Raw genomic sequence first — 122,173 nt, 5'->3', positions numbered from 1 at the left:
GTTAACATCACTTTCTTTGAAACAGAAATTGAATGACAGATGTGGAAACAAATATTACGATAATAATTGTTATTTAATTCCATTTTGGTTATTTCAGCAGATGCAAAATAAGCTTTTTGATTATATGTTTTTATTTTTTCACTATTGCTCTCCAATTCATTTTCGGATATCAAGAAATCAGAAGCTGAATATTACATGAAGAGCCAATTCTTTGGCAGGTGAGCGAATCGGATAACTGACACTTTTTGGCAGCTAAAAATATTAAAGATATGTGCGAAATTCGCTTTGCTGCCACAAAATGCGTGCAAAACTTGTTTTGGCAGCTAAGTCAAAACTTGTATACCAATCAACCAAAAAAGTCTACATACACCCTATAAATCTCGAGTTTTATGGGTAAGGAAACATTTTTATGAAAATCCAAGTACATAGTTCCAGTGTTTGAATTTGCTACTAGTTATTCGCAGCACAGCACAAGGTCTATGCTGGTGCTGTGAAAGTGACACAGCATAGCACATAGCCACAGCATCAAAAATAAAAACGAGTGCTATTGCTATGCTGTGCTGTTTTCAAAAACAAACTCGAAAACTGTTGCTGTGCTATGCTGCGAACATAAACGTAGCATAGCACAAGGTCTATGCTGTGCTTCTCACAGCACATAGCATAGCATAGTCATCAAAATCAAAAACGAATGCTATTGCTATGCTGTGCTGTTTTCAAAAACGAAAACTGTTGCTGTACTATGCTACGAACATAAAAGTAGCATAGCACATAGCATAGTCATGAAATCGAAAAACGATTGCTGTGCTCTGCTACATAGCATAGCATAATTAATGTTAACCCAGCAAACTCACTCACCCCCATTATTATAAATAAGCCTTCTTTGGTTATAGTTTGGATTTTTCGATCAGATTTTTTAGCGTTCCGGTTAAAATAGTATTAAAAGAGATCCTTCAATTTCAAGGAGAACTTTATTGGCATTAACTTATAATAGTAAAAGAAAAAAAGAAAAATAGTAAAAGAAAACTTATAATAATGGGCCTATGAGTTGTTCTGTGTTGTTTATTGCTTACAAGATACATACATGGTACTTTTTTATCGATTGGATAATAAATGTGGTCTATAGAGTGATTTTGTGCAAATTCGCCTTTGGCCCTATAAAATGGGGACCAATTTTAATTTTAATTTGTATTGGCGAATTTTTACAAAACCACTACAGATCACATTTATTGTCCAAATTTAATTGAAATCGGACATATATAGCGTGTTTCGTGCACCAAACTCCTTAAATCGGGCGAAAATATATATATGAGCTATATCCAAATCTGAACCGATTTCTATATAATTTGGCACACTTATTTCTAGACTAAATACCGTCGCACATTCCAAATTTAATTGAAATTTATATATAGCGTGTTTCGTGCACCAAATGCCTTAAATAAATTGCCAAAATAAATTGCGTTCCTTTGGCCAAAAAAACTATCTTCCCCAATTTTCATGCGAATCGGACAATAAATGCGACCTGTACTTTGTTTACAAAAATGCGTAAATCGACTCAGAAAGTGATTCAATGTATATCCCTAAAAGGAACTATGGGTGTATCTCGGTTCCTTTTGCATGTTACAAACTAATGCACAAAGACATAATACCCCTTACCACATGGTGGTGTAGGGTATAAAAAGGTACAAGTGGCAATAACATGCATTTAGAAACTCGAAATTCGCTTTATAAAGGAAAAGTGTCAACATTTCAAAAATAGTAGACTGTTGCAGGTTCTGGAACAGAGCAATAGTTGCAATCAAAATAATAATAGTGTATTAAAAATATCGAAATGTGCAATTAGTCATGGTTTCACAGCTCAATAGCAAATTCTGTTATATATTTTAAATACATACTTCTTTGCCATAAAAATGTTTTCTGGGTTATGTTTGATGCTATGCTGTTGATTTTGTTCATAGAACAGTACAGCAATAGTTTTCGTTTTTGTTTTCTTGACTGCGGCTGTTAACTATGCTGTTAAAATGTCTGCAGCATAGCAGAGCAATAGCATTCGTTTTTGATGACTATGCTATACTATGTGCTTCGCAGATTTCAGAAGCACAGCATAGACCATGTGCTGGTCTATGCAGGTTCTGGAACAGAGCAATAGTTGCAATCAAAATAATAATAGTGTATTAAAAATATCGAAATGTGCAATTAGTCATGGTTTCACAGCTCAATAGCAAATTCTGTTATATATTTTAAATACATACTTCTTTGCATAAAAATTTTTTCTGGGTTATGTTTGATGCTATGCTGTTGATTTTGTTCATAGCACAGTACAGCAATAGTTTTCGTTTTTGTTTTCTTGACTGCGGCTGTTAACTATGCTGTTAAAATGTCTGCAGCACAGCAGAGCAATAGCATTCGTTTTTGATTTTGATGACTATGCTATACTATGTGCTTCGCAGATTTCAGAAGCACAGCATAGACCATGTGCTGTGCTACTTTGATGTTCGCAGCTGTGAAGATATCAGAAGCACAGCATAGACCATGTGGTGTGCTACTTTTATGTTCGCAGCATAGCACAGCAACATTTTTCGATTTTGTTTTTGAAAACTGCATAGCAATTGCATATTTTTAGTGATTTTAGTGCTGTGCTGGTAGCAAATTCAAACACTGCATAGTTCTATTTCATATTCCTAATGAACAAATTTAAGTACAACAAAAATATATTCCATAATACAAATAACAGTAAATCCTGTAAAAATTAAAAAATTAAAAGTGAAAAAGTGTACATAAATATAGAAAGTGTACATGAAATATAGAGATTACCGTAAAATTTATGGAATAAGCAATTCAACTTTTACATTTTATTGCTTTATCGAATGTCTTTGTCCATGATATCTTTTAGACAAAATAGGGAAATATTTGTGGATTAATTGCCGTTATTAAAGGTCAGACTTCGCGTATAACTTGTTAATGCGGACCCTTGCAGATTTTTTCGAGTTTTTGAGTTTGTTACTTTATAAAACCCCAGAAAATACAGTGGGACTGATAATTTTGAGATCCTAAAGCGCTTTGAAGTCGTCCTTGTAAACATTATATGCCCCTGAACTTTGCAAAATATACGCATTCCTGACTTTTCTCATAAAGTTTATAGGTTTCACAGCATTTCTGAATGAGTTAAGGTCCAAAACTATATCACAAGGCAATTCCAAGGCTTCTGCATGTATTTTGCCCCTTGGAATGCTGTGAAAACTATAAACTTTATGAAAAAAACATGTATTCGTATATTTAGCGAAGCCCAGGAGCATATATTACCCACAAAAAAACTTCAAAGCACTCTAGGATGTCAAAATTATTGGTCCCACTGTATTTTATGGGGTTTTATAAACTATCAGACTAAAAAACTCAAAGAAATCTGCAAGGGTCCGCTTTAACGAGGTATACGTAAAGTCTGGCCTTACATAAAGGCAATTAATCCACAAATATGTTCCTATTTTGTCAAAAAGATATCATGGACAACCAAAGACGTTCGATAAAGCAATAAAATGTAAAATTAGAATTGCTTATTCCATAAATTTTACGGTAATCTCAATATTTCATTGGGGTGTGTGTACACTTTTTTCCCTATTAATTTTTTAATTTTTATAGAATTAATCGTATTTTGAAATATATTTTTGTTGTATTAATTTTGTTTATAAGACATATTAAATAGAACTATGTACTTGGATTTTCATAAAAATGTTTCCTTACTCTTAAAACTCGCGATTTATAGGGTGTATGTAGACTTTTTTTGGTTGACTTTAGGTCCACGCCTTCATATAGCCCCCACAGAAATGTACCTCCCGATATTTTGAAGGTTGTGACCTCAATATTCCTCGGAAATAGCTGAAGTTTGGTATTTAGTCTTCAGTTTGGGTATAAAACTTTCCATATTAAATTTCTCGGTATAGGTCCACGCCTTCATATATGTAGCCCCCATAGAACGGCACAGTTTTCGGTATTGTGAAGGTTGTGGCCTCCATATTCCACCGAAATGGCTGAAATTTGGTATTTAGTCTTCATTGGGAGTATTCAACTTTCCAATCTAAATTTGTCGGTATTGTCCACCCCTGCATAATGCCCCCATAGAACTAACTGTACCTCACGATTTTCGTATTTTTAAAGGTTGTGGCTTCAATATTCCATCAAAATGGCAAAAATTTGGTTTAAGTGTTCGTTGGTAGTATAAAACTTCCCCCGAAATGTTTCCGTACAGGTCCACGCCTTCATATAGCGCCCATAGAACGGTACCTCCCGAATATCCGTATTTTGAAAGTTAGTAACATTGTTTTACCGAAATTGCTTGAATTTGGTATTTAGTCTTCTTCATAAACGATAGGAAGCTTATTCTTCAACTCGGCCGGGCCGAACTTAACGCCGTTCTTACTTGTTTTGTATGTTGAAAGTTTTATCCACATTATTCAACCGGAATAACTGAAATTTCGTATTTAGTCTTCGCAGGGGTACAAAACATCATAAAACTATTGCCTTGCAGTGTAAGTCCAAGTTTTTGTATAGCACCATATAAGGGCACCACCCGATTTAAGATTTTTTGAAGATGTTAGTCCTACAGAATTGGTGGTGGATTAGAATTTTGTGTTCCCAGAAGATAGAAAACTTTCTCCCAAAAAGTCCAATTCGGAATATTTTGTAGACATTATCCATGTTTTGGAGAGAACAACGATGACACCACAAATTGAAAATACTGAAAACTGGGATGAACCGTTATAAGGGGTTATATGAAGGCGTGGACCTATACCGAAAATCGGGAGGTACCGTTATATGGGGTCTAAAGTAAGGCATGGACCTGTACCGACATATTTCTGGGAATATTTTATACCACCAACGAAGACCAAATAGAAAATGTCAGCCATTTCGGAGGAATATTGAGGCCACAACCTTCAAAATACCGAAAATCGGAAGGTGCCGTCCTATGGGGTTTATATGAAGGCGTGAACCTATACCGACAAATTTCATATGGAAAGTTTTGTACCGCAAATGAAGACTAAATACCCAATTTCAGCCATTTCGGTGAAATATTGAGGCCACAACCTTCAAAATACCGCAAATCGGGAGGCAACGTTTTATTGAAGCTATATGAAGTAGAGCTGGCAAACTATCGATAGTCCGACTATCGTTTTAATTGCTGTCGCAAAACAAAGTTTACGTCGGCCACCAAAACAAGTTATTTGGGTTATCTGTCGCGACTTATTTAAAACATTATTGCTTCTGAGTCCGATATAAACAATGCTTAGCAACAGTGATCAAAACGATAGTCCGACTATCGATAGTTTGGCAGGTCTAATAAGAAGTCGTGGGAGTATACCGACAAAATTCATTTGGAGAATTGTATACCCCAAAAAAAGACTACATACCAAATTCCAGCCATTCCGGAGGAATATTGAGGCCACAGTCTCCTAAATACCGCAAATCAGGAGGTACCGTACTATGGGGGCTATATGAAGGTGTAGACATATACCGAAAATTTTGATACGGAAATTTGTACCCCAAATGAAGACTAAATACAAAATTTCAGCCAATTCGGAGGAATATTGAGGCAACAACCTTCACAAATCGGGTGGTACCTTTCTATGGGAGCTATATCAAAAGTCGGCTCATTTGCAATACCAAACATCATAGGACTAGTAGAAGCTTCTATACCAAATTACAAAGGTATATCTTCTGTAAATACTATGTCCAAAGAAATACTCATAACTTCTTTAATGTTGGTCCAAATAGAAAAAATCTTTTTTTTTTTATTTATTTTTTTTTTTTTTTTGTTTTCTGCTTACTTACTTAGCTGGCCCATTACAGAACATTTGTTTTATAGGCCGAACTAAGAAAAGATCTCCAATTCTCTCTATTTGTTGCTTCACTTTCTGGAATACCGCGCCTTTTCATCTCATCATCCACTTGTTTGCGCCATCTATTCCTTGGCCTGCCAATTCTGCGTGCACCGCCAAGCGGTCCGTGTTTATACACCTTTTTAGCGGGGTCATCATCGCTCATTCTTATGATATGGCCTAGCCAACGCAATCGCTGCATCTCGATACGTTTAACAATATTGATGTCGTTGTACAGCAGATACAGCTCGTGGTTCATGCGACGTCGATATTCACCGTCAACGCAGATTGGTCCGTAGATCTTTCGAAGAATTTTTCTCTCAAACACACCAAGCACTGCCATGTCTGCTTGCGCAAGTACCCAGGCTTCGGAGCCATACATCAGATCGGGTAGTATCAGTGTTTTGTAGAGCGTTATTTTTGTTTGACGAGATGTGGCTTTGTTTTTAAACTGTTACTTAAACCAAAGTAGCATCTGTTGGCCAATATAATTATTCTTTTTATTTCACAACTGATGTCGTTTGTTGTGTTTACGGAGGTGCCATATAGTTAGAGCATACAGTCTTATCTCCCTTCTTGTGGACGGGGCACAGGATACTCAGGTTCCAATCGTCGGGTACTCGTTCTTCCTGCCAGATGGTGCTAACTAGCTGATGAATACACCTTATCAGCGTGTCGCCTCCGGTTTTGAACAGCTCGGCTGGTAAGCCATCGGCTCCTGCTGCCTTATTATTCTTCAGCCGTTTTATTGCTGTCATTACCTCATCTTGGCTGGGCGGTATACATGCAATACCATCTTCTGGGATTGGGACTGTGGTATCTTCGTCGTCTTCGCTGTTTTGGGTACCAACAGTTTTGAAAAATGTTCTTTCCATATCCTGAGTACACTATCTGTATCAGTTACCAAATTACCTTGCTGGTCTCTACAGGAGGATGTGCCTGTACCAAAGCCATCAGTTTGATGCTTGACTCTTTGGTAGAATTTTCGGACTTCATTCTGGCTCCTGTACATCTCGATTTTTTCACCCTCCCGCTTTTCCATCTCTCTCTTTTTCCTGCGGAAAAGACGTTTCTCCTCTCCCCTTTTCAACCCTGTATCTCTTTTGTGCGCTATGCGTTGCTACGGATTGTAAAGTAGCCCTATATGCCGCATTTTTCTCTTCGGTGGCAGCACGACACTCCTGATCATACCATGGATTCCTTGGTGGAGTCCTCTGGTATCCAAGTATGGATTTTGCTGCTGTGTGCATGGAGTGGGCAATGCTTTGCCGTTGCGCTGATATGTTATCGGGATGAGGAGTGCTTTGATTAAGCAATTGGGCTTGTTGAGTGGAATATGCTGTGGCTATCTGTTGTGATTGCAGCTTACCGATGTCTAACTTTTGTGTTGTGTCTTTTCGTACTTTGTTTGCTACGTTTAAGCTATCTAATAAAAAATAGAAAGAAATTTTGCACAGTGGGCTTGGATGGAATTTTCGCGATTTAAAATCAATTTTTATCAATGATTGTACACTTCGATTTTCTTGAATTTTTGTTTGTATTAAACTACGATTAATTACAAAAATGTTAAGACCTATTTGGTAGTGGGATTCGAATGACTACTATTTTTTCTTAAATGTTTAAAATTTGTCAATACATTTTTTTCTATACCCTGCGTTTACACATGACAGGACAATTGAGTTCATGTATTGATTGTCAAAAACCCAAAACTTGCTTGTGTGACGTAGGCGTCCCGACAACTGCAAGAACAGCAAGAACTTATGAACGAAAATCATCGATTTATTTTTGTGTTTTCCGTTCACATTTTTTGGTTTGTACATATTCTTTTCTTTTCAGCACATTTGAACTATCATCTCACTTCTTTTTCACAATTTTTTTTTTTTTTTTTATTTGCAATCTATTTACAAGAAACATTCAGCAAATTTAATAATTACTACAATATAACAGAATTGTTAAACCCCAGTGGATTTAACAATAAATACATATTACAATTTTAATTTCAGATTACATATTTTATGAAACTCATTAAATAAATGGGAGGTCTAAAACATGTCTTCGTTTTAGTCTTCTAATTTCATCTGTGTCATCTAATAGATTAATTGCTAACACATTCGAATGGTTACTTAATCTATTAAGATACGTAGTACTAATTTTTTTAATTTCATCTGTAATTTTATTTATGTTTAAATCTCTATGAATCGCGTTATTATTAAGAAACCAAGAAGCACCCGTAATCAATCTAAGCGTCTTTGATTGATATCGTTGAAGTATCTCAATATTAGAATTGCTGGCTGTTCCCCATAGTTGTACTCCATATGTCCAAATAGGCTTTAGAATGGTCTTATACAGTAGTAATTTGTTATTCAGGCTCAGTTTTGATTTTGGACCAAGAAGCCAGAACATTCTTTTAGTCTTCAGATCTAGTTGCTGTCTCTTATATGTTATATGATTTTTCCAGTTAAGTTTTCTATCAAGGTGCAGACCGAGATATTTAACACAATCCGCAGAAGAAATTGTAAGTCCATTCAATTTTGGAGAAGGACAGTTTCCTTTCCTTAAGGAAAATGTAACATGCACAGATTTTTCAGTATTGACTCCAATATTCCAGTTATTAAACCATTTCTCGATATCATACAGATGTGTTTGGAGTAAGTCAGTACCTGAAGAAGGATCATCTTTAATAGCAAGAACGGCAGTATCATCTGCATAAGTAGCAATCATAGTCTCATTTCTTACGGGCATATCTGCTGTATAAAGCGTATATAAAACAGGACCTAAAACACTACCTTGTGGTACACCAGCTTTAATGACGCCAAAATTAGATTCTTTATCATTGATGTGTACATAAAATGTTCTTCCATTCAGATATGAATTTAAAACTAAATAAAAAGGAGCAGGTAATAACATTTTTAGTTTATATAACAAGCCTTGATGCCAAACCCTATCAAACGCCTGTTTGATATCCATAAAGGCTGCAGAACAGAACTGCTTACATTCCAAACAATCTCTTATAACCTTCACCAGTCTATGACACTGCTCAGGTGTTCCGTGAATTTCTCTGAATCCAAACTGATGATCTGGCATAATATTTATATTATTTAAAATCGGAAAAAGTCGCTTTCGAAACAATTTTTCGAACAGTTTAGAAAATATGGACAATAAACTTATAGTCCTATACGATGATAACAGGTTTTCAGGTTTGCCAGGTTTTGGTATCATAATTATTTTAGCACATTTCCATTGCACTGGAAAATGGGACAGCCTCATAATAGAATTATAAATTGTCGTTAGGAACACCAAACCCTTCTTTGGAAGCAATCTTATGACTTTGTGATCAACTAAGTCTGACCCTGGTGTTTTTTTCTTTAGATTTTTAATTTCCTTACAAACTTCACTAAACGTAAAATGTTTAATAGGGCGACTCATTTGGCATGGAACATCCAAAAAATCGGAAATTAATTTATTTTGTTGGGGACTACATAAATCAAAAGGTGTAAAGGAATTCTCCTTTTAAACGCCTCAGCTTTGTCCTTGTTTGATCTACACCAATTTCCATTTGAATGTTTTATAGGCACATTTCTCTTTTGAGGTCTCTTAAGATATTTTGTTGCTCTCCATAAACTGTGCTCGTTACTTTCATCTGGGCTTAAATTACTTAAGAAGCTTCCAATTGATTGGTTTTTGTAGTCACTTAGAAGGGTTTTAAGCCGATTTGAAGCTCTGTTTAAATTTGTTTTGTCCATTGGGTGTCTCGAATTTTGCCAAATTCTGCGCAATCGTCTCTTTTCTCTTATCATTGATCGTATTTCAGCCGTAACATAAAAGTTTGTGGAATTTAGATCAATTTTATCGGGAGTGTATAGATTTGTAGCATTGTGTATGACTTGTGTTAAATGTTCTATAGCATTTTCCAATTCCTTTCCGGATTTAATCGGGATATTTAAATTTAGGTGTTGTTCAATGTGATGTTGTACCATAGGTATGTTGGTTTTTGATGTAATTAATGTTTTATGTTTATGAACATTTCTTGTACTAAAGTTAAGAATAATTGGACTGTGATCTGAGTCTAAGTCATAACATGCGTTTATACTTAGCATTGACTGGCATATTCCGGAGTAGATGAAAAAATCTATTAGATCGGGAATTTTATTTGGGTCTGCAGGCCAATATGTAGGACTACCAGTTGACAAAACTTCGTAATGGTTTAAAGCGATGCATTTATACAGTTCTCTTCCTTTGGGGTTTGATAGCCGAGATCCCCACCAAGTACGTTTGGCATTGAAATCGCCACCGACGATGAATTTGTTTCCAAGATTTTTGAAGAAATTTTCATATTGTATACATTTTAAATTAAACCGAGGAGGAAGATAAACGGAGTAAATAGATACTTTTGAATTTTCGCATATTATATTAACACCAGCTGCCTGCATAAAAGATTCTAAGATTGGCTCCGCTTCTTCGTATATAATTTTAGATTTAATAATTATAGCTGCACCTCCATGGGCTCGGTTATCTGGATGATTCGCTGTTATAATGTCATAATCTTTAATTCTGAAGTATGATTTGCTTGTAAAATGAGTTTCAGAAATAAGTAGAATATCTATAAAATTTTTATGAAGAAATAATTCTATTTCATTTCTATGATTAGAAATGCCATTGGCATTCCACTCAGCAATGATCAAATCTACTTGCATAATTTTGACATTAGCAATGTCATCATATTCATTAAAGAATTTGTCATTTCTATTTGTTTCGTTAGCAAAGATTCTATCTTGCTTAACAAATTTATTTCTCCCGTGCTTTGACCTTTTACGGCTTGGGCATATGACACAAAGTTATCTGAAGTCTGGTTGAGCATGGTGTTATCTTCATAAGCAGTTTCGTTACGTTTAGAATACACGGGAGCAGACTTCTTTTGAACCAGTTTTTGGTAAATCGGGCATCCTTTGTAACTAGCTGTATGGGTGTTCAAGCAGTGCAAACATTTAGGTGCGGTATTTTCTGGTTTATTACATTCTAATGTGGGATGACCTAAACCACATTTAACGCACCTAAAAGGTTTACGGCAGTATGATTTTGTGTGTCCAAATTCTTGACATCTAAAGCATTGCACTAAGTCGTCAAATTTTCTTGGGGGTTCAATAGTAACAATGTTATTGAATATGCCAGTAATATTATAAATCTCTTTATTGTTACTTTTGGGGTCCAAATCAACGAAGAACATGGGTAAAGGCTCCTTGGTTTTTCTGCTAATTATGTTACGTACGCTCCTTACATCGTGACCTTTACTCATTAAAAAGGCTTTTATATCCGATACATCATCGGTGGTGTAATGTAAATTTTTAAATACTACCCTGTAAGCTCTTTCCGTTTTCAGTTGATAAGTATGATAGCATATATTGTTACTATCAAAGTGCTTAATTACTTTTCGGTACGAATCGACGTTTTTTATCATTAGACGAACTTCACCTTTTAGAAGAGATTTAAAATTAAAATCTTCAACTGGAATAATTTTATTTATGCTATCCAACATTTTAGTAATATTCTTGACGTCCGGAATAAAAATTGGTGGCGGTTTTGGTACAGCATGATTTGGTTCTGGTTGATTCGGTTCAGCTTGATCTGCTTCATCGATGTTGTTTTCATTTTCCATATTTGATAATACGCTAAATCTGTTGGATGTGGACGGCTGGTTGTCATCAACCACTTGCTTCCTTTTAGGCGAATTACCTAAAGGTGGGGACACAGGTATTTTTCTTTTAGTTGACACTTCCTGACACTTTTCTTCTTGATCATCAATGCAATCAGTTGCATTACTTTTTGTTGTGACACTCATTGCGGCTATTTTTTTAATTATTGTTATCTTTTGAGTTGTGGTTAATTCAGGTTTTGCAAGCAATGCAATTAATGCACGCATGCAAAAAATTGGAACACTGCAAGACAGTGCACTGTATTTTTGTTTGTTAAAATTATAGAACAAAAAAATAAATAAACCGTTACAATTTTATATGAAATTGTTGTTAACGAAATATTGCCGTTTTAAGCAGTAACACGTCTGGCTAGTAGCAAACGATGGTCAGCTGGAAGACAGCCGACAAATGTAAGTATGTAGTATGTGTTAGTAAATCAGAGTTGTACTTGAAGACAAACTGTCTTGTGTAAACGCCTAGTTATACCAGTGTGAAAAATTTGTTATTTCACAAAAAAAAAATAAAATAAAATAAAAAATTTCACCAAAAATATAAAAAAACGTTCTTACTTGTCTTTTTTAAATCTGTGGTGCGATTCTGTAACTCATTTTTTGAGTTACCGACAATAGTCGGTAAAATTCAAATTAGAGCTGGCAAAAAATCGATGGCACTATCGATAATATCGATTATTATTTAAAAATTCAATATCGCTAGATAGTTTTGCCTATCGATATTATCGGAATAAAAACCCCTTACCTGAAATCCATTGAAATAAATAGAAATTTCGCTGTTTTTCGGTTATGTGTGTGTAAGAAAGTAATGCTTGGTTTACATTTACGAAATCCATCGATTTCAACTGTCAAATCCATAGGTTAAACGTCAAATGAAATCCAGATGAGATTTCATTTGACGTTTGATCTATGGAATTGACAGTTGAAATCGAGTGGATTTCGTAAATGTAAACTTAGCATAAGTCCTTAGTCACACGTACAGATTTTTCGGTAAAATAAAATTTATTTTTCACATTTTTTATAAATTAAAAGTAGTTGTTTATTCTCCTTTACATTTATGTGAAATACTTTTGCATAATTTCAAGAAAATCATTGACATTTCCGCCATTTTCATCTCCAAATTAATGGCGATGACAACTTAACGATAATATCGATAGCAATCGATATTTTAAAACATTATATCGAAAATATCTAATGTTGGGATATCGATGGTTTGCCAGCTCTAATTCAAATGCTTATAATTTCGGTAATTACCGATGTTTTTCGGTAATATAACGACGAATAAAAAGTAGTCGTAAAGTTCTACCGATAGCAAGAGTGTTGTCAACTTTTGTTTGAACTTTTCATTCATAATTTTGCGTTTTAATTTTACCGATTTTTGTCGGTAACTCAAAAAATTAGTTAGAGAATCGCACTACAGGAGATACTATTACAGATACCGATATACATATATTGTGAAGTTTTAAGAAGAATGTATGCATATGGTAAATTCGGTTGGAAAATCAGTTCTAGACAGATAAATGATAACTAAAACTGCGTTTGCATTAGAGCTTTTTGCCGGGTTAACCTTCTTTGTAAGGAATTATTTGACGTCTTGCGCTATGGAATTGGAATTTGAAACCCAGTGGGTTTATTAAATTCGGTTAAGTGGAAACGAGGTATAATGTTTACACGAAGAATCAAAAAGACGTTGATGGACCGTGGATCCGGGTCAGCTAGTAATAATTATAAACATTTGTTGAAGTAAATAAAATAAAGAAACGTTTATTTATTCCTTTTTTTAATAAAAAAATACATTTGTTGCTTTGTTTAAAATATTTACCCCAATTAACGACACATGTCGAGGCACTAGTGTATATTAAACCGATTCACATTGTACATATTATGCACAATGTTTCTAAACTTATTTCTTTAATTTTTCATTCGAGTTTCAGTCTTTTTTCCTTTTTAAATTCCACTCTAAACGATGACTACATACGATAAGAAATAACTTATGTACTTTGATTTGTTTTTGTTTCCTTAGGGTGCCTTCTTTTAATTCTCTTGGCAAATTCTTCCGGATGATTGTTCCGCAAATGATGGTATATTCCGGTACGATAGTTAAACATTTTTGGGCACAATGGACATTTTTTGTAACCATAATCAACTTTCTTCTTATCTAAATGAGAGCGCGAAACATGTTTGGTCAATGCAATTTCTTTTTTAAAGGATCTTTGACAAAACTGACAGCGATGGCGTTTTGCTTTTGCATGGATATTACAATGTTCTCTCAGAGTTGCCTGATCGCCACAACAAAGACCACATATGGAACATTTAAAGCTATCGTCTTTATTCTCACCCACGTTTAATTCCGCCCCTGGATGCTCCTTTGTTATGTGGGCAACTAAAGTAAATCTGGTGGAAAAACATTTGTCACACAAACGGCATTGAAGTGCCTTTGGGTTCAAATGCAGAATTGCATGCTCCTCGGCACGGTAGCGATATTTTAATTTGCGTCCACAACACAGTATATAAAATTCTTCATTGGGATGTTCGGCACGAAAATGTGTCTTTAGTAAATTAAATGTGGAAAAAGATAATGGACAAAATTCACATTTTAAAAGAGGCCTCCATTTAGCTATGACGGCGTCGACTTCTGCTCGATATTTTGGATCCTTTCTACTGGCTGGTACGCTTATATTATTATTATCCGTATCATTTGAATGGGGTGAACATCTTTCTTCAAGTACTTCATCACCGGAACAATTTAAGTAATCAAAATCGTCATTTAATTCATTAATAACAAAAAATTGACCGCTTTCCTGCTCCAAAAATTCATCACCAAAGTCCATTGCATTGTTGGTGTTTTGCAATGAAATATTCCCAGCATTCTCAGAACTTGGTACGAGTCCAGCTGGCCCAGTTGTCAAATTAGAATTTCCTCCATCATCGTCTGTTATTGTTACAAACTCTGGGTCAGTATTGGGCTCCTTCTTAGTTATTTCAATTTGTCCTAGGAAATCGTTATTTTGATTTGATGTTGCCACAGGTTGTGTTTGACCATCACTAGTTACATCAATTTCAGTTGTTCTTACACGATTCGCATGTAGCAATTCTATGGTTTGTTGAAAATTATTAAAGCCGGATATGTTATGCCAACATTGCATACACAAAACAGCCATTGATGATTCGTTTTCACATCCAATTTCCAAAATCTAAAAAAAATTAAAAACTTCAAATTGTGGAATCAGTGGGACTTAGGATGAGCCAAATCGGCAGAATTACCGCTGGATTGAAATATTTTATTGTAAGTGAATATATTTCATTTGTATTGCCATTTGCATTGCATAAGCGCAATCTGTCACTGCTATATATTCGGCATAAACGGCATACATTGGAGCCGGTCATTGTTGACAATCTAAAATAAATGTAAACAGAATGTTTAGCAATTGGTAATTGCATGGTGTAAGAAAAAAAATTCGCCTTGGGTAATTGTTTATCAATGAAGAAATTCAGATATTGATATGAAATGTTGGAAAAATTTATTGTATGTATATTAGGGTTAGTCATTTTTTTTTTAGATTCAAAATCTGTGGAAATAGCATATAGGGCAGGCAAAAACAAGTTTTTAGCTAAAGTAATTGCATTTTGTGCGGAAGGTTTTTTTACAATTTCGAAAAAGTAAAAACGCAATTCTTATTATTTTTGCCTGCCCTACATGCCATTTCCACAGATTTTTGATATTCGAAAAAAAAAATGAAAAAATGACTAACCCTAATGTATATATTATGTACGTAGGACTACTTTTGGTATTGAAAACGGGCTATGTAGGTCCACGGTTTGGTATAGCCCCCATACAAAGTGACGCGTGACGTAATTTGGTATTTTGTGTATCCAGAGGCTTAAAACCATTTCTACCAAAATGTTTTATAATGGTCCACGTTTTGGTATAGCCCCCATATAACGCCCCATATAAAGTATGCGTCATTTTAAGATATTTTGCATATATTAGTCCCATTTGACCACAGAATCGATTGTAATTTGGTACTTTGTGTCTCCCGAGGCTAAAAACACTTCTACCAAAAAATGTTTATAGGTGAATATTGCGAAAAGACTTGTTTCTGTGTACCGACGCATTTAAGGTTAAAAATATTAAAAAAAAATTAATTCTTAGTACCAAATGTAATTTATTTAATTCATGGCATTAATTTCTTCAAACCAATTGTGACACCTTAAATTACTCTTATGATAACTCCCACTTGTACTGATAATTTTAACTCCAATAATGATTTAGATATGTCATAAGTAAAGTACGCGTGAATACATAGCGTGTTTGGTGCATCAAATACATAAAAATCGGTCGAAAATATATATGGGAGCTATATCTAAATCAGTACCGATTTCAATAAAATTTGGCAAATCTATTTCTAGGCCAAATTCCGTCACACATTCCAAATTACATTGAAATAGAAAATACATAGCGTGTCTTGTGCATCAAATACATGAAATCGGTCGAAAATATATATGGGAGCTATATCTAAATCTGAACCAATTTCGATACAACTTGGCAAATCTATTTCTAGGCCAAATTCCGTCACACATTCTACATTTCATTGAAATAGGAAATACATAGCGTGTCTGGTGCATCAAATAAATGAAATCGGTCGAAAATATATATGGGAGCTATATCTAAATCTGAACCGATTTCGACATAATTTGGCATATTTTTTCTATGCCAATATCCATAACGCATTCAAAATTTCATCAAATACATAAAATCGGCCGAAAATATATATGGGCGCTATATCCTAATCGGAACCGATTTCAATATAATTTGGCACATCTATCTATATGCCAATACCTGTCACACATTCAATGTTGCCGAATTTGACGATTTCTTGGCCCAAAATTGAAAAATGACGATTTGACGATTTTCTGGTCCAAAATGACGATTTTTCACGTAAACCAGAATTGCATGCAATAAAAGGCGATAACTATATTTTGGCTAAAATTTCACGATAGACTTTAAGGAAAACAATGTTCCAAGCTCGACTTTATGAGCTTTTTTAATGCATTATAGCAATTTCCAGACAGATTGGCTATATTTAGGCACATATCTGGAATACAGGTATTTTCATAGTTTTTGCCTCATCTTCGTTTTACATCAACTGAAATTACGTGTACCGACAAACATAAACGGTCACACTGTCAAGCAAGCGAAATTTTAACTATAAGCTGTCATTCAGAACTGACAACGAGTACCCTCGGGTCGCATAACGTCAAATGACTCCTATTCAATTTTTAAGGTGGCATCTTTATCCATCCTGTTACCATGGCCCAGTCATCCTAATAATTGCACCTCGATATGTTTTACTATATCGCTGTTGGTAGGCTGGTGGAGCTCGTGGTTTATAGACCGGGTCTTTATTATACTTCTTTTTAATATCCGAAAAAAACGAAACAGATTTCCAAACACAAAATATATTTTTCTTTTGTTTTATATCAATTTACATTGTATGTATTTTTTATTAAAATATATTAATTAATTCGATGAAAAAGATCGGATCTTTCACGACTTCAATTGCACTCATGAAAATTCGATGAAAAGGATCGGATCTTTCACGACTCCTTTCCCACTAATGCAAAAGAACCAGTGAAATCATGATTTCACATGGAATCACTTCATTGACAAAACTATCAGCGAAAAAATCGCATAAAACGGTAACCAAACCTAGTTTTAGACCATGTTGACGATTTTTTGACGATTTTCCAATTTTTGTTGACGATTTGACAATTTTTTTTACGATTTCCGATCAAAAACTGTCGGCAACGCTGCACACATTCCAAATTTTTATTGAAATCGGACATATACAGCGTTTTTGGTGCATCAAATACATGAAATCGACCGAAAATATGTATGAGAGAATCTGAACAGATTTCGATATAATTTGGCACATCCATTTCTAAGCCAAATATCGTTGAAATAGGACATACGTGTATAGTGTGTTTGGTGCAGCAAATACATGAAATCGGCCTAAAATATATATGGGAGCTATATCCAAATCTGAACCAATTTCTATATATATTTTAGCCCATGTATTTGTGGACTAATATATATATTATATTCCAAATTTCATTGAAATTGGACATAAATAGCGTGTTTGGTGCATCCAATAGATGAAATTGGCCGAAAATATATATGAGAGCTATATCTAAATCTGAACCGATTTCGATATAATTTGGCACATCCATTTCTAAGCCAAATTTCGTCACACATTCCAAATTTCGTTGAAATAGGACATATGTGTATAGTGTGTTTGGTGCATCAAATACATGAAATCGGCCGAAAATATTTATATGGGAGCTATATCAAAATCTCTACCCCTGACCTAACCCCGCTTATTTTGTAAGAGATGACGTGTACTTAATTCCCGCTTATTTTGACAAAATTTGGTGACCATATCTGTTAACGGTCTAGATATATATACGCATATAAAATCTAAATTTTCTGGAGGTACCACCGATTGTGACGCTGTATCTCCAGATCATCGCGGAATTTCAAAAATTGTTATAGCCTATGTTACTTTCAGGCGATGTTGTAATATACTCTCAAAATTTCTGGAAAATCCGTTCAGCGGTTTTTTAGTTATTATTAGACAACGGAATTTTATGCAACCCCAATTTTTACTCCGATTCATGTCAAATGTTGGGACTGGGCATATTTGTGGCTTCTGATTAAATTGCAATCGAAACATATGACATATGCAAATTATGCAACAGATATTTCAATAATAGGTACAAAAATGTCTATGTGTACAATTTTTCTGTTTAAAATGCTCTTCAGATAAGTCAATAAAATAGAGAAATGTATAACCACAGCCACTACCTTCAAAATACAGAAAATCGGGAGGTATCGTTTTACGGGAGCTATATGAAGACGTGGACCTATATGTTCAGGGGGTCCAGGACAGTGACGAAGTGCGGATAAATGGATTGTATGGTTTTTGGGATATGAGAGCAATATCTTCCACCTTTAGTGACACGATATTAAAGACCCTAGTCTAGAGGATTGGGGCTAATACCAAAGGTTTACGTAACGTAACATATTTATGAATAACATGTTGCTATATTTGACTCCTATGTGTATCGGATCACTCATTGAAGTCTCTAGACTACAAATCTATAGAGTACTTGCCGACAAAATTCGACAAAAAAATTAAATAGAGGCCTATTTTATGCCAAAATTACACGAAAGCGGTACTACGGGTCCAGTGGGGGGAAATATCACCGGATTACACTAAAACAGTCGTTTATTTATTGTTTGGAGGCTCGAATGTAATAAAATGATATTCAAAATCCGAAATATCCCTTAATTTTGTTAAAGAAAAAAATTCTTGCATTTGGCAAAAGTGTACATTCTATTTTGACGCGTCAAATTTTGGGTTATTTTGGTAATCCTCATTTATTTCCTAATGAAACGTTGGAAGGGCCTAATATTTTCTGGATTTTAATTCACCACTAAATACTTAAAAAGTTACATTTATATGTTATACATATAATATCTCCAATTCGGTGTAATAATGCAATCAAAAAAATGTTGGAAGGTGGAAACTTTATTTTGACGCTCACTGTATTTATATCGATTTGATTTTTTCAAAATAATGAATAAAACCTCCTGTAAAACGTATCTATAAAATTTTTATTTTGTTTCAAGAATGTTTTGCATAAATTTGATTTATGATTTTCAGTGTTATTCGCGAGTTTACGTTCTACTCGACAGCTACAAAGCTAGTGAGTGATTTTGACATTCTGTTTCTAAAAAAGACAGTCCTTTCAAAATGCATATACCCAAATTTACATGGAAAAGTGTACGTTTACGTGTTATTTCGTGTGGCTTGTCGGTCGCATAGATTTTCGTTTTGAAGGTGTTTACATGAACAGAAAATGATTTTTTCCACTTCGGAAACGTAAGAAACCTTTCTGTCGACATACATAAACAGGGGGTTAGCATCAAATTTCAGCCATTTCGGTGCGATATTGAAGCCACCGAAAATCGGGAAGCACCGTTCAATTTCAAAAATCCTAGGAACTATATCTTAAATGTTGTGAGATCCGTCTTGACTTCGACAGACAGACTGGCCTTTACATCTAATATGTTTTATAAAACATGCGTCATATGAATTGTCAATTCCATAGACCATATCTGTCAAATAAACGACGTAAATTCCCAAATTTAATTTTTTGTTGGTTAAAAATGTGTAAAATCGTCATTTATTTTTAGAGAGATATTTATTATTTTATAGAGAGTATTTAAGAATAATTTACATGAAACAAAAAGGTACATATTTTAACTAGTTTGAGGGTGGATGCCATCCAGAGTCGAGGCAAAATTCATATTTGAACACCTTAAGGCACTACATTTTTGCTTTTTTTCAAGGATTTTTCTGTGTAAAGTGTCACTTTATTGTACTTGAATGCGCAAGGATATTCAGGCCTTTGATGTTCAGAAACATAAAATGTAGCAAAGTTAACGGTTAGATTTTTTTTAAATTGAATTAATTAAAAGGTGTTGTAAATTTCTGTTCAAAACTAAGCAATATTGTTTTAAAAATTTACGGTAATTGGCAATTTTTTACGTATGTTGCTAAAAATAGCGAATCTAGGATTAGGATAGTTCTACGACAAAATTTACCACGTTTAGTAAAAATAAATGTTATATATATCGTCTGCTCCGTCGGAAAAGGTCGTAAGTCCTCTTTTTTTGGAAATCGCGTCAAGTCAAAACACGTCGTATGATACAAAGAAAATGGTAGTATTTCGCGTTTTTCTATATGTTTTGCCCTTGTCGGAAAAGGTCGTAAGTCCATAAAACGTACAAATTTGAGTACGAAAAGGTCGTAAGTCTACAGGAAAATGTATACTTTTAAAGAATGCTACAGCTAATGCAGTTCAGATATAATGTTTGACGGCATCCACGGTTGGGGTACAATGCAAAGAACTAGCCTAGACCTTTGGATGATAATCGGATGAAATTTGGCGGAGCCAGTGAACCAAACTTTTGAACAAAAATGTGAGAATTTCTATATCTCAACGAAATTTTACATTAGAAATCTATTTTATTCTATAAGTGAACTGATTATTAAAGTTTGTCTTCTGGTCTTTTCAATAATACTGATTGGGATGCTGTATGTGCTCAAATACTTCACATATAGAAAAATTTTTAAAATACCACTGGTTTTTTTCTGTCGTATATCTTAGTTAATTTTATCATTAAAGGAATAAAGATATATAATTTAAAATAATCATGTTCTATATTAAATACTAACAGACCCCGGTCCGTGTTGCTGACCCGTCGTAATGAGTTTTGATGACAACTTTTTATGGAATTTGTGCGTGACAATTCAAAAATAGGTACATCAATTCTTCGGTGCATTATCAAACCTAGGAGAATTTTATATTTATCGACAGATTTGGTCTGTAACCTTTCTCTTCCCTGGCGGACTTTTTCCCTCACTGACGATATTATCTTGTCATCATTGCTTCCAAAATGTATGCTGAAGCCGATATAATCATAATCATGCTTATACATATATACATAAAAATGTCTAAAGTATACATAACAACGGCAAACCTTGAGCTGAGAGAAATCGGTTCAGTAGTATTGGAGATATAACATATGCACGCGTGGTTATTTCTTTAGGCCCCAAAGAAGTACCTAGATTGTATGTATATTAATTCGTACAATTTAAACCAATACATCCGCAATCATTGAAAATATATCGTTTTTTAAATGTCGCAAGGGGAGGTACGCCGCCGCCTCTGGAATTCAATAAAATAAGCATCCTATTTTACCGGGGGCCATCCCTATACATTAGGGATATAACTTTTTGCACTTTTTTGGAAATATCAAAAATACCACCACATAGCCGTGTAATGCATGAAAAACTACTATGAAATAAGGTGTAATTTTTTCTCTATCGCGAAAAAAGTTTCCGCACCAAATGCGTTGAAGTTCAGTAATGCATTTTTTAATTTTATCTGTCATAACAAAATGTTTGCTTTTCATTAAAATTTTTATTTTTTTGTATTCTAATTTAAAATCATTATCAAAGCGTTCTGGACCAATTTGTTCTCAAATCGCGCCATTTCGCAGCACATTAGGAACTTTTGACACTATTGCAATTTTTGGTTTTTCTTTATAAACTTTCTTTATAAACTTTATGTTTATATTTATTGTACCTATCGGACAAGAGAATATGGGGTCATTTGCAACGAATTCGCGAAAGTTTAAACAGAAAAAATATCAAAAGGGCTTTAGTAATCGCAGTCGGTGCGGAAACTTTTTTCATCGAATCAATCTTAGAAACGCGTTTTCGTTATCAGGACAAAATTCCCCACACGGTACTGGTGTGGTATTTTTTTGGTTATAGCCCTACTATACATATCCTGGCAATTTCAGGAAAATCGGTTCAGAAGTTTTTGTAGTAAAGATTAAAATTGAAAACAGTGGGAGTATAAGTGGGCGTGGTCAAATTTTCTTTACACAAAAAACCTAAGTAGGGTTATGACGAACATTTCACAGAAAGAATTACCCAAATCGGTCCAGCCGTTCTAAACTGATGTCATTGCCAACGAACGGCATTTGATTTTTATTAATTTATATTTCACCTAAAGGTTTTGGTCGATTAAACCCGCTAATAATTATCTGATCACCATGTTAAATTGCAAGCTTATTCTCTGTCTTAAACTCAAATCGTTCTTAAAATTTCACTCTGATCGGAATATTATTGCGATCTACAAGACAGCTGCAAAGTAGGGTAAAAATTGTGGGTTTGGTCCATTTCACACCTTTCGATCACAACCAACATCTAATGGGGTCACTTCTGGTCGGAACCCAACCTCTCCACAAAATTTCGTGACGATCGGTCCAAAATTGAGGTCTGGAGTTTTATTACAATTGTTAATGGATGGACGGACACATAGCTAGATCGCTTTATCTCGTCAAGATATGAAAAAATGGCGACGAATACTTCGCGATGTTACACGAATATTGGACAAAACAAACCTTTCCACATTGTTTTGTAAAATATAAATATTTTATTATAAAAACGTCCGTAAATTGTAGGAAAAGGTCGTAAGTCTCTACAAAAATACAAACCTGTACAAGGAAAAGGTCGTAAGTCCAAAGACATCCAATTATCTCCAAAATGCGACGGAATTTTATCAAACAAAGTACAGGTATTGAAGCGGAATAAATAAACGAAGAATACTGCCTTTACCACCATAATAAAATCTTTAATGCAGAAAGCGCTGGAATGTTTTTTCTTCCTCCTGAAAAATTTATTGAGAGGGACTTACGACCTTTTCCGACGGAGCAGACGATATAATAATTGTTCCACAAACATCCCATAAGGGACAAGGGAGATCTTTCTCATATCAATGAGTGCACCCCGATTCATATTAGCTCAATGACATGGGACCTACAGTTTATCGCGGAGTCCGAACGGCGTGTCTAAGACACCACTTTTGTACAGAAGTTTTACGTGGCTGAAATACTCAGGAAATGTTGCCAACATTACTGACGGTTATTTTGCCACCACTTACGGAAGGACTTTTCTAATTCATTTTCAAACGATATTTATGGATAATCGCAACGGGAAAATTGGGTAATCGTTTCCAAAAACTCCACACAGTAGTTATAGAAAATTAAAAAAATAAATATAAATGTTTCACATGCATGAACAAATGCCGAATAATCCCAGACAGAGCGAAAAGGTTTTGTTTAAATTGTATATCGACATTTAACTGGGAGCATTTATTTTTAATAAGAACCACGTATTTTGCCATAAAACAGCTATAATTAGCTATTTTTATCAATATTCATCAAAAATTTGTCGTTACTGTTTATTTGTTAAACAAGATTGCTTAGTTTTGTAAAAAATGTACTACGTTTTTTATTCAATTCAATTTTTAAAAAATTTCTCACATTAACTTTACTAAATTTTATGTTTCATAACATCAGCGGCCTCCGCAAGGATATTTCTTAAGTCTTTGTATTATCGTTATATTATTTATTATTCATGATGTGGAAAAGCATAAACTGATGAGTTTGTTTAATTCTAGAGGACAAATGATTTAATTGGAATGGAAAATTGGTCTATATTTATCATATATAGTTCATAAATTAGCCAATTTTTACGTAAATGGTGGTGTTCATATAATTTGAAATACTCATATTGACATTTTTCAGAGTAGTAGCGCTTGAAAAATATATTCTACTCTGTATGCAGATTATAATCTGATAATATTGCCCTTCATCCAATACATAAAATTATCATCATCGATATTAGAACAAATTGATATCCCTAATATGTAATATGTACATATATTCTACCAAAAATCTCCTCTTAATTCAAGACCAATCATCGAATAATAATAATATATATACTATAATTTTTACCAGCCCGAACTTCCCAATGACCTTTTGTACTTCATGGAATACCACTAATCAGCATTTTTATCATCCACTATTGTATCCATTTTATTACCACAATGCACAGTGCCCAATTTTCCGAAAAACCTGGCCAAAAAACGAAAATGTTTTTATCAATTTACGCTAAATTGATTCAAATATTGTTTATAGGATCACACTGCGCGTAGTTATGAAAAATATATATGTTCGCTTCTTCTTTAGTAAGTGGGTATATAAATGTATAAAAGCAGGTCAAAGTGACCCTATTTGCATTTTCTTTTGTTGTCTCTATATTTAAGTTGTTTATGAAACTATGATAATATCCAAAATAAACAACGGATTTTATTTATTTATTTTTTTTTTTTTTTTTTTTGTAATTTTAATGAAATGTATGTAAAACGTATTTAAGATGATCAGTGTCGCCAATCAAGTTTGCGTACTTTAATAATCGATGTCCGTACTTTTTGATTTTATTCAAGGTAAATTTTAACAATAAAGGATGAAAATAGTTGTGAGTAAGATCGAGTTCAGCTGTGTATCTTATAATTTCATAAAAAGGGAAGAGTTTTTTTACCAATCTCCATCGAAACATCCTGCACATATTTGCACTTTTCGTTTTTATGTGACATTTTGTTTTGCAAATATATATGTACATATATTCGTTTATTCAGAATGTCAGAATATAGTATAGGGTAACTTCCTGGCGTTTAGGTAAACTTTAGACTCTAAAGTTTAGAGTTTTGATGTATTTTAGGACCAAAAGTACAAATTTCAAGAATATGTTGGTCTGATTCGACCACAGTTTATAGGAGATTTTAATGATTTGTTGAAAAAGGGACTAAAAAGACCCATTTTTTTGACTCGCACGAGAGTTCATTTTTTAAGAAAAATATTCCTCGCCTTCTTTTCAGTAAAGTTGCAAGGACACCATATACTAAAGCGCACAGATTCCAAGTAATCTTACCTCAAATATTTCCAAAACACGGTGCTCTTGAAGCAACTTTAAATGGAAGGGGCTTACACCTGAGAAGTTGTTGCGGATTCTGAAACTACAATGTTCATAGATGAGAAAAATCAAAAAACAAAAAAATCGCCGGAGCGCTTTTTAAATAAATCGCGATTGAAGTCGGTATTTTTAAGGGTTTGTTAGGTTTTTACGTATTTTCTTGGAAACCGCAAGTCCTATCGAAATGGAGCCAAGGGAAATGTTGTAACTATGAAAATTTTCTAGAAGTTTGACATTTATAGTATTTTCGTAGATTTTACCGTTTTTGAGATATAGAAGTTCAAATTGTGACATGCACTGACTGAATCGTCTCCTTATAAAACAGTGTCATGACGGCAATTTCCCAACTTGTCGCAAAAATCGGACAAGGTACGAAAACCAATCTTGTAGAGATTTTTCACAGCTACAACATTTTCTTTGGGTGACGTAGGGGATGGAAGATACCAAGGAACGGTCCTGACCGGTTTTAACATGGCAAAGCCCAGGATTTATCTTGGTCCCTCTTTCATCCCAAGTGGACACTGACCTCCCCGTGGTGTCACCTGGGGAACTGCCTTTAACACCCGTTAAAGGTAGTGAGCTAACATGTGCCGCGCGTTCACCCATAAGAACGTTAAAAACTTGGGTTTGGGCGTCGGGTTAGTAACCCTCCCCTAGAAAAAACAGCCTACTATGAAAAAACGAAAGAAAAGAAAAACAAACCCCTCTAAAGTTGACGAACCCCGCAAACGTTTTAAGGACCATGATCTGCGAATCTGCACCTGGAATGTTCGCACTCTTTATAGAGAAGGTGCAGTCTTCGCATTGGCAGACGTACTTGAAAAGTACAAGACCGATATTACTGCCATACAGGAAATACGATGGATTGGGAAAGGCGTCACAACAACACCTAAAGGTGACGCACTGTATTATAGCTGCCATGACGTAAAGCATGAGTTTGGTTGTGGATTCGTAGTTAGTCGGAGACTAAAACATCTTGTATCCAGCTTCACTCCAGTGAATGAAAGACTTGCTGCAATTCGAATAAAAGCTAAATTCTTCAACATCAGCTTTATTTGCGCTCATGCTCCCACTGAAGAAAAGGATGAACAGACCAAAGATATATTTTACGAGCGCTTAGAAGAAACATATGACCGTTGCCCTGCCCATGACATTAAAATCATTCTAGGCGATTTTAATGCCAAAATTGGAAAGGAGAATATCTTTGGCCCAACAGTCGGGAAATTCAGTCTCCACAGTGAAACATCTGACAATGGTATGAGACTGATAGACTTTGCAGCTGCAAAAAACATGGTAGTTAGCAGTACCAGATTTAATCATCTCGATATTCATAAGGGCACCTGGCTGTCTCCAGATCAGAAAACAAGAAACCAAATTGATCATGTTGTGATAGATGGAAGACATTCATCGAGCGTGTTGGATGTACGATCGTTCCGAGGCGCAAACATTGATTCGGACCACTACCTTGTTGCAGCAAAGGTACGCACCCGCTTAAACGTAGCAAACAAAGTACGAACAGACACAACACGAAAGTTAGACATCGGTAAGCTGCAATCACAACAGATAGCCACAGCATATTCCACTCAACTAGCCCAATTGCTTAATCAAAGCCCTCCTCATCCCGATAACATATCAGCGCAATGGCAAAGCATTGCCCACTCCATGCAAACAGCCGCAAAATCCATACTTGGATACCAGAGACCTCCACCAAGGAATCCATGGTATGATGAGGAGTGTCGTGCTGACACCGAAGAGAAAAATGCGGCATATAAGGCTACTTTACAATCCGTAGCAACGCGTAGCGCACGAGAGAGATACAGGGAGAAAAGGAGAGAGGAGAAACGTCTTTTCCGCAGGAAAAAGAGAGAGATGGAAAAGCGGGAGTGTGAAAAAATAGAGATGTACAGGAGCCAGAATGAAGTCCGAAAATTCTACCAAAGAGTCAAGCATCAAACTGATGGCTTTGGTACAGGCACATCCTCCTGTAGAGACCAGCAAGGTAATTTGGTAACTGATACAGATAGTGTACTCAGGATATGGAAAGAACATTTTTCAAATCTGTTGGTATCCAATAGCAGCGAAGACGACGAAGATACCACAGTCCCAATCCCAGAAGATGGTATTGAATGTATACCGCCCAGCCAAGATGAGGTAGAGACAGCAATAAATCGGCTGAAGAATAATAAGGCAGCAGGGGCCGATGGCTTACCAGCCGAGCTGTTCAAAACCGGAGGCGACACGCTGATAAGGTGTATTCATCAGCTAGTTAGCACCATCTGGCAGGAAGAACGAGTACCCGACGATTGGAACCTGAGTATCCTGTGCCCCGTCCACAAGAAGGGAGATAAGACTGTATGCTCTAACTATAGGGGCATAAGTCTACTCCCTATTGCCTACAAGATCGTGTCAGGGATATTGTGCGAACGACTAAAGCCAATGGTCAACGAGATTATTGGACCATACCAATGCGGCTTTAGACCTGGCAAGTCCACCATTGACCAGATATTTACCCTGCGGCAAATCCTGGAGAAGACCCAAGAGATGCAGATCGACACCTACCACCTTTTTGTCGATTATAAAGCAGCCTTCGACAGTCCGCTGCGCTCAAAGGTAGTCCAAGCCATGTCTGAATTTGGTATTCCCGCAAAGCTCATCCGGCTTTGTAAAATGACTTTAACTGACACGAGGTCCTCAGTTAAAATAGGAAAGAACCTCTCCGAAGAATTTGGTACCAAAAGAGGTTTCAGACAAGGAGACAGCCTTTCGTGTGACCTCTTCAACATCCTGCTAGAAAAGGTTATACGAGAGGCAAACGTCAAAAGAAGTGGCACAATATACACCAATAGTCACATGTTACTTGCTTATGCTGATGATATAGACATCATGGGTCGATCAGTAAAAGAAGTAACTGATACCTTTATAAAGGTCGAAGGAGAATCTGCTAAAGTGGGTCTGGCGGTAAACGGTGAGAAGACCAAGTTGATGGTGTCGACGCGCAATGCGTCCATTGAGCTCGGACCGACTGTGGAAGTTGGTTCCTATAATATTGAGGTAGTAAAAGACTTCGTCTACCTCGGCACCTCCGTCAACACAACAAACGACATCAGTTGTGAAATAAAAAGAAGAATTGTATTGGCCAACAGATGCTACTTTGGATTAAGTAAGCAGTTTAAAAACAAAGCCACATCTCGTCAAACAAAAATAACGCTCTACAAAACACTGATACTACCCGTGCTGATGTATGGCTCCGAAGCCTGGGTACTTGCGCAAGCAGACATGGCAGTGCTTGGTGTGTTTGAGAGAAAAATTCTTCGAAAGATCTACGGACCAATCTGCGTTGACGGTGAATATCGACGTCGCATGAACCACGAGCTGTATCTGCTATACAACGACATCAATATTGTTAAACGTATCGAGAAGCAGCGATTGCGTTGGCTAGGCCATATCAAAAGAATGAGCGATGATGAACCCGCTAAAAAGGCGTATGAATACATGCCACATGGCGGTGCACGCAGAATTGGCAGGCCAAGGAATAGATGGCGCAAACAAGTGGATGATGAGATGAAAAGGCGCGGTATTCCAGAGTGCAAAGCAACAAATAGAGAGGAATGGAGATCTCTTCTTAGTTCGGCCTATAGAACAAATGTTCTGTAATGGGCCAGCTAAGTAAGTAAGTACAACATTTTCTTTAGTCCTATTTCGGTAGGACTAGCGGGTTTCAAGCAAAATCCTGAAGACCTGAGAAACATATCTAAATGATTTATCTGAACTTCTATATCTCAAAAACGGTAAAACCTACGAAAATATCATGCAGGTCAATCTTATACAGAATATTCATTGCTACAACATTTTCTTTAGTCCCATTTCCATAGGGCCTTCGGCTTCCAAGCAAAATCGTAAAAACCTAAAAAACCTTGAAAAATGCCGACTTGAATCGAGATTTATTTTAAAAAGCGCTATTTCTTGTTTTTGGATTTTTCTCACCTATGAACATTGATGTTTCAAAATTCGTAAAAACTTCCCAGGTGTAAGCGGTTTTCACTTAAAGTTAATTAAGGCGCAACATGTATTACATTGTTTTATAAGGTAGCGATACAGTCAATGCATTGCCCCAATTTGAACTTCTATGTCTCAATAACGGTAAAACCTACGAAATTATTTTCGATAGGACTTGCGGTTTCCAAGCAAAATCGTGAAAACCTAAAAAACCCCTAAAACTGTCAACTTGAATCGCAATTTATTTAAAAAACGCTCCGACGATTTTTTTTTTTTTTTTTGATTTTTCTCATCTATGAACATTTTAGATTCAGAATCCGCAAAATATTCCCAGGTGTAAGCTCCTTCCATTCAAAGTTGCTTCAAGAGCAACGTGAAAACTGCTGAAATGGTAGAAGCTAGCATCCCTATTTTAGTTTCTTGGTTTTTTGGCAACATTGATACCGATATTTCCTTAGTATGTAATGCAAATAGAGTTTTCATTTCTTTGGTGACTAATAGTGAAATTTAGTGGAAAACATTTTTCTTTTTGACGCCGTTCTTCGTATTCATATTCATTATTATTTTTTTTTTATTACAGACATGTAAATATAATTTTTTCTTAATTCGTAGTGGTAAAAAATTTAATATTTTTACAAAAATTTTGTATTTTCTTAAATTGTGAAAATATTTTTGAAAAAATCGTGTGAATTTTTTCGAAAATATTTTTGCCTGCTGCGTTTTTCATTTTTCAGAAGGTATTTGCATACTTTTAAACAACTTTTTATTTTCATAAAAGGTGAAAATATTTTTGTAACAAATCGTGCGATTTTTTTTTCAAAAATATTTTCGCCTGCGGCACTTTCTGTTTTCCAGAAAGTATGTGAATATTTTTACAAAAACTTTTTTTTTTGAAATAGTGAAAATATTTTTGTAAAATATCGCGCAATTTTCTTAAAAACATTTTCGCCTGCGGCGTTTTTGGTTTTTTAGAAAGTATTTGCATGTTTTCACAAACAATTTTTAATTTCTTAAATAGTGAAAATATCTTTATAAAAAATTGAGCGATTTTTTCAATAAATTTCGCCTGCGCCGCAGTTTTAATTTAAAACTGGTAATTGAATTAAATACAAATTTTATTTTTTTTTTAAATATTTGTAAATATATTTTTGTAAAAATCGCACGATTTTCTTTTTAATATTTTCTTCGGCGCTTTTCCACTTCCGACACATCACCAATTAGCTTCATAAGCCTCCATTCATCTTAATGGCTACTAAAAAACAAAAAATATATACACATCCGGCTGGCAATGTTTTGTTGACTACTACTTAATTTTCTTAAAAATGTTGAATCAATTATAATTTCTTTTATGAAAGAAAAAATAAGTTCGAAATAAAATTTATTTTGTAATTTTCTTCTATATTCGAAATAAAAATTGTATTTAAAAAAATTAAATTTTAAAAAATTTTAAATTTAAAAGAAGTTACGTCCGCAAGGGGTGGTCGGACATAGCTCCCAAAAATTTTGGGACTTATGTCCGCAAACAACGGCGGGCATAACTCCCAAAAACGTTTTGGGAGTTATGTCACGGCACCATTATTTAACCTCTTAAAATTATATTTGTATTAGTTTTGTTTAAAGGGTCACACCTAGTCGTGCGGATCAAATAACATAATAAAAAAATATCAGACTTTTTTAACAGATATTTTTTCATCAGGAAAGGCACATTTTGATCTACCTTCGGTATTTTTTTTTTTTTTTTTTTTTTTTTTTTGAATAATATTGCATAGTTTTGCGGCAAATAGCCATCTACGAGACACTATTTTTAAAAAGGCGTTTTGCGGTGTCCGCTCTATCTCGAAAACGACTGGACGGATCATCACATATTTCTATTGGCTCATTAAGTATCTAATAATCTTGTCTTTATTAATAAAAATATTGAGCTTTTAAAATTCAAACTTTGTTAAAAAATTGGGTAGTTTTATTCCAAAAAAACGTTCAAAACTTAAAAAATCTTTTCTTTAAAGAAAACATTTTTATATACTTAACATCCCAGAAGCGGCAAGTGAGAGTTGGGGTGTTGTTGTACTCAATAAACCCACACAAATATATCGTCACCTGAAATGCCCAAAGATGTAACCCACAACACAACCCTTTGAGGGTTACGTCTTTGGGCATTTCATTGGGTACAGTCCTTCTCGACCTATAGTGAACGTCGTTTTTTTAAAAAAACAGTGTTACGTAGGTGGTCATTTGTCACACAACTGTTTTGTTTTATAAATTGGTAATTGTTTTCTTTACTTAACATTTTATTTTTATTTTATATAGTAATAGGTAATTTGAACAGAAATACTAGTTATTGTATTTGCCGATATTTTGACGATTTTCGACCAAACTTATCTGGCATCACTGTTTGGCATACCTTTCAGTAAACAGAAGAAACGTTAAAGAGCATTTTACAAACCAACAATATAGTAAAAGCAATGATGGCATCCCAAGTACATTGTCGTAGCAACAAACCCCAAAATATTCTTATTTTTCTTAAGTTAGCCATTGTTATACAAAAGCACGATTCACACTCATCTATTCTATTCGTGTTGTTTTGACAACTGGCAGAAACAATGCTTCTTTATCATGGTCTGTCTGATTGAGATGGAATTTAAAGCAAGAGAATAACACATGAAGATTACATTTTGGTTCTCTTATAAATGCAATTTCATATTGAATACGAAGAGCATGAAAAAAGACTTCGTTATCAGTGTTGCCGTTTTGGGCATTTCGGCCCAAATTTGGGCCGAATAAAAAATAATTTTTAATTTTGGGCCGATGGGCGGCCCAAATCCATTTTGGGCCGTTTTAATGCTAATAATTTTAAACAATATTTTATAAAATATCATATATTAGTCTTTGGGCTATTATTACATGCTTACTTTTACTATTGGATGGATTTGAAAACGTAAAATAAAGCAATTTGGTGGCATTGCAAATATAATTTTCACATTAAAACTTAATGCCAAGAAGGTCCTCCTAGTAGTTTAATGGTCACTTTTAATTTTTAGTTACCCGGGGTTTGAAATATATTTTTCATCATACTTAAGTATTTGGAAAAGATTCATGCATTGTGTTCATAAAAAAAGTTCATAATAATTTGGTGGCAACGGAATCATGCCAAGCTAGAGGGTATTTTCTATTTTTGGCATATATTTTACCTCTAATTAACAACCTTAAGAATGAATTTCAAGCAGATAGTTCAGGTTTATCCTATTTATATCCGAATGTCAACTCAAATTGTCTTTTTTATAAAAAAAATAAATAAAAATAAAAAATAAAAAAAGAGCATCAATATATTGACATTGACTAAAAGAAAATGAAAAGCTTGAAATAAAATTAGCTGTTTTGGAGTTTTATATTAAATTACTAGATCAAAATAATAAGAGAATGTACTATAAAAGTTACCCTTTATTACAACTCTTCTTTTGTTATAGTTTGGATTTTGCGTACAGATATATAGCATTTCGGCTAACTTAAAGTTGAAAGTAATGATTAAAATTGAAGGAGGACCTTCGATGTATTAACGTTTAGTGTGAAAATTACACTTTTAATACATCCAAATTGTTTTTTTTTGCGTTTTCAAATCCATCCAATAGTAAAAGAAAGGATGTAATAATGGCCCTTAAACTACTAAATACAATAACTCCATATAAGGTAACCTCAAACGAAGTTTTGCTCTATTATGAACCAGGTATTACATTTACCCAGACTTGTAGAATGTGACCCCGATTTAATAGTAACAGATTGGAATTTGCTAAGACTCGTTGAAACTATACTTTCTTCCATCTTAAAGAGCACATCTTATAATACCTTTGGAATTTTTGTTGTTGAAAAATAGTGCATATTCTTGAGGTAAATGGCTATCTGCGAAACCATATTTTTGTAAAAGCGTTTTGCGGTGCCAACGATAGCTCGAAAACGGATGGACCGATCATAGTATATTTTTGTAAGCGTTTTAGGAACCTAATAAAACAGATCTAAAAAAATATTTTTAAAAATATTTCGAGCTGTCAAAATTTCGGTTTTTACGAAAAAAAAATTGACTGTTTTTGTCAAAAAAATGTGCAAAATATTTTTTTTTATCTGTCTCGCTTAAAGGCAAGCGTTTTATGTATTTAATAAGCTCACATGAATAATATAATAAGGTCATATGAAGATCGGTCAATTCGTTTTAGAGCTATCGTTGGCACCGACTTCAAAAACGCCGTTTTGAGAAACACGCACTTAAAGTTTATATGCTACATTCAAATCACAATAAATTGTTGCCTCCCAATCATTATATCTCAGACAATTTTTTGCGACATACTACCTTTACGTAAAAATAGACAATATTTTTCGATTTTTCTAAAAGCAATAAAAGGTATCTATGAGAAATATATATTTTTTGTTTTAATTTTTAATGTTGGGCCGTTTTAGGTCGTTTTGGGCCGTTTATAGGAAAATTTTGGGCCGAAACAAATTTTTCGAACGGCAACACTGTTCGTTATACTCACGGAATGCCCTCTAATTGGCTGTGTGTGCAAAAGAATAAACAATAATAGTCATGCACACTTACTTTCTCGTTACAACAAATACGTACGTCAGCGTTCCGAGCACTTCACAAACCGAAAAACACAAGCGAACTCACTCACTGTTATTTACAAACTGAATTCACATAACAAAAGATAACACAACTTTATCGAGTGTGCGGGAAAATAAAATATTCTTAGAGAATGGATACAGTATTCACAACAAATATTCGAATACCACCGCTTAGAAAATAACAAAATTCATTTCTGATTGTTTAGTGAAGTAATTCATTGGACATGACACAATCTTAAGCGGTGTACACACGATCAGTTTTGCTCAATAATCGGTTGCTTGCCAGTGTAGCAAACTATTTGAGCTTAGGATTTTTTGAAAGTACAGGCCCATGGCACAATTACCAAGGTAGTGGTATCACGCCAGCTGTTCGAATATGAAATGTCAAAACCCTTTACATTTCATATTCAAAATTTTACGATACCACTACCTGGGTAATTGTGCCATGTACAGACCCAAAGACAAAAAAAACCCTAATTGGGTTTTGTTGTGTCAGGTCCACCTTGGATTTTATGGCCCCATCTAAACATGGTTAAATATTGACTTTTTAAAGTTCCAGGCCACACTAGCGTGAATTTCATTTAAAAATTTCATGAAATTAGGTGTTTTTAAATCGAATTCCCCACTACAGCAATTTTATGATTTTACTCTACTATGGACGCCGATCTAGAGACGCATAATTTCATATCAAAATTTCAATGAAATTACTGTAGTGTGGCCCGGGACAAAGTAAATCTGGGCTATATCTCTGAAACATACACTCCGTTTCATGTCAATAGCACATTTCAAATTGCTTTTTGTTACTTCAGTTTAGTCTATATCCGTGGAATAACCTCGGGAAGGTTTATATATCAACAAATTGTTTGGCTTCGATAACGTACCGTTATAATTTTTTTTTAATTTTCTTTCAAAAAGCCCAAAATTTGTACAGTGCAAAGTGTTTCATGTGAATAGCACATTCTTTAATAACTTCAGTAAAAATTCAAAGTTTTGAATGCTACTGTTACAATTCTTTAAAATTGGAATAAATAAAAGCTATTTCAAGTTTAAAACGCTAAAATTGGTTGAACCTTGACTTTAATACCGGGGAAATAAGACCTTATGAAAGTTGTGGGCTTAATTCCCAGCAAAAAAGTCCTCCCAAAACCATGGGTTTCGTAAGTGAATTTTGGCAGCCGTAACTACTCTCAAACCTCCTTTCTTCCCCATTATTTTTACAAGGGCATGTCGAACTCAGTTTGTAGATATTTTATGACCACTAGAATAACTAGTTATTCTGTGGCCACTAGAAGTTGAAAAGTAAGGTGAAAAAAATTCTATTTTTAGACAGTTGATGTAGAGAATTTGTTTTTAATTTCATCACACATCTTACCTTTATTTTACTTTATTTTATTTCGCTGTCTGCCCGAATTGAACCCACGAACGCTCTGATTTCTAGCCAAAGACACTACACACTATGCCACGCACACGAATATTAAGGGTTGCTTAAGAACTTAAATGTGCAGTGCACATGTTCACCACGAACTGTTATTTTTTAATTAAAAAAACTCGCGTGCCGACGGGGAGCGTTGAACACACAACCCTAGGATTTATAGTCGGACACACACTCACTGTGGCACCGCCGTCATTACTTAGGGAGGAGTAAAGTAAGCAGGTTTACCTTGTAAATTTTTTAAGAAGTAACCCATTACTTTTCAGATTACCTGTAATGCGAAAAGAAGCTTGTTTACATTACTTTGTAAAGGGTTACGTAATGACTACCGGATCCAAATTTTTGCTGGGTTGTCTATAATACGTTAAAAATTTGGCATAAGTTGACACAGTTTTTTTAGTCCCAATTTACATTAGGCGTGTTTACTTGCGGCAATTGTCAGTTTGATGGAGAGAGAGGTGAGGCATATGGTAACCCTTTGCCTCTCAACACCCTCTCTCACCAACAAACTGACAATTGCCGCAAGTAAACTCGCCTAATGTAAATTGGGACTTAGTTTTATAAAAAAACTAAAGAAAACTAAGGAATGAAGAGAGATGACGCAAATAAACTTGAAATTCTACTGAAAATAGGGTATTTTTGTTCGAGAAACATCAAATTTCTACGACACCCATTACGTAATACGGCCTAATGTTATCATTAAGATAATTTAATCATTAAAATATCAGGTGATTGTTATTGCTCTGGGCCTGGGCCAATATACTATATAGAAAAAAACACATTCTTGCTATACACAGAAGGAAAATAGTTTGAATTTATGGAGCAGGCATAAACTGGAAATATTCGTAAATTTAGTACAGCAATATTTCTATGGAGCAGAAACCGAAAAAAGAAAATAAATAAACCGAAAAGAAAATAAAATTTTGCTATTTTGACCTTTAAGAACCATTTCTACAGGGTTCGTATGTTCTAGAAAATTGTATATTGAGATCTAACTAGGCGTTTACACAAGACAGACTGTCTGCAAATACAACTCTGATTTACTAACACATACATACATTTGTCGTTTGTCTCCCAGCTGTCCATCATTTTTTCAGAGACAGTAAGCTTAACAAATTTTTGACGTTTTTGTAAAAAAGAAATAAAACGATAATTAAAATGTGTTGAAAATAAAAGAATATGAACAAAAACAAAATACGTGAACGGAAAACAAAAAGAAATCGACGATTTTCATTCATAATTTTACAACAGTTTTTGCAGTTGTTTGGACGCCTACGTCACACAGGCAAGTTTTGGGTTTTTGACAATCAATACATGTACTCAACTGTCCCGTCATGTGTAAACGCAGGGTAAGGTACATTTTTGTAGTTGGCTGTTTTATTCAATTTTGATCGGTTTGATATCTGTAGGCCAAAATCTGAGAAAAAAATATAACGGAAACTTGACCTTAACGATTTTGACCTTGAAGATAAGGTTAAATGGATTTTATGTCTTCACAATTATTATTCTTTAAGATGAGAGCTACAACTTTGCCTCCACGAGTAAACCAAAATTCTTAGCGGTTTAGAAGATATGAGCCTTACAAAATGGTCCTTTTTGACATCAAGGCCTCAGGTCTTTGGGGGCCCATAACCGCGAAATTCGAAGTAACAAGGAAAAACGCCGTAACACGTGTCTTCTTATTTTTCGTCTTCGATTACGCTGCGGTGTCAGAATATGGTTAATTTTCCACGACACAAAAAATTACACACAGTGTAATACTACAGAACAGCTGATGTCATACATGTGAAAAAGCAGATGGACTGATGGCGGCCTAATGAGCATTTATTTGACGTCTACGCAAAGGGATTGACATTTGAAACCCAGTGGGTTTGTTAAATCCGGTTATGTATAAACGTACTATAAGTTCTGCTAGTTTAGGCTACAATATTGCTAAAGACAGCAAGGTCAAATACCTAATCGTTTCCGAGATAAATGCAAACAACTGTAGTTTTAGCCCGGTTAAGATGAGGCCATAAAATCCTAACTGGATCTGGCAGGGTAAAACCCTACTAGGGTTTGATTGATCTGTTCCTTTACTTCTGAAAATGGTAAAACCGGCAAAAGTAGCAAAAGTTGTAAACTGCCCCCATATGAATTATATGGTGTCTGAAGTAAAGGAACGCTTTTCGAGTAAAAAGTGGTAAAACTTGAAGACTCTGCATAGGGTTACACGTTTATTAAAATTTTCTGAATGAAATTGTGTGGAAATAATTTAAGATTTGCTCTATTTTTGCAACATTGCGCCGTACTGAATGCTGATGCATCTACCTTGTCAATAGGGGTGTCTTTTTACTTACTAAATGTTGCTGAAACATTTTTTCAGCAACTTTTCCTTTATACAACTGTCAAAATCTGCAACATTAGTAATAATTATTACTAATTATCACGTAAAAAGACACAGCTAATATTACTAATTATCACCTAAAAAGACACAGCTATTATGCCTTTGTGCTGCAATATGGATAGCGATCATGGAGCTGTGGATTAGCAGCAATAATGAATATGTATGTACCTTCTACCCAGAGTGAGGCAGTAATAAGACAATAGTAGCAGATCTGTAGTGCGATTCTCTAACTCATTTTTTGAGTTACCGACAAAATGTCGGTAAAATTAAAATGCTTATAATTTCGGTAATTGACGATATTAATCGGTAAGTTAGCGACCAACAAAAAGTAGTCGTAAAGTTCTATGGATATCAACAGTGTTGTCAACCATTATTTGAACTTTTCGTTCATAATTTTGCGTTTTAATGTTACCGATTTTTGCCGGTAACTTAAAAACTGAGTTAGAGAATCGCACTACTGACACCCAATTAATAACGAGACAACACATTATGTGTGTCTTTTTATGTGATAATTTTTAATAATTATTACGAAATGTTATTAAATGTTTTTACAAAAAAGTTCAGTAAAAGAAAGCGAAGTGAGAGAACAATTTTGACAGTTGTTTGCTGAGAAATTGCTAAAAGTTGCTGAAAGAACTTTTCCCAGCAACATTTAGCAAGTTCGATCAGCTGTTTTTTAATCATCTGCTAATGGTCAGCTGCTCAATGTTTATCTTATTTTTTTGGAAAAAATACTATAAACATTACGATTCAGCTATATTTATTGATTATTTTATTAATATATTAATTATTTTTTATTTATTTTGCTTAAAATGTAAGAACTTCTTCATTGTTTTGTAGTTAGTTTTTCTTTCATGCATTGGCGCCAATGTTTTTGTTTTGGTTATCAACTTTTATCTTGCTAAAGTTTACTAAATGCTGTCTTTTTACTTTTTTCTCTATTTTCGTATCAAAGAGTAAAATCTCTCTCACTCTCTGAAAAGAAGTTACTGAATAATTATTACTGAAAAAGTAAAAAGACACAACTACTATAGCTTCGCTCCTGTACTTTTTTATTGATAAAAGTGTCAAAAGGCCAAACTGTCGAAAATATGTTCCACATACACATTTTTCGGAAATGTACGGGAATGGAATAATGGCAGAAACGTCAAAAAATCTGGAACAAATATCAAAGTCGGCGTGTCAGCCAATCAGAAGCCGGCAAATTTGTAGCATATTTTTGCTCGCCCAAATTTGTCGTGTAAAATTTTTCTAAGGAGAAAGCTTTTCAGCTCAATTTGTGTTCAAAGAGAAGTGAACATTTTGCAACTTTTTTTTTGGTGTACGGGAACGTATTTTGAGGAAAAATGTGTAAAAACTTTTTAGTACTCGACCGAAGCTTATACCCCGGTTACACTATTGTAGGTTAACCCACTGGGTTTAATAGATCCAGTGGGTTAATCTTTGCTGGTTACACTTAGCTTTTCGAGGATATAAACTGTCAGCTGATGTTTGTTTACGTATACATACAAAATAACTAATAAAGTCGTGTGTTACACTTTTACAATTTCTCGTATGAGATATCGTCACCGCCTTTGCTCATATTGGTATATTTTACACACAGGGATACATTTTTGTATCATGGTATCAATCGTACTTCTTGTTAAAAAAGTGTCTAATGAAAAAAAAAATAAATAATTTTATGATTTCCAAATAACTTTAGATTTATTAACTCCATAAAATCTCATGCGACCAATCGTAAACGTGTAAAACACGACAAACTCTGTTGCAAAAACAGTTGCAACTTTTGGTACTTTTTGAGTAGAGTTGGATTTTTTTGCACAAAAACCGAATACAACACTGTATTTTTAGTGGATTTGTGCCGGATTTAAAATAAACCCAGCCAAGAGAGGATTTAATTTTTGTATAGCAAATCTGGTCAGATTTGACCAGATTAAGCAATAAATCCTCATGAAGTGGGTTAACCCGGCAAAAAGCTGTAGTGTAACCGTGCTATTATGTTCCAATTATTACACTGCTCAACAAAATTAAACATGTTGGATGTTTCATCTATTTTTTTTTTTGTGTGTTCTAACCAAGGCATATCGACAAAGTAGTGGCATCGACATATTTGTAACAAAGACATAAAGTAATAAAGACCCTTAACAGGTTGCAGTTAATTCAAAATCGAAACCAAGGAGGAACATTTCATGTAATGGTATCAGAAACGAAATTTATATATTCAAGGATCTATTAAAGAATAATTCCATGTCAATTGGATCGGTAAATTCGGTTAAATACGTAAAAATGTATAAAAGAAAAAAATGTTATATCACCATATCGTAACATAACATTATGTTAAATTCAAAAGCCATTCACTGAAGAATGATAGCAAAAGAAATGTCTTATGTTGTTGTATTTATGTCTTTGTTTGTAATATGTTATTTAAAAATTTTCTTTATGTTGTTGGGGAAATTACAACAAAAATAACAAAGACATAAATACAACAATGGCCTAGAAATAAATTTGACAAATTATATTAAAATCGGTTCAGATTTGGATATAGCTCCCATATATATTTTCATGTATTTGATGCACCATAAACGCTACATATACCCGATTTTAATGAAAATTGGAATATGTGACGAAAATTGGCCTACAAATAAATGTGTCAACATATATTTTACCTAATTCGGGGTAGCGAAGTGCACCGAGCAAAGACATAAATACAACAAGATAAGACATTTTTTTTGCTATCGTTCTTCAGTGAATGGCTTTTGAATTTAACATACTGTTATATCACGATATGGTGATATAACATTTTTTTCCATTATAAATTTTTACGTATTTAACCGAATTTACCGAACCAATTGACATAGAATTATTCTTGAATAGATCCTTGAATTCATAAATTTCGTTTCTGATACAATTACATGAAATGTTCCTCCTTGGTTGCGATTTTGAATTAACTGCAACCTGTTAAGGGTAGTGTTTCTATACAAAGTTTCGTAAACATTTTTTTGTTGCATGCATTTTGTCTAGTCTTAGTTGTATTTATGTCTTTGCACCGAGCTAGTAAGATATAAATGTAACTTCTTTAAGTATTTAGTAGTGAATTAACGTTTCATTGGGGAATAAATGAAGATTACCAAAATAACCCAAAATTTGACGCGGCAAAATAAAAGCAACAAAGTTTGTTGAAACTTTTGTTTTTATAAAAGCATGCATTATAGAGACATTAGCTCTGTTCCTTTACGTGCATGAATCTTCAAGTTATACCATTTTTACTCGAAAAGCGTTCCTTTACTTCAGGCACCATACAATTCATATGGGATCAATTTACAACTTTTACTACTATTGCCGGTTTTACCATTTTTAAAAGTAAAGGAACAGACCAATTGTCAACAATATTTCTAAAAACTATTTTAAAAGAAAAGTGCAAAAATGTTTTTCTATGTCCTGATGTTCGCCTTTATCAGGGCAACGCTGTTAAAGAAGGCTTAATATAGGACAAGCCGGGCTAATATAGGACTTTCCATATATCATTAGATTGTTTGTACGTACTCTAGACATAACCGTTAATGATTTTTCATAGTCATTTCTTGGAAAATAACTCCAAAAACTAGAATTTTCTAGCAAAATTGCCTACGAAGGGACGCTAATTACGATTACGATGTTTCATCCTACAAAATTATTTTTTGAATTGTTAAAAAATCTCAAGTCGTTTCCATGTTATCGGCGTTTACATTTTTATTTGAGGTTGCATCATTTTCAGTGACAGTCACTGTATGTTACGTATCTCACCGTTAACTATAGAAAACATAAATTTTTTTGTGAAATAGGCTGACTTCCTTATCGCCATTTGCTTTGTGTTGTTTAAATTTCGTCAAAATATTTTATGTGCACACTCATACATTGTTCCTAGAAAATGCAGCTAAATGTATCAGAAATAAAAATGATACATGTTTGCTTTTTACCTGCGTTGAAAATGCGTATTTTTGATGTTTTGAAACACGTAGCTTTGAAGTTGTTAATTGCAACGGCGTTAAGAAACATAAACCTACGAAAATATCATAAAGGTCAATATTGTAGAGAATTTTCACAGCTACAATATTCTCCGATCCCATTTCGATAGGGCTTGCGTTTTTCAAGCAAAATCGTGAAAACCTAAAATGTGAATGTGAACTTTGACCGCGATTCATTTAAAAAGAGCTGCGACGATTTTTTTATTTTTCTCATCTATGAACATTGTAGTTTCAGAATCCGCAAAAACTTCCCAGGTGTAAGCTCCTTATATTTAAAGTTGGTTCAAGAGCACCGTGTATATTGAATATGAGATGGAAATAAATTAGCCGAATGATGTCAGTTCAGATTTGTATATAGCTCCCAAGGACATAACCTGCCGATTTAAGGTATTGGAGGCACCAAACACGCTATATTCTGTAAAATGTTGCTGAAATTAAAAAATTTAATGGGAATTATATTCCAAATTATATGAAATGGGTCCAGATGTGAATATAGCCCCACCAAGACAAACTGAACAGGTAGTGGGTATCGTAAAATTTTGAATATTTTATGTCTTGGGGAAATTGCAACAATAGGTCTGTTCGATAACCCAAAAGTTTGTACAAATTTGTACAAACCTTTACAAAATGCTGTTCGATAACAAAGGCTGAATTCTAAAACTTCAGTTGCTTTGTATTCGTGCATGAAACTAGGGGTTTTTAGATTGAGTTCCCCACTACTGGAATTTAATCAAATGACTCTAGTATGGAACTCGATCTAGAAACCTCTAGTTTCATGCACGAATACAAAGCAACTGACGTTTCGGAAGTCAGCCAAACTTGTTCAGTAAAAGATAAATGAAAAGTAGTTGCAAGAATTTGCAACTACTTTTTACTTGCGAAATTATCTGACACACCTTATATCTGCCTAATTTTGATGAAATTTGGAATGTGTAACGGAATTCGGTCTAGAAATAATCGGTCAAGGTTTCGATATATGTAGCTACCATATACAGTAGAGTTGTATAGTTCATGAACGAACTAGTTCAATTGAACGATTCATTGAAAAGAGCGTATGAACTAGATCAGTCGATATAGTTCATTATAGTTCAATAGCTCACTGAGCGCCGACCGAAAGATCCACAAAGAACGATCAACGAACGAACGATTCACAATCTAGTTCAGCATGTCATTCACATAAAGTGACGCCGTCCTCTGTGCTAAGTGACGCCTTCGCAATGTAATAAGTTTTGTTTATGTTTTGGATCAATGTGAAGTGTCATCCCCCATTGTAATAAAAATAAAATTTAAGAGCATTTTAAACACATCGTATCCCTATATATCGAATCCATTACCTATTCAATGTGCCTTGTTTTGGATAGAAAAAAGGAAAAATAAAAAGAAACATACGTACAATGATAATTTCTACAAACACACAACGTAAGATTTTTTTGCCAGCCACTTAAATGAAATTGTAATTACATTTTTTTCGGAGGTTGTTTTTTTCTAAACTTAATCTTTCTTTATGAATGGAATAAAAATATCTAAATGTAATATTTTTTTAGTTTAATTATACTATTCTAATGTTTGTTCCTATTTGATGTATGTATGTATGTATGTATGTGTTTTCATCAATAGAACGATTAAGAGCTCGTGAACGATTCTGATCCGAATGATTGAACTGGATAGTGAACTATGAACTAGATTACTGAACTAGTTCAGTTAAAAGAGCTGAGCTATTGAACTAGATCTTTCAAATGAACTAGATTGTACAACTCTAATATACAGGCAGGGACAAAAGTTTACATACGCCCCCTAAATCTCGGGTTTTAGGGTAAGTAATGATTTTTACAAAATTCCAAGTATACAGTTTTATTTCTTCTCGCTAATAAACAATATTTAATGCAACAAAAGTATATTCCATAATACAAATAACGGTAAATTTTAGAAAAACCCAAAAAATGATGGGGACAAAAGTTTACATACACTCCAAGGAAATATGTTATTTACCGTACAATTTATGGAATTAGCAATTTATAGTTTTGGCGAATGTCTCTGGGTGTTTGAGATATATTATATAATATACAAGGGACAAGGGAGACTTCTCTCATATCAATGAGTGCACCCCGATTCATATTAGCTCACTTTGTAGAGAAGTTTTACATGGCTGAAATACTCAGGAAATGTCGCCAACATTACTGAGGGGTATTTTGCCACCGCACATAGGTTTCAATCAGGAAATTTTTGGCAAAAACCTAATTTTTGAAGTTTCGAATTTTTTTTTTTTTTTTTGCACAGAATAATAAAAAACACATCAAGTCATCTGAAAATAACGTTAGTATTCGTTGATTGGCGCAGTACCAAAGTTGACACTTTTTTATGTAAAATTAAAACAGACTTTGTGCTGTAAAATATACAATTTTTGTTGTATTGTGTCGCTGCATAAATATACAGAAGTGAGACCAAAGTTATTATGAATCGGGAAGCTGTTAATGAGTATTTTCATAATATTTACAAAAAGAACGATGAAATTTGTAAAATTAGCGTAATAAAATCAATGTTTTTATATATATTGTTACGAATGTAACTGATAGGTTTAAGTTAGTTTAGTTTTATTTCCGTTAATTTAAAAATTTGAATTGTAACGTAAAGTTTTTATTATGCAGCAACAACAACTACCATGTAGAACTCTCTTCATTATTCTAGATGTTACTTTACCTTTCATTAATGTGCTTTTAGTCATGTAATTATTGTTTAGTTGTCACTTCTTTATTTCTTGCATCTGTTTGTTGTTGTAGTTACGTCATTACTGTGCTTGTCGTCCAATTGTATTTCCCCCATGTATGTATGTGAGTATGGTTGTTCGCTTTGTGCGAATGTGCGTCTGTGTGTTCGCTGCACAGATTCGAGGTGTTGCCATATGTGTTCTAGAGGACTCTAGAACAGGGAGACTTTGGGGTATAAACACAGGGGAACTGGCAATGACGAGTTGAGTTGTGTTTTAAGCGTTGAACTGAACAGATCGGTTAAAGAATAGCTGCGTGCTAACTAGAGACTTGCTGTGTGCTTAGTAATTAAAGTCGGTTCCGAATAAGTGTAATAAAGTAAATAAAGCATTGTAGAAACGTAATCTAAAACGAACCCTGTTTTATTTGGTACAAATCGTACTGGGGAATAACACAACGTCTACACGGATATTAGTTAAATCTAATTCCGTAACAATATTAAAAATTGTTTTTTTTACAAATATTTTTTAAATATACTTAAACTTTTAAAAAAATGTCCAAATATGTCCACCTCCAAGTCGAATTTGAAAGATAGCAGGGGGTCTGTACTAACAAATTCAGAAGTCAAATCGTGCTCAAATTTGCCACAGTTAAAATAAAGTGGATTTTTCTATTTTAAAATGGCAGAATTGTTTGTAAATACCTGTTGTGATTGTGCATATTATCCAATTGAAATGGAACGGTAATACCCACATCTATCAACCGATTTTCCTTAAAGTTTATATTTAAGGGTTTCAGAGTGTAGAAAACAAGTATGTATAATTTTTTTGAAAATAGGTCCATTTTTTGTCATTACCCCCCACATAAAAGTACCGTACGATTTTATGACTGATTCGGCTGAAGTTTGGTATTTTGACCTCTTGGAACATATAAATTCTTCGTACCAAAAATTAATAACATAGGTCAATGTTTTGGTTTAGACCCCACACAACGGGACCACCCTGTTCAACAAATTTTGGCAGTTTTTGGTCATTTTGGTCGATAAAACGTAAGAATTGCTGTTTGTACACATTTATTATAAATAATAATTAATTTCAATACAAAATGGACGTTGAAATAGTTTTGGCCAGAAAATTTGGATTTGGTACCATTGTGCAGCGTTGAAAATTTTGATGTTGACTGGCCGGGGAATCGTACCCACGACCTTTAGCGTGCAAGGCGGGTGTGCATGCCATTACACCAAAATTATAAATTTCGGGTTTTAATGCCGTTATATAAGGTCGGACTTCTTGTATAGCTCATTAAAACTGACCCTTGCTAAATTCTTTGCGTTTTAGGTATTGTACTTTATAAAAAGCACAAAATTAGTGTCAGATTGCAAAACTTGAGACCCTAGAAAGCTTTGGAGTTGATCTTGTGCAAAATATTCCTTCCCGAACATCGATAAATACACGTTTTTCCTCAGATTTCACAGGAAGTTAATAGATTCCGCAGAATTCTTGGAGCAAATTTCATACAGAAGGCTCTGAATTGTCTTGTAATATGGTCTGATACAATCCTTGGACATCAGTTGACTCAGAAATTTACAATTATTCGAAACTTTTTGCTCCTATAGTGACGGTAATGATCATAATACGAAAACGACGTTTTTCTCGGTACAAATTCCATGTTTTTTTTTTGTACTGCTTATACGAGTATTTTGATGCTTTGAAAGCTTTGGGAGCAGATTTGTAACAGAATATTTCACAGTTCTGATTCAATTGATGCCCAAGGATTGTATCAGACCATATTATAAGGCAATTCAAGGCGTTCTATGTACGTGTAATTTTCACCAAGAATTCCGCGGAATATATCAACTTCCTGAGAAATCTGAGAAATAACGTCCATTTATCGACGTCCAGGAAGGTATATTTTGCACAAAAACAACTTCAAAGCTTTCTAGGGTCTCAATATTTGCAATCTGACACTAATTTTGTGCTTTTTATAGAGTACAATATCTAAAAACGCAAAGAATTAAGCAAGGGTTAGCTTTAATGAAGAATACAAGAAGTCCGACCTTAAATAACGGCATTAAACCCCCGAAAATTATTTTTGTTTCTCTATAATATATCTCAAACACCCAGAGACATTCGCCAAAACTATAAAATGTATAAATTTTGCTGCTAATTCCATAAATTGTACGGTAAATAACATATTTCCTTGGGGTGTATGTAAACTTTTGTCCCCATCACTTTTTTGGTTTTTGTACAATTTACTGTTATTTGTATTATGGAATGTACTTTTGTTGTATTAAATATTGTTATTAGCGAGAAGAAAGAAAACTGTATACTTGTAATTTCATAAAAATCTTTACTTACACTAAAACCCGAGATTTAGGGGGTGTATGTAAACTTTTGTCCCTGACTGTATGTATATATTTTCGAAAATATATTTCAGATTTAATTTTTAAAATTAAATTAATTTTTTTCTACTTACACAGAATACAAACCGCCAAATAAAGAAATGCATATACATGTGTATGTATTCGAATGCGAAGATTTTTATTGTATAAAGTTTTTAACTTTATTGTATAAGTTTTAATCAAATTTTTATTATATTTTATTACTACTAAATACTCATTTATAAGTTTCAGCCAAAGACTGAACCCGTCCAACATTAATTTAAGTTTTTTCTAGAAGGCCTCCTTCTCTTTCTCTTGACGAATTCCTCCGGATGACACATTCTCACATGGTGATATACTCCGGTATGATAGTGAAAACTTCGGGGACAGTGTGGACATTTTCTTATTTTACGGCCAATATCCTTACCGGAATGAATACTGGCTATATGGTTCGCCAAAGCGATTTGTTTCCTAAAGGGTCTATAACAATGTTTGCAGCGATATATTCTTTTTGTTTTATGAATATTAGAATGTTGCAGGGATGGGCCGCTTTCATCAATAACTCCTTTGGGTGATTGTGGTGCACTAGTTTTCTCGATCAATAGATTATCAGAAGAATTTGAGTTATCATTTTCGTCACTTGATTCATCTACAGCAATAATATCACCATCGTTTCGATCCGGAAATTCACCATCGACATGCATGACATTCTCGATTTGAAATGGAATACTTTCATTATTCTCATTACATGAAACTAGCCCTAGTGATTCTGCTGAATCTTCATCTGTTGTTGCTATCGACTCACAATCAGTATTGAAACTCTCTGTTGTAGTGCTCGCTGCTGCTACACCAGGTTGTGTTTGACTTCGATTTGAAGCACTCTCAACTGTCTTGACACGATTAGCATATAACAATAGTGCAGTCTTATGAAAATTTTCAAATCCAGAGATTTTAGTCCAACATTGTGTACACAAAACTGCATTTAAATTTTTATTTTTAACATCTAAAATCTATAAATAAAAACTTACGGAATAAGTTGGTTATATCTCAACACGGACCGAATGTAAGGAAATTACCTTTGGATGAAAATATTTAATTAACATTGAGTATATTTTATTTGCAGTGCCAGTTGCATCGCATAGCCGTATACTGTCACCGCATTCTGTATGACATAAGCGGCAAACATTGGGGCACGCCATTGTATGTAAGCTAAAAAATAAAAAGAATTTATAATAATTATGTATTAACTGATCTGTTCCAGAATCTAAAAATTTTACTACGATAACAATTTTTTCCTTTATGATACCGAGACAAGTAAGAATGGTGATAAGTTCGGCCGAGCACAACTTTTATGAGTTGTGTTGAAGTAAAATATAACAATAAGTTTCTTTTAGTTTATAACAGTAATAAGATCTCTGCCACGAGCACCGGTAGTATCAGTGTTTTGTAGACGTTAATGTGCATTTAGGTATTTCAATATGGCAATATCGTAGAAGAGAGCCCATATTCATATGGGGGATACTCATGCTCTGAGACACAAGGAAAACAACAAAGACATAAATACATAAAGACTAGACATAATGCATGCAACAAAAAAATGTTCACGAAACAGTGTATAGAAACATTACCCTCAACAGAAACAATGCACGTTGCATTCAATTCAAAATCGCAACCAAGGAGGTAATTTTCATGTAATGATATCAGAAACGAAATTTATGAATTCAAGGATCTATTCAAGAATAATTCCATGTCAATTGGTTCGTTAAATTCGTTACCATATCGTAACATTACATTATGTTAAATTCAAAAGCCATTCACTGAAGAATGATAGCAAACAAAAGTCTTATCTTGTTGTATTTATGTCTTTGAAAACAAAAAATTACAGCACAAACAACAACAAAACAGCAGTCAGCTGTTTCGTCAATGCAGAAACTGTCGTCTGTCAGGCAAAAATTAAATGCAGATCTTAATGCAAATTAACGCTGCCGTCTGTCTAGGGTATAACATTATGTTCTTTTATACGCTTTGTGCGTATTGAACTGAATTTAACGATCCAATTGACATGGAATTCTTCTTCAATAGATCCTTGAATTCATACATTTCGATTCTGATAATATATGAAATTTTCCCTCTTGATTGCAATTTTAAGTTACCAGCAACCTGCATTGTTTCTGTTAAGGGCAATATTTCTATACATTGCTTCATAAACATTGTTTTGTTGCATGCATTATGTCTCGTCTTTACAGTTGTATGTCTTTGGTTCGTCAGACTTTTTTTATGAAACATTTTCAATTAAATGATCATTATTCACGGTGCTCTTGAACCAACTTTAAATGAAAGGAGCTTACACCTGGGAAGAAGCGGATTCTGAAACTACAATGTTCATAGATGAGAAAAATCAAAAAACTAAAAAAATCGCAGGAGCGCCTTTTAAATAAATCGCGATCAAGTTCAAATTTTTAGGTTTATTTTAGGTGTTCGCGATTTTGCTTGGAAACCGCAAGTCCTATCGAAATGGGACAAAAATATTTTGTAGCTGTGAACATTCTCTAAAGGATTGACTATTATGATTTGTTCCGAGGTTTCCCTTTTTGAGATATAGAATTTCAGGTCACATTTTTAAGTTTTTTGTTAGGTTTTCACGATTTGCTTGAAAACGGTAATATGCTTTTTACATTAGAACAAAAATCAGGTTTTAGGGCCGTATCGTCATTTATTTGCTAAAACAGGCAACATTTTTCGTCATTTACCATACAAAAATAAATGACGATAGCTGGGTCATTTATTCTAAAAAACGCACGAAAACTCCACACTATTATACGCAACCCTGCTTTTTCGTCATAAACTACCAAAAAATGCAACTGTTTTATGTTGTTGTTGTATGATGGAGAAAAACAAAAATACTTAAACAATAAGAAAAGTGAAAATAAATTGTTAAAATAACTTGCAAAAAGTATGTTTTTTGTTTTTGAATTAAAGCTGGGTACACAATGCCAGTTTTGAATGACAGCTTTGTTGTTGCTTGCTTTATTTGCTAAAACAGGCAACATTTTTCGTCATTTACCATACAAAAATAAATGACGATAGCTGGGTCACTATTATACGCAACCCTGCTTTTTCGTCATAAACTACCTGAATTAAAGCTAGGTACACATTGTCAGTTTTGAATGACAGCTTTCTCGTTGCTTGCTAGTGTGGCCGTTCATTTTTGTCAGTTATCAGACAACCACAAAATGTTTTGTGGTTGCTGGAAGGTTTGACAGTTATCGATAATTGCGAAATATCGACATTCAAAACTGACAATGTGTACCCAGCTTAAGTCAAATCAGTTGATAAACATTTGTGCTGTGAAAGTCCTGTTTTTTCTAATTAAAATTATCGTGTCTGTTTGTTGTGTGATTTGAGCGTGTGTATGCGTTTTTGCGTGAGTGTGTAAATAAACTTCATTTATTTCTAGGATTTCGTAAAACGAAATCATATAATGTGCTAATCTAAAAAGGCTTTAAGTCTCATCGAAATTGGACTAGAGGAAATCTTATAGCTGTAAAACTTCTCTACAAGATCGACTTTTGCAATTTTTTCTAGGTTGTACCATTTTTGGAATATACCTATATAAATTTAAGTTAGGAAATTGCATTCATGACATTTTTTTATAAGGAGACGATACAGTCAGTGAATTGTCCCAATTTCAACTTCTATATCTCAAAAATGGTAAAACCTACGAAAATATGATAAAGTAATCGTAAATAAAGAGAATTTTACTGTGAACTTTGACTGCGATTAATTTTTTTTAATTTCTCTCTTTTTGTGTAACAACTGATAGGTTCTGCCTTTTTTTACACATTTTCGTAGAGTTTTTGGTCTAATAGTACGATTATATATAACCGGATTTAATAAACCAACTGGGTTTCAAATGTCAATTCCTTTACGTATACGTCAAGTAAATCCTCACTAAGAAGGTTAACTCTGCAAAAGGCTATAATATAAACATGGCCTTATACCCCGGTTACACTTAACCGCATTAACCCAGTGGGTTTGGATTAAAATGTCAATTCCATAGCGCAAACGTCAAATAAATCCTCTCGAAGTGGGTTAACCCGGCAAAAAACTCTAGTGTAACCGTACTATTATTAGTCAGTAGAGATTTGTGGTGGTTTTTAACACAAAATGTCTGTAGCGATTTTTGCCTCGGAACAGTTGGCATCCCTGAGCAGATGTTAACCACTGCAACCACACGCAGTGACAAATCCAGAGAAGAGAATAACAATAAAGAAAAGAATAGCGCTCTGAAGATTATACTACGTAAATTATACGTTTTCAACAAAGTAAATGATTGTTTTCAAAGGTAAAAAATAATACACACATACTCACACAAACACTTTTATTTTGTACAAAATCCGCCGATATTCTGTATTTTCAACTAACAGAAATAAACACAAACAAACGTGTCCACAGTTGCCTTATAACTAACGCGAGCGAACAGTTGAACGAACAACTTTATCGTGTGCACATCGAAATAAAAACATATGCAACAACAAAACATGTTTTGATTGAGCGTCACCACCACCATCCGTTTTCGTCAGAACAAACCCAGCATACCAATTCTCTCACTGCTTAAACAAGTACAGGTTTTAGTAAAATGCCACATTTTAGTTACAATTCCATTGAACGTCTATGAAATAAAATACACACATTTATAGATTCATATTTATCCTATAGCACGTTGTGGTAAGTGGTATGTATTATGTACATACATATTTGTGTATTTTGATGTAACATGCAAAAGGAAAGGATATGGATCCATAGTTCCTTTTAGGAATATACATACATTAGGGTTATGGCTTTTACAACCTCCTATACCTGATCATACCGTGATGAGTTTCTACATAAAGTTACGTAAAATCTTAATTATAAGGCGATTCGGAAAAAACCTCACGTACAATTTTTTTTTTTCAAATTTTGAATTTATCGGAATTATGGGCAATTTTTTAAAGTCACCATGGTGGAATAGTGAGGTCATGGCAGAATTACCCAGGTAGTGGCATCGTAAAATTTTGAATTTGTTATGTCAAAACATTCTTTATGTTGTTGGGGAAATTACAACAAAAATCATTTTTTTATAAAGTGATTTGACTTTTCATATTCGATCAGCTGGTGTGATACCACTACCTGGTAGTTCTGCCATGAGTGAGGTGTAACGCCAAAGACAGCTGATCTTCATATCAGTTGTTAAAATGTGTTATTGTGAATAAAATCACATACAAAATGTAACCAAGCAATTCACAGTAATGCATTATTGTGAGCAAATTTGACGTTAGACATGATTTGATGTAACACCCCAATAGAAAATTGAATCGTTGATGACATTTTCGTCGACGAATCATTGACGAAATATTATAAATTGTCATGCACGACAAGGTGCATGACCCTGTCTTGCAATGTGTCGTGCCAACAAACCCAAAAAAATTCAAAAAAGCGTGCTATGAAATGATTGTTCACATATTGATTAGAATACAAAATTTTATTTTGTAATAAATGTAAGATAATAAAATCATCATATTCTGAAATCGCGTCAATGATAAAAGATTTTGCTTTTACCAAAGAACGGTAAGTAAGAACAATTATATTAAGGAACTTTAAAAATAATTTTAGTTATTCTTTTAATACATATGCGTATGTATGTAGGTTGATGTTATGGGGAATGCTGTAAATTCCAGCGGTTTTAACAGATGCGGCAGTGGCATATGGTGAGATTATATTAGTGGTTATTGCATTTATTCATAATGTTTTTTTACAGAATCCATAAATAAAGGAGGTCGCCCCCTCTATCGGTTGTGATGAGAAAATGAGGCGCGGATAAGTTCAAAAAAGGTTGATCAGAGAATATTCAAGAACTAATTATTAATGTAAGATAAAATTTGTAACATTATGTATTTTTATAATGTAATAAAAATAAAATTTGACACACGACAACAAAACAAATTGTCTTCAGTAAGGTCGTCAATGACAAATGGCAAGACAATGTCTCCCAGGCAGTCGTCAACGAAATAACGGGTTTTTTGTCTTACAAGTCGTCATCGACGACAGCTTCGCTTACCTTGTCGCCCATGTTGTCGTGCATGAATACTGGGACACTTGTGTGAAAAAGTCGTCAACGATTCCAAAGGGCTGTCTGCAAAGAGTCGTGAACGAATTGGAAATGTCGTGTACGATTCATCAATGTTGTCTTAAAGACACTTTCTATTGGGACCTTCTTATTCCACCACGGAAGTCACTGTTATCAGATACATACATATGTACATATATAATTGAAAAGAAACTTTAGAGCAACATGAAATAACCAATCTGAAATAACATTTGTTTCTCACTAATTTCTTTACTTCAGAGAATTCTAAAAATGTCGTAAAGGCTTTTTTCAAAGATATAAATACACATAGAAAGTCGGTGAACGCAGACTTTAATTTTCAAAAATGATACAAAAACGTTACAACCAAAAAGTCTGCGTTCACTTTAGCTTCGTTCCCGTACTTTTTAATGGTAAAACTCGTAAAAGAGAGAACTGCAAAAATTTGTTCTGACACACAAGTTTTCTGAAATAGTTCGGGAACGGAAAAATGGAAAATACGTCAAAAAAACTGGAACAAATGTAAAAGTCGGCGTATCAGCCAATCAGACGCCGGCAACCATGTTACTATTTTTTTACTCGCCCAAATTTGTCGTGTAAAAAGTTTTTAAAGAGAGCGTCATTCAGCGCCATTTTTGTTTAAAGAGAAGTGAACATTTTACAACATTTTTGTGTACGGGAACGCTTTTTCGAGTAAAATGTGTAAAAGTCGTAAAAATTGTAAAAACTTTTTAGTTCTGGAACACATCTTTTGTATCTTGTAATAGTACCGTTAAGCTGAAAACACATCCAACGTTTGGGTAGAGTTTTGTGTCGTTTGGCCGTTTTTACACGGTTCGGCATGATGCCGAAAAATTCAAATTTATTTGAAATTGTATATGCCGGCAAACATATCAACGCTGGACTTTGGTGTCGGCGTCGCCCTGTTGTTGTTGTTTTCTTCTCAACGCCCAATACAAAATTTTACCCAAACGTTGGATGTGTTTTCAGCTTTATACAGTGTTTACACTTACGGAATCCACTCGATTTCAACTGTCAATTCCATTGCTCAAACGTCAAATGAAATCCAATCGATTTCAGATCATTTTTCATTTGACGTATACACAAAGGAATTGACAGATGAAATCGAGTGGATTTCGTAAATGTAAACATAGTATAAGAGTGAATAATTTCAAGAATGGAAAACAAGGCAAAGAAATTAGCATTGATGAAAAGAAAATTATAAGTGAGTTATGGAAAATGCTGTCGAATTATCGGTGAAATGTAGGTAGAACATATTCGTCCATACAGAGAGTGATAAATAGATATAAAGAAGACGGAATTTTTACGTCAAAGCCCAGATTTGGACGTCCAAAAATATTATCCGAACGGGAGGAGCGTAACATCATAGGTAGAACATATTTGTCCATACAGAGAGTGATAAATAGATGTGTATAAAGACCCAGATTTGGACGTCCAAAAATATTATCGGAACGGGAGGAGCGTAACATCATTAATATACAGTACCGTGCAAAATAATATCAGTGCCATGGTACGAACATTGCAATAATACTGCTATAAATCCTTAAGGCCGTCATCAGACCATCTGCTTTTTCACATGTATGACATCAGCTGTTCTGTATATCAGTATACCCAAAGTGACAACGTACATGTGAAAAAGCAGATGGTCTGATGGCCGCCTAAAGCAATTTAATTATCTGCAACAGGCGAATGCTTATGAGGTGCCAGACGTCACGAGCTAAAATATTTTACATAAATATGCAACTATTAGGAAACACCATTAAAGTTTTCTGCTGGGGAAGGTTTTTTCGTATGCAAAATAATAGCAGGGCAAGTAAGCCAAGTAAAATGAACATACATATATTAAAAGCTATTCATTTATATTTTTTTAAAGTCGAAAAGTATGTATTATGGAATGAAAATAAGACTAATAATGGGGTAAGTGCTCCTAACTCCGACATGTACCAGTATTTGAATTCAAATAACTAAAATTTACTCAGTAAATTTTACTGTAACAAAATATGAAAATAATATTAAAAAAAGCTTCAACAATACTCTCAGATAACTGTGTGTAAAATTTCGTTGAGCTAAGACGATTTATTATAACGGAATTTAACTTTTTTGTTACAAGCAAGAACCTTGGAATTACCTTGTAATACATTTTTGGATCTTAACTCAATCAGAAATGTACAACATTATTCTACAAACCCGCTCCTTAAGTTTCCAAAGCATCAAAATAAAAGCACCACCAAAGAATGCATGAAATTTGTATGAAATTTACACTGTTAACTATTATGCCCTCGTATTATGATCGTTTGGGACACTTGAAGCGCTTAAATGTCGGATACTTTAACATTACTGATTCAAGGGATGCTCGAGGATTGTACTAGACCTTATTACAAGGTAATTCCAAGACTTCTGCATGTAATTTGCCCCTTGGAATGCTGTGAAAACTATAAAATTTATGAAAAACTCAGGAATTCACATATTTAGCGAATGTCAGGAGCATATATTATCCATAAGAACAACTTCAAAGCGCTCTAGGATCTCAAAATAATTAGTCCCACCGTATTTCCTGGGGTTTCATAAACTACCAGACTGAAAAACTCAAAGAAATCTGCAAGGGTCCGCCTTAACGAGCTATACGCGAAGTCTGGCCGTAAATAACGTCAATTAAAGCACAAATATGTTCCTATTTTGTCTAAAATACATTATAGACAACCAAAGACATTCGATGAAGCAATAAAATGTATAATTTGTATTGCTTATTCCATAAATTTTACGGTAATCTTAATATTTCATTGGGTGTATGTACACTTTTTCCCTATTAATTTTTTAATTTTTATAGAATTTACCGTTATTCGTATTATGGAATATATTTTTCTTGTATGTAATATTGTTTATTAGGGATATGAAATAGATCTATGTACTTGGATTTTCATAAAAATGCTTCCTTACCCTTAAAACACGAGATTTATAGGGTGTATGTAGACTTTTTTGGTTGACTGTATTATAACGGAATTTAACTTTTTGTTAGAGAGCGTATTTCACCACAACCGAAAATGCTTGTCTCTTAAGAAAAAATTAGTGGAGACGTCAACATAGTAATGTCTGTACTTACGTTAAAATTAAAAAAAATAACAATGTTGGTCTTTTGTTGGTAGAGAATAACCAACAACTTAGAAAAATAAATTATTAAAAAACAAGTAAAAAAAAATTAAGTTCGGCCGGGCCGAACTTTTCATACTCTCCACCATAAAATATTCTGAAGTAAAATGGACTAATTACTTTTCATTCCTGTCCCCAACTTTAAGTGGGTACGTTAAAATGTCAGATAATGTTTATGTACATTTATGCTTCATTCGGGAGGCCCTTTTTATGGTGCCTATATCTAACTATGTATGTTGACAATTTTTGGTGGGCTAGAAATTGGGAGGTACTGTTATATAGAAGTTATAATAAAACATGGACCTATGTTGACAGTTTTTGATGGGAGCCTTTAAGGTCAAATAACTCCTAATTCGGTTAAAAAATTTAGCTAGAATCTTCAAAATATCGATAATCGGTACATAACGTGGGAACTTCAAATGTCATTAACAGCTAGTTCGGAGGTATCTGGGCTATACGAAAATATGAACTTAAATGAACCGTTATATGGGGGCTATACCAAAACGTGGACCTATGTCCACAAGCTTTGTCATATAAGTTTATTGACATTTAAGAACTTTAAATGTCAAATTATAGCTACATCGGTCTGAAAATGTAGCTACAAACGTCAAAACACCGCAAATCGGGGGTACCGTTATATGGGGGCTATAACAAAACGTGGACCTATGTCCACAAGTTTAATTATATAAGTTTATTGACACTTAAGATCCCTAAGTGTCAAAATATAGCTAAATCGGTCTGAAAATGTAGCTAAAACTGTCAAAATACCGTAAATCGGGGGGTACCGTTATATGGGGGCTATACCGAAACGTGGACCTATGTCCACAACTTTTGTTGTATAAGTTTATTGACATTTAGGAACCCTAAATGTCAAATTATAGCTACATCGGTCTGAAAATGTAGCTAAAAACGTCAAAATACCGCAAATCGGAGGGTACCGTTATATGGGGGCTATACCAAAACGTGGACCTATGTCCACAACTTTTGTTATATAAGTTTATTGACACTTAAGAACCCTAAATGTCAAATTATAGCTATATCGGTCTGAAAATGTAGCTAAAAACATCAAAACACCGTAAATCGGGGGGCACCGTTATATGGGGGCTATACCAAAACGGGGACCTATGTCCACAACTTTTGTTATATAAGTTTATTGACACTTAAAAACCCTAAATGTCAAATTATAGCTACATCTATGTCCACAACTTTTGTTGTATAAGATTATTGACATTTAGGAACCCTAAATGTCAAATTATAGCTACATCGGTCTGAAAATGTAGCTAAAAACGTCAAAATACCGCAAATCGGAGGGTACCGTTATATGGGGGCTATACCAAAACGTGGACCTATGTCCACAACTTTTGTTATATAAGTTTATTGACACTTATGAACCCTAAATGTCAAATTATAGCTATATCGGTCTGAAAATGTAGCTAAAAACATCAAAACACCGTAAATCGGGGGGCACCGTTATATGGGGGCTATACCAAAACGGGGACCTATGTCCACAACTTTTGTTATATAAGTTTATTGACACTTAAAAACCCTAAATGTCAAATTATAGCTACATCGGTCTGAAAATATAGCTAAAAACGTCAAAATACCGTAAATTGGGGGGTACCGTTATATGGTGGCTATACCAAAACGTGGACCTATGTCCACAACTTTTGTTATATAAGTTTATTGATACTTAAGAACCCTAAATGTCAAGTTATAGCTAAATCGGTCTGAAAATGTAGCTAAAAACGTCAAAATACCGCAAATCGGGGGGTACCGTTATATGGGGGCTATACCAAAACGTGGACCTATGTCCACAAGTTTTGTTATATATGTTTACTGACACTTAAGAAAACTAAATGTCAAATTATAGCCAAATCAGTCTGAAAATGTAGCTGAAAACGTCAAAATACCGTACATCGGGGGGTACCGTTATATGGGGGCTATACCAAAACGTGGACCGATATATCCTATCTTCGAACTTGATCTTCCGACGGCTAAAAAAATGGTATTCCCCAATTTTCAGCGAAATCGGTCAACAAATGCGACCAGTATGTTGCGAACGGACGGACGGACGGACGGAAGAACGGACGGACGGAAGAACGGACGGACGGAAGAACGGACGGACGGACGTACATGCATAAATCGACTCAGAAAGTGATTCTATGTATATCCCTAGAAGGAACTATGGGTCTATCTCGCTTCCTTTTGTATGTTACATACAAATGCACTAACACATAATACCCCTTACCACATAGTGGTGTAGGGTATAATTATTTTAATTCTGTCATTTTTGCCGATGCCGACTTTAGGACAACAAAATGTGAAGTTTGCCTTCACCCTGGCAAACACGCGATTTATTCATTATTGTTAGTTCAAAATTTTATAAAAATGTTAAATAAGTACTTTAAAGTCTAATTTATAAAAATTGATTGAATAAAATAATGACTTTTTAGTGAATTTAGGCAATATTAGGCATGGTTTGAAGTGCGTACGTTTGTGGCATGCCGACAATTGGATAATAGTTGCCACCTGTAGCACCAACTAATTTATTTAAGCAATATATTTAAAAATTCCTACTTTTATGATGTCAAATTGCTTGGAATATGATCTAATACTGTAGATACTATTGACCTTTTAAATAATTTAGTTTATGTTAAAAACAAATCTAAAACAAACAATTTTAAATGAATTCCAAATGTTAACAAAATCTTTAATTTATTTATATTTTAAAAGCAATATCGGTTAATATATGCATTATGTGTGTGTTATTGCAGCACAGATGGTCCTAAATATAAACAATTTTAAATTTCCAAGGAAAAACTTACCACAAAGTGGAAGACATCGGTGCTATTTTCGCAAAAATTATTTGAAATAGTCGAAAATCGTCCAACGTATCCTCAAAGCAACTAATATCCATAGTTCGGTTACTATTTTTCGACTTTAATGTAAAACTAATCTGATAAAGTAAAGGAAATACGACCAACTCTTTTGGAAACGTGCTAAATAACCACTGTATCCAATACTAGCGAAGACGACGAAGATACCACAGATCCAATCCCAGAAGATGGTACCTGTTGAATATATACCGCCCCAGCAGTTTGTACCTCAACTGCTGTAAAAAGGTTGAAGAATAAAAAGGCCGCAGGTGCCTTTATCTTATCAGCCAAGCTGTTCAAGAATGGGCGCGACCCACAAATTTGATGTATTGTGTATAAAATATACAAAAAATGTCTTAAAAATTACCATTTTGGTAGGGGGCCAGGCCTCCCCTCTGGCAGGGTAAATATCGGTCCACATTTTGGTATAGCCCCCATATAACGGTACCGCCCGATTTCAGATATGTTGACGTTTTTAGCCACATTTTCAGACCGAATTATCTATAATTGACATTTAGGGTTCCCAGTGACCAATAAACTTTTGCACCAAAAATTATGGACATAGGTCCACGCTTTCTTATAACCCCCATATAGCGGTACCGCCCGTTTTCCGGTATTTTAAAGTGTTTAGCTACATGTTGTAGCCGAATTCGCTATAATTTGTATTTAGGGAAACTTCTCTACCAAAAATTATGATCATATGTCTAGTTTTGGTACAGCCCGATTTCAGATATTTTGACATTTTTAGCTACATTTTCAGGCCGAATTAGCTATAATTAGACATTTAGGGCTCCACCAGAAATTATGGACATAGGTCCACGTTTTCTTATAGCCCCCATATAGCGATACCGCCCGATTTCCGGTATTTGGCTTTTAGGGTTTCCAGTGGTCAAGTAACTTCTCCACCTAAAATTGTGGCATAGATACTTTCGCAACAGAAAGAAAACTAATAATTATATAAAAAGTTCGGCTGGCCGAACTTAACGTTTTTAACTTGTTCGATTATAAAGCAGCCTTCGAGAGTCCTATATGTTCAAAGGTATTCCAAGCCATGTCTGATTTTGGTATTCCCGCAAAGCTCATTCGGCTTGTAAGATGGTATTAACTGATAGCCGGTCCCAAGTTCAAATAAGAAAGAACATCACCGAAAAGTTTACTACCAAAAGAGGATTCAGACAAGAAGACGATCTGTCGTGTGATCTCTTCAGTATCCAGTTGGAAAAGGTTATACGAGATGCGAAAGATAAAAGAATCTGCTAAAGTCGGTCTGGCAGTAAACGGCGATAAAACCAAGATTATGGTACCGACGCGAAATAGGTCCAACTATGGATGTTCGCATGTACCTGCTATTTTGACGTAGTAAAAGACTTCGACTACCTCGGCACCGTCTTAAACACAACAAACAACATCTGTTGTGAAATAAGAAGAATAGTGTTGGATAACAGATGGTACTTTGGGTTAAGAATAAAGCCATATCTCGTCAAACAAAACTAGACTATAGACTAGCTTATACGATGATTAAGTGCACTATTTCGATTTATTTCACATATGTTGTATGAAAATGGCAATTTAAACCTCTGAATTTGTTAAACCAATCGGGGTATAACGATTACAAAGCATGGATATTTGCGCAACCAGATAAGATCTATGGCCCAATCCGCGTTGACAGTGAATACCCACGTCTTATGAACCATGAGCTGTATCGCCTATACAACCGAATCTGTATAGTTCAACGCATCGAGTTGCAAGGTCATGTTGTTTGATAGGCCATGTCTCTTTCTCCTGTGCTATTTTGATCACATCATAAAATAATTTCGATTGTACGGGTGCTGCTAAAACAGCGAGGGTTTTTCGTAATTTGTCACACAAAAATAAATGACGATAGCACCATCTAAACAACGCACAAATTATTTTTTATAATCCTGTTAATTGTTTTGTTAAGAGAAATGGTTACTGTATTTAAGAAACCACTTAATTTATTGTTGTACTGTTTAAAAGCGGCTTGTTATTAAATCCCTCAACAGGTACTATTGTTAGGTAAATGATAAGATTTAGTAAACTAGAATTACAAAAGATCGAGGAGATATTTCGCAGGTAGAAAAGAAGAATGACCTCTTTCAGTCCATATAAACTTTTACACCTGTCCGACTCAGTCAGTTTTCCAATTATTTTCTTAAATATTTCATTATAATTGGTTGCAGTATGACATTTCCATATCATCTAGGTAGAGGAAACTATGGGCTATTTAAATCGTGGTGAATTACCGAAAATTCCCTGTGGAAGACTAAGTACCAAATTTAAGCCATGTTATTTTAAAATACCGAAAAGCAAAACGAGAAACTATACCGAAATTTCCCATACCAAATTTCAGGTACATCGGTAGTATAATGTACTTACTTAGGCGTCCATCAGCTTTTTCACATGTATGTTGTCACTTTGGGCATACTAATATACAGAACAGCTGACGCCATACATGTGGAAAAGCAGATGGTCTGATGGCGGCCTTAGCTAGCACTCGACATATCATTTGTGACATAAGCCAAACTAAGAAAAAAATCCATTTATCCCTATTTGTTGCTTTGCATTTCTAATTTGGATTTCGCCTTCCACTTCTGATGTCGCCTTCCACTTGTTGACTCCACCGGAGCCTTAGTCGCCTAGTTCTGCCTGTACCGCCCGTAGTTATAACTCTTTTTAGCTGGTTCATCATCGCTCATTATTATGACGTGGAATAGCCAACGCAATCTGTTGGCCAATACCACTCCTCTTCTTATTTAACAAGGGATGTCGTTTGTTGTGTTTATGGCGGTACCAAGGTAGACGAAGTCTTAAACTGCCTCAAAATTGTATGAACCAACTTCGACAATTGGTCGAGTTCAAGGGACGCATAGCGCGTCGACACCATCAACTTGGTCTTCTCGCCCTTTACCGCCAGACCCACATTGGCAGACTTTCCTTCGACCTTCTTAAAGGTAGCAGTTACTTCTTTTACTGACCGGCCCGTGATGTCTATATCATCAGCATAAGCAAGTAACATGTGGCTATTGGTGTAAATTTTATCATTTCTTTTAACATCTGCATCTCGTATAACCTTTTCTAGCAGAATGTTGAATAAAACCCCGGTTACACTTAACCGGATTACCCCAGTGGGTTTGGATTTTAAATGTCAATTCCATAGTGCAAACGTCAAATAAATCCTCTTGAAGTGGGTTAACCCGGCAAGAAACTCTAGTGTAATCGTACTAGAAGTCACAGGAGAGGCTGTCAGCTTTTCTAAAACCTTTTTTGGTACTGAACTATTCGGAGAGGTTCTTTCCTATCTTATTTGATGACCGAGTATCAGTTAGAGGCATCTTACGAAGACGAATGAGCTTTGCCAAATTCAGACATAGCTTTAAATACATTTGAACTTAAGGGGTTGTCAAAGGCTGCTCTATAATCGACAAAAATATGGTAAGTGTCGATTTATGTACATCTCTTGGGTCTTTTCTACGATTTGCCACAGGGTAAATAATTGGTGGATTTGCCAGGTCTAAAGACGCATTGACATGGCCCAATTATTTCGTTAACCATAAGCTTTAGTCATTCGCACAATATCCCTGCTATCTTATAAGCAATAGGAAGCAGCCTAATACTTGGTTTACATTTACGAAATCCACTCGATTTCAACAGTCAATTCCATTGCTTAAACGTGAAATGAAATCCAATGGATTTAAGATGAGTTTTCATTTGACGTATACGCAAAGGAATTGACAGCTGAAATCGAGTGGATTTTGTTAATGTAAATCAAGCACCCCCTCATTTTTTTAATAATTTTTTTTAGAAAACAAAGTAATAAATTTATTTTTTTATTTATTTATATTATTACTAGCTGACCCGGTCCGCGTCGCTGGCCCGTTGTTTGGGTTCTCCGTGTAAACTTTAGTTATCTATGCAGCATTGATACAGCCATAATTAGGCATCCCTCTAGAAACTTCATAATATAAATCAATGTTTTGACATAAATTCCATGTAATGGTATCCCCCAAATTTAAGATATGAAATCTCTTTTATTATACCCTTCACCATAAATTGACAGTTTAAAGCACTTTGTGACCCACATATAATGATCGGTGCACGTCAATTAACATTGCTATATATTGGATTGTTGGTCTCGGTTGGGGTCGTAATTATTACTGCAGAGAATTGTCAGTATAGGTCCACATTTTGATATAGCTCCCATAGAGGCGCTACCAGCTGATTTTCGCTATTTTTGAGGATTTAACATCATTATCACACCGTGTTTATGTGAGAAACGCTACAGTGGCAACACTGTAGCTACACTGAATATACCTCACATAAACCTAGTTCCTCATCATCACTTGTTCTTACTCTCTTTCTCTCCTATTCTAATAATAGGTGTGTCTTTTTACGTCATAGATGGGCAATATTGCTCTTAAATAGAATTTGAGGGAAAATTAGAACGGGGTTTTTGTTAAAATTTCTTTGCTTTTTTAATATTTTTTAAACACAGACGGTATCTTAACAAGTCCAAAAAAACTATTATATTAAAAACAAATTTGCAAAATTACCCGTAAATGTTTATTTATGTTGTAACAACGAAAAAGAGAAACAAAACATAGCAACGCTGGCGTGCAAGAAAGCCCATCTATGTTTTACGTGATAATTTGTAATAATTATTACGAAATGTTACTAAATGCTGTCTTTTTACACAAAAGTTCAGTAAAAGAGAGCGAAATGAGAGAACAATTTTGACAGTTGTTTGCTGAGAACTTGCTAAAGGTTGCTAAAAGAATTTTTCCCAGCAACATTTATCAAGGTCGATCAGCTGATTTTTAATCATCTGCTAATGGTCAGCTGCTCAATGTTTACCTTATTTTTGTGAAAAAATGCTATAAATATTAAGATTCAGCTATATTTATTGATTATTTTATTAATATATTAATAATTTTTTATTTATTTTGCTTAAAATTGAAGAACTTTTTCATTGCTTTGGAGTTAGTTTTTCTTTTATGCATTGGCACCAATGTTTTTGTTTTGGTAATCAACTGTTACCTTGCTAAAGTTTACTAAATGCTGTCTTTTTACTTTTTTCTCTATTTTCGTATCAAAGAGTAATATCTCTCTTACTCTCTGAAAAGAAGTTACTGAATAATTATTACTGAAAAAGTAAAAAGACACAACTAATAACTAAAACCAGTTTTGGGGCCATGATACTGCGTTCATTGGCACTGGTCATCACTTGAAAAATAACATTGCTACTGAAACAACCTGGAGAGAAAGAGAATTAAAAAACTACTGTTTGATTTTGCAAATAATAATATCCCAATAATTACACATCATAGAGGAAGATTGTTGTTGTTGAAACTAGTTAAATTCGTGTAAAAGCAAGATATTTAAATGTTAATAAAATAAAAGTAGCGAATTACAAATTGAAAATAAACTGCCCATTGGGGCAAAGAACAAAAACAAATCTTTCTCGCATTGTCTGGAGGGAAGAAATAGTCGTTGCCTCAAGAGGATTGGATGGTAGAAATACTCGTTGCCTCAAGGGTAAGCATTGATGATCAAGTCTGTTGTGCCAGAGACTTGTTGTGTGCCTTCATCATCCCGCTGCAAAAGTAATGTGTTTGTTGGTCCCAGCCAGGGACGGATGTTTGTAATTAGTGGAGAACGGGAATTGGTCGCTGGCAAAAGGGTTGGCCAGGGAGTGCGTCCGTGGTGGCCATCCTTAGTAGAGTTGGTAAGTGCCCCCAACATATGGCTAAAATTTGGTTTTAATGTTATTTAAAAGGAGAGCATAAATATTCGTATCGACCGAAAGACACGCCTTTTTATTTGCGCTCGGTATGCAACAGTTATAGGTTCACGTTTTGATATAGCTCCCATAAAGCAGTACCTCCCGATTTTCGATAGTTTGGAGATATAGTCACTTTTGGGGGTCGTAAACAGTCTTGCAGAGAATTTTCAGTATACGTCCTCGTTTTGATATAGCTCCCATAGAAGGGTGGCGCCTGATTTTCGCTATTTTTGATGGATTTAACCTCTGGATAGTGACATCTCAAGTTATCGCGATTTTACTGTATTCCAAAATGTGGAGTTGATCGCGCTATCCCACTTATTGTTTAGTGTTGAGCGTTTATAGCATTTTTTATGCCATCAAAATTATGTATATTATCTGAAATAATAAATGTTTGAACATTTTGTGATGACCGCGATATTAATTACAGTAGTATTGCAAACAATCTGTAAACAAAACGTTCAAAAATATCATGGACTTTAAAAAAAAAAATTGAAGGAGAACCTCCGGTCACTACACTTAGCCATATTAAAATAGCTCACGACCGCGCTATCCCACGTGTTCATGCTAGTGTTCATATCATTTTTGTGTCACGCTTACTAAAATTATTTATATTAATTGAAATAATACATTTTTGAAAACGTTGTGATGACCGCGATCATTCAGGGAAAACAATCTGTAAACAATACGTTCAAAAATATCAAAGATTTCTGATTTTCTTAAAAACATTGTGGGGAGGACCACCGGTCACTATTCTTAGCAGTAAAAAACAGCTTACGACCATTCTAATTAACTGAAATAATACATTTTTGAAAATTTTGGGATGAACGCGATATTTCCGCAACGACCATTCAGGGTCAAGACAGTAATTACCATAGCAATGCAAACAATTTGTAAACAATATATTAAAAAGCATCGTGAATTTCGCGGTTTTCTTAAACAATTTGTGGGGAGGACCACCGGTCACTACACTTAGCGGGATAAAAAATAGATTACGACCTATTCTCAGACCTAAAAACTCCACATACAAAATTTCATAAGATTTCCCAATCGATTTTTCGGAATTTCTATATAGTGACATCTCATGTTATCGGGATTTTACTGTATTCCAAACTATGGCGTTGACCGCGTTATCCCACATATTGAAGCCAGTGTTATAGCGGTTTTGTAGTCACGCTTACTAAAATTAGGTATATTATCTGAAATAATACATTTTTGAATAATTTGGGATGACCGCGATTTTTCACTTCCGCGACGACCATTCAAAAAAATATATAGCCTATTTTCACCAACGGTGTTCCCAGTACATTATCTGAAATTTTCAAGAAAATCTATTCAGCCGTTTTTGAGTCTATTCGGAACATACAAACATACAAACAAACAAACATACTAACATACACACATTGCCTTTTATATATTAGATTGAAAAACACAAAAATAAGGAATTCAGAATTTAATAAACAAAAGTTAAAATTCAAAAAACATTTTAGGTCGCAAATATAAGCGGACAAAATTAAAGCACCCCCCAATTTGAGGTACAACAAAAACTATTGAAATCAATATCTCGATGCGTATCTTCTATTCTGGTTGACACAATTACATCTTTTAGGCATAGAGGATATTAAATTATTAATTATTGCATGCGAAATAATTGGTTTTCCGAAAATTTAGCTTAAATCCCAAAAATACTGAAAATCGGAAGTTACCGTTATGTGGGAGCTATACCCAAACGTGGACCCAGGTTCACGATTTTTGGTGGGTATGTTTAGTGACCACTAGGAACCCTAAGTACCAAATTACAGCTAATTTAGTAAGAAAATGTGGCTTAAATATCCAAAATACCGAAGATCGGAAGGTACCGCTATAAGGGGGCTATACCAAAACATTAGCCGATATTGTTAATATTCATCCAAAAATGATGCTACAGCATCCTCTGGTCAAATACGAAATCGCGTAGGTTGACAAATTAGCAAAAGAACGATTCACAGAAGAACGGTAGACGCTTTAGTTTTGTCCGCTTATATTTGCGACTTAAAATGTTTGGACCAGAGGCATCGTCAGTATTTTTAATGTCACACATGGAAATGCAAATATATGCAGCTGGAACCAAATTTTTTTTAAACTTGACACTATTTCGAACATTCTTCAAAAAATTTGGAGAGTGGCGAAGGATGGCGAAGTTAGTAAAACTCAACTTCAATTTTTAGGACTAGAAAAAAAATCTACAAAAAAGTATTATAAAAAATGTGATTTCCAGCACATTTTATGCGAATAATGTGTACAATTTTTTATGTAAAAGTAATTAGAAAACCTTGTACTAAAACTTCCATTTCGAAAAAAAATCATTTTATCCTTCCAATTTTAAGTTACTTGCCTTATAAGAAGTCACAACCTTGCTGATGTTTTTAAAGTTTTTAAGAGATCATACGTAAATGTCAACTTTTTCTGTTTTGTTTTATTAAATACCATTATAAATTACAAAAACCGTGCTGGAATATTAAAATATGATATGTTTAAAGACAATTTGCTGAATTATCTCAGAGATTTGCTGATATAGATTTTTCGATTTTTGTCGCAGGTTGGGACCAGTGTGCAGTGGGAACATTTTTTAGCTCGTGACTCTTTTTTATCGTTGAAAAGAAAAAAAAAAACACATTCAATTAAAGCTTTCACAAATAATGACCTTTGTCCTAATGAGACGATAAATAAAAAACATTTTTGTTAAATATTTATTTTATATTATTATTATTAATTCTTATATATTTACTTTTGTGAATAGTTAATTCAATGTTATTATTTTGTTTGCTGTTTTTTACTTTAAAAAATAGTCATGAATATAATTCAAGTCAGAAATAAAACTCATACATGTTTACTTTTTACTGCGTCAAAAATGCACACCATGTTTACCATTTTAGATTAAATTCCGAATGTAAACAAAATATTGGACATTAAGGGGTCGATTATGGATAGCAACTCAACTGTAGTTGCGTTGCCAGAAGAGAAAATCACGCAATCGAAATGAGTAAATAGACGGTATTTTTAACCTTCAGTTAATAATATAATTGTAAAAAAAAGTATAAATCTAATGCGGAAATAGAAAATTAGTTTACTAAATTTGCTGTGGGCAGCGCAACTGGAGTTGGGTTGCTAGCCATAATCGACCCCTAACAAAGCAACTGACCTTATGTAAATCCATCTACATACATATGCACATTAAACCTCTGTTCCTTTACGAACAAGAATCTTCAAGTTTTACAACTTTTTATTCGAAAAGCGTTCCTTAACTTCAGACACTATACAATTCATATGAGAGCAGTTTACAAGTTTTACAATTTTTCCGCTTTTACCATTTTCAAAGGTAAAGGAACAGACCATAAGTTGAAAACATATCCATCGTTTGAGTAAAAGTTTTGTGTTGGGCGTTGAGAAAAAACCACAACAACAGCAGGGCGACGCCGACACCAAAGTCCAGCGTTGATCTGTCTGCCGGCATATATTTCAAATGAATTTTTCGGCATTTTCGGCCTAACAAACGATACAAAACTTTACCCAAACGTTGGATGTGTTTTCAGCTTTAGAGTTATGATTTTTTACGATAAAAACCCCCAGGCGCAAAATCATTTAGCATTTTTGAAAAACTATTAGAGTCACTGTCATCATATAAGTGAGAACAAGCTTTAGAGCCAAACGGCCTAAACAAAATGACATAACCTATTCTATCCCACTAATTCTATCATCATATCATTACATATAAAACCGTTTCTTAATGTACATATGTATATAGGATCAAATTGTGATATTTTTTTATACGTGAATAAATAAATAAAAAATATCATTACATATACATACATATATCATTTTATTTTTCACATATAATTTTGTTTCATATATAATATCAATTAAAATTGGTTTGTGCGTGACATTTTTTAATATTTAAAGGAAATAATCATTAAAAGGCAAAAGGTCAGTCATTCATTCTCGCAACAGGAAATCATTTTTGAGAAAAATTGTCAAAAATATATAACCCTTATATTGTTATATTATATTATGTACATATGTATATATTTGGAAATAATTTGTTAATACCCTAGACAGACTGCAAAGTTAATTTGCATTAAAAATTCCTTAATTTGAATGAAACAGCTGTTTGTGTTGTTTGTTTGTACCAGCAGACCATTTCATAAAGTTTTTCACCACGATAATGCAAAAATAAATTTAATTTATTCGCGTTATTTTTGAGTCTTTTTAATATTAAAAAATGTCGCAAAACTCTAAAGGAGCATTTGAAGAAGATATTATTTTCGATAGAATTGGTATGGTGGGTTATGAAATGCTTGTGAAAATAATAATTTTGAAAATAGATTTCATAGGAGGCGCGAAAAACGATTAGCTGCTATTCTATTCGAGAAAGACCGCTACTTATTTGAAAGAAACGCGAAAATTTCCGATTTGTTTCCATTTTCATTTTCTTAAACATGGACATTTGACAAAAGACAATTGATTTTCAATGCAAATTGTGTCTCAGAGCATAAATATGCTCTCTCTCTCCCACATGCAGCATTGCCATATTGAAATACCTAAATTCAGTTTAAATTTCCTTTGATTTTGTGTATTAAGAATGTGGATAATGCACGAATTAATTTGAATTAAGGCAGTTAATGCAAATTAACGCTGCCGTCTGTCTAGGGTATAAGCTTCTTTACTATTGAATAATTTATCTTTGTATCTCCTCAATAACTACAAACACCTTTCCTATTTCTTAGCCTTAAGACGACACCATTTCTTCCTTCGAGCGAATTCTTCTGGGTGTATTGATTTAAAATGTGTATAAAGTCCGGAACGATTTTTAAATGTTTTGGGACAAAATTCACATTTTGTAATTCGTGGAGGATTACTTTTTCTTGAGTGAGAACTGGCCATGTGTTCATTCAAAGATTCTTTATTATTAAAAGCACAATTGCAGTACCGACAGCGATCGGTGTGAAAATTGCCATGTTGCACCAGTGTTGCCTCATCAACACAGCAAAACTCACATTGGGAACATTTATATTTGTACTCCTCGTTATTTGTTATTCCATTCACAAATTTTGCATCAGGATGCATTTTAATCATGTGGTCTTTTAAACTTAATTCTGATCCCATACAATTGCCACACACCAGACACCGAAACGTTGCGGCCTCCATGTGAGTAACAGCATGCGCTTCGAGGCGGAACCGATGTTTAAATTTTCGTCCACAACATTGAATATAGAATTCACTATCAGGATGTTGATCCTGACAATGCATCTTTAGTAAAGTATATGTTGGAAACGATTCTGGACAGTATTCACACTTAAGGCAAGGTTTCCATTTGGCTATGTACTCATCAATTTCTTTCGTCATTTTTCGATGCATTTTTCCTAAGCTGGAATTATGAACGGTAGCCATATGCTCCTTTAAATTAGATTTTGACATAAAATTATTGCCACACAATGGACATGAGAACGTATTGGGATTTATGTGAAATGTTGCATGTTCTACGATGCGATAGCGAGTTTTAAATTTACTTTCACAGCACCGTATATAGAATTCTTTATAAGGATGTTCGGTGCGAAAATGTTTCCTTAGTAGAGAATATTTAGGAAACAGTTTTGGACAATATTCACACTTGAGTTCCGGTTTCCATTTAGCTAGGAACTTATCATTTTCCCCTGCTGGTCTTCGTGCAGAATCTTTTCTTTGCTTGGAATGAACGTTAGTCATATGACCGTTTAAATTGCCATATGTCTTAAAGCCATAACCACATATTTTACACGAAAGTGCCTTGGGATTTAGGTGAAATGTTACATGTTCTTCTACGCGAGATCGAAATTGTAACTTACGGTTACAACACAGTATGTAGAATTCTTGTTCAGGATGGTCGGCAAGAAAATGTTCCTTTAGTAAAGTAAATGTTGGAAATGACTTTGGACAGGATTCACACTTGAGGATTGGCCTCCACTTGGCTATGTACTCATCGTTTTTCTTTGGGTCCCTTCTTTTTCTGGATGGGCCAGGTACTTCTGATACATCATTGTCATCAACCGATGCATCACATTGTTCACTTTCATCGCAGGATTCGTTTGACCATTGTGGTGATCTTCCTATTTCTAGTAATTCATCATCGGAGATGTCACTTTCATCACATAATTCATCAATAATAAACTCTTCGTATTGAAATTCTTCTTCGTCAACATGCATGGCATTGTTGATTTCATCATACTCTGCGCATGTGGAATCAAGTGGCTTTATGGCATCCAATTTTTCTTCAATTTTCATAAGCGATTGCCCAGTATTTTGATTTTCTTGTAAATCATCATTCGGTGTTATAATCTCAGGGTCACCTTTAATTCCTGAATCTGCAGTTGTTGTTACTTCCTTATCAGATATGAACTCAATATTACAATTTGTATTTTCGGCAATCTGTAGTTGTTCCCCCACAACAATTGCACTTTCTGCAGCCTTGTGAAGATTAGCATGTAACAGCAATACAGACTGTTGAAAATTATTAAATTCAGAAATATGATGCCAACATAGCGTACACAAAAAAGCAAGTTGATTTATGGTTGTTTCCTTTTCAATTTCCAAAAACTAAAAAAAATAAACAGCAAAAACTAATCAAACGAAATTTCTGTGTGTTAGGTGTATGTGAATGTACCATAGGATTGAAGAATTTTATAGTAATGTTGAATATTTCATTTGTTGCACCACTGGCATCAGTAAGTCGTAGGCTATCGTTACAGGATGTTCGACATAAGCGGCATACATTTGAGGTAGCCATTCTTCAGAATCTGAAACATAAAATAATATTTTATAAATAGTACCGTATAACTAGACCCGGTCGAACTTAACATTGTTTTAAAGGGTAATCCAACTAGAGTCCAACTATGAACTTATGTCCATAATTTTTGATGGGGATGTTTCTGTACCATTGGAAACTCCAAATGCCAAGTTACAACCAATTCTGGCTAAAAATGAAGATAAAATCCTTAAAACATTTGAAATCGAGTGGTACCACTATATAGGGGCTATACAAAACCTGGACCTATATGAACATTTTTTGGTGGAGAAGTTTCTGTACCATTGGGGACTCCAAATGCAAAGTTACAACCAATTCGGCCTAAAAATGAACATAAAATCCTTAAAACCGCTATATGGGGGCTATACCAAAACCTCTTCACAATTTTTGGTGGGGAAAATGAAGATAAAATCCTTAAAACATTTGAAATCGAGTGGTACCACTATATAGGGGCTATACAAAACCTGGACCTATATGAACATTTTTTGGTGGAGAAGTTTCTGTACCATTGGGGACTCCAAATGCAAAGTTACAGCCAATTCGGCCTAAAAATGAAGATAAAATCCTTAAAACCGCTATATGGGGGCTATACCAAAACCTCTTCACAATTTTTGGTGGGGAAATCTCTATATCATTGGAAATGCCAAATGACAGCTAATTCGGGTAAAAATGAAGATAAAATATTCAAAATACCTAAAATCGGGTGGTACCGCTATGTGGCGGCAATAGGAAAAAATGGGCCCATATTCATGTATTGTCATCAAAATCTGAAAAGTGTGCAAAGTTTCAGTTCAATTGGACACCTGCAACTGCGTTAAAAATGAGTTACTACAAGCAGAGAAAAAATATTGTTGGAACAATCATATTCTAAGAGCAAAATAGTGTATTTTAAAATTCTTAAAATATGTATTGTTGGCGCAACTATATATTTTGTGTCATCATGTTTGCTAATAAAAAAATATATGGTTGAAACAACAATATATATTTTCAGATTTTTAAAATACACTATTTTGCTCTTAGAATATGATTGTTCCAACAATATCTCTTCTCTGTGTGTAGATTTGAACTAATCGGGTGGTACCGCTATATGGGGGCTATAGGAAAAATGGACCCATATTGGATTTGGTTTCATATTCATGTATTGTCATCCAAATCTGAAAAATTTGCAAAATTTCAGTTCGATTGGTCAACTGCAACTGTGTGGAAAATAAGTTACCAGATTTGATAAGCAAGTTAAAAATGGTAAAAAGGGACCAATATTGGTTTTGATTTCATATTCATGTATTGTCATCCAAATCTTAAAAGTGTGAAAAGTTTTAGTCCGATTAGTCAACTGCAACTGTGTCATAATTGAGTTACCAGATTTGAAATGCAATTTAAATAAAACACCGTTAAAACACTATAGAAATGGACCAATATTGGTTTTGATTCCATATTCATGTATTGTCATAAAAAGTGTGCAAAGTTTCAGTTCGATTGGTCAACTGCAACTGTGTTAAAAATTTGAACTAAACGGACACGGAAGCAAGTTAAATAAAGCACTGTAAAACACTGAAAATTCTAATTGAATAGGAAATGTTTATTATCCTTTGAAAGAACATTCTCTGGCATTTAGTATTTTAAGTTTATGTCTATCAAATGTTGGCCGCGTCTACGTCTTACACGGCGTAGAGTCCAATTTTCGCTGAATCGTTCGAACATTTCGACTGGTAACAGATGAATGACATGCGTGATTTTTTGCCCCAAGGCCTGAATTGAAGCTAGATTGTCCGCATACACTTTAGACTTTACATATCACCACAGGGAACAGTCTAACGGTGTGATATAACACGATCTTGGTGGCCAATTAATCGTCCCAAAACCCGAAACTGTTAGAACTGTTCTCTTAAAAAATCCATTTATTGATCTCATCGTCTTGGTGAAACCAAAATGTAGTCAAGATCTCGAGCTTCATTTTCAAGCATCGTCGCCATTGAAGGTTACGTTCTCACCGACATCATTTTTGAACAAATATGGGCTGATTGTTCTACCAGCTGACAAACCACACGAAACCGTTGGTTTTTGGATGAAGGGACACCTCTTGAATCTCTTTAGGTTGCTCTTAACGTAAATGCGGCTACATTCCTTGTTTACATACCCATTAAGCCAGAAATGGGCCTCATCGCTGAACAAAATTTGGCTCGAAACACATTCCTCAATGAAAGTGAATTTTCGTAATAAAGTGGAACGATTTGCAAACATTGTTGAAGTCTTTCCCATTAAAAAAACAATACTAAACAAAAATAATATGATAGCATGACACGACTCGCACGTGATCAGTCAAAAAAGGATATTGAAATAGTACCTCTAGTTGGATCACCCGTTATTTTTTATGAATTATCACGTTGTATATGTTATGGCTTTTTGCCAGCAAAGATCTTCATAAAGAAAGCAATCTTCCATTTTTTTTTTCGGAAGTTTGGAGTCAATTTGTTTGTACATAAATACAAGTAAGAACGGCGTAATCTACCACGATCTGTATTGAAGTGAATAGAACACTTAGTTTAATTTCGTTTTTGAAAGCTTTCTTTTCTTGCAGGAGTAGTACATACATATATCCCAACTAATGTAGTTTTTCGAATTCATTATTTCTCCAAATATTACATACTTCCCTTTTCTACAAATTTGCTTCAGAGGTCAGAAGTAGTCAATATTATTATTATTATTTATTAATAGATTTTTCTTAACTTAACATATTTATTTACATATTAGTTTAAAACTATAATCTATATATAGGGCTAGCATAATGCTGTAAGCCATTATGAGATAATTATATTTAAAATTTAGTATGATCAGTTACAAAATGTATATGATTGTTTACATGAACATGTTTTTTTTTCTAAAAATTGAATTCATTTATTATTAGAGATCTATAGCTAATGGAATCTTCTAAATATTTATATAAGGATATGTTATTAAAACCATTTAGTATCTTACAAACATCTATTAGATTGAGGGTATTTTGGCCAAAGTATTTAAATCTGAAACATCTATATATCGGACAGACACCAATAAAATGTAAAGTGTCTTCAGGAACATTCATGTTGCATACGGAACAATTTACAGTATCGCCATTTCTAAAACATCTGGAGTTTAGATTAAGTAAGCCACATCTTGCTTTAACTATTAAACTGACCGCTCTAGCTGAGAGTTTGGTTGTATGTATTGGTTGAAGGTTATAATTCAATAGACGGTACAAATCATGATGTTGTGAGTTTAATGCATTTGTACAGAAATCTTGGTGTTCTTTTGTAACAAGTAATTCTATAATTTCTTTGGAATATAAACAAATTGGTACACTGCTATCATCGGGAGAGTATTGCAGAACGGAGCAAATATTAGCCCAGTCTCGTGCCCAACTTATTTTCTGGATTATGATTGCCTCAGCTAAAATTCGTGGAAGTCTTTGCTGGTTAAGCTTTAACACTTTATTTATGTAATCGAAATGAAGCTTTAACGTGGAGGTAAATAATGAATTCCAACCAGTTTCGATATGAAGAACATAGGTCGGAGTATTGTCTGGGAGGAACAAAATCTTCTTGATGAAGAAACGAAATAGCTTTTCAACTTCATCATATCGCTTGCAACCCCAAACTTGAGCAGCATAAAACATTATAGACTTGGAGCAAGCATCAAATATCTTTAACTTATTAACATGTGATATTTGTTTATGTGAAATATACTTCGACCATGAAGAGTTAATGGCTATCTTTGAGGATGTAAGTTTACTTTGTATGTGTTTGTTAAATGATAAGTTAAAGGATAAGTCTACTCCAAGATATTTATAGTTATTAACTATTTCAATTGGCTCGTCACCAAATTGCCAGTAAAGATTGCTAGATATTCTTCCGCCTTTACGAAAAATCATAACTTTGGATTTAGAAAGGTTGACTTTTAAACTCCACAATTCGCAATAATTTTGTAATACATCTATCATTTCCTGGAGTTCTTGAGGTGTATTTGACAGTATAACGATGTCGTCTGCATACAATAAAATTTTTATGTTTGTATTTGCCACACTTATACCGTGCGGGAGAATATTTGGTAAATCATTTAAAAAGAGCGAAAACAATAATGGACTGAGGATTAGAGTTGTATAGTTCATGAACGAACTAGTTCAATTGAACGATTCGTTTGAAAGAGCGTATGAACTAGATCAGTCGATATAGTTCATTATAGTTCAATAGTTCACTGAATTATAATCAGTCGGTGACCGTACGATCAACGAACGATTCACAATCTAGTTCAACATGTCGTTCACAAATATATAAAGTGACGGCGTCGTCTATGTTAAGGGATGCCTTTGTAATGTGACCAGTTTGTTTATGTTTTGGATCAAGGTACATGGAATAGCTGTTTCTACAAAAACGTACGAGACATAACATATTACAATATATCGAATCCAGATTCAATTTGCCTTTTTGGATAGAAAAAAGGGAAAAAATAAAAAGAAACACACACACACAAAGCTTTTTTGCAATGACAGTTTCCACACACACACCCACACAACATACGATTTTTTGCTAGCCACCTAAATGAAGGATATTTTTTCTAAAATTAATTAATCTTTCTTTAAGAATGCAATAAAATTATGCAAATGTAATATTTTTGTTATGGAGTAGTTAAATTATATTAGTCTTTTGTTTGTTTGTATTTGGTGTATGTATGCGTTTTCATCAAACGACCGATTAAGAGCCGGTGAACGATTTTGATCCGAATGATTGAACTGGACAGTGAACTATGAACTAGATTACTGACCTAGTTCAGTTTAAAGAGCTGAGCTATTGAACTAGATCTTTCAAATGAACTAGATTGTACAACTCTACTGAGGATACAGCCTTGCCTCACACCCGATTCCACTGAGAAAAAATCTGAAAAATTGTTTCCATCCCAAATCCTGCTGTTTGAGTTTGTGTATAAAGACTGTAAAATTCTGACGATTTTAGACGATAATCCTAGGCTTGACAGTTTATAAAATAAGCTGTTCCTTGGGATTAAGTCAAATGCCGAAGAGAAATCGAGAAAGAAAACGTATGTACGATTGTTTTTGAGGTTATTGAGATTTACAATGCTAGTTAGATTGAAGATATTGTCAACCGTGGAGTACCCTTTTCGGAAGCCGGCTTGGAATTCGTTTAATACATTGTTTCTGTTCACCCATTCAGACACCCTATTTAGTAGGATGCTACAGAAGATTTTGCATAGAGTATTTATGAGGGATAGTCCTCTATAGTTGGTAGCCACGTTAGGATCCTTTTTTGAATAATGGAATCAGTACTGATCTCTTGAAAGATAATGGAATATCCTCGCGAAGGAAGATTCTATTGAATACTGTTAGTAAATAGTTACGAAAGTATGTGGGAGCGTATTTGTAGTATTCATATGGGATACCGTCTTCACCAGGAGATTTGTTCAATTGTAGTTTCTTCAAAACTGCATGGAGTTCGCATATCTCAATTGGGGAATCCAGAATAGGGTCAAGCCAGTAAGGCTGGCACCAAATTATTTTCTGTGCATCGTCTGTGCTTGACAACAATGCCCCAAAATGTGATTTAAATTCATTGGCACTTAATGTACTTCCAGGAACGAAATTACGATTTTTCATAGAATTAGAGAGGTTCCACCAATCTTTGCTACAACTCACAGAATCCAACCGTTTTAAATTGTTATTGTATAATTCCAACTTTTTCTTTTTACAGATATTTTGAAATTTAGCTCTTGAGGTATAATATCTTGTTCTATTTGTAGTGCAATGACTCCTTCTATATTCTTTTAAGTTTTTACGCATTACTGTCCTTAGGCGGTAACAACTCCAGTCAAACCAGTTCTGTTTTGGCTCAAAAAACTTATTTTTTCGGGGTTTAAAATTTGCTAGTTTTATCGCATCTGTCACCAATTTAACCATGCCATCCACTGACGTGTTATTTTGAAACGATTGTATATTCAAAATGTTTTCAAGATTCAGTTTGTATTGATCGTGGTATTTTGGTCTCCAATATAACCGCTCTAAAATATTCTGGGACTTTTCATAATTTATGTAAAGAGGAATCTTGATATCAAGGCATAAGGGCATATGGTCAGAGAAAGGTTCAGAACCTATCTGGAAGTTATTAATGTAGTTAAGAAAATTTAATGAACAAACACAGTAGTCAATAACTGAGCTACCCATAACTCCACAGAAGCTATAATCCCCATTCTCATCTCCCAATGCTCTGCCGTTAACAAAGATTCCACCTATATCTTCTACAATGTTTAATTGTTTTCTACCTTGTGCATTAATAATCTTGTCTTTAGATACTCTTCGTTCTTTAATAAGAGGTAGATCGCGTAAGATGTTTTTATCTAAAATCTGCTCTTCACCAATACGTGCATTGAAATCTCCAATGATGCAGTAATTTTCTGGACTAAGACTTTGTAAAAATACTTCAAACTTCTCAACATCATTTTTCCAGCTAGTGCAATTTAGGTATACCGGGATAAAATAAAACAAATTACCATAAAAATTGGCAGTCAATAAAATAAAGCCGGGAATTTTTACAAATTTCAATTGAAATTTGTCTTTTATATCCTTTTTATAACCAAACAAACAACCACCTTTTGCACGACCAGATCTATATATTTTACTAGCTTCAACCCATTGAATGCAGTAGTTATGAAAGAAAGATGAAAATTTGTTCTGTTTATCTTGCACAACATGAGTTTCAAATAGGAAAAAGATTTCGAATTTATTCAAATAAGAGATAAAATTGCCAAAGTTTAAGGAGTTTTGCAGATTAGCAACATTGTAAGATAGTAAATGGCATAACTCATACTGCTATTGCGACTTATTACTATTAGTTGGCTCATTTACAATATTTAACCATGTTTAGAAGGACCTATCAAATTCAAACTGGATCTAACACAACAAAACGCAATCAGGGTTTTTGTAGTTTGGGTCTGTACTTTCAAAAAATCGTTAGTTCAAATTATTTGCACAAGATTACTTTAAAAATGTTGCACAGTTTAACACCACCTCAATACTTAAAATTTTCCGAATTGGGCGAAATACATAGAATTGGGCAATACCGGCTAGACCAAAGCCTGGATGTTCTGGATTTGCTTGTATGTCTTTATTTTGTAAAGAAATAAGACATTTCTTACGTTTGGCAAAAGTGTAAACTTTATTTTCTTTCGTAAAATTTTGGGTTATTTTGGAAATTTTCATTAATTTCCTAATGAAATTTTATAAGGGCCTAATATTTTCTGGACTTTAATTCACCAGCAAATACTTAAAAAATTATATTTATATCATATATGTATAATATCCCTATGTCGGTGTAATAATTCAATTTAAAAACAAGTAAGAACGGCGTTAAGTTCTGCCAGGCCGTGCTTGTTATACCCTCCACCACGAGTTGTATTGAAGTAAAATGGAACAATTAGTTTCCTTCCGTTTACGAAGAAGACTAAATACCAAATTTCAGCAAGTTCGGTAAAACAATGTGGCTAACTTTCATAATAAAGAAATTTGGGAGGTAAAGTTCTCCATGAGGGCTATATCAAAACGTTGATCTATTACTACAAATTTCTGGCGGAAAGTTTTAAGACTCAAACAAGACTAAATACCAAATTTCCGATATTTCAGTAAAATCTACTATGGGGGATGGATATAGGAACCCGCAAACCTATACTGCTAATTCACTTTACCACATTTAACCCATTTCGGTGTGATAATGGGGCTAAAACCTTCAAAATACAGAAAATCGGGTGGTACCGTTCCATAGCATAGCTAAGACGTGGACCTGCACCGACAAGTTTCTAGGGAAAAGTTTTATACCCTCAACGAATACCAAGTACCTAATTTCAGTCACTTCTGAGGAATATTGAGGCTACAACTTTCAAAACTCCGAAAATCGGGAGGTACGTTCTATGGGAGGTATATGAAGGTGTGAACCTATACCGACAAATTTCATATATAACGTTTAATACCCCAAATGAAGACCAAATACCAAATTTCAGCCATTTCGGTGGAATATTGAGGCCACTACCTTCAAAACACCGAAAATCGGGAGGAAACGTTCTATGGGAGCTATGCTAAGGCGTGGACCTGCCCCGACAAGTTTCTAGGGAAAAGTTTTATACCCTCAACGAAGACTAAGTACCTAATTTCAGCCACTCCTGAGGATTATTGAGGCTACAACTTTCAAAACTCCGAAGATCGGGAGGTACGTTCTATGGGAGGTATATGAAGGCGTGGACCTATACCGAGAAATTTCATATGAAACAGTTTAGTACCCCAAGTGAAGACCAAATACCCAATTTCAGCCATTTCGTCGGATACTTGTGGCCACAACCTTCAAAATACCGAAAATCGTGAACGATACAATGGGGGCAATATGAAGGCGTCGACCTGCACCGACAAGTTTCTGGGGAAAAGTTTTATGCCCCCAACGAAGACTAAATACCTAATTTAAGCCGTTTCTGAGGAATATTGAGACCACAATCTTCAAAACACCGAAATTGGGAGGTGTGTTCTATGGGGGCTATATGGACGAATTTCTGGGAGAAAGTTTTATACACCCAACGAAGACTAAGTACCAAATGTCAGCCATTTCGGTGTGATAATGTGGCTAAAGCCTTCAAAATACCGATAATCGGGTTGTATCGTTCTGTGGGGGCTATATCAAAACGTGGACCGATATAGCCCATTTGCAACGCCAAACACCCTAGGAGTAATAGAAACTTCTGTACCAAATTACAAAGTTCTACCTTAAAAATTGCGAGCTGTATCTTGATTTCAACAGAAGGACGGACAGACTTATATCGACTTAGAGCTATACCCTGATCAAGAATATATACAGTGACTGTCACTGAAAACGATGCAACCTGAAATAAAAAATGTAAACGTTGATTACTTGGAAAGGAGTTTAGCTTTTTTAACAATTCAAAAACAATTCTGTAGCCTGAAAAATCGTTTTTAAGATATTTTTGTTTTTATAAAAGCGAACATGGTCAAGACATTTGGTCTGTTCCAGAACTGCAAGAATCTACTAATTTTTACTATTTTTTCCGACAACATAAAGGAAAAAATTTTATCGTAGTAAAAATTAGCAGTTCTTGCAGGTTCTGGAATAGAGCAATTATTAACATTGTTTTTAAAACCCATTTTCAAAGGAAAGTGCAACATTTGTTGTTCTATGTCTTGATTTTTACTTCTATCAGGACAATGCCCTTAAAGACTAGTCTAATATGGGGCAAGTCTGACTGATATAGAAATTTCCATATAAATTGTTTGTACGTAATCTGGACATAACAGTTAATAATTTTTCATAGTAATTTTTGGAAAATAACGTCAAAAACAAGAAATTTCTAGCCAAATTGCCTACATAAGGACACTAAGTCCCAATTTACATTAGGCGAGTTTACTTGCGGCAATTGTTAGTTTGATGGAGAGAGAGGTGAGGTATATGGTAACCCTTTGCCTCTCAACACCCTCTCTCACCCACAAACTGACAATTGCCGCAAGTAAACTCGCCTAATGTAAATTGAGACTAAGTACGACTATGCCAAATTTACGCCAGGAACACGATTATTTCTGTCGGAATCAATGACAAAACTACTGGAAGCTATTGGGAACCAATTATTCCACGATTCTGATCACTAAAATGGCATAAACAGCCAACAATTTGGACATTATTAATCGCATAATTTCCAATGCTCAATTTAAAAATGCCAATTTGTTGTTTTCCTGTAAAATTTCAGTATAACGGTACAGTAAATGAAATATTTTCCTATGCTATCTTAAAGACAACTTTTCAGCCTACAAAATTATATTTTGAATTGTTAAAAAATCTCAAATCTCGAAGTTATAAACGATTACATTTTTTATTTCATGTTGCATCATTTTCATTTGTTAGAGTCTCCGCTGAATATTTCGATGTGTTAAAAACGGAATGACCAATTTAATTATACCCTCCATATTATATTGGAGGGTAAAATGAATAATTCAGACTCGTACACATTCCATTGTACCAATTTTGGACAATATTCACCAACATGAATGTGGACCAAAATTTTCCATAATAAATAATGGCATGGTAACCCTTGAATCATTTGTGAGGCAAGCAGATGCACACACCCCAATACTACTAATTTGGCTTGTTAAACAGCTCTCTTCTCTGCTAACAATTATTCTCATATGTTTCTCCCACCCTACTTTAGCGAAACAAATAGAGAAAAAGAGATTCAAGCGAAATACATAAAACACCCTTGTCTCTCTAGGTTTTTGTCGAAACAAAAATAAGTGAACATTTTTAAATTCTTAATTTTTTTTAAGTTTTTAATTGTTTAAAAAAATTATGTTTTGAGTATAATACGTATACCCAACTGTCTGCAAATTACTTGTATGTTTTGTCAGGGGGTAATTTAGGGAATCGTTTTTAAGGACAATAGCGTCACCAAAATGAACGAACCATCGAAAGAAACGTCAAACAGTAGTTTTTTTTTCTAATTTCTCTTAAATGATATTTTGTTACCCGCGAAACGATATCAGAAATTATGCGCCTCTTAACAAAAACTCTTCGTACTATTCAACAGAATATAAAATAGGAATACATATTTTTTTTAAACTTACCTCCAGAAAAAAAATAGTTTATTTCACAAATGCTTCACAGGCGCACACAAACGAGAAAAACAAAACGAACCATTCACGACTGCAGCTGTTTTCAAACTAACCACCGATGAACGAACGAAAGAAATGAAACGAAACGATTCACGTATGATACAGAAAACAAAACCACAAACATTCAGCGATTGCTGAAATGCGCTTCGTTGAGTTGTTTTGTTTGCGACCGAAGAGAAATGAAGTGTTTTCTATGAAAAACAATGAATGAAACAATCAGACACACACACATTTGATTGTTTACCGCAGCCCGGCTCAGAACAGTGACAATTTCCGGTTTTTGTTAAAACACAATTAAGTGAACATTTTTGGAATTTCCTTCTATTTTTTTAATTTTTCCTCAAGGGAATCGTTGTGGAGGACAATGAAGTTCAAAAATGAATGAAACGCCGAAAAAACGAAAGTTCTAAAAAACGTTTTTATACCCTCCACCATAATAAGAAGCGTATAATTAAATTTGTCATTACGTTTGTAACACATGGAAAAATTTGTCGGAGACCCTATAAAGTATATATGGGAAATGTTGCCAATTATTTCATATTCCATTTCCAAAAAATTGATTTTTTTCTTTTCGCGCTACATTAACGATTTTTGGTACATAGGTTAAGAAAAAAATCCCCAGTACAAATCCGCTCGCGAGCAATTTTTTGGTTGTTGCCGACAAATGTTATCGCGGTTTTACTTCTGCTTTTAAGAAAAAAATTTTATAAAAACGCTAATTATTTTATTGAGCACAATTGTCACTAAAAAGTTATCACGAAGTGACGTCATTAAGTACTACAGTGTTATTATTATAATAAATAAATAAATAGATTGCATAATATTTGTAAAATGTTACTCAGCATTCTCGGAATTTACAAAAAATTGACAAAATCTTAAATGTAATCCGAATTTTTTGAAAATATAGGTCCATTTAACCTTCAGAAGTTACGAAAAATAACAGTTTTAAATAAAGACTCCACGGGGAATCAAATGAGACCAATCTTATAATCATCGGGATAGTAGTTAGGATATTATAGCCAAAATAAGCACATATTTGTGTTACAAAAAAAATTTTGGTTTGGAATAATAGTTTTCACATGCATTCTAAAGTTGAAAATATTGGAAAAATTCTATAGGAGTACTTCTTTTATTTTTCTCGAAACATTCACATAGAAGGATTCCCATTGAGGAAAGTTATCGGGTTGATGAAATAAATCTTTAGACTTCTTAAACGGAAATAGAGTTCAAATAAACCGCTTTAACTTATGTGCTTTATTAAAATATGTTTAAATCGCGTAATTATAAAAATCGTTTTGTCCGCATGTGATTTTCATGTATAGCAAGACCATATCTTTTAATTTGTATATATTTTTCGAAATATAACATGGACGCTTAGATGTAGCATCGGCTGCATCTAAGCATTAAAAAACCTATAAAACATCTCTAATTTGCGCAAAGTATAATAAATTTTGTTCCGCATCCGGTTTCAGTGTCACCACGAAAGTCTACATCGATGTACACTGTATATTATACAGTATGGTCTCGATAATCCGGACACTCGTTAATCCGGACAACGCGGTAATCCGAACACCAGAATTTTTTACATTGTAGACTCCGTAATCCGGACATCTCGTATTTTTCGTACCTCGATAATCCGGACATCAATATTTTTTCCTACCTTGAGTATTAGATTCTTATTTATTTCATTGACGTTTTCGTTCTTAGCAATAGCACTTGGTGTATAAATAAGAAAAATTAAGTTTTTCAAAGCTTTCGGTCCACATCTCGTCTTTCTGGCTAGCCACTGTTGACTCAGTTATACAGTCAATTCAATCTGTGGAATTTTATTTCTACCCTTCAACCATCTATGATAAGCAACTGTATTGTATGTGTATTAAACGTAGTGTTGGGTATACAAGTTTCCTTAAAAATCGATGTTGGGTGTTCATTTCCTCTAAAGGAATTATTGATTAGGCCTCCGATTAGTGAGAAAGACCCTTGGAACTGTGCAATGTATTCCAATAATATTTTACCTAGAAATGTTTAAACAATTTAAAGCGTTGGAATTAATAGCATAGTCTTTAGATTTTTTAGATTCTCTACATCATTTTTGAATTACCCACAAAATACAGTAAAATTAAAAGGCAAAATTATGAATGAAAAGTTTAAATAAAATTTTACAGCACTCTTGCTTTAGGCAGAACTTAACGACCACTTTTTAGTCGCTAACTTAACGACCACTTTTATTAGTCGCTAACTTAATGAAAATTTTACTGGTTTTTTCGGTAACGCAAAAATATAATTTAATTAAAAAACGTATGACTCCTTTTATTTTTAATCTTTTGTATATAAAATCACCGGCATCTAGGGATTATTGTAGTGTATTCTTGTAATTATACAACCAATAGGTTTAAATTACATTGTCTTATTCGAAACTATAAGATTAATTAAAACCTTTTTTGGTTTCGACAACAAGGAAAAGTCAGTTTGAATTCTGAAGTCATATCTCAAGTCGTACGAGGCCCATTTCCCATGGACACTGAAAATCATTATGTGTATATGGGCTACAAAGTTTATACCCTTGAAAAAATACTATGAATAAATAAACACAAATTGTAGAGAAGTTTTAGAGTACAAAAATAGACAGGAAATGCCAACTAAATTACGCTGAAGGAGTAAAATTAAAAAGTAAATTTCAGAAAAGCTGCTTAAAATGGTCGCAACCCGGGATATTTGCTTAATATTAATTCGTTTACCTTATATGTCAGCTTACAATCTAGTAAACATCAGATTTTAATGAGTTCAACTTACAAAATTATGTATTTTTGTGACTACTCGGTAATCCGGACAATTCGATAATCCGGACATCGCCGAAACTTGTGGTGTCCGGATTATCGAGACTATACTGTATATCTACTAGCAAAATGCCCGCTACTTCGTATGCGGAAAGGGAATAATATACAGTCAACCAAAAAAGTCTACATACACCCTATAAATCTCGAGTTTTAAGGGTAAGGAAGAATTTTTATGAAAATCCAAGTACATAGTTCTATTTCATATCCCTAATAAACAATATTACATACAACAAAAATATATTCCATAATACGAATAGCGGAAAATTCTATAAAAATTAAAAAATTAATAGGGAAAAAGTATACATACACCCAATGAAATATTAAGATTACCGTAAAATTTATGGAATAAGCAATACAAATTTTACATTTTATTGCTTTATCGAATGTCTCTGGTTGTATATGATATATTTTAGACAAAATAGGAATATATTTGTGCTTTAATTGACGTTTTTTAAGGTCAGACTTCGCGTATAGCCCGTTAATGCGGACCCTGGCAGATTTTTTTGAATTTTTCAGTCTGGTAGTTTATGAAACCCCAGGTAATACAGTGGGACTAATTATTTTGAGATCCTAGAGCGCTTTGAAGTTGTTCTGATAGATAATATATGCTCCTGAGCTTCGCTAAATATGCGAATTCCTGAGCTTTTCATATTTTTTTTAGTTTTCACAACATTCCAAGGGTCAAATTACAAGCAAGAACCTTGGAATTACCTTGTAATAAATTTTTGGACCTTAACTCAATCAGAAATGTACAACATTATTCTACAAACCCACTCCTAAAGTTTCCAAAGCATCAAAATAAAAGCACCACCAAAGAATGCATGAAATTTGTATGAAATTTACACTGTTAACTAGTATGCTCTCGTATTCTGATCGTTAGGGTCACTCGAAGCGCTATAAATGTCAGATACTTTTATATTGCTAATTCAATGGATGCTCGAGGATTGTATCAGACCTTATGACAAGGTAATTTGAAGGAATCTGCATGTAATTTTCCCCTTGGAATGTTGTGAAAACTATAAAATTTATGAGAAAACTCAGGAATTCGTATAGTTAGCGAAGCTCAGGAGCATATATTATCCACAAGAAAAATTTCATAGTGCTCTTGGATCCAAAAATTATTAGTCCCACTGTATTTTCTGGCGTTTTATAAACTACCAGTCTGAAAAACTCAAAGAAATCTCCAAGGGTCCGCTTTAACGAGGTATACGCGAAGTCTGACATTAAATAACGGCAATTAATCCACAAATATGTTCCTATATTTTGTCTAAAATATGTCATAGATAACCAGAGACATTCGATAAAGCAATAAAATGTAAAATGTGTATTGCTTATTTCATAAATTTTACGGTAATCTTAATATTTTATTGGGTGTATGTACACTTTTGCCCTATTATTTTTTTAATTTTTATAGAATTTACCGTTATTCGTATTATGGAATATATTTTTGTTGTATGTAATATTGTTTATTAGGGATATGAAATAGAACTATGTACTTGGATTTTCATAAAAATGCTTCCTTACCCTTAACACTCGAGATTTATAGGGTGTATGTAGACTTTTTTGGTTGACTGTACAAATATACTCTACGTAACTAAATTTCCCGAATGTTCTTTTAACAGATTTGTTCAATATCTTTGCTTACTCTTATTCTATAATGTTATTTCAAAGGGTTCTCCTCGCTCATTAGTATATTCTTTTTCACTATCCTCTAGGAACCCTCAAATTTTTATTCCTAGGAATTTGTAAAAATGTTTATGCTAGGTCTTTTTTGGTCAGGGTAGCGCGAGATTAGAATGCACTGCCTATTGCCGGATTTTCTCTCGTAGTAATAATGCTTTTCGCTTGAAAATGTTGAGTCATTTCCTACATTCGTTCAAATAAAAGGTGTACTTCTGTAGAAGGTATTAATTAACGTTGGCTTTGTATTGTTGGACTGCAAAATAATACTTGTTGTGTATTTATTTCAGCTAAAGTCCATATTTTGTTGCTTCAATATTTGAAGAAACAAAATGTTTAACAGTGGGCAATGAAATTGATTACTACGAGCGGAGGCAGAGAAGACTATAGTTTCGGAAGCAGCCAAACTTCCTCATCAGTTCTCTTAACCGCTGACTCGGTGTCGATAAACAGGTCAATAAGAGTGACCAGAAAATTAAACATTACTGCAAACAACAATACTTATGCTTGTCTTCTTTGCGATGCAAAGACAGCATAAAAACAGTAGTGGGTATATGATTTTGATTATTCTGACTCAATTGTGCGGTCAACAGATTTAGGAGGATACAGAAAATTTCTCGTTCTGTTTAATTTTCTGGTCACTCTTATTGACCTGTTTATCGACACCGAGTCAGCGGTTAAGAGAACTGATGAGGAAGTTTGGCTGCTTCCGAAACTATAGTCTTCTCTGCCTCCGCTCGTAGTAATCAATTTCATTGCCCACTGTTAAACATTTTGTTTCTTCAAATATTGAAGCAACAAAATATGGACTTTAGCTGAAATAAATACACAACAGGTATTAATTAACTTTACTGTCACTTACTGGGTGCATTTGTAGTTGTTTAATGAAATGAATATTGGTTTATGGCTAGGGAGCCTACATCACATAGATTCTAAACTTTAACTTTTGTAAATAAATTTATTGATTTTATTATTTTACACCTTTAACCCAGGATATTTTGTATTAAGATGCATGCATAAAATTGAAATTTTTTTGGCTTTTGTATCGTATATGAAAATAAATAAATAAACAATATTTAATATGAAAATGGTGGATACTGAAAATTTTGATGTACTTACACTTATTTTAATAGATATTTAATTTAATTTAAGTACTGTTCGTATACCTTTAGTTCGAATTGCCAAAAAAGACCTTATCACACCCCCACACATCAATAGCGACCCACATTTTAAATTTCAGTCCACAATTCATTAGAACGGTGCGGGAAAAACTTTATTCAAAAAATGTTACTTAATGCGCACCCTTTGATATGCCCCTATATAACAGTCAATTTTTTACACATTTTAATTTAGGCCGTTTTGTTCTGAGGGGATAAAAACCTTCTTGTAAAACAATAGTCACAAAGATCTATGTTTTCAAATGTACTTTCTAAAATGTTCAGAATAAAAGAACAGTTTTATTCAAAAGATACGTTTGACTTTTTGATTTCAGTGCATTATTTAGAAACCGCCTTCGCGTTCAATCCATGGTATTACATGTAGAAACATTCCATACCTTTTAAAGGTGGATTTTCATAAACATTCTCAATACCAGTGCTTCAATATTTAGTACTATTCAATACTTCTAGTACACTTATATTTCTACCACCTTTAACAGTGAACCTGACAAATAAAAAATAAATCAGAATTCCACTTCTATTCCTTATTGCACTTTCATACTTTTCGCACACTAATTATATAAATCAAGCTTCACCAACACTAAATTCAGTACTATTTTGTACTTTTTGTATTTCCAATACCAACTCAATAATTCAGTCATTAGCGACCTCCATACCTAATTTTAGAATTTGTATGCATTTCAAATCTACTTATTTGAACACCAACATCAAAACGGTACCAAATTTAGTATTTATAATAGGTATAAGTTTCAAAAATTTCATCGCTATATCTAAAACTGTATCCTAACACCAATACTCATTTACAACTTTATCTGAATACTTTGAACCAAATATTCTGGCATTTAGTAAGTTCACTTATGGTACGTATTTTTACAACCACATCCATATCTGAACCCTACACACCAACACAGACTATAATACCAAATTTCAGAATTACACCTTTATTCATATAGCAAATCTGGTACCAATTATTACTTTTCCACTCTAACAGTAATCTTAATCCCTTTAGTACTTTTTGTACACAACAGTAATCATAATTCCGAATTTCACGATTAAGGCTCTATCCATTCACCAAAATCTAAATTTAGTACTTTTCGTACGCAAAAAGTACGAATTTCCAAATTTACCTCAATCCTATACTCCAACAGTAATCTTATTTGCAAATTTTAGAACTCAATCTCTATCCTTTCAATCAAATCCAAATAGTACGATATTAAGTGCCTTTTAAGTACGAACTTACAAACATACCTCCATATCTCAATCCTATACTCCAAGTTCAAGGTTACCAAAGACATAAGTACGAATTTCCTAAGCTACCTTCATATCTCAATCCTACACTTCAACAGTAATCCTAATCCCAAACTTCAGGCTTCCAGCTCTATCCGTTAACCCAACTCCAAATTGTACCAAATTTAGTACCATTTAGTACTTTTCGAAGACATAAGTTCGAGTTTACAAAACTACCCCCATATCTCAGTCTTACACTTCACCAATAATCTTAATTCCAAATTTCTGGTTTCCAGCTCTATCAGTTCACCCAAATCCAAATTGTACAACATTTAGTACCATTTAGTAGTTTTCGTACACCTAAGTACGAATTTAGAAAACCACCTCCATATCTCAGTCCTACACTTCAACAATAATCTTAATTCCAAATTTCTGGTTTCCAGCTCTATCCGTTCACCCAAATCCAAATTGTACCAAATTTAGTACCATTTCATACTTTTCGTACACATAAGTACATACTTCCAAAGCTGTCTCCATAACTCAATCATACACTTCAACAGTAATCCTAATTCCAAATTTCAGGTTTGCAGCTCTATCCGTTCACCCAAATCCAACTTGAACCAAATTTAGAACCGTTTAGTACTTTTTATACACAATTAGTACGAGTTTCCAAAACTACCTAAATCCTATACTCCAACAGCAATCATTATTCCAAATTTCAGGATACCGCCTCTGTCCATTTATCCAAATTGTACCAAATTTAGTACACTGTAGTACTTTTAGTACAGCTAAGTACAAATTTCCAAAGCAACCTCAATATCTTAATCCTACACTTCACCAGTAATCCTAATTCCAAATTTCAGGTTTGTAGCTCTATCCGCTTACTCAAATCCAAATTGTACCAGTGTTCGAAAATAAACACTATGGTATCGTACCGTACCGTTCTGTACCGTACCAAGGTGGATAGGTACACTACGATAGTGTACCGCTCCGGAACACAAACACTAAAAAATATTTTAGTGATACTGTACCGGAACACAACGATAATCGTAGTGTACCGCATGCCGGAGCACTAAACATCTTAGTGCTCCGACTGCGGAGGACTAAAAATCGTAGTGTTCCGACTGCGGAGCACTAAAAATTTTAGTGTTCCGACTGCCGGAGCACTAAAAATCGTATTGCTCCGACTGCGGAGCACTAAAAATTTTAGTTCTCCGACTGCGGAGGACTAAAAATTTTAGTGTTCCGACTGCCGGATCACTAAAAATCATAGTGCACCACGTGTTGGAACACTAAAAAATAATAATGGTATTATGTTTTCTTAGGAAAATTAAATATTTGGTTAAATTTGATCAAATAAAAATTAAGATAAACTGTTACATCCATGTATGTTTAAATTATAGCCGATAGCCTTAGATGGTAGTGCTATTTTTTATATAATTTTACTGTAATTTGTTATTATAATAAATATTTGAAATAAATAAATGAAAATGTTTAAATTAGTTAAACACATTGCGAAATATGGTCAAAATTATGAAAAAAACAATATTTAATTTTTGTGGAATGAAGCAGAAAGATCGTCGTGTCGGAGCACTAAAAATCGTACCACGTTTTGAAACTATAAGGTAATGAACCACACATTAATTTATTATGATTTCTGAGGAAATTAAATATTATATATATTTTTTAATAAATAAAAATTAAAAGAAAAACATCTGATTTGGTTTTTGGACAATGCAAAACTAAAAATCGTAGTGTTCCGACTGTCTGAACACTAAAAATCGTAGCGTACTACGAGCCGAAACGCTAATAATAATGTTAAGATAATCGTCTGTTTATTATGTGTTTATTAAATATTTTATGTTTTTAGAATAAATAAATATGTATTTACTAGTGGACCCGGCGAACTTCGTCTCGCAGTCATTAAAGGTACATTGAAGTTGATTATTTGCCTTGCAATTCATTTATTGTCATGGCTATTGCGAGACGAATTTGAAATGAAATTACTTAAATTCGAAAACATTTTATATTTGTTGTTATAATACAGCATAAAATTCTTAGTCGATATAGCCTGTTGAAATCATGAAACAGCTCGCAGAGCTTTTATTTTGGTACAGAAGTTTATATTACTCCTAGGATGTTGATATAACCCATTTTCAAGGCTATATAGATCCATGTTTTGATGTAGCCCACATAGAACGCCACCTCCCGATTTTAGGTGTTTGTTTTTAGTCACATTTTCTCGCCGAACTGGCTCAAAAATTTCGTATTAAGTCTTCTTTGAAGCAACATAATGTTTCCCCATAAAATGTTGAGTATAGATCCACGTTTTGATATATCCCCCATAGAAGATACCTCCCGATTTTCAGTATTTTGAAGATTTTAGCCACATTATCCTACCGAAATGACTGAAGTTTGGTATCTAGTATTCTATATGGGTAATAATTCATACCGAGAATTGTAGGTATAGGTAGTGTACTCTTTAATATAGGTTCCATAGAAGAGGTACACTCGATTTTGAAGCTTTTGGCAAACATTATTCATTTTAATACCCTCCACCATAAGATGTTTGCCATTGCGTTCATGCATTCATTACAACACTACTTTTTGTCTGAGAATAAATTATATACATTAGGGCTATAACCAAAAAATACCACGCCAGTACCATGTGCGGAATATTGTCCTGATAACGAAAACGCGTATTTTAGTTCGATTTGGTGAAAAAGTTTCCACACCGACTGCGATTACTAAAGCCCTTATGATATTTTTTTCTGTTTTAAAATTTAAATTTGCTTTGTTTGAATAAAAATTTATAGAAAACAAATACGATTCTCACATGCAAAGTCACTAAAATCAGTCTGTAACTTTCGCGTCTTCGTTGCAAATGACCACATATTCTCTTGTCCGATAGGTACAATAAATATAAACATAAAATTCGCGGTTTTATAAATAAAAAAAATCAATATTTTCAAAGGGGCATTAAATGCCCTAAAATATCGCGATTCGATAACAAATTGGTCCAGAATGGTTACATTATAACTCTTAATAAATTATTACGAAAAGCGTATATATCATTAAATAAAATTAAATAATGCATTACTGAACTTCAATGCATTTGGTGCAGAAACTTTTTTCGCGATAGAGAAAAAATGACACCGTATTTCATAGTAGTTTTTTATGCTCTACACGGCTATGCGGTGGTATTTTTGATATTTACAAAAATTGCTAAGAAGTTATAACCATAATATACATATGTATATTATTGATCAGCACACATTTCTAATTCGATTTAACTATGTCCGTCTGACGGTCTGATGACATGAACGTAGAACTCACAACGAATTCAATTTTATTTAGTCATTTGTAGTAATCCTAAGATAATTTTCTAATTGAATTAGCTCTAATCTCACATCTAAAATTTTCAGTGGTCAGTGGCATACATCCCCATTTCGGTATACCCCAAACATAACAGTACATCCTCATCTAATTTGCCATTTAAGGAGGCTAGTGTTTAAAAAACTTATCGGCAAAAATTTTAGACATTGGTCTATATTTTCTTCTGACAGAAAGTGCAGTAATTTGGTGTTGTGGTTTGTCAGATTGGAAGGTACAACCATGCCGGTCGATGTGAAATTTTTTAAAAGATTTTTCTCCTGTAGTGACGTTAACTTGGTATTTCGGATTCTCAATGGGTAGAAAACCTCGACACAGAAAATGATCAATATAGGTTCATATTTTTGTATATATCCCAATTGAAGGAACCTCCAGTTTTTATAACCGCGCATCGTTCAAATGGAATGAACGTAACATGGTATTTCGGATTCAGAATGCGTAGAAAATATTGGTGTATCATTCATATTAAACCTGGTTTAAAAGAAAGTTAAAAGTTAGCATATTCCACGGCTCCAGAGAATAAGCCGTAGAGTTTAGTATTTTCAAAATCGAACAGAAACTAATGGTTCCGTTTTACTAAGGTACAACTCGTGGGGGTGGGTATAAAAAATTCGGCCCAGCCGAACTTGCTTCATTTGGTACTTCCTATTAGATTTTTCAAAAATAACAATCCAGAGAATGGTAACATCAATTGAAGCTGCTAATAACCTCTTAAAATTCAGACCAAACTCACGTCTTTTAAATTATTTTTCGAAATTAATTTGCACAAAGAATGAAAACTAACATTTATTAAATTAAATAAAACAATTTTATAGAACTTTTAAAAATTGACATAAAGATCTTTTAAAAGTCAATAGCACCATTTTCGCCAAAAAACTGTAAAAAAGTGACACGATATACTCCGAACGCAAAAGCTCGAGAGAAATGTGTAGAAAAATTTACATGCTTCAAAAAATATTTTTGCAAATTTTTCGCAGATTTTCGAGATTTTTTTAGGTTTTATCCTTTTCTGCCATGAGACCATTTCGAATTGGTGCGAATTGTCAAAATCTGTTCAGCCATTCTTGAGTTATAAGCGTAGTAACTAACATCATTCTTTTTTATATATATAGATTTATTATTTAATAAATTATTTATAAAATTATTATTTAATAAATAAAAATTAGAAGAAAATTGGTAAAACATCTGATTTGATTTTTAGACAATGGAGCACCAAAAATCGTAGTGTTCGTCTGTGGAGCACTAAAAATCGTAGTGTTCCTACTGCCGGAACACTAAAAATTTTAGTGTTCCAAATGCCGGATCACTAAAAATCGTAGTGCACCACGTGTTGGAACACTAAAAAATAACAAAGGAATTATGTTTTCTTAGGAAAATGAAATATTTGGTTAAATTTGATTAATAAAAATTAAGATAAAATGTTACATCCATGTATGTTTGATTTGGTTTTTGAACAATGGAGCACTAAAAATCGTAGTGTTCGACTGCAGAACATTAAACATCGTAGTGTTCCGAATGTCGGAACACTAAAAATTGTAGCGTAACACGAGCCGAAACGCTAAAAAGTAAAGTTAGGGTAATCGTCTGTTTATTATGATTTATGAGGGAAATTAAATATTTGATGTTTTTAGGATAAATAAATACATATTAATAAATAAAAATTGGAATTGATTTTTGGACAATGGAGCACTAAATCGTAGTATTCGACTGTGGAGCACTAAAAATCGTAGTGTTCCTACTGCCGGATCACTAAAAATCGTAGTGTGCCGACTGCCGGATAACTAAAAATCGTAGTGTACCACGTGCAATACGAGAATAAGGTAATGTACCACACATGAGTTTATTATGATTCGTGAGGAAAATTTAATATTTTATGTTGTTTTTTTTTTTTAATAAATACAAATTAAGAAATAAAAATTAGTAGGAAATGTGAAAAACATCTGACTGGTTTTTGGACAATGGAGCAGTAAAAATTTTACTGTTCGACGTTTCGGTAATCATCTGTTTATTATGATTTATGAGGAAAATTAAATATTTGATGGCTTTTGGGTCAAGTAAAAATTAATAAATACAAATTAAGATGAGCATGTTATATCCATGTGCCTAAAATTAGTTACAAAATTAGTTAGTTAGTTAGTTAGTTAGTTAGTAGAAAATATGACAAGATATATGCGGTACAAATTTTTATAAAACTCTATATATTACATTTTTTTACATACAATCTAAAATATTACACGTTACTATGATTGCACATCTAGACGCTCAGTATATACGTATCAGGATAACAATACTTAGTTTCATAAAGATGTACATATTCGTATAAAAATTGTCTTCTTGATCTTCATGAATTACTTAATTTTTTAATGTGAACAAAAGAAATAAAGAACGGAAAATATTGATAACAACACAATGTTTGCGGAAATTGTACCTGTAACTTTTCCTCAGTGAATTCAGTTGAAGAAAGTATGTGGATTTTCCCAAGTAGACTTGTACGTTTGATGACACTTATTATTTTGGGGAAATTGTACCTGTTGATATTTGTACAACAAACAGTATCACTCAATGAGAATGTGCTGATTTTCTGCAAGCAGGATTGTACATTTAAAGTCAACTTTATGATTTCGGGATAAATACTACCACACACTTATTATTTTGGGGAAATTGTACCTGTTGCCATTTGTACAAGAAACAATATTCATCAATTAATGATGATGATTTTTTTTCTAATTTTCTAGTAAAGCTCTCAACGTTTGTAACTAATTTAAAACACGTGCGTTTTATTAATTAATTTTTACTCGTCCCACAACCCATAAAATATTTAATTTTCCTCAGAAATTATAATTAACAGCGTTTCGATTTTTAGAGATCCGGAAGTTGGAACACTACAATTTTTAGTGATCCGGCAGTCGGAACACTACAATTTTTAGTGATCCGCAGCCGAACACAACGATTTTTATTGTTCCATTGTTTCGATTTTTAGAGATCTGGCAGTCGGAACACTACGATTTTTAAAGATCCGGCAGTGGGAACACTACGATTTTTAGTGATCCGGCAGTCGGAACACTACGATTTTTTGTGCTCTGCAGCAGAACACTACGATTTTTATTGTTCCATTGTTTCGATTTTTAAAGATCCGGCAGTCGGAACACTTCGATTTTTAGTACTCCGCAGCCGAACACTAAAATTTTTAGTTATCCGGCAGTCGATTTTTAGAGATCCGGCAGTCGGAACACTAACATTTTTAGTGATCCGGCAGTCGGAACACTACGATTTTTAGTGATCCGGCAGTCTGAACACTACGATTTTTAGTGCTCCGCAACGGAACACTACGATTTTTATTGATCCATTTCCAAAAATCAAATCAGGAGTTTTTCACGTGTTCTATTAAATTTTATTTTTTAATTTGTATTTTAAAAAAAAATTATAAAATATTTAATTTTCCTAGCAAATCATAATAAGCTCTTGTGTGGTACATTATCATTACGTTATTTTTTAGTGTTCCGACATGTGCTACACAACGATTTTTTAGTGCTCCGACTGCGGAACACTGCGATTTTTAGTGTTCCGACTGCGGAGCACTACGATTTTTAGTGCTCCGACTGCGGAGCACTACGATTTTTAGTGTTCCGACTGCGGTACCCAACGTTTTTAGTGTACCAAAATGTGGAACACTACGTTTATCGTTGTGCTCCGGAACAGTATCACTAAAATTTTTTTTAGTGTTTGTGTTCCGGAACACTAACGCTAAAAATATTTTAGTGATACTGTTCTCGGAGCGGTACACTATGTTAGTGTACTGTTTATTTTCGCACTCAGGTTTTCGGTTCAAATTTTCGTGCAAACGAGGAAACAAAAATAAAGGAAATTTTGTTTATGTTTTTGTTAATTACGAATGGTGTCGTGGAAACGGGTTAATTCGTGTACGTCGTTCGACAGGCGAAAAACGTAATTGAAACGCTCGTGTGAACATGACATAAGGAAAAACTAACACATTGGCCTATATACGCCAAAATATAGGAAGTTAAAAAATTGTGCACATTTTATTCATTTTTAGTGGGATAGGAATTCACTCTCGGAGTCGACCCGGAGTCTGAGTCGGAGTCGTGAAAAAAACTCGCCTGGAGTCGGAGTCGAACCAAAAATACCTCGACTCCGAAACCCTGGTTGGAACAAAAAAATTTAATTTCCTTTGTCTATATTTCACTATTCTATGAAAAATGGCGATGAATAGCATTCTCTTTAGAAAATTTTTGCACGACAAATTGGCTCTGATTGGCTGATACGTTGATTTTGACATTTCGTACAGATTTTTTGCATTTCGGCCATTACTTTTTGAATAAATTTATATGCGAAACTCATTTTTGAGAGTTCGTTATTTTGTAATTACCATTAAAATTGCCGGACGGGAGTTGAATATTCATCCCCGCATACACAGTAGAGTTGTACAATCTAGTTCATTTGAAAGATCTAGTTCAATAGCTCAGCTCTTTAAACTGAACTAGTTCATTAATATAGTTCATAGTTCACTGTCCAGTTCAATCATTCGGATCAAAATCGTTCACCGGCTCTTAATCGGTCGTTTGATGAAAACGCATACATACACCAAATACAAACAAAAGACTAATATAATTTAACTACTCCATAACAAAAATATTACATTTACATAGTTTTATTACATTCTTAAAGAAAGATTAATTTTAGAAAAAAAACATGCTTCATTTAGGTGGCTGGTAAAAATCGTATGTTGTGTGTGTGTAGAAATTGTAATTGGAAACATTTTTTTTTTCTGTCCAAAAAGGCAGATTCAATAGGTAATGGATTCGACATATTGTAATATGTTATGTCTCGTATGTTTTTGTAGAAATCTTCATTTTCGGAAAGCTATTCCATGTACCTTGATCCAAAACATAAACAAACTGATCACATTACGAAGGCATCCCTTAACATAGACGACGCTGCACAATGTCGCGAGTTCATATTAACTGTGGCCAAAAATAGGAGTTGTCGTAGGTGCATACATTTTGGTACACGTACCTATTATTGACTTACAATCTTCAGGACAAAAAATTGGGTTGGTCGGTCCACGTTTTGATATAGCCCCCATAGAACCGTGCCTCCCGATTTTCGATATTTTGAATGTTTTAGACACAATGACCAACCGAAAGTATTCAAATTTTGTGGTTAGTCTTTGGCAGAGGTATCAAACATTCCAACAGAGAATTGTGGACTTAGGTCCACGTTTTGATATAGCCCCCACACAACGGTACCTCCCGATTATCGGTATTTTGAAGATTTTAGCCTCATTATTACACCGAAATTGCTGAAATTTGGTATTTAATCTTCGTAGGGGGCATTATACCTTCACCTTGAAATTTGTTTGCATAGGTCCACGCCTTCATATAGCCCCTATAGGAAGGTACCTCCCGATTTATGGTATTTTGGAGGTTTTAGCCTGATTATCACACTGAAATGGCTGAAAATTGGTATTAAGTCTCCGTTGGGGGACTTATAACCTTCCACCAGAAATATGTCGGTATAGGTCCTCGTCTTCCTATGGCCCCATAGGATCGTGCCTCCTCATTTTCGGTATTTTGAGTGTTGTGGCCTCAATATCCACCCGATATGACTGAAATTTGAGGTTTAGTCTTCATATTGTTTGTGAGCATATTGAATATATCAAACTCCTGCCTTTATATATGAGAAATTTCCTTTCAAAATTTTTTTTGACCGATTAGTGGTCAAAAGACTGTCAATTGTTTGTAACAAATCGAATTTTGATTTTTACTGTTCACAATTTTTTTAAAAATTGTTATTTTTAAAATTCTCTCGTTTTAAAGCAAGATTATAAGGTACTTAATAAGCCCACAAAAATATATGATGATCGGTTCATTCGTTTTCGCGCTATAGCCAACACTGCAAAACGATTTGTTAAAAAAGGGGCTATCCTCTCAGTGAGGTGGTCGCTGAAAAAGAGAAATGACACATTCGTCTGCAAACCTCTGCAGCTGGGACCTTTATATATTTGAAGTACTCACTTTTTACTACTCATACAGCAAAAAATATCGATATACACTTTTATACAATTTTTCCCCACTCCAGTCAATTTAAAATTTGCTTCAGAAAATTAATAAACTTAGTAATACATGTTTGGGTAAATGTAAACACCATATGATTAATATTTACATGCAAACATAAGTGTAGCCAAGTTTATTACATCCCAAGAGAACTTAGGAACCATTTTTGCAGCGACCGTTACTTTCAAATTGTAAATATTAACGCATAATATAATTTATTAAGTTTAGAAAAAAAAAACAAAAAAATACATATTAACTAAAATTGTCGGATTTAAGTCCTCATATAGCAAAAACTACTTCACGTATCAGTACCAAAATTCAGATTCTTCTTAATTAATATGTTTTCTATCACTCCCCATCAATAAATTTGTTCAACGAAGTATTTAGTTTTTATCATTTTTGGCCACGGTCGTGACACTGTGCGCCGTTATTTTATGTATTTGTGAACGACATGTTGAACTAGATTGTGAATCGTTCGTTGGTCGTACGGTTACCGACTGATTACAGTTCAGTGAACTATAATGAACTATATCGAATGATCTAGTTCATACGCTCTATTCAATGAATCGTTCAATTGAACTAGTTCGTTCATGAACTATACAACTCTAATACACAGTGGGTGTCACTAAAATTGATGCAACCTGAACTAAAAAATGTAAACGTTGATGGTAACTTCGAAACGAGTTGAGATTTTTTAACAATTCAAAAAATAATTTTGACGGCGGTAAAATTGTCTATAAGATGGCATATAAAATATTTAATGATATTTTATTTCGATTTTTCCAATTTTCCGACTTTTCCAGAGGGATTTTCCAAAATTTTCTTCCGCAAATACCTTCTCCTCGAAAATGCGAATAACTGACAAAAAATCACAGAAATCGGCCTAGCCGTTCTCATTTTATGAATTACTATACATTTTTTACACCATTTTTATATATATAGATAAGTACACCATTTATTTGTATTCTCGACTTATTTATATCTATTATAATAAATTATTTATTGTTATTCTGTGTGTCGTCATTTTTACGACGCCAGTTTAAATTTTCCCATGCTCCCATTCTGTTGGATGGCATCTTTGTCGATGCATATGTAAAGATTGAGGAAGTCTAAATGCTCTTGGGCAATATTCACATTTGCTTAATACGATATTTGGATCATGTTCGGGATGAGATCGGACTAAATGCATATTCATTTCGATTTCGTTGTCATAAGACTTCGCACAATATTGACAATCGTATGTTACTTTATTTGTGTGAATTTTAACATGTTCCACAAGAGTTGCGTCATCGCCACAACGAAGTCCACATTGAGAACATTCAAAACTGTCATCAGCAGAAAATTTTGCATCTGGGTGCAGCTTCGTCATGTGGTCGTTTAAATGATACCTCGTTGTAAAACATTTACCACACAATAGACACTTAATACCCTTGGGGTTCATGTGAAGAATTGCATGCTCTTCGAGTCGGTAACGATATCTTAATTTTCGTCCACAGCACTCTACATAGAAATCCTCGTTGGGATGTTCGGCATTAAAATGTGTCTTCACTAAGGTAAATGTGGGGAAAGATTTTCGACAAGATCTACACTTTAAAAGAGGTCTCCATTTGGCTATGATCATGTCCATTTCCTTTCGTGCTTCTGGGTTGTTTCTTCCCAATATGAAGTTTCTAAAGATATCATTAAATGACAATGTATCCTCTGAACAATTTATATTTGAATTATCGTCATTTAATTCAATAACAATTTCGGTTTGAGAGCTGGTTAAGTGTGATTCTTCATCATCACCGTCTCCGGGAACATGTTCCCCTTTATGGTGGTGTGACAGGTGATAAGCTAAACCGTGCCTTGTCGAATAACATTTGCCACACAGTTGACACTTTAGCGCCGTTGGGTTAATGTGTTGAAGCGCGTGCTCTTCGACACGATATCGATGTTTGAACTTGCGCCCACAACACGATATATAGAATTCCTCGTTCGGATGATCGGCAAGAAAATGTGTCTTTAACAAGGTGAATGTTGAAAAATATATGGGACACGCTTCACACTTTAAAAGAGGTCTCCATTTGGCTATGACCTCATCCATTTCCCGTTGCGAACATGCGCCCCTTCTATCGGTTGTTACGTCTATATTATTATCCGCATCATTTGATAGTGGTGAACTTTTTCTTTCCAGTGATTTATCATCCGTTTCGTTTAATTCGTTGACAACAAAAAATTCATCACCATCCCGGCCCATAATATCTTCATTAGTATACCCGATTTCAAATGGGATGGCGGTAGTAGATGCTCCAGGTGTTGCTGTTGTGGTTGCAATTAATTGTGTTTTATTTTGAGCAATATCATTGACGTCATTATGGTTCCGCATTATGTGAAAATTTAGAGCAAAACTTGAATTGAAACGTCTGACACAAAATTGACACTTGAACGCATCGGGATTCAAGTGGTAAACGGCATGATCATAGACATGGCAGCGATATTTTAATTTACGCCAACAACACTGTACATAGAATGGATCATTATTATGTGCGACATTGAAATGTTCCTTCAACAAGGTAAATGTGGAAAATGTTTGTGGACAGTATTCACAAGTTAGAATAGGTCTCCACTTGGCTATAGTATCGTCGATTTCCTCTTGTGATTTATTTTTTGTGCTGAATTGATTGGCTGAAGTATTATCTGCCTCATTTAATTCATTAATAACGAACGTATCACCATCCGACTGATCCATTAATTGTTCATCCACATGCATAGCATTTTCGTCATAATTTTCCTCAGGACTAACGTCACGGCCTGGTGATTCAGATGTAGTATTCGAGTTTCGTTCAAACATTTCATTTTGTCCTGAATCGTCTTCGTATATTATAACATTTTGACCTCTCAGGTCATTTGTTGACTCCATTTTCGTTACACTGTCTAGCAATTCTATGTAATTATTTGTAACACTTGAACTTGTCCCTCCTTGACAATTTGCATATAACGATACTACAGACTGTTGAAAGCCATCAAAGCTTGAGATCTGTTGCCAACATTGTGTACACAAAACTGCAATGGAATTTGTTGTTTTCATTTCAACATCCAAAATCTACAAACAAACATACATATAATGTGAAATCAATGGAACTTAATATGGACTGAATGGAAGAGGAGAATTACCATTGGAGGAAAATATTTTATTGCGGTTGAGTATATTTCGTTTGTACAGCCACTTGCATCGCACAACTGTATACTGCTGTCACTGCAGCTTGAATGGCATATACGGCATACATTAGAGCCGACCATTATTAATCTAAAAATTGCAAATAGTATTTGTAATTATTATTATTAATAAAACTGTAGCAAATGAGAATTAAGGAATGCTCTGATAGAAAAAATAAACGAATATCCCTGCAAACATTAGGCCTGTTCGATAACTTCGAAAGTAAAAAGTATTTGCAAGTTCTTGCAACTACTTGCAAGCACTTCTCATTTCTCTTTTATTGAACAAGTTTGTTATCGAACAGCATTTTGTAAAAGTTTGTACAAATTTGTACAAACTTTTGAGTTATCGTACAGACCTATTTTCTATCGCCTGTATGATGGAAAGGTCACCTAAAGGCGACTTTGGTGTCTGTTGCCACAGTCGCATTTTTATCCAAAAAGATAAAAATGACTAATGGCCGTTATTTCTACACGTACTTATCCATGAGTTCGTAGATATATCCCGTGTAAACACAATTTTATAATTTCAACCCATAGGTAACGTTACCGGGCCAAAAACGGCCGTGTTACTTACACCAAGGATTTTACCTGCTTGATCGTTGCCAATGCACAGTGGTTGCGCCCGTGGACAAAAATCGAAAAAATGATGTCGACAAACTTTATTGCGATTGAAATAAATATTCTCTAAATGTATCAAATTTTTAACATCCAGCCTTATTTTTGCAAATTTACAGCGGTTATACGCCAAGTTAAGTCCAAGAAGTTGTGATTTGTATGTAAGGCCTTAAAAACGAAAAATACATCCGCAAAGCATTCGTAGGTTATGTGTAAAATTATAAAAAATTGGAGAGGTAAATGTGCAATTTTCAAAATGAAACTTATAGGTGATGGCATTGACAATGTTTTTACGAAAAAACAAATTCATATATCGCTTTCGAACTTCATTAAAAATAAATTCTTAATAAATTACTTTTTCTGCTATTTTTAATATAATTACTATTAATTTATGTTGAGTTTTACAAATGTTGTGAGCATTTGTGAGTCTCGAAAATTTTTTTAGAAGGCAGGGGAAAGTATCTATTTTACGACTAAAAAAAGTCCAGCTGCCCCATCTGCCACCAGCTAAGTTATTCTTCTTACACCACGCCCGTAAAATCTTCAAAATTCCGAAAATCGTACGTTTATATGTGAGGTGTACCTAAACTTGAACCCACAGTTTATACAGTTGGCCATTCAGCCCAAACTAGTTAGCCCTGACTATTTAGTTTGCTGTCAAATATATAAAATACAAAGGAAATCAAATCACAATAATGAACAATCTATTATGTTTGTTGTCAAATGTTGTTAACAGAACTCTGAATGCTTGAACCCACAGTTTATACAGTTGGCCATTCAGAGTTCTGTTAACAACATTTGACAACAAACATAATAGATTGTTCATTATTGTGATTTGATTTCCTTTGTATTTTATCCATGGTTTAATAATAAAGGTTAGCTAAAGCTTCCTGTCAATTTAATTTTTTTTCTTTCGACTGTTCCTAAAACGTCAAAACAATATAGACAATCTTTGTATGTGTGTGTGATGTTTGAATAATATGCCAACAATTTTAAAAACAATCGAATTCAATGATTTGTTTTTAGAACAAAATTGTTTTTAGAACATTTGTATGGAAGAAATCCTTCAGCTTGTTATTGAAACAAACATTTTATCATATCCACAACTCGATTATGTGGAGAAACCTTGGCCCTTCATTCATTTTTCGCGTTTTTTATAAAATGCTCAAAATTGGTATTTCGTAAACAAACCCACTTGTTGCCTTTTTGTTTACTAATTTTGAAGTTTTATGAATTCAGGAAAAACAAGGGTTCTATAGATTTTTTTCATTTAAATCTACCTCTTATACCATGATTTTATCTATTTGACAGCAAACTAAATAGTCAGGGCTAACTAGTTTGGGCTGAATGGCCAACTGTATAAACCACAGTTTATACAGTTGGCCATTCAGCCCAAACTAGTTAGCCCTGACTATTTAGTTTGCTGTCAAATACATTATTGTGACATAAAATACAAAGGAAATCAAATCACAATAATGAACAATCTATTATGTTTGTTGTCAAATGTTGTTAACAGAACTCTGAATGGCCAACTGTATAAACTGTGGTATAAACTGTGCTTGAACCTATACTGAACATTTTTGGCAAGGAGGTATTTTGCTCACTCAGAACTCAAAATGCAAAATTAGAGCCAAATCGGTTGGACAATGTGGGTAAAATCGTCAAAATTTCGAAAATCGGGAGGTACGTTTATATTGGGGCATTACCTAAACGTAGACCGATATTGACCATTTTTTGCATGGAGTTATTTGTTTCACTCAGAACTCAAAATGCCAAATTACAGCCAAATTAGTTGGAAAAATTGTCAAAATACCGAAAATCTGAGGGAACGTTTATATGGGAGCTATACCTAAACTTGGACCTATATTGAATATTTTTTTGCAAGGAGTAGTTTATTCACTAAGAACTCAAAATGCAAAATAATATCCAAATCGGTTGGTTAATTTGGCCAAAATCGTTAAAATACCACAAATCGGGCGGTACATTTCTATGGGAGCTATACCCAAATATGGACCTACTTCCACTAAAAATGGTTTTCTATCTTTTTGACTTGTTATTAACCTACGTTTAAAATTTGGAGTCGTTAGCTCGATTAGAACTATTTTTAACGCTCCTTTCCATACAAGTGGGACCACTGTGCAATGTCTTAAAAATTGTGAAATGAAAATCACCAATGTTACGACATATTTTCAAAAATTACACGCCTCGGTAAATGGCACGTAGAAATTACCAAACGCGTAGGTAAAAAAACTAATGAGTAGCTACCTACCCGATTACCTAGGCGATGAAATTACGGGCATAAAGAAACTGTTCCACTTTTGCGGCCCTAACTGGCTTCTCGCTTCCGTCACAACTGGAAGATAAAAAAGTGATAAAGTTGGCATTGACGAATAAAAAGACATTTTATTTATTTTCATACGCTACACCACTATGTAGGGAGGGTATTATAAGTTGGTTTTGGCCAAAAAGTTTGTGACACATAGAAATAATGGCCGTAGATCCATACTTATATACCAAAACGAGTGAGCAAAGGCTTTAGTCGGGACGGGGCCGAATATCTGATACCCTACACCACTACCGCTGTGCATAAAGGCCTGGGTGCATAAGCTGCCTCGTCTGCTTGCCTTGCTTTCCTGCTTCATTTCTGCCATAACAAAAATAAAAGAATAAAGAAGGCCGAGCCAATTTCGAACTATGTTTCCCTTTTCTCTTTTATTCTTTTATCAGAAGCAAGCAAGGCAAGCAGGCGAGGTAGCTTATGTACTTACCCCTTCAGAGTCTTTTTCTATGCCGCTAATATTTTACCACTTTTGGTTACGCAAGTGGGATCAATTTAAAGCACTCAACCAAAACTGTAATATTCGTCACTACAATTAATATCCAGCAAATTGAAAATTGAGATGGACCAGCGACTATTGCGATATCTCAGTTATTTGACCACCTAAGCCAACCTACTTTGAATCGTTGTAAATATGAGATTTTCTACTTTAATGGTCAGCTATGGTACTCGCCATTAGAATTCAAATCCCAAAAAAATTGGGTTAACACGTTCGCGGACACCCAATTTTTTCAGAAGTTAGTTTTTTTGTATTTATTAAATAATTATTAGTCCTATTACAACTTTTTATTTATTATATTATGGATATTGATAAAATTAATAGTACTATGTACTTTAATCGCAAAAACGTACGATTGTATAGAAGTAAATGATAAAAAATTGACTTTGCAAATGAATGCTATAGCATTCACGTCCGCGAACGTGTTAAATGAGCCACTATTGCGATATCACCGTTGTTTGACTACCTACGCCAAACTGTTTTGCATCATTGTAAAGCTGATCTTTTCCTCCTTCATTTCTTTGGAATACCCTACTAGAAGCGGAGATGTTTGCATAAGAATAAAGGACTGCGTACATAAGCTGCTTTGCCTAGTTGCCTTGCTTTCCTGCTTCATTTTTTGACATAATAAAAATAAAAGAATAAAGTAGTCCGAGCAATTTCGTACTGGGTTGCCCTTTTCTTTTTTATTCTTTTATCAAAAACAAACAAGGCAACTAGGTGAGGTAGCTTATGTACCTAGGCCTTAAAACCTCAACTTAATGATTGTCTCGACGAGTTGAGTCGATCTGGCCATGTGTGTCCGTCCGTCTGTCCATCTAAATCTTGTAATCACGCTTCAGGTCGCACTTTTGATCGGATCGTCACCAAATTTTGGATGTTGATGGGGGTTCAGGAGGGGAAGAAGCCTATTGATTTTGATGGTCGGATAGTATTTAAAGGTCAGAATTGGCAAAAAACTTATAGGTCAGTCTGGTTATAATAGGTCTGTCTGGTTATAATAGGTCTGTCTGGTTACTTTCCCAGTAAGAATTGTGCAGCAAAAACTTTGTCAGAGAGTGAGGGGTTTTTATTATATTTTGCAAGAAAATTGTAAAAAGTAAACAGACACATTCCCTGCAAAAAGCAGGAAGCAATCAGCTGACTTGCCAAAACAGTACAATTTGTCCGCCAATAAAGGAAGCAAAAGTGTTGTATTTTATTACAATCAGGCTTGCTATTTCCACAATAAAACATAAATCACCGAATAATTAAAAACAGATGATTGCTTGTTTTCAGGAAGAAGAGTTGCAGGTGGTTGCTAGAAGCACTTTGTCCAGCAAGAATTTGCAAACTCTCAGTAAAAGAACTGTCAGAATGTCTCTGTCGAATGTGAGTGTGTGTCTGAGTGTGACATTGATCATTTCGCACAGCAAATGATGTGGTATCTAATGGAATTGCAATTTTAGAATTTCGAGAAAAGCTGAATTGTACCCATTTGTGCCGAACATTTTTTTTTTCGAAAAAATGGCTGAGGTATTCGACAAAATCATTTTTTCCAAAAAATGTTAACAGAATTGCAATTTTCCAATTTTCAGAAAATTTTAAGTTGTGCTGAATTGGGCTCAGTTTGTGCCGTAAAACTTTTTTTAATATCTCGTACCATTTTCGAAAAAACCGATATTTTTAAATACATGACAGAATTGCAATTTTCGAATTTCGAAAAAACAAAAGAATTGTGGTCAGTTTGTGCCTCAAAAAATTGTTTCGATATCTGATACAATTTAAAAAAAAACCGTTATTTTCGAAAATATGACAGAATTGCAATTTTCGGATACCACATCAATAAGTTTGCCAAAAATTCTTTTTGTTTTGGGTGGTGAATGGAACAACTCGGCAAAGCATAGCCGAAGCACATTTCAGTAAGTCCCGCACTAGAGTGAATTTCATTACAAAATTTCATGAAATTTGGCGTTCTTAGTTCGAATTCCTCACAACGCAAATTTCATGATTTTACTCTAGTACGAACTCGTATGGAACTCGATCGAGAAACGCATAATTTCGTACATTTTTTTCAATGAAATCACTCTATTGTGGACCGGGACTAATTGTAGGGGTTTCGTCTTTTGGCATTGAAAAGTTTGTGGTTTTGTTTTATTTGGAGAGCGAAATGATTCAGAGAAACTGAAAAGTTTGTGACTTTGTGTGATTGGTACTGGATTCGTTTTGTTTGCGTTTATTGCTATTGTGGCATTCAATATTAGCTGGGTCTTTTTACGTGATAATTAGTAATAATTATTACTAATGTTGCAGATTTTGACAGTTTTATAAAGGAAAAGTTGCTGAAAAATGTTTTAGTAAGTAAAAAGCAAAGACATAGAAGAAATAAGACGGGACAAAATGCATGAAACAAAAAAATGTTTATGAAAAAATGTATAGAAACATTACCCTTAACAGAAACAATGCAGGTTGCAGGTAATTTAAAATCGCAATATAGGAGGAAGAATTCCATGTCAATTGGGTCGTTACATTCGGTTAAATAGGTACAAATAGTACAAATAGGCGTGTCTTAATACACCACTTTGTAGAGAAGTTTTACATGGCTGAAATACTCAGGAAATGTCACCAACAATACTGAGGGGTATTTTGCCACCGTTGAAAATTTTGATGTTGACTGGCAGGGGAATCGGACCCACGACCTTCAGCGTGCAAGGCGGGTGTGCATACCATTGCACCACGGTGGCAAAAATATAAATATCAAAGATGTAAATTCATTAAGATTGTAAAACTCAATTGTTTACATTTGTCAATAGATGGAGTTAAGCTCTGTTGTTACGATATCATAACAACATTCTGTTAAGCAGTTAACCATTTCAGGCGATTTTAACCGCTAAATTCATACTCAATGGACTGGAAACTGCTATGGAATACAATCCTTAGCCCAAATATTTGCTTCCATGCAATTTGTATGATCCAAATTGCGCTCTAACGGGCTTTTTAGCATACCCCTGTTGTTGGTAAAATGTTTATATACTATCTTTCATAAACATTTGTGCATTATGCATATTTTCCTGTCTTTACAGTTCTATGTCTTTGAATTCAACAAAGGCATAGAACTGTAAAGGTTGGACATAGTGAATAATGCAGTTAAATTTTGCTATTAAACCATAGAGGGTGTTTGTGTATAACATACAACTAACAGAACACGACGGCAACAAAAACAAGTATAACATAATTTTATGTCACCATATTGGAACATAACATTATGTTAGACCTCCAGCACCATGTATAGTAGCAATGTAAATGTCCCATCTTGTTATGTTTTACAAAGACATAAATACAACTAAGACTAGACAAAATGCATGCAACAAAAAAATGTTTACGAAACTTTGTATAGAAACATTACCCTTAACAGTTTGCAGTTAATTCAAAATCGCAACCAAGGAGGAACATTTCATGTAATGGTATCAGAAACGAAATTTATGAATTCAAGGATCTATTCAAGAATAATTCTATGTCAATTGGATCGGTAAATTCGGTTAAATACGTAAAAATGTATAAACGAAAAAAATGTTATATCACCATATCGTAATATAACATAATGTTAAATTCAAAAGCCTTTCACTGAAGAATGATAGCAAAAACATGTCTTATCTTGTTGTATTTATACCTTTGACAACTGTCAAAATTTGAAAAATTTGTAATAATTATTACAAATTATCGAGTAAAATTAATTCTTAAAAAATAAAAATGTATTGAAAATTTTTATTTGTTTCTATTTTCAAAACTGAGAGGAGAGAGACATGTCAAAACATTGTTTGTGTAAAGCACTGTTGGGTAGAAATGCTCGGCCTCATATACAAAAGTGTAAAAAATACATGAGTCTCTCGCAATGTGCCCACCATTGGTGTAAAGTATAGGCTAGTATATAGTATACACTGTATACAGACTTTCAGTTATTGGATCCGTTTTTATATTCTCCACCATAGTATGGAGGGTATATTAAGTTTGTTTTTCTGTTTGTAACACATCGAACTAAACATTTGCGACCATATAAAGTATATATAAAATCCTAAGACGATCTAACCATGTCCGTCTGTTGTAATCACTCTAGCGTTCGCAATAATTGAGCTAGAGCGCAACATTTTTGCACCCGAGTGTCTTTTTTCCATAGGCAGGTCACGTTCGAAGATGGGAACACCTTTTGGTATAGCCCCCTTATAACAGAGCCTCCCGATTTGAGGTATTTTGTGGATATTAACTAAATTTTTGACCAAGCCATCTGCAATTAATATTTGAGGTTCCCAGTGGTCACAAAACATCTCCACAAAAAACCGTCAACATAGTACCATGTTTTGGTATAGCCCCCATATAACGGTACCTCCCGATTTTCGGTAGTTTGAGGATTAGGGTGTCCAAAACCGAAACCGGTTAACCGGTTACCCCGTTTTGAGTTACAAAACCGAAACCGGTTTTCGCCAAAAACGTCATTTTCGGTTAACCGACAAAACCGGTTATTTGTGTCGGTTAACCGGTTTTAAAAAATAGTGATATTTTGAAAATTTCACTAGAATCGTTTCCTTGAAAGTAAACTAAATTTGAAATATTTTTTGTTTAAAATCATGGTAGAACAAGAAAAGGTAGCAGCAATACCCAGCTGACTGAACTGGGTTGTAGTGTTAGTGTCAAATTTCATATGACATTTTATACATTCATTTCTATTTCGATGTACATTAGGGACATATATTTTTTGAGAAAAAAATATATCATTCGGAAAAAACCATTTCCCAGAAAGACTTCTTCATATCAATGATATGTAACCCCCTCCAAGTTCGAACGATAAGCCGCGCAGTAAATCACCGCTTGTAGAGGCGATACAAAGTTTGTTAATATGTGAGGTATTTTGTTAAAATTTAAAAAAATAAAGCCCTAATAAACATGTGCTTCTTTGATTTCTAAAACAAAACATTGAAACAGCTTCTCCTTTTTCTATGAATTTCCAGCGACCCAAACTTTTCTGCAAGAATTCTACTTTCTGCGAGAATTAATGCATTTAGTGGAATGATGTGGAACCATAAAAATTGAAAATGTAACGAATTTTCATTCATGTTTTCCAAAATATTCAACCAAATGTGAAAAATTATTAGTTTTTTAAATTCCAATAATTTATAGACATTTCCTTGTTTTGTTTACAAATACAACTGGCAGTAACGTTACAAACAAAAACAAATTCCTTTGTGGTTGTTGTTCGAGTTGTAATTGTTGTAGTATTAACTTTACCTTGTATTTGTTCTACCATGGTTTAAAATGTAAAGTTGTGCCAATCTAGTTCAACTGAACGATCTAGTTCACCTACATCGTTTTTATGTGAAAACGTATACGTAATATCACACGGCAGTTTGTATGACGTTATTCACACGTTTTGGAACTAGTACAGTGAACTAGCAACTAGAGCTGTAGTACCTACAATTTAAAACCAATGTTTAGTCCAACATAGTAATTATTAAACAGATCGCCGAATGTTCACTATGATCAGCCTTACTAGGGGAAATCTGTGCATAATTAACACAATCTTTAGACGAATGTCAGGTTATAAAGGGTAACGGTAACAAAATGAATGTTGGATTCAGGCATTTTACGATAACTTGAGGTTTGCAAATCAATACGAAGAATCCGGATTCAATGAAATGTAAACTTTATCCTTTTGGTAGACAATTTTATATTTGTATGGTTTACCATTGTTAGAGCACAATTTCTGCCTTTATTTTGCAGCCCCCATTTCGAGATGGAATACCAAATAACAAGGATATTTTGAGATAATTATATAATAACGAAGTCGTTATACATAATTTACCCCTTGTCGCACATTTTTAATCAACTATCTATAAATTATACCTATTAAACACCACCGGTTTAAACCGGTTAACCGGTTTTGGCAAATGCTGAAAACCGAAACCCGGTTTTTGAAAAAATTGAAAATTTCGGTTAACCGAAAACCGTTTTGTTTGGAAAAACCGGTTTTTTGGAAACCCTATTGAGGATTTTAGCTACAATTTGTAACCGAACTACCTGTAATTTACCATTTGAGGTTCTTAGTAGTCACAAAATATCTCCTCCAAAAAATGTAAACATAGGTCCACGTTTTGGAACCGCCCCCATATAACGGTACCTTCCAATTTTCGGTATTTTGAGGATTGTAGCTACATTTTGCGACCGAACTACCTATAATTTGACGTTTGAGGTTCCTAGCGGTCACAAAATATCTCAACCAACAACTGACAATATAGGTCATGTTTTGGTATATCCCCCATATAACGGTAACTCTCGATTTTCGGTATTTTGAAGGTGTTAGCTACAATTTTCGACAAAACTATTTGTAAGTCGACATTTGAGGTTCCCAGTGGTCACACAACATCTCCACCAAAACTGTCAACATGGGTCCATCGGTACCTCCCGATTTTCGTTTTTTTTTTTTTTTTTTTTGAATTTTAGCTACAGTTTTTGACCCAAGAATCTGCAATTCGACATTTGAGGTTCTCAGTGATCACAGTGGTATAAAAAGTTCGCCTCGGCCGAACTTAACGCTTTTTTACTTGTTATTTCTAATTTTTTACGCGATTTTGAACTAATGGACAAGAAATATGTGTGGAATTAAGAATAAAACACCACCTTATTCCTTCTGCATCTATATAAAAGCTTTAGTTCATTACTTTTCATTCATCTTTTTCCTTTTTCCTGAAAATTTTTGTGTTTTCTAAACATTTTTAATTTTTGAATATAGACAAGTCTTCATTTATTTTTTCGATAAATTCTCTCATTTGTTAGGGATGGGACATATTTATTCGTCGTCCAGAGAGTATTTCTACCCGAACAACGTTGAAAAATCGTCTTTCGCTCACTTTTATATGGGGAAATAAGTATGTAGGTGCATACCATGGTACAAATACACAGGTAGCCGCATCGGCAATTATCGGTAACATAAGATGTCAAAATTTGACACCAATTCAAGGCAATTGACACATTATGTTACCATCAGCTGGCTTGATAATGCTACCTGTATTATTGTACCATGGTGCATACTTTACAATGTTTGTACTTGTAAACTTACATCACCTTTTCTTTGAATTTTAAATTGACAGAAAAATTCTTTTTTCTTTTTGGAATTATAATTTTCAGTTCTTGTATTTCATTCGAGCCAAATATACGTTTTGTTACCTTTTTATAAATGTGCCTTTGTTTCAATTAAAAAACACATAAACCTCGCACATTAATTGGTGACCTCGCGTTTTAAATCGTTGAATACAAAAACCTAATACAAAACTAGTGTAACAATGCCCTCGGAAAATTCGGATCAATTGGCAGATGGTCGGAATGAAAATTCTCAAGCCCGTAATGTTGCTGCTTCTAGTGTCCACAAGCTGCCTCCATTCTGGAAAGAAAATCCAAAACTATGGTTTATGCAGGTTGAAGCTATTTTTGCCATTTCTGGTATCACTCGCGATGAGACCAAATTCCAATATGTTGTAGCAAATATAGATTCAAATGTTCCTCCTCACATTTGTGATATTTTGGAATCCCCTCCTGCTAATGGTAGATTTATTGGAAACATTTTCCGAATCTCAGGAATCAAAACTCCGCAGACTGCTGAAAAATCAAGAATTAGGAGACCAAGAGCCATCACATTTGCTGCAAATTATGAAAAATCTTGCTTCTGACACTCTTTTTGGAACAACTTTCAGAAGATGTTCGGTCTATTTTAACAATAAGTCACGTAAGCGATTTGTCTTCGTTAGCTCTGCAAGCAGTAACTGCTGCAGCTGGCAATATTGATCTGACCAAAATATCCCGTCAAATTGAAGCTTTAGAAAAGAAATTCAACAACTTTTCTAGAAACCGCTCTCAGACTCGTTCAGACACAGGTAATAACAGCAAGTCGCGTAACAGAAGTAAGTCACGACGCAGAAACTGGTGTTGGTACCATAATCGGTTTGCTGAAAAGGCAACAAAATGCGTGTCCCCATGCTCTTTCTCAAAAAACTAGAGGTATCTCGTGTCGCCTTTTTGTTAAAGATAAGTTTTTCAACAGAGATTTTTTAATTGACACCGGAGCCGATGTGTCTGTAATTCCTCCTAGCTTCAAGACTTCAAAAACGTCAGACTGTGATATTAAAATTTTTGCTGCAAATGGTCAGAAAATTATGCATTTAGATTTCGGATTACGCAGAAATTTTTCTTGGACCTTTATTATATCAGATGTTACAAAACCCATTATTGGTTCTGATTTTTTAAAACATTTTCATCTTCTTCCTGATCTTAAGCGTAAAGCATTGATTGATGGCAAAACTGATCTGCAAGTTTCAGCGAAAATTTCTAAATTTCCGTCACTAGGCATAACAACTTTGGTGAAAAATGAATCTGTGTACAACAAATTGTTAATGAAGTATCCAGATGACTATCAAGCATCCACTCTTCCTGGAATTAAAACGGAACATGGAATATATCATCATATTGAATCGACGGGACCACCCGTACATGCCAAACCACGGCGCTTAGATCAAAATCGTTTTAAAATTGCCAAAAAAGATTTTGAGTATATGCTCGAACATGGGATTATTAGATCATCAAGTAGTAATTGGTCGAACCCTCTTCATATGGTTCCCAAGAAAAATGGTGAGTGGAGATTACCGATTTTTAAATAAAATTACGGTACCTGATCGTTATCCAATACCTTTTATCACTGATGCCAACATTAACTTAGCCGGTAGCTGCATATTTTCAAAGTTGGATTTGGCGCGCGCGTTCTATCAAATCCCTGTATTTCCTGACGACGTACCAAAAAATGCTATCGCTACTCCATTTCGTTTATACGAATTTGTCAAAATGCCGTTTGGATTGCGAAATGCCGCCCAAAGTTTCCAACGTTTAATGGATGAAGTATTACGTGGTTTACCTTTTGTCTTTGTCTACATTGATGATGTCCTTATATTTTCAAAATCGCCTGCTGAACATTTGGAGCATCTGAAGATTGTTTTTGAGAGGTTTCAGAAATATGGCATTGTCGGTAATAGTGAAATCGATTTCCTTGGTTTCCGAATATCATCAACTGGAATGCAACCCATTCGAAGCAAAGTTGATGAAATTGTAAGTATCCTTAAGCTTTCGACTATAAAGGACTTACGACGCTTTCTCGGAATGGTAAACTTTTATAGAAGATTTTTACCTAATGCAGCGACAGAACAAGCCCCACTAAACCAACTTCTCAAGAATGTGGTGAAAAATGATAAACGGCCTGTTATTTGGACTAAGGAAGCGGAAAAATCAGTTTTGCAATGTAAGTCAAGCTTATCAAATGCAGTGTTGTTATTTCATCCCGTTAGTGATGCAGAATTATCTATTAAAGTAGATGCACCAGATTTTGCTTTAGGTGCTGTTTTGGAACAGCGAATAAATGGTGAGTTACAACCATTATCATTCTTTACCAAGAAGCTAAACAAAACTCAGCAACGCTATAGTACTTATGACCGAGAACTATTAGCGATTTATGAAGCTGTTAAGTATTTTTGGGACTACGTTGAAGAGCGTTCGTTTTCAATCTATACTGATCACAAGCCACTAATTTACGTTTTTTCTCAAAAGCCAGAAAAAGCAAGCCCTCGTCAACTACGACAATTAAACTTTATTGGCCAATTTTCAACGGATTTGAGGTACATTAAGGGTAATGAAAACATCGTGGCAGATACACTCTCCCGTGTAGAATCATTATCATTATTGGATTTTGAAGAACTTTCAAAACTTCAACAAAGCGATCAAGAACTTCAAGATTTGTTAAAATCCGAAACATCAATGAATTTACAACTCATTACAATTCCTGCCTCAAATACGAAGATATTTTGTGACGTCTCTCAAGCTAATAATCCAAGACCATATGTTCCAGTTCAATTGCGAAAATCAATATTCTATAGTTTACACAATTTATCTCATCCTGGTTCAAGATCTTCCGTAAAACTTGTCACTGAACGTTATTGCTGGCCTTTCATGAAAAGAGATTGTGTACAGTGGACGAAAGCTTGTCAGTATTGTCAACGATCAAAAATAACTCGCCATACAAAAAGTCCTATCGGGACATTTCCATTATCATCGCGACGTTTTGCTGATGTGCACTTAGATATAGTTGGCCCATTTCCACTATCAGATGGTCATCGCTATATTCTTACCTGCATTGATCGATTTACCCGATGGATGGAAGCAATACCAATGCCGAATATTACAGCGGAAACTGTGTCCCAAAATTTCTTAAATGGCTGGGTATCTCGTTTTGGTCCACCAGATATTGTTCACACAGACAGAGGACGTCAGTTCACATCGAATACTTTTCGGAATCTATTAAAGTTATTAGGAACTCGATTAAAACATTCGACGTCTTATCATCCATAATAGAACGGATTAGTTGAACGTCTTCACAGAACTCTTAAATCCGCATTGATATGCCACAACAAAACTCAATGGACAAGGTCTTTGCTATTAGTATTGCTAGGGTTAAGAACGTCGGTAAAAGATGCAATTAATTGCTCTCCAGCTGAAATGGTATATGGCGAAACACTTCATGTTCCTGGTCAAATGTTCACCGAAAGTAATGTCGTTCTAGATTCAGATGATTTTCTGTTACATCTTCAAACACTAATGTCTGAAATTAAACCCGCAACAACTTCAAATAAGAACAGTTCAAATATATTTATCAACAAGGAATTGAATGTATGTTCCCATGTGTGGATAAGAAGTGATTATGTACTTAAACCTCTTGAGCAAAAATTTCATGGACCTTACAGAGTGATCAAAAGATTTCCAAAATATTTTACCCTTCAAATCGGAAGCAAGGCAAATAACATCACAATTGATCGACTTAATCCAGCATTTACAGAAATTTAACATTTAGAAATTGATTTAAGTCAACAGATCACCCCTATCAAATCGAAAGAGAAATCTGTATCGTTTTCACTAGGAAGGGGGTAATGTAGGTGCATACCTTACAATGTTTGTACTTGTAAACTTACATCACCTTTTCTTCGAATTTTAAATTGACAGAAAAAGTCTTTTTTCTTTTTGGAATTATTATTTTCAGTTCTTGTATTTCATTCGAACCAAATATACGTTTTGTTACTTTTGTATAAATGTGCCTTTGTTTCACTTAAAAACACATAAACCTCGCACAAGTAATTTATTCGTAGTTATGGGTCGAACAACGAATACAGAACGAACGACGTACCGTGGAAACGGAAAAAATGGATGTTTTGTGACCATGGGTACCCCCTTCAATAAGTTGTCGAACGTCATTCAGTAACAAATCGTAAAAAATGTTTTCCTTTATAAATTAGAAAAACACTGTAGGTGTTTGCGTACGTGTACACACATGATGTTTTACCACATTCATGGCACAATCATATAGGTACCCGCATCAGCCCAGCTGATGTACTGTAAGCTGTCAAAAAAGTTGTTGTAATTGAAAACACAAAATTAAAAAACAAAAATTTAAAAGAAAAATTGTGAATTTTTTTCGTATTTTTGTAATAATGTGTTTATTAATAACTGCCTAACAACATTTTGTTGAAAAAATTTTTGTTGGCTTTGTATTGTTGGACTGCAAAATAATACTTGTTGTGTATTTATTTCAGCTAAAGTCCATATTTTGTTGCTTCAAAATTTGAAGAAACAAAATGTTTAACAGTGGGTAATGAAATTGATTACTACGAGCGGAGGCAGAGAAGACTAGAGCTTCGGAAGCAGCCAAACTTCCTCATCAGTTCTCTTAACCGCTGACTCTGTATCGATAAACAGGTCAATAAGAGTGACCAGAAAATTAAACAGAACGAGAAATTTTCTGTATCCTCCTAAATCTGTTGACCGCACAATTGAGTCAGAATAATCAAAATCATATACCCACTACTGTTTTTAGCTGTTTTTGCATCGCAAAGAAGACAAGCATAAGTAGTGTTGTTTGCAGTAAGCAGAGATCACAACAAAATGTTGTTTTTGCTTTATGCGTAGTCAACAAGTAAGGCCGTGCTGATTGCCTGTTATTGTTGTTGGCTTTGTATTGTTGGACTGCAAAATAATACTTGTTGTGTATTTATTTCAGCTAAAGTCCATATTTTGTTGCTTCAAAATTTGAAGAAACAAAATGTTTAACAGTGGGTAATGAAATTGATTACTACGAGCGGAGGCAGAGAAGACTATAGTTTCGGAAGCAGCCAAACTTCCTCATCAGTTCTCTTAACCGCTGACTCTGTATCGATAAACAGGTCAATAAGAGTGACCAGGAAATTAAACAGAACGAGAAATTTTTGACATTTGTTCCAGTTTTTTTACGCTTTTTTCCATTGTTTCGTTCCCGTACATTTCGAATAAAGTTGTATGTGTTTCTCATTTTTCACAGTTCGCTCTTTTACTACTTCTACCATTAAAAACGTACGGGAACACACATACATATTACTTTTATTTGAGTTTCTTTGGTCGAATAATGATAAAAATAGGCGGCAACTCTAATAAAAAATCAACTTTAGTGTGTTTCTCTGAAGTTGTTTGTAGACAGCAATAAATAAAATATTACGGATTGCTCTTTATACTTTGTTAATCCACAAATGCATGTGTGCATGTTTAAAAAATTTTCAATGAAAATAAAATGTGTGTTCGTTTACTCAAAATGTGTACGAATTGTTACTGAATGTTGTTCGTTTACTCTACAGTTCTATATAAAAGACCTTAGTCGTTTACAAGAAGTTACTGGACTTGTACAAATTATTGAGTGAACGAACATCCGTGACACAACTACCACGAACACCTAAAGTTAAAAATGTAATGAAAAAACTGCTAGTCTGTAATTTTTAGTTCTTGTAAGAGAAAATGTACCCTCTAATCTTCATTTCATTCATCAATGAATTCTATTTTTTTAGTCATTTCAGTTTGCTCTTTTCAAAACCAGTTTACCACACACAAAAATTTCAAAAACATTTTATGTTCTCTTTTCTTTCTCTCTCTCTCTCTCTGGTCACGCACGAACCACAATACATACATATGTATATACCTATGTAATACATTCGAACACACAAACAACAACAATGAAATAGCAAAACACAAGAAAACCGAAAAAGCAAAACAAAAATGTACAAGTCGCACGCAAAACATAAATAAATGTTTGTGTTCGTTAAAATCAAAAACGATAGTGCACACACATGTACTTACTTGGGGTTGATGAAAAATCCGACGACGTTCCGTATCTTTCACACAAGACAAAAGAAGTAGACGCACTCACTGCTGTTTGAAAACTGAAATGTTAGAACAGCTGTCGCGAATTGTTTGCACCACAAACCAAAAATTTTGTGCGAGTTGAATTGTGTTCTGTTGTGGGGATACGTACACTGTGTACCCACCCACTCGACAATTTTACAAACGAAAAACACATTTGGTTTTTATATCAAATGTTGTTTGTTTGTACAGTTAGTCAACTAAATTATTGCAAACAATGCTTTTTAACAAAATTTCGATATTCAATTAGGAATTACTATGTACAAGAAATTCTGTCAATAATATCGCATTTTATACCCTCCACCATAATATGGAGTATAATTAAGGTTCTCATTCCGTTTGTAACACATCGAAGTATTTATTCATCGGATGCCCTATAAAGTATATACATTCTTGATCAGGGTAAAATTCTAAGTCGATATAACGATCTCTGTCTGTTGAAATCAAGATACAGCTCGCAATTTTTAAGATAGAGCTTTGTAATTTGGTATAGAAGTTTCTATTATTCTTAGGATGTTTGGTATTGCAAATGGGCTATATCGGTCCACGTTTTGACATAGCCGCCATAGAACGGTACTGCCCGATTTTCGGTATTTTGAAGAAATTGCTGAAATTGGGTACTTAGTCTTCGTTGGGGATACAAAATTCTACCCCAGATATTTGTTGCTATAGATCCGCGCTTTCCATAGAACGGTACCTCCCGATATTCGGTATTTTGAAGGTTGTGGCTACAAAAATCCACCGAAATGGCTGAAATTTGGTATTTGGTCTTCGTTTAAGCTATTAAACTTTCCATATGAAATTTAGGTCCACGCCTTCATATAGCCCCTATAGAACGTACCTCCCGATTTTCAGTGTTTTGAAGGTTGTGGCCTCAATATTCCTCAGAAATACCTGAAATTTTGTATTTAGTCTTCGTTGAAGGTATTAAGCTTTCCCCCAGAAACTTGTCGGTACAGGTCCACGCTTTCATATAGCCCCCATAGAACGGTACCTCCCGATTTTCGGTATGGTGAAGGTTGAATGCTTTACATTTTGATTCAAATTTGTTATATTTTTCAAAGTGTATTTATAGTTGCGTTCAAAATAATAGGAGCGCCCATACAAAAAAAGAAAATTGTCAAAAAATATGGTTAAAATTACCCATTTTGGTTTATTTTGAATTTGTTTAACACTGTTGATATCCCAACAGTTAATTCATCAGCAGAAATGTGGCAATCTGTTTTAAATTATTTACTGTTTACACCAACATTATAAATCGTGTTTAAAGTTTTTGTTCAAAAAAATAGGAGTGTGGATGAAAAATGACGATAAAAATAGTTTTAGTTGAATTTAGGATCAAAACTTTAAATATTTTAGTTAACAGTAGTAAATCCAATAGATTTTATGAGATTTGAATGCTGTTTGAAAACAAAAGTCCTTTGGAGGTAGCCAAAAAACAGGAGATTGTCCTTGCAGAAATTTGTTCCATAAATTGAGCGCTTATTGGGCAACTCAATGAATTTTGTAGACAAAAGCTTTAACGATTAGATTTGTTTGATGCTATGGATGTTATCTCTAACAATATATAATGATTCGTATCCTATAAATTTGTGTATTTTGATCCTTGAGCAAAGTTTAAGACAGTTTTCCTTAGCCCTTAAGATAAGGATCGGCCAAAAAAGCGTATCTATAAGGAATTTATTCACCAACCAAATAATATTTGGAAGTCTTTAGGATGCTAACCTTGTATATGCAATCAATTTTGCTTCTATTCAAAAAATGTTTAAAACGTGAAGGGTTGAAATGTACTTTGAACCATTTAGTAATAGGTAGGCTGGGATTGCACTATGGTTGGTATACGCCGTAATATATTTTTCAATATAAACTTACGTTTTTCACTCAAAAATACTTTATTTAGGTTAGCTTCATTATAAAACTGTTTATTATACGATCCAAAACCTAATAAAAATAATCTTATAGGCCGTTTACATATAACCGGGTTAACCCAGTGGGTCTGGGTTTCAAATGTCATTTCCATTGTGTATACTTCAAATAAATCCTCATAAAGAAGGTTAACCCTGCAAAAAACTATAATCTAAACGCCGTACTAGGCCAACTTCAAAAGTTTGTCCTTAAAGTTTCCTTATCAACAAAGCGTTTTGAAAAATGTCTCATATGTGCCAATCATCCAATTATTCAAAAATGAACCATATAATGAATTCTGCGTGCAGTTAAGATGTTAAGGACCTCAAAACATCACTTGATCGAGAAATTAATGCCTTATAGATACGCTTTTTTATCCGATCCTTACGTAAAGAATTAATGGAAACCGGCTTTAACTTGGCTCAAGGGTCAAAATACACGAATTTCCAGGATACCGATCATTATATATTGTTCGAGATAACAGCCTGAGCATCAAAAAACTCTAATCACTTAAATTCTGTCTACAAAATCCATTAAGTTACCCAATAAGTGCTCAATTTATGGAAAAAATCGCTGCAAGGACAATTACCTGTTTTCAGGCTACTCCAAAAGAACTTTTGTTTTCAAACAGCCATCAAATCTCATAAAATCTATTGGATTCACTACTGTCAACTAAAATATAGACAATTTTGATTTTAAACTCAACTAAAAATATTTTTATTGTCCTTTTTCTTCCGCACTCCTATTTTTTTGAACAACAAATTTGAAGGCGATTTATAATGTTGGTGTAAACAGTAAATAATTTAAAACAGATTGCCACATTTCTGCTGATGAATTAACTGTTGGGATATCAACAATGTTAAACTAATTCAAAATAAACCAAAATGGGTAAGTTTAACAATTGATCTGTTCCTTTACTTTTAAAAAGGGTAACAGTGGCAGAAAATGGTAAAAGTGGTAAACTGCTATCATATAAATTGTATGCTATTAAAAGTAAGGGAACACTTTACAGGTTAAAAATGGTAAGAAATGGTAACCTCAGGCACGTAAAGGAACAGAGCAAATGTTTATTCGACCATTCCCTTGGCTTGAATGAACACAGCTGTACATACATATGTTGAATGACCCCATTATTCAATATTTTCTTTGACATTAAATTTTCAATAACAACAATGTTGTTTTTGTAAATTTGTTAGTTGTTGTAATTCATGCATATCAAAGACATAAATACAACTAATAACCCATTTAGATATGACATCATTAGCCGAATTTAGCACATTATCAGGTTTTATTTGCTAAATCCAGCCAAAATCTACCAGATTTCCCATACAAAAATAAATCCTCCTATTGAGTGGATTTGTTTTAAATCTGGCATAAATCCTCGTATACAACTCTGTTTTTTGCAACATGTTGCTAGAAAATACAAAAAGTTGCAAGCTTTTACAAGAAACAAGGTAGATGCATCGGTAAATTGCTGCCCTAAAAATAATTTAAAATGTAAAAAATTTGTAAACATGGCGGAAAAATTAAATTTGTTTTGATGTACAAAGTTGATTTTAATAAACCAAGACTACTATTTACGATGTCTAAACGATAAAATAATTCGTTTATTTATTTTAGATGGGCAAACTGTGATAAAATAATTCTTTATTTGCTCTTTAGTTAGCATTAGTAGCATAATTCGCTAACATTTTCAGTATTAAACAATAAATTTGTAATTTGACGTATGTTTTTTTGAGTCGAATTCAATTTACAAAAAATCCTTTTGACGTTTCAAATTCCATCGGATGGGCTGATGCATCTACCTTGGTAATTGTGCTATGAACAAAAATCAGCTGACTGCCATTTAAATCCTCCAAAATATATATATAAATGCAATGAGATTTGTACTGGATTTATTAAATCCAGTCGAGGATTTATGGCTA

At 34.1% G+C, this 122,173-nt stretch overlaps 2 protein-coding genes across 8 annotated transcripts; both read right to left on the bottom strand.

Moving 5' to 3' along the window:
• Positions 1–13,302: 13,302 nt before the first annotated feature.
• Positions 13,303–33,697, bottom strand: LOC141397133 (uncharacterized). Of its 2 annotated transcripts, none has more exons than XM_073973068.1 (3): positions 33,545–33,697; positions 14,833–14,965; positions 13,303–14,762 (listed from the first exon to the last, which is right to left on the bottom strand). In XM_073973068.1, the coding sequence occupies exons 2-3, from the start codon at positions 14,953–14,955 to the stop codon at positions 13,560–13,562; spliced, it is 1,326 nt and encodes a 441-aa protein (XP_073829169.1). In that variant the 5' UTR covers positions 14,956–14,965; positions 33,545–33,697; the 3' UTR covers positions 13,303–13,559. The 2 variants fall into 2 exon arrangements, with proteins under 2 accessions (XP_073829169.1, XP_073829168.1); XM_073973067.1 differs by having other exon boundaries at positions 33,607–33,697.
• Positions 33,698–46,690: 12,993 nt separating this feature from the next.
• LOC141397147 (uncharacterized) lies at positions 46,691–118,412 on the bottom strand. 6 transcript variants are annotated; one of them, XR_012411316.1, is made up of 3 exons: positions 81,976–82,053; positions 47,616–47,748; positions 46,691–47,549 (listed from the first exon to the last, which is right to left on the bottom strand). XR_012411316.1 is itself a non-coding variant. In XM_073973088.1 (3 exons), the coding sequence occupies exons 2-3, from the start codon at positions 71,304–71,306 to the stop codon at positions 69,260–69,262; spliced, it is 1,980 nt and encodes a 659-aa protein (XP_073829189.1). In that variant the 5' UTR covers positions 71,307–71,316; positions 118,281–118,411; the 3' UTR covers positions 67,212–69,259. The 6 variants fall into 6 exon arrangements, 3 of the variants coding, with proteins under 3 accessions (XP_073829189.1, XP_073829188.1, XP_073829187.1); XR_012411315.1 differs by lacking the exon at positions 81,976–82,053 and adding an exon at positions 50,907–51,047; XR_012411314.1 differs by lacking the exon at positions 81,976–82,053 and adding an exon at positions 50,911–51,047.
• Between the last annotated feature and the right edge of the window lie 3,761 nt (positions 118,413–122,173).

The sequence above is a fragment of the Musca autumnalis genome, unplaced genomic scaffold (assembly GCF_047663935.1).
Source record: "Musca autumnalis isolate F117 unplaced genomic scaffold, ASM4766393v1 scaffold_3, whole genome shotgun sequence".
Classification (NCBI taxonomy): domain Eukaryota; kingdom Metazoa; phylum Arthropoda; class Insecta; order Diptera; family Muscidae; genus Musca; species Musca autumnalis.
Note: the sequence above shows the minus strand (reverse complement) of the source record. Positions and strands in the feature narration are given on the sequence as shown.

Bases quoted from the DNA above. Each gene is read 5' to 3' on its own strand.
- LOC141397133 (XM_073973068.1), bottom strand. From the start codon at position 14,955: ATGACCGGCTCCAATGTATGCCGTTTATGCCGAATATATAGCAGTGAC. The intron at 14,763-14,832 runs GTAATTCTGCCG...AATTTTTTTTAG, and splicing joins TAAAATATTTCAATCCAGCG to ATTTTGGAAATTGGATGTGA.
- LOC141397147 (XM_073973086.1), bottom strand. From the start codon at position 101,694: ATGGTCGGCTCTAATGTATGCCGTATATGCCATTCAAGCTGCAGTGAC. The intron at 101,498-101,568 runs GTAATTCTCCTC...GTTTGTTTGTAG, and splicing joins TAAAATATTTTCCTCCAATG to ATTTTGGATGTTGAAATGAA.